The sequence below is a fragment of the Dendrobates tinctorius genome, unplaced genomic scaffold (genome assembly GCF_039654945.1).
Source record: "Dendrobates tinctorius isolate UK_male_01 unplaced genomic scaffold, ASM3965494v1 ptg000039l, whole genome shotgun sequence".
Taxonomy (NCBI): Eukaryota; Metazoa; Chordata; class Amphibia; order Anura; family Dendrobatidae; genus Dendrobates; species Dendrobates tinctorius.
Genome location: NW_027361707.1, coordinates 12,860,543 through 13,004,721, shown reverse-complemented (window position 1 = coordinate 13,004,721; position 144,179 = coordinate 12,860,543). Strand labels below are relative to the sequence as shown.

Genomic DNA, 144,179 nt, shown 5'->3' with positions numbered 1-144,179 from the left:
GTTACCTTTGGCCTCTGTGCTGCCACTCTGATTAATGCCCTTCTTGCCCACTCTGACAGTTTTTGTGGGCGGCCTTGTCAGGTTTGTTGTGGTACCGTGCTCTTTTCCATTCGATCATGTTTGTAAAGCACTGTGGAATTAATGGCACTATGTACGCGAGTTAAATAAAGGATTTGATGGTGCTCTGGGGGATCATCAGAGATTGGGATTTTTTTTTTTTATAACTCAACCCTGACTTGTATTTCTCAACTTTTGTCCCTGACTTGTTTGATCTGCTTGGTCTTCATGGTGTTTGGTTAGTGGTACCTCTTGGTTAATGGTGTTGCAGCCTCTGTGGCCTTTCAGAAAATGGGTGTGTATATACTGACAGACATGTGACACTTAGATTGCACACAGGTGGACTTCCTTTCACGAAGCATGTGACTTATGAAGATAATTGCTTTAGAGGCTTCATGGCAAAAGGGGTAAACACATTCACATGCCAATTTTTAGTTATTTGATCCCATAAATTAAATTTATGCCTATATTTCTTCATTAACGGATACTATTTAATGCTGATGCATCACACACAAATCTTATTTAAAAAATATTTGATAATCACTGGTTGTAATTTTAGCAAAATAGGTAAAAAGTCCAAGGGTTGTGAATACATTTGCAAGCCAATGTATCCGATTAGCATAGGCCTTCATTTGCTTTCTTAGAAAAACCTTTGCAGTTTTATCGATTTTGCCTTTTTGATTGTTTTTTTTAAATGCAGTGAAACATTTTAACTAATGAACTAATTTTGAATTGTTTTTTCTATTTTTTAGGTCTGTAAGCAATTTATGCTAAAACCAATTATACACTTTTGGATTATGCAATATAAATTTTATTGAACTTCATTGAATCCCTGAACTTGAAGCTTTGACACCATCAATCACTTTGTGAAATCTTCGTCTCCTTGACACCTGTTTAATTACATGATGGATTCCTCGTATAATGTAGCATCTTTCTCCGTAAACCAAGCCTCACAAAACAATAAATATGTAACGCAAAAAGCGTTTTTTTGTCAGCAAGCACTGAACGTTGGAACAGAATCCATAATGAATAATCTATTCCAAAACCAAATAGGAGAGAAGTTTACTTGCGAAAAATGCAGATTTTCCACAAAGGACCAAAACAAGTACAGAAACCATGTGTCTCTTCACAATGACATTAAGTATACATGCTCACATTGTGAATTTGTTTCATACACTAAAACGGAATTTCAAAGACACTTGGTGTCACATACTGGGAAATTTCCTTATACTTGTGGATACTGTGGCTATGGGGCCATAAGAAATGATTACATTGTTAAACACATCAGAAGAATTCATGGTGATGGCAAGATTCAGTGTTCTGTGAGCACCGTTGAAAACGAGTCTAAAGAGGCATCAGTTAACATAATGCAGACACAAATGGCCACTCCCAAAATCGAGAACGTCTTACAAAACAGATCTCCTTCATCAGCTGAAGACGTAATAGACCTAACATCAGATGTGGACAGTCTTGGCTCGAGTAGCAATGCTTTCTGTCCCAATGGAAATAATGTTTCAAATCAGGTAGAAGTTGAAGTAATAGCACCAGTAGACAGACCGCTATATCCATGGATACCTTTAACTGTGTCTGCACCAACATCTTTCAAAGTGCCTCCCAATTGTATTGCTGAGGTCGTGGAGGTGAAATCTATCAACAGTGCATGTCACTTGGTGTTAAAGTGTGTAAATTTGGTTGAGTCAAGTGTTCCAAATCAACCCTTTCATAGTGATCATACCTATGATCGAAAACCTTTAAAACCCTACATCCCATCTAAGAACGTAATAGAAAACCCAATTGGCCCCTCGTTACAAAAGTGTACAGTATTACGCAATGAGTCTCCAGAAAAATTATTATTCCCGTCAAAAACTGTTTGTGAACCCGAAAAAAATCTCCAATCCAATGAGACGTGTCCAATTAATAGTACCAGTAAAATTGTGAACGCTGTTGAAGATTTTGCTCATGAAATATGTGATGACCTTGAGGAGTTTTCGGGAGGACCAATAATTTCAGCTGTGTTTTCTCTAAGTTCTGACTCACAAAACGCCATTGAAGGGATAAACTGGGACTGTCCAAACACGAGTCCTTCGAATGATGATGTCCAATCCACACATTCTTTTGATGTCCAATCCACACATTCTTCTTCGAAGCCCCTTGCAGGTCAAGAACCACCTAATGTATGTAGCTCTGAATCAAACTGTCAGATGGACATTGACAAATCTCAGGATCTTCTTGAAAACACTGCTTCTAAGAGTGTAAAAGAATCCTCTGAAGTTCCAGTGGAGAATGTTCTACAAACCGTTGATGCTGAAATACAGTTGTCTGTCAAGTCAGAATCTACAGATGGCAAGGAGCCTGAAAGTCAACCATGTGTTCTTCAGGAAAACATGGAAGGTGGACGTAGATCTAGCCGTCTTGGCAAGATGGACATAAATAGCTTTACCAAGCCCCAGGCATTGTTTTTATCTTGTGACAAAAGAATTGTCATGGAGCCACTTTCCTGCAAAATGCAAAATGATAAAACGATTTCTCGTGTTGAAGTTACAAGAAAATTGCAAGTCCTGGTTAAAATGAGAAAAGAAAGTGCCAAAGCGAAGGTTAAAAGACCTGTAACTCCAGCTATGAAAAAAAGCTTTCAGCCCAAACTGAGAACTCTAAGGCTGCATCCTGTTAAGATGGATCAGGTGAATCACATACCAAGCTACAACCAACCTGTAGTTGTATTAAACCATCCTGATGTGGAGACAATTGAAATATCTTACATTATGAAAGCAATCCGGATGTTTGGGGGCAAAGTCACAAAAATAACTTTATCCAAGCAAAAGTGTGTATGATGACATTTGGTCTGCACACATAATACCCTTTAGGTAAAACTTTTTTCTTTTTGTTAGAAGAAATTAAAAATAAGAACAATGGTTTATCCCTTTTTTTTTTTCTTTTTTTGTCATTTTTATTAAAATGGTTAAATGTGTACATTTTGTCTAAGGGTCTGTGGGTCTTTTAAAATCTGCATTGTGAATGGAAGATAAGTCAACAGAAAGGACTAGTTTACCACCACCTTTTGTACTTTATTACCACTTTGTGTAGGCACAAGATTCAGGGTGACCTCGTTGAGACTTTCCTACAAAAAAAATCAACTTATTTGAATAATTGTAGGATGTTGTGCTCACCTTTTATCATATCTTTCACAGAGTATAATGGAGAATGACTATATATGTGCACCCAATTTCCTTCTGCAGGGGACACGGTACCATTTTTCTCAGGATCTTATTGCCTTAAATGTTTTTGTCGAAAAACAATTCTTAACAACGTGTACACGACTTTAAGAGAATTGTTGCTGTATAGCCTGGCGCTTTCTGTACATAACCAACAATGGTGTTTAAAACATGTGATCACACGTAGGCAAAAATGGCAGTAAAAGCTCACACAACATATACATTCCAGGCAAAAATTATTATTCAAAAGGGTTTTCCCAAAAGTTCAAGTTACAACTTGCTGACACTGGGGGTCCAACTACGGAGACCCCTGGCGATCCTAAAAATGGACTTTTGCAGAGTCTCATCTTAAATAGAATGGCCCATACTTGCTCTCTGCTCCATTCATGTCAACAGGACTTCTGTAATTACCCAGCTGCTGTAAACCGTTTTCTCCGGCAGTTCCATATGTCATAAATCAGAGCTTGCTTACCTCTGCCCCAATTATGACATATCTCTGTCGAACCTTATTCTTGGGATTGCTGGGTGTCTGAGTGGTTGGATTCCCACAGCAAGCAACCTATCCTAAGGATAGTGAATATCGTGCGCTTTTAGTAACACGTCTTTAAAATGTATCCACTGGAACCATTTAACATAGCCTTCACTTAGTGCATTGTGTCCCTTCAAAAACCTGCAGTGTGATATTGGGCTGATATCTTAACCAGCTTCACCCCTTTGTTTAGATCAGGCACAGCTCTAAAGCTATTGGTGGATGCAGAGTGGAATAAAACCCTTTTTCAAAAAAAAAAAAAAACGTTGCCTCCTTTGCGCAGATATTGGCAACCAAATATGACACCTAATGAGCTAACTATGGTTAAGTCCAAGTGGGTGTTGGTACATAGTATTCATTGGGGCGGCATGTACTTTTGCCTCCTGTATGAGGCTGGCCAATCATAAGCAGGCAGCAACATAGAAGTGCAAAACATCCTGTGATGTCATCAGGGTCATATGACCAGAGTTCACAGGTCCTGTCAGCTACAGTGAGCAGCTGAAATAAGTAATGAAGATACATTACACAGCAAAGAAGTGTGAAAATGTTAACTGCAGTCAACAGCTCTTCACTTCTGTGTTGTGTAGTATATCTTTAGTGCTTATTTAGACTGCACATTACAGTTGTCAGGACTTGTGGACTCTGGTCATATGACCCTGATAACCTCATCACTTCTATATTGCTATCTGCTTATGATTGGTTAGTGTCATACAGGAAGCAGAAGTACACGACGCCAGTAAAAACGACATAACGCCCATTTGGTCTTAACTTTAGTTAACTGATTTTTAGCCAAATATTTGATTGTTAATATCTGTGCAATGGAGAGGTGAAACAAAAATAAATCAATATAATTAGTTTCACACTAGCGTTTCCTGGAGCTGTGGAGAGATGCGCACGGCTGCCATGAAGTTCTGCCCATGGCCGCAGCTCCTCCGGTCAGCTCCGCCTATGGGCGCATGACGCTGCATGCGACCTGTGTACCCTATCTTTAGCATTGGGTACGCGTGCGCAGGTATGCATTTGCCGGCACCTGCGTCATTTTGACTTTGCGCCGATCTGCACCAAGCACACCGTTGTTGCATTTTGGTGCTATCAGCGCACCGTCAAAAGGACGCATGCGCCGGCAAATGGATACCTGCTTACGGCCTGCGTACCCAATGCTAAAGATAGGGTACGCAGGTCGCATGCAGCGTCATGCGCCCATGGGTGGAAATAACTGGAGGAGGTGTGGCCGTGGGCAGAGCTTCACGGCGGCCGTGCACATCCCTCCGCAGCTCCAGGAAACGCTAGCGTGAAACTAGCCTTAGCAGGAGTGAACTGCCAAACATTAGCTATGGACACTGTATGAATTCTGGATAAAGTAAATTCTGTACCACCTTTTTTAATTTTTGCCTGGACTGTGACTTAAAATCAAATAGTTTGTACCAAACTGATGGTCAGTTCTGATGGTTTTTAGAATTTTTTTTATCTGCCTTGTTCACTGCCTATATCGTGTCCTCCTTGTCTGACATAATTTACCAGTATTCAAAAATGTCTAAACTCTCACAAGTGTCGGCAGCCTTTGCAAAACAAGAATAATATTATATGTTTCCTGTAGCCAAATTTTTGGAAAATGATTATGAAAACTAATGCTGAAAAAAGTTTTAAACATCCAGGAAAGCAATCTCATTCCAGCTGCCTTTTTCTGGTATGGGATAAATAAGGAAGGTGGGCAGCAAACTGGAAAAAAAAAAGCTGTTTAGATCACTTAGAATCTTGTTCCTTCCAGTCTTTTCTTTTTCAGCATTATAAATCAAAGCTGCCTTTCATTTAGAACTGCAATGTCCAACTGAAGGAAAAAAAATACGGAATTGTATTATTAAATTACTTTGTACCATTTAAAGGGGTTGTCCACTTTCAGGAGAGTAGCCCCCAAACTGTTAAATGCCTAAAATAAGAAACTTACCAAGTCTCTCCCTCCTCGGGTCCATCCCTGGCTCGCTGTGACTGGTAAAGCGGTGATGCGTGCTATCGATGTGACGTCACTAGTGATGGGCGAGTAGCATCGTTGCTCGGGTGATCGCCCGAGTATTTTGGCGTGTTCGGAGATTTAGTTTTCAGCGTCTCAGCTGCATGATTTGTGACTTGTAGACAGGCTGAATATATGTGGAAATTCCCTAACAAACAGGCATTCCACACATGTATTCAAGCTGTCTAGCAATCGCAAATCATGTAGCTAAGACGACGAAAACTAAATCTCCAAGCACGCCCAAATACTCGGGAGAACCCGAGCAACGAGTATACTTGCTCATCGCTAGACGTCACCGCTGCAGCCAAAACGATGACATGGAGTTATTGGTCATAAGAGGGATGAGTCCTACTTTTAATTTATTTTATGTTTTTTGCAGAATTTGGGGTCCACTTGCCTGAAAGTAGACGATTCCCTTTAATCCAAAACATGACAGTATTCTTACCAATGTATTTTAGTGTAAACAAAAGCTATATTTAGTGGCCATAAATCTACTTTTCAGGCAATTAAATCAGATCTGTCGACACTTTTGTAGTACAAATTGAATGCGTCATTAGATATTAGACCTAATGAGGCTGGTGTATTTCACTTGAAAATTCATATCACTATCAATGTATACTCCATTTCAGCCTGATACCAAAATAAGGATTCTGTGAGTCCGGAGTACTAAAATTCTCATTTTACTATAATGCTTAAACCACCATTTTCTTTTTTTTTCAATGTACACCAGCCTTGTCAGGTCTAAGATCTATTTACTGTAATAATTTATGCAGTTATGATTGTTAAATCTGGTGACAGACCCACTTTAAAAATCGCGTTTATCTTTTCCTCTCCTACCACCATAATGGATAGTTTGAGTTAAAGGTTCTTGTATCCAACGCCCATTTCTAGTATTGCAGCTCATTATGGTATTTGACTGATGCCCAAACATCACGTGGTATATAACTAGAGATGTGCGAACCTGAACTTAAAAGTTCGGGGTTCGTACTGGACACTTAGTGTCTGGTGCTAAACACCGAACATTGACTTTTTCCTTCGTAGTTCCGGGGTAAGTCCATTCCAGAGAGAGATGTTTTCCAGTTCCAAAGGTCACGTCTTCATTGTTTTCAATGGGATGCAAGTTCTGGTACCCGAACTAGACTTTGAACTAACGTTCAGGTCAGGCACCAGAACCCGAACTTCCACTATATATAGAACTAATGTTGATTATGGGATTCTGCTAGCAAGACATGGTTCCATCTTTTATGGCTTCCTTTAAAAGTAGTAGACCACTATATCATCTCTAATAGGAAACTTCAGGAGCAAACTCATGGGAATGTAGCTTAGTTGTCGGGATTACTTCTAACGCCTAAATAATTAGATCATCTGAATACAGTGTTAAGGACCGTCGATGAAGCCATGCATGGCGCCATCTAAAATGATGCGGGTAAACGAGCAAGTCTACTTTTGTAAATACTTGTGTTCCCCATAAATAATTCTGAAACATCTTTTTCTAGAAGTCTTCATTGTGCGATTCCTCTGTTATTTCTCCTGTAAATATATGACTACTTGATAACTTAGTGATATCATTCTTTTACAGGCTGAAGATCCTCTTTAGGAATCTACAGGTTGTAGTAACTTAGGGCTCTCTTGAGATGAGCTGGTGAACCCTTCCCTATCTCCGATAAACTGGACTAAACTCTATAGACATTATTTGCTAGATGATGGGGAAATATGAGTAACTTATTTCTACGGTTTCCATTAGTTTAACATTGGTTTTGATTAGTTTAATTGCTCTAGACATGTCTTAAGAACTAAAGTAAAGATGGGGCTCATGACCCCAGTTTTTAAAGAAAGTGTCATTAAAAATACCAAACTTTCTGGCAAATTGGGAAAATCGCCCCTTTTTTTTGTTTTTTTTTTCTTTTTACAGTTTTGTTTTACTTGTTCAAATTGAACGTTAACAAAATGGTTTTAGACATTCTTGTTTTTATTAGATTGATACTGAGATGAGCAAGTTTTCCTAACGTGACGAGCCACTGTCAAACCTGTTGAATTGAAAAAAAAAAATAGAAGCATTATTATTCATAACGACCTATCAGGGATCACCTGTCATGTAACCCACTCTGGGGGGACAAAATAAGTGCTGCGCTGTGATTGGCTACTGTGAACAATAAATCAATTTGTGTTACAGTTTTGGTAAGTGTGGCCCATTGGATTCAGCCAAATAAAAGTTTTATTTAAATTCTGTGAGGGTTTTTTTTTTTTTTTTGTTTTCCATTCTTTAAATTATAAGACTAACAGTTTTGCACAAGTTGTGTTAAATAGGTATTTTTCCATGGAAAATGTTGCTTTGTAAAATAAAACTTTAAATACAAAATGTTTGTTTTTGTTTTTATTCTGTTAACATTTTTCTACAAATTGTTTATTGCATCCATGACCAGACATCCAGGTGCTTGACGGTAGAGAAGTGTTAAAATTTCAATAGTTGGTGGTAGTTACGTTACATATGAATAGTTGTCTTAACACGAACCCTGTGAATCAGAAAATGAAACAGATCACAATATAATTGTGTAACTTTAATGTATAGAAAGTCTGAAAAATTAAAATTTGCCTAAAACTGGTTAGATTAATAGAAATTGAACATGTAGATTAACCCCTTTTGCAATTTTCAAACTTTGAATTTGTATGCCCTTAAATCAGAGAGAAATGTCGCACAAAATAGTAAGTTTCATTTCCCACGTCTACTTTACATTAGCACAATTTCCTCAAGGTGCTTAAAACCACAACCACATTCAAGAAGTTTAACCCTTCAGGTGCTTCACAGGAATTAATGGAATGTGAAAGGAAAAAATGAACATTTTAACTTTTTCTCTAAAATTTAACTTTAGACTCTATTTTTTATTTTCACAGGGGTAACAGGAAAAAAAAATGAACCCCAAAATTTGCAGTGCAATTTCTTAATATGCCAATACCCCATGTATGGGTAAAAAACACGGCAGACCTCGGAAGGGATGGAGCGCAGTTTTTTACTTTTTGAATGTAAAATTTGCTGGAATTGAGATCAAATGCCATGTCGCATTTGGAGAGCCCTTGATGTGCCTAAACAGTGGAAACCCCCCACAAGTTACCCCATTTTGGAAACTAGACCCCTTAAGGAACTTATCTAGATGTGTGGTGAGCACTTTGAATCCCCAATTGCTTCACAGAAGTTTAATGTAGAGCTGTGAAAATAAAAATTCACATTTTTTCAACAAAAATTATCATTTAGCTCCCTATTTTTTATTTTGACAAGGGTAACAGGAGAAATTGGACCCCAAAAGTTGTTCAATTAGTCCTGAGTACACCAATACCCCATATGTGGGGGGGCCCACTATTCGGGTGCACGGCAGAGCTTGGAAGGGAAAGACTGACTTTTTCAACACAAAATTGGCTGGAATTGATATCGGGCGCCATGTTGTATTTGGAGAGCCCCTGATGTGCCTAAACAGTGGAACCCCCCCCCACAAGTGACCCCATTTTGGAAATTAAGGCTCGTCAATTAACTTATGTAGAAGTGTGGTGAGCACTTTGATCCCCCAAGTGCTTCACAGACAATAACATTGCATTGTGAAAATAATAAAAAAAATTACACAAATGTAATTTTAGCACAAAAAATTATTTTAACAAGGTTAACAGGAGAAAATTTACCTCAAAATTTGTTGTTCAAATTCTCCTGAATACTCCGATACCCCATATGTGAGGGAAAACTACTGTTTGAGTGCACGTCGGGGCTTGGAAGGGAAAGAGTGATGTATTGAAATGCAGACTTTGATCGAATGATCTGCTGGCATCATGTCGTGTTTGCAGAGCCCCTGATGTACCTTAACAGTGGAAATGCCCCACAAGTGACTCCATTTTTGAACAGATCACTTTCCTGATATGAGATTATTAAAATGTATTGTCATTCACAAGTTGTGTAGAGTGCATCAGGTTGGTATACGTGAGTTGTGTAGTGTATGTCAGGTTGGCATACGTGAATTTTGTAGTGTACATCAGATTGGCATACGGAAATTGTCAGAAATTAATTTAGTAATCCATGGATGTGTGGTACAGTCTGAAACATTCTTTCTCTAGTAACCTTCCACGACAGCATAGGAGGATGTCTCCACGCCCTAATGGACAGGAAGCATGACGGGTTTAAAAGGTCCCTCCCACCTCCCTCTCACCAGTTACTTTCCTGTCCCCCATGGTCTGGCGTGCTATGTGGCCGGCTGCTGCAGCATACCTTAGGATCCAAAAAGCCGGGCAGTGGTGGTCGGTGGCGCTGCCTCCCCTCCTCTGATCTGCTCCCGTCTCCTGGATTCGGGACCATTTCCTGGCCCTCCTGTGCTCCTCTATGGGGAGTAAAGCGGGCCAGTGATCCCTGACCAGAGGCCTCCTGTAGCTCTCCGGTCTCCTCCCCCTGTGTGCAGTGCGATACCCGGAAGTGACGTCACGCGCGTGTCACTTCCGGGGTATTTGGAGGACGCGCTGTCATGGCGGCCCCCATCCTGTTGCCGGCGCGTGGAGCTCGCCAGCGCTTTCTGTGCCTGCTCCGGGACCCAGGGAGGGGGAAACGAAATACTGCGCTGAGGGCGGGGTTAATCTTCTATTAACCTGCCGGAAGACGCCGACAGGTAAGATGCAGAATCCCCTGTTAGCATGGACGGATCTTCCTGCCCTGCGTCTGCAGAGCCCAGCGCTGCCCCAGCCACAGTAAGTGTCCGGGGGTGGGTCCTAGTGGTGCGGAATCACGGTATAGGGCCTCAAAATACTCCCCCTTGTTTCATAGGGAGAAAAGTCTGCCCATAAGAGCACCAATACATCCAGCAAGTCGGCTAAATGTGCCATATGCAGCACAAAACCACTCAAATTGGGAGAAGAAGCTATGTCAAGCTTACACGGATAAGGTGGTTAGGGCTGAGCACCCGTCATTGATCGAAATCCGCAGCTTGGTTACCCATCAGGTTCAAACCTCTAGCTGCCCTGGCCTCCACCACCTCCACTCCCTCTGATTGTGGGCTCACCACCCCCAAAAAAGTGGAAAATTCAAATGGAGGATTCGGAGTCTGGATCAGAGAATTGGGAACAACCGGGAACCTCTGGGTCAGCCGACACTAGAAGGTACCTCCTTTCCACAGAATATGTGGAGGAGCTGGTCAGTGCAGTACTTGCCGCTATGGGCCTAGAGGACGAACCCATTACGCAGACCACAGGATCGCATGTTTGGTGTATATGAGGGGCCTAAACGAACAGGTTTTCCAGTCCACAGGAGTGTAGCAGATATGATTTCCCAGGAATGGGAGTATCCAGAAAAACGCTACTCGGCCCCCTCAGAACTCCGACATAGATTTCCCCTGGAGGGAGAGGAATTTAAATGGGACATCCCGAAAGTTGATGTCCAGGTGGCAAGAGTGGTAAAAAAGACGGTTCTGCCGTTTGATGATGGATCCCAGCTTAGAGACCCCATGGACCGTAAAGCAGAAAGCCTCCTAAGGAAAACCTGGGAAACCTCTGCCTTTACTTTAAAGTCAGGAATCGCATCCACTTGTGTCTCTAGGTCACTCTTCCAATGGATTGAGGAGCTAGAGAGCCATATCTCTCGTGGTACCTCAAGGAGTGACCTTAACTCCCTCCCTATCTTGCAGAGAGCTACGGGTTTCCTGGCAGATGCATCAATGGAGATGATCCGTGCCTCCGCCAGGGCTATGGTCCATTCAATTTCCGCCAGGCGGGCCCTCTGGCTTAAAACATGGAGCAGGGACGTTACATCCAAGGTTAAACTCTGTTCTTTACCCTTCAAAGGCGAACATGTCTTCGGCCCTGCCTTAGACGAAATTCTAGAAAAGGCCACAGATATAAAGAAGGTGCTTCCAGAGCAGAGGACCACAAGAAAGCGTCTTTTTCCAGGACGTCCACCTGACAGCACCATGGAGGACGTCCTCCTCCTCCTTACAGGGACAGAAAAGCACACGAGAGGTTAAAAGGCCCCGTCCCACCCCTTTCCCTCAGTGTCTTTCCTGTCCCTGCACGGAGGGACATACGAGAGGAGCAGGAAGCTTACCGGATGGCGCAGGGGGATCGGGCGGGCGGTCCAATCCTTCCCCCTGTCAGGATGCCCAGGGCAGACACTTCCCGGTGGGGAGTCCCGCTGCCCCCAAAGCCAGGAGCAGGACGTCGCTCCTGGAGGGAGCCGCTCCTCCCGGTGGGAGGCTCTCGGCTCCAGGCCGCACGGCAGTCGCATCTAGAAGCCGGGTCCCCGCAGGCAGCGAGCAATGCGGGCGCCGGCGTGACAATCTACAGACCGCGTGGCAGTTGCGGCTGGAAGCCGGGCCCCGCACGCAGCGGGCGGTGTGGGCTCCGGCGATAGAGAACCTGGGGCAGCTAGAAGCCGGGTCCCCGCAGAAAGCCGGATGGGCGCCGCCATTGCAGGACACTCGGTGGGCGGGGCTTCAGAGCAGGAAGCGGAAGTGGCCGGGCGCCGATTTGAAAACAGCGCGCCAGCAGCCTGGGCACGCCAGCAGCTCACCGCACGCAACAGCTGCTTCAGTGGTATGGACCCAGAGGCGCCAGCCGACAGGGGTAAGTGCGCCCGGCGCAATCCAACCCCCACACGGCCTTCCCCGCAGCCCAGCACAACTGACCCGACTATCCCTGTTCTGTATCGTACAGGAGAAGGGTACCCCAGCCCCCCCGACAGAGGTTAAGGATTCGGTAAAGGCCACATCTAAGTCTGTCAGATGCCCGGTTTGCAGGGTAAAGCTGCCAGACAACTATACCAAGACTCTGGGGACCCTGCACTTCAAGGGTCGTAAGAGACGAGCAGCCGTCCCTCCTTGCCGAGATGCGATCCTTAATTCGGGAGGAAGTACAGGCCTCCAGATCCAGTCTTTCACGGCTGCAGTCCCCTAGTCCGGGGCCAAGCCGGAAGCGGCCGAGGTGGGAGATGGAGCTAGCCTCGGAGACAAGCTCGCCAGAGGGGTCAGACCCCCGGGACTCGGATCCCGAGGAGGGGGAGATCCCGACTGACAGGAGGGACCAAGGCAGGAAATACCTGTTTAAGTTAGAGGACACCGAGGACTTGGTGCAGGTGGTAAGGAACACCATGCAGATAGAGGATGTTCCAAAACTGCAGTCCCGACAGGACCTGATGTTTGGGGGACTGGTCGCTCGGAAACAAACTGTGTTCCCCGTAAGCGAACACATTAAGACAATGGTCCTAGAAGAATGGAAATAGGCAGAACGGCGACTCGTACTGTCTCGGGACTTTAAGAGCCGACTGCCCTTTGACCCAGAGGAAACACGATTGAGGGAGGAAATTCCTAAAATCGATGTTACTGTAGCTAGGGTGACCAAAAATGCCGCCATCCCCTTCGAGGACTCATCAAGTCTCAGAGACCCGATGGACCGGAAGGCGGATATTCTATTAAAGAGAACATGGGAAACGGCAGCTGCCCTTACTAAGTTTAACATAGCAGCCACCTCAGTGGCCAGGTCCATGTTCCTATGGGTGGGGCAGTTGGAAGAGCATTTATCCAACAAGACCCCTAGATCTGAGATCCTAGCTTCCCTCCCTCTGATGAAATCAGCCACTGCGTTCCTTTCAGATACGTCGGCCGAGTCAGTAAGATTTGCAGCCAGAAACAGCTCCCTTTCCAACGCAGCTAGGCGAGCGGTTTGGCTGAAGTCTTGGTCTGGGGATAACGCTTCAAAGGCAAAGCTTTGCTCCATCCCCTTTTCAAGCTCTAGATAGCATCCTAGAGCAGGTGTCTGACAAAAACAAGGGGTTTCCAGAAGAAAAACCCAAGCGTCCCCAGTGCTTTCGTAGAGGGTCCTTTTTCAGGAGACAGACCGACTTTAGGAGCCAGGGTAGATCCAACAGGGGCTCCTTTAGAAACACTCAGAGCCAGGGGGGGAGAAGCAAAGCCCCTCTTTTCGCGTCATCCTCCAGGTCTAGAAGGCAATGACGCCATAGGTGTCGGGGGAAGACTGCGACGATTCGCAGCAAGGTGGCGCCAGGTAACCCAGAACCTGTGGGTCCTCAGAACCATCTCAGAAGGGTACAGCATAGAATGTTATTCCCCTCCCCCCGACACATACATCGCCCCCACCGTAGTCCCAGAAGACTCTACCATGTGGGCAGATCTACAGGACCTGCTCAGGTCAGAGATCATAGTGCCAGTTCCGCAGCAGGAGAGGGGAAAAGGTCATTACTCTTCCCTATTCTCCATTACAAAACCATCTGGCGAGGCCAGAACAATCATAAACTTAAAACCCCTAAATGCCTGGGTGGTATACAAAAGGTTTCGAATGGAATCAATACGTTCAGCAATTCAACTTATATACAGGGATGCCGTCATGTGTACTCTGGACCTGAAGAGTGCATACTATCAAGTGCCCATCCATCTCTCATCTCAGAGCTTATTGAGATTCGCAATCAGTCTACCGTCCCGGACCTGCCACTTCCAGTTCCAGTGCCTTCCGTTCGGGCTGGCTTCGGCCCCCCGAATATTTACAAAGCTGGTAGCGGAGGTGGTAGCCTACCTGAGAAAGCAGGGAGTCATTATAATACCGTATCTAGACGACTTTCTCCTAGTCGCAGGATCAGAAGAAAGGCTCATTCAGGACAGGAGCCGAACGATCAGAACACTGGAGTATCTCGGCTGGCTGATCAGCAACCAGAAGTCCGACCTAAAGCCAGAAAGCAGGAAGATCTTCCTGGGAGTCCTTCTGGATTCAAGAGACAGAATATCCCGGCTACCGCGAAAAAAGCAGCAGATAATTCAGGACAGAGTCAAGGGACTACTGAGACATCGCTCCTCCATAAGAGGTGCAATGGAAGTTCTGGGTCTGATGACGGCTTGCATTCCATGCGTCAGATGGGCCCAGTCCCATTCGAGGCCCCTGCAAAAGGAAATCTTCGCAGGATGGAACAGGCGTCAGGATTCTCTCGACGGGCCCATATCCTTACCAGACACGGTAAGAAGATCCCTGCGGTGGTGGATACAGCCCCAGAACTTACAGGTGGGCGTGCTATGGACAACCTCGCCGTACGTGGTAATCACCACAGACGCCAGTACGTGGGGATGGGGAGCCCACGTAGAAGGGAGAATTTTTCAGGGAAGATGGCCGGTCAGCATCAGAAGCAGATCCTCCAACTTCAGGGAGCTCTATGCGGTCTGGGAAGCCCTGCGTCAGAACCGGTCGGTAGTGAGAAATCAACATGTCCGGATATTGTCCGACAACATAACGGCAGTCTCATTCCTGAAGCACCAGGGAGGTCCGAGACATCAACCACTCCAGGCACTTGCAGGATGAATATTCGCCTGGGCAGAAGAGGTGGTCCTCGCCATAACGGCAATCCACCTAGATGGTTCTCAGAACGTAGTAGCGGACTATCTAAGCAGACAGCAGGTCAGCCCGACAGTGGGAACTAAACGAAGAAATCTTCCATCAGCTTTGTCAGCGTTGGGGGGACCCCCAGTATAGACCTGTTTGCAAACCGGAAGAACTCAAAGGTCTCAAGATTCTACTCCTTGAACCAAGCAGACCACCCGGACGGAGTAGATGCCCTGAGCCAGGCCTGGACGGAACCCCTCTTGTATGCATTCCCACCACTGGCGCTGATACCGGCGGTACTCAGGAAGATCTGCGAGGACCGCGCGTCGGTGATATTAATAGTGCCATACTGGCCAAAGAGAAGCTGGTTTCTGCTGCTAGGAGCCATGGCAGTAGGAAATCCAGTCGAGCTACCCCTGAAGGGAGATGTTATCCATCAGGTGCCGATTCGCCATCCAGACCCAGCAAGGCTACACCTCTCGGCATGGATCCTGAAAGGGACATCCTGAGAGCAAAGGGCTTATCCGAGCAGGTCATATCCACTCTACTGGCCAGCAGGAAACTGGTAACATCCGCAATCTACAGAAAAATATGGAAGAGATTCTGCCTGGAAGGTGGCAGGTCCGACCTCTCGGCAGGTACCCCTGACCTCCCTAGTGTCCTAGACTTTCTGCAGTCGGGATATAATAAAGGGCTTAAACCCAGCTTGTTAAAGGTCCAGATTTCGGCTTTGAGCGCCTTCTTCGACTACCCTTTAGCCTCCCATCCTTGGGTGGTAAGATTCATAAAGGCCACGCAGCGTCTTCGCCCCACAATTGGGCAGCTCACCCCGCCCTGGGACCTCGACCTGGTACTCAGATCTTTATGTAGGGACCCCTACATGCCTAGTGATAGAATGTTCATTTCGACTCTCTCGGAAGACTGCTTTATTGGTAGCCATTACCACGGCCAAAAGAATAGGGGAGATCCAGGCCCTGTCCACCAAGGATCCATATCTGCAGATCAGAGACGATCATATAACCTTAAGATTAGATCCGGCTTTTATCCCCAAGGTAGCCTCTAACCAAAATATAAATCAGGAGATAGTGCTACCATCCTTCTGCAGCAATCCCCGCAATGAGAAAGAACAGCATCTCCACTCCCTAGACGTAAGACGGGCAGTTATAAGCTATCTAGAGGCCACCAATGACTGGCGTATTGACTCAAACCTGTTCATCCTCTTCGGGGGTAAAAATAGGGGGAGAAAAGCTTCTATGGCGTCCATCGCAAGATTGATCACCTCAGTAATTTCAGACGCCTACCAGTCGGAAGGCGCCAAGCCACCAGATACCTTAAGGGCCCACTCTACTAGGGCAGTTTCAGCCTCCTGGGCCGAGCGCGCAGGTGCCTCAGTCGAGCAGATTTGTAGAGCGGCAACTTGGGCCAGCCTGAATACATTTTGCAAGCACTACAAACTTGACGTGCTATCAGGCCAACATATCGCATTTGGGAGAAAAGTTCTCCAGGCTGTGATCCCACCCTGAGGAGGTGCTTTGGTACTCTCCATGGTGCTGTCAGGTGGACGTCCTGGAAAACAAGTATTAGACCTACCGGTAATGATGTTTCCTGGAGTCCATCCTGACAGCACGGGTAGTTCCCTCCCTGATAGGTTATGTTATGTTAAGTTATGTCATATGATGTAATATGATGATACCATTAAAAGAGTTATAGCATTATCCACGCTGTGGTACTTGTTAAGTCACTGAGGGAAAGGGGTGGGACGGGGCCTTATAACCTCTCGTGTGCTTTCCTGTCCCTGTAAGGAGGAGGAGGACGTCCTCCATGGTGCTGTCAGGATGGACTCCTGGAAACATCATTACCGGTAGGTCTAATACCTATGTTCGAGCCCCCCAGAGTCCGTTATCCCAACCGCGAGGAAAGGGAAAGACGGGAAGATGGAGCTACGCTAAGGGGAGAGGCAGGAACATCCTGGTCCCCCAGCAGCAGCAGCAGCAACCACAAGAAAAACAATGACTCGACCCCGGTCGGGGGAAGGCTTTCAAGGTTCTTTCTTGCCTGTCAGTTGATTTCCAACAGCCCCTGGGTTCTCAGTGTGATCAGAGAGGGCCTACTGCTAGAGCTCGAATCCTCCCCCCCGCGGGGTATAAGAGTTACCTCCCTACCACCTCGGGAGTCCCCAGCACTAATATCCGGCATTCGGCTTCTTCTACACTCAAATGCCATCTCTCGGGTCCCTGTGGAGGTGCAAGGAAGGGTGCATTATTCCAGATTGTTCCTAGTAAAAAAGCCCACAGGGGAGGCAAGGATAATAATAAATCTGAAGGGCTTCAACCGACACATTACTGACTCCATCTTGAATTTGCGGTATGCAAAGACCGCAATTCCTCTGATAGGGCCATCGTACTTCATGGCAACTATAGATCTGAAGGATGCTTATTTCCACATCCCCATACATCCTTCCCACAGGAAGTATCTGAGGTTTGCGATTCGTCGGTACGGAAGTCAAGCACTTTCAATACAATGTGCTTCCCTTCGGAATATCCTCTGCCCCTCGAGTGTTTTCCAAAATTATGACGGAAGCCTTGTCCTACATCAGATACCGGGGAATATGTATTGTACCTTACCTGGATGACCTACTGATAATAGGGTCCTCCTACCAGACCCTGGAAGACCAGGTAGCCCAGACTCTAGACATTCTCCAATCATTGGGGTGGATCCCAAATATAAAGAAATTGCAAATACAACCCTCTCAAGAGGTAAATTTTTTAGGAATCCTACTAGATTCAAAGAATCAAATGTCCTTCCTCCCGGAAGAACATCAGAGGTCCATAATGTCAAAAGTCTCAGATTTCAGAGGACAGAGAACCCTGACCCTCAGGGCAGCCATGTCCATACTAGGGTTAATGACCTCCTGCTTCCAGTCGGTGCCCTGGGCGCAGGCCCACTCCAGAACACTCCAGTCTCATATCTTAAGAAACTGGAACAGGGATCACACCTGCCTGAACAAAAGGGTCCAGACCCCGGGAACAGTGAAAGCTTCACTAGCATGGTGGATGGACCGCACAAACCTGTGCAGGGGAATCAACTGGTCCCAGATCCCCCTGATTATGGTAACGACAGACGCCAGCAAAAAAGACTGGGGAGCTGTAGTGTCTCGACAGCCATTCCAAGGGTTATGGAGCCAGAAAAAGTGCAAGATCCTCAAACTTCAGGGAGCTGAAAGCAGTGGAGGAAGCTCTCCTGGCAGCAAGACACCTGGTCCAAGACCAACATATCAGAGTCTACTTGGACAACATAACAGTGGCACATCTCAGGCACCAGGGCGGCACAAGATCCAGCATCCAGCCCGGCGAGTGGGCCCTGAATGGAAGAATCTTTCGAACACTAGTCAGCAGGTGGGGCCTCCCAGAGGTGGACCTACTAGCCTCAGGAGAGAATGCTCAAGTGAGAAACTACTTCTCCCTGAACCCCAGAGACAGATCCCTGGGAGTGGACGCCTTCGCCCACAGGTGGAGGTTCCATCTGGCGTATGCCTTCCCGCCAGTTCCAATCCTTGCTGCAACCCTGAGGAAAATCCGGAAGGATCAGACCCCAACAATTCTAGTAGCTCCGCTATGGCCAAAGAGGAGCTGGTACTCTAATCACAGAACTACAGGTAGACGGGTCACTCATCCTACCCATAAAAGATGACCTTCTCTTACAGGGCCCTCTGCATCACCCGAACCTCAGGGGAATGAAGTTAGCGGCCTGGTTTCTGAAGCCCAGATCTTGAGGGCCAATGGGCTATCAGAGGCGGTAATTAAAACCCTCCAGAAATCTCGGAAGCCGGTCACCATTGCCATATATAATAAAATTTGGAAAAGATTCTCCTCATGGTGTCTGCCAAACCTGCCCAACCCAGACAACCCTAACATTTCCCGTATCATGGATTTCTTACAGAGGGGGCTGGAACTAGGTCTAAAACCTAGCACATTAAAAGTACAAGTATCAGCATTAAGCTCTACATTTGTGGCCAAAAGTATTGACACCCCTGCAATTCTGTCAGATAATACTCAGTTTCTTCCTGAAAATGATTGCAAACACAAATTCTTTGGTATTATTATCTTCATTTAATTTGTCTTAAATGAAAAAACACAAAAGAGAATGAAGCAAAAAGCAAAACATTGATCATTTCACACAAAACTCCAAAAATGGGCCAGACAAAAGTATTTGCACCCTCAGCCTAATACTTGGCTGCACAACCTTTAGCCAAAATAACTGAGACCAACCACTTCCGGTTGCCATCAATGAGTTTCTTACAATGCTCTGCTGGAATTTTAGACCATTCTTCTTTGGCAAACTGCTCCAGGTCCCTGATATTAGAAGGGTGCTTTCTCCAAACTGCCATTTTTAGATCTCTCCACAGGTGTTCTATGGGATTCAGGTCTGGACTCATTGTTGGCCACCTTAGAAGTCTCCAGTGCTTTCTCTCAAACCATTTTCTAGTGCTTTTTGAAGTGTGTTTTGGGTCATTGTCCTGCTGGAAGACCCATGACCTCTGAGGGAGACCCAGCTTTCTGACACTGGGCCCTACATTATGCTGCAAGATTTGTTGGTAGTCTTCAGACTTCATAATGCCATGCACACGGTCAAGCAGTCCAGTGCCAGAGGCAGCAAAGCAACCCCAAAACATCAGGGAACCTCCGCCATGTTTGACTGTAGGGACCGTGTTCTTTTCTTTGAATGCCTCTTTTTTTCTCCTTTAAAATCTATGTTGATGCCTTTGCCCAAAAAACTCTACTTTTGTCTCATCTGACCAGAGAACATTCTTCCAAAACGTTTTAGGCTTTTTCAGGTAAGTTTTGGCAAACTCCAGCCTGGCTTTTTTATGTCTTGGGGTAAGAAGTGGGGTCTTCCTGGGTCTCCTACCATACAGTCCCTTTTCATTCAGACGCCGACGGATAGTACGGGTTGACACTGTTGTACCCTCGAACTGCAGGGCAGCTTGAAGTTGTTTGGATGTTAGTCGAGGTTCTTTATCCAACATCCGCACAATCTTGCGTTGAAATCTCTTGTCAATTTTTCTTTTCCGTCCACATCTAGGGAGGTTAGCCACAGTGCCATGGGCTTTAAACTTCTTGATGACACTGCGCACGGTAGACACAGGAGCATTCAGGTCTTTGGAGATGGACTTATAGCCTTGAGATTTCTCATGCTTCCTCACAATTTGGTTTTTCAAGTCCTCAGACAGTTCTTTGGTCTTCTTTCTTTTCTCCATGCTCAATGTGGTAAACAAGGACACAGGACAGAGGTGTTTTTTCATTTAAGACAAATTAAATGAAGATAATAATACCAAAGAATTTGTGTTTGCAATCATTTTCAAGAAGAAACTGAGTATTATCTGACAGAATTGCAGAAGTGTCAATACTTTTGGCCACAACTGTATGTTTGACTGTGACTTGGATAACCACAGGTGGATAAAAAGATTCATGACATCAGCCGCTAGGCTACATCCAAAAAAACTAGTTTCTGTTCCACCATGGGACTTGAATGTGGTGCTTACGGGACTCACTCAATCACCCTTTGAGCCTCTGTCATCCTGTACTTCTCAGTTCCTCACCCACAAATTAGCCTTCCTTATAGCAATAACCTCAGCAAGGCGAGTAGGAGAGCTCCAAGCTCTCTCAATCAAGGAACCCTACCTAACAGTTAGAGACGATTCCATAGTTCTCTCCCTTGATCCATCTTTTCTACCAAAGGTTGTGTCTGACTTTCATATGTCTCAGAATATAATTCTTCCTTCATTCTGTCAAAACCCAGCAAACCCCAAAGAGGAGGTATTTCACACGCTGGACGTAAGACGTATAATTCTCCACTACTTGGAGTACACCAATCCATATAGAATCGACCACAACCTATTTATCCATACCGCTGGTCCAAACAGAGGAAAGGAGGTGGCAAAGAACACCATTGCCAATTGGAATAAAAAGGCTATCTCTGAAGCATACCTGGCGCAAAACATCACTCCCCCTGCAGGGATCAAAGCGCATTCAACACGATCTACCTCTACTTCATGGGCTGAGAGGGCGGTGCATCTTCAGAGCAGATTTGTAAGGCAGCAACCTGGTCCTCCTTACGTACTTTTACTAAACACTATAGATTAGACCTTGTGTCCAACAGGGATTTAGTCTTTGCTTTGGATCATGAGCTGTACCACGCCTTCTCCACACATTTCTCTTTCCATCATTCTGGTAGAGGTTGATCTTGGTTTCATCTGTCCAAAGAATGTTCTTCCAGAACTGTGCTGGCTTTTTTAGATGTTTTTTTAGCAAAGTCGAGTCTAGCCTTTTGATTCTTGATGCTTATGAGTGGCTTGCACCGTGCAGTGAACCCTCTGTATTTACTTTCATGCAGTCTTCTCTTTATGGTAGATTTGGATATTGATACGCCTACCTCCTGGAGAGTGCTGTTCACTTGGTTGGCTGTTGTGAAGGGGTTTCTCTTCACCATGGAGATTATTCTGCGATCATCCACCACTGTTGTCTTCCGTGGGCGCCCAGGTCTTTTTGCATTGATGAGTTCACCATTGCTTTCTTTCTTTCTCAGGATATACTAAACTGTAGATTTTGCCACTCCTAATAATGTAGCAATTTCTCGGATGGGTTTTTTCTGTTTTTGCAGCTTAAGGATGGCTTGTTTCCTTCATAGCAAAACCTTCCAAATGCAAGCACCACACCTCAAATCAACTCCAGGCCTTTTATCTGCTTAATTGAGAATGACATAACGAAGGGATTGCCCACACCTGTCCATGAAATAGCCTTGGAGTCAATTGTCCAATTAGTTTTGGTCCCTTTAAAAACTGGGTGGCACATGTTAAGGAGCTGAAACTCCTAAACCCTTCATCCAATTTTAATGTGGATACCTTCAAATGAAAGCTGAAAGTCTGAACTTCAACTGCATCTGAATTGTTTTGTTTCAAATTCATTGTGGTAATGTCTAGAACCAAAATTAGAAAAATGTCTCTGTCCAAATATATATGGACCTAACTGTATCTCGCGCAGAGAGGAACTTGAACAATGGGATGCTGGTATAAGTTATCTACATAGAGGTGATAAGCTTGATCTAGCAGTGGGTGCACCAAGTCCCATACAATTTTCCCACTCACTCCCAGGACGGGGACGAATCTGGGTGTCCTTCCCTTCATGAACTTGAAACATGGGTGTACCCTGAGGTACTCTTGCGAGGTTTGTAGATCTTAATTCCACACCTGACCCTTTTACTGGGCAGGTATTGATGCAATTTGAGCCTCCCCTTGAAATAGATTAGAGACTCATCCATGCAGATGTCTCTTTGGGGCATGTACACCTCAGCAAACTTGTTGGTGAAGTGCTCAGTGTCCGGATGAACTTTAAAAAGACGGTCAAAGTTGGGATCACTGCGGGGAGAACATCATACTTTATAATTTGTGAATGGCCTCAAATCATTTCTGGGTCATGGCCATTCGGAATACTGGAGTGTTATGCAAAACGTCAACACTCCAACATCAATATTGCCAAATTTCTGGCTTCACTAACTCCATGTGACAACCAGGCCCCAAAAGTCATCATTTCTACGGTACCTACAGGAGTTCATTTAGAAAATGTGCTGTTTTGTGACAAAAATTTTGGGCATGCACATTTGTTTGGCCCACCATGAGGTTTGCAAAATCCTCTTAGAGAAAAAGACTTTGAAAAAGTCTTTCTGTGAGGCCGGTGGTGCCAAATTTGATTCCTGATTGCGCCACAAAATCAGGAATCAGTGGCTCGTAATCTTTGTGGGGTGAGGTCCATAAAGTGTCAGAAACTGGGGGTTCAGTTTCTCTACTGGTACGTCTACGTGTCATTTCAGTATCACTGGTGGAAGAGGATGAGGAGGAAAAATAAAGTGCAATTCTCTCCCTCACTGTCCGTGTTGGAGGCAAGGAAAGCATATGCGTCCTCCACTGAATAACCTGCTTGGGACGAGAGGGACATTCATTTTTTATGTATGTGATGTTTGTGTGCATGCAAAACTTTGTGTGTCTGTGAGTGCTTGGTGTAAATTTTTCTTTTTTCCAAAGAAAAAAAAAGCAACTGGGGGCCGGTGGGTGATGTGTATAGGACGGACGTAGGGATGTGATCCAAACAGCGAGCACAAGTGTGGATGAATAGGGCACAGATGATGTTTCTGGTGGCCTATTCATGTACTATTGATGGATTTGGTGCTCTAATTATGCACTGATGATGATTTTTGCTTCACATTCATGTACTGTTGATGGGTCTGGTGATGAATATATCACCAGAATCATGATCACGACATGAATACAGCACCAGAACAACTATCACTACCTGAAAATGTCAGTATTAGTCACATGATGGATGCAAAAATTATCAGACTTATTTATAATGGGGGGGTGTATGTTTATTTTCCATTAGCGTATCTGCCACAATGCTGGACACCTTAATTGAAACCAAGGGGCCCAGATTATAGTTATGTTTTATACATCTGATTTAAATGCAAGTGTGAGCAAACCCTTAATGAATCGGGCCCTTTGTATTCCTTCATGCCCATCGTTAAAACTGGCATGCAAAACACCAGTCATAATGAGTTAGGTCATGTGTCAAAAAACATTTGTATCACATTCTCTGTGAACCCCTTTAAAACCTGGGCTCCTTGCCACTCCTGTGAGTCGGCCACTGAATACTGATACTCCATATCGGAACCAATGCATGTTACACTTCATCAGATGGTGTGACAGAAGATGAGGTTTTGGAATATTATTTAAAGGGAACCTGTCAGCTGCTACATGCTGCCAAAACTGTTGGCATCATGTATCACCCACTGGCTGTAGTATTCCAGCCATGTTTGTCTCTGAAACACTTTGGTATTTCAGAGAAAAAATACTTTTAAAAGGTGGACAAAGCAGACTTATTGACTAGTTGTAAAGGCGGGTCCATAGCACCTTCTCCCCACCCACTGACAGAGACTGGCAAGCCTCTGCCTATCCTTGTAGTCAGTGTTCACTTTTACGATTAGTCAATATTGCTGCTCGGTCCCTGGGAGCTTTTAAGTGTTTTTCTCTGAAACGTTGCGACAAGGGAAAAACATACATTGCTGGAATACTACAGCCAGTGGCTGATTTATGCTGCTCATGGTTTCGGCAGCATGTATTAGGTGGCTGGTTCCCTTTCATGGTATTTTTAGTTACAAATTTTTCCACCCTTTTCATTTCCACATATTTTATTTAGAATTCCAGGTTATTCCAATGCAAATGGAATAATTACTGCAACAATATTTTGGCATGATGGAATCGCATTAAAATAGCATAGTGTTCACATGTAGAAGTTGGTCATCTTGCACCACTCATCTCAGGAAACCATAATGAGTGAATGACTGATAAAGAAAGGTAGGTTTATTGAAACATGACAGTGACCATTAGCATTGTTAGATAAAGCAGTAATAATCTTCCAAAATGATTATCTATGGGACTAATATCATTAGTTCTAATGCTAAAACTTTTTGCTTTCTTCTGCAGTAACAGATGATTGACTATAATTTGTTTTAAAAGGAACCTGTCAGCAAGAAACCAGTCCACTCTGCAGGCACAGTGTTTTAGAGGAGGAACAACTAAGCAGTTTGATTAATAATATTCTAAGAAAATATTCAGTATATCCTTTGTTGTCATCATTAAAACCCCCTGCTCTTTCTAGGATTGGACCGATTCGTTCGTAGAAGTGTGTATGCCAAGGTAGCTGTCAAACAATGATAAAACTGCCCACTGGACTAAAAATCCCTTAAATGGCTTTTACACGATGACAGATTCCCTTTAAATAAAGCTATAAAATACATGGGCACGATATTTCAGCAAAAATTTTGTTACATGAAAATTAAACCCCATCACTACCGATGTCTGTATGAGGGCTTATTCACGTGAGTTTTTCTGGTATGAGTGCTATCTGAGTTTTTCACAGTTAGCACTTGAACAGGAGATAAGCCCCCGTCACACACAGCGAGATCGCTAGCGAGATCACTGCTGAGTCACAAGTTTTGTGACGCAACAGCGATCTCACCAGCGAGATCGCTGTATGTGATACCTATCAGCGACTGGCCTCCCTGCCGGGTATCACTGATCGTGTAAAGCCGTGGACATTTTTTTGATCGTTGGCCTCCCGCTGGCCAGCACGCATCGCTGCGTGTGGCAGGCGGGAGACCAGCGATCAGCGAGCTGGAGCTGGCAACCAAGGTAAACAGCGTGTTTTCTAAGTGCCGTGCGTGCTGGTAACTAAGGTACACAGCGACGCGCGCGCTCATCGTCACTGGTGCTGATCGCTGGTGAAGCTGCCTGTTTGACAGCTCACCAGCGATCATGTAGCGACACAGCAGCGATCCTGACAAGTTCATATCGTTGTCGGGATCACTGGTGAGTCGCTATGTGTGACGTAGCCCAAAGTCTACAGCAGGGATTGGGAACAGTTTTTCTGCCAATGGCCATTTGGATATTTATACCATCACTCCCCCCTAGAGTAATGACTGGAACTGCTTCTCTTTTGGTGCGGCTATGATGTTAGGTGGTATTAATATTGCTATTCACAATGGCTTTTCCAGATTTACATTGGCCTGTAGCGTAGGTGACTCTTTGCAATGAGTTTTGAAAAGAAGTTGCAGTAGGAGGTTCTGAACACAGATGTATGTTACAGGGCCGGTCTCTTCTCAGTGAAAAATTCATGACTGTTAATGTAACATTTATAGAACTCAAGCAGTGAGAGATCCGCAGTATATAAATCAGGAGAAGCTGGGACTGCAGCATATACATTACAAAGGAGAAGCTGGGACTGCAGCATATACATTACAAAGGAGATTACGAGACTGGAGCATATACATTACATAGGAGATTACGAGACTGGAGCATATACATTACAGGATACACAGTGGTATATAAATCACAGGAGGGACTGCGGTGTAACATGAACATCACAGGAAGGGCTGCCACTGTTGTTGTTGTCAGTGAGGCAGTACATCCTTATGCTGACATGCATCAGGAAGCAATCCTCCATTGTACAAGCTTGCAGTGTGAAAAGCAATTATAATTCGGTGACTGGCTGCCTGCCTGAGCAGTAAGGTCACCAGAAATCTGCCCCGGGCCTGGAGAGAAGGACATTGGGGGTCATAAATGACCCATTGGCCAGAGGTTTCCCACCCCTAGTCTATACTGTAGTTCCCATGTCAGATTTTTTTCGCAAAGTAGTCCGCATAGAAGCATGGAGACTTACCGAATACTCATCTGAGTGTCAGATCATAACTGCCAATGCAAGTCTATGGATCGTTCAATGATTTTAAAGAAAATCAATCAGTATTTTTTTTAATTTTTCAAGTCCTTTATTTAATAAAATTCCATATGTACAAAAAAAAAATTCCCAGACTTCTTCATTAAGGAATCAGATTTGTCTCCAAAAGGTCTGACTCCATTGGTGATGCACTGTTCCCTAGTTTTTTTTTTGTACTACAAAATCCAACAATACGTAGTTCGTGTTTTTTTTTTTTTTATTATGGTGGGAAGAAATGCAACATTTGCCACTAAGCTAATAATAAAAGCACACTTTCTGCTAACAATGGCATTAAATAGAATATGTTCAGTTATCAATTGTGACAACACATGCGGTTTATATTGTAGAATGTACTTGTTGCAAGTTACAATAGATTTGTTGCAAAATACAAAAAATAAATCCACGATTGCTGGACGCAATGGCTAATATAAGGGAAAAGAAAACTGACCATTTCACACTTTTTTTTTTATTAGTATTTTTTTCAGAATTGAACAGGTTAATAAACCTAGGCGGGGTGCAGCAACTGGCGCAAAGCCCTGCTTAATAGAGAAGCATTTTGTGTTTTGCAATTGAGCACCCATTCTCCTAATGGCATGAATTTTCTCATTGATCTATTATATATCTCTTAGTCTAATATATCAGTTATCTGAGAAAAACTACTAAACCACCCAAGCTCTGATGGGAGGAAAAACTGACACCCTGACCAAACTATTGACTCATTGATAAAAACCACTGATGAAACTCTACGATGTTCGAGTATGAGAAATATCCTATGTCTGAATGGACATATCTTACAGTTTGACTATACATGTAGAGGAGTGGATTTATTCATGGAACTTTGATCCAGCATCCAGGTCAGTGGCACATGGCGGCTAAAGAGGAATCCCACAAATCTATTACGTTCCGGTGTTCCTGGCACATCTTTAAATTCGTCAGGGCTGGCGAGACCTGAACTGTCCGACACGAAGCATAGATAGATGACGCCGTACCGGTCCAGCCTAACTAAAAGCTCTGCCAAAGACGTCTGAAGGTAAAACATTTGAGGGCCTCATCTAACCGCTAGGTTCCACTGATCTGGATGAGTCCCGTGAATCGATTCACTCATCTCTATTTTATAGACTTTTTTTTTTAAAGCAGAAATAAATCCTAAGGGACTAACTGTCACAGAAATATACAGTATATTGTAGTAATTACATTTATTTCTCATTTATATGAAGGGCCAGTACAGAGATTTTTCTAATGATCTTTTTTACACCTAGACCTGAGTTTAGAGGAACGAAGGTTTTCTCATAAACACAAATGACAATTCTTTAGAAACTAATTTTCCCTCTAATTTCGGGTAATTCGTATCGGCCTCATGAGGATTTTATTTTTCCTTTTTTTTTTAGATCAACAATTTAGATCTTATGTTGAATTCGAAGGACTTGTCGTCTTTCAACTTCTAAGGCCGTAAATCTATGAAAAGTTTTAGATCCTTCTTAGGGTCCCGTCACACATAGCGATCTCGCTAGCGAGACGACTGCTGAGTCACAAGTTTTGTGACGCAACAGCAATCTCAACAGCGAGATCGCTGCGTGTGACAGCGATCGGCCCCCCTGCCGGTATCGCTGATCACTCTTGGAAAGCCCTGGACAATTCTTTGATCGCTGCGTGTGACAGGCGGGAGACCAGCGATCAGCTGGTAACTTATTAAATGCAGGGTTTCTAATCACCGTGCTGTGCTCAGAAACCCTCTGTGTACCTTAGTTACCAGCGCGCTGATGCAGGGAGCTGGTAACTAAGGTACACATCGGGTTTCTAAGTGACGCACGCCCCTTAGAAACCCGATGTGTACCTTAGTTACCAGCTCCCTGCATCAGCGCGCTGGTAACTAAAGTACACAGCGACGCCAGGCGCTCGGCGTCGCTGGTGCTGATCGCTGGTGAAGCTGTCTGACAGTTTACCAGCGATCCTGACACGTTGATATCGTTGTCGGGATTGCTGGTGAGTCGCTATGTGTGACGGTACCCTTAGTAAGCAGAAAACTAATGATCACAACGTGTCCGCTTACTGTATGGGTCAAACAGGAGCAGTAAGTTGTGTTTGCTTTGTAGAGAGTAATTGACTTCTGTTTTTTGACCCTGAAACAATCGAAAGTCAACAAATGTCAATCTGCATACCAAAAGGAACTAGCCTTACCACAACATGTGAACATTAACTCTCTGCCTCCTGGAAGCTACATCTCCAGGTTTTTAAGATTTTGGCTTAAATCTTTTTTCCAGGTCTGTTCCCTCCTAAATTTTGTAACTTAAACCACACAACGGAGATCAAACCTGTTTCAAAATCTCGCATCCATTCAACCAACAAAAAACTCATATAATGGAATTACAGTTCACTCCAATATTATAAGTTTGCTCAATTAAAGTCTATATATCAAATTGTTTACCAAAATTTTTTTTTTTTAACGGAGAATGGCAGGACAAGAATTTGTTAGTTTGATATAACTTTTTTTTTCTTTGGTCTACAAAAAAAAGTACCCGGTGATTCTAAATGATAAAATCAGCTTACCGGCTTATTCAGGCAGTCGTAGCAGCCAGAACTTTCTCATCTTTATGGACCTTCACTATATGACATCTGGCTGTTTTGTCTGTAAGGTCATGTTCACACACAGCATAAATATTGTTATTTTTTTTTTTCTGCAGGTGTTGCACAATAACAATCCTCTCTGGTTATTGCCTTACTGCTACATTTTTTTTAGACCTTTTCTCCTTTTTTGTTGTGTTTCTGGTGCAGATGTGAAGCGATGTTTAAGTGTTTTTTATAGTATAGAAAGGCTTTGATTTTGCACTTAAAAAAAGTAACTGCAGCTTTTTAAGTACATTTCCTCTAGGCTCCACATAGAAACATATATAGAGGGGAAAGAAGCATTAAAACCACATATTTCAGTGGCGTCTTTAGACATACGGTAGCGTCGTTTTCATTAAATCGCATCCATTTTGCTTGGACAGTTAAACAGCAGAATTTCAACTGAAAAAAGCACAGCATTTATGATATGTGAACACGACCTAAATGTATAAGCAAGGTGGATGTAGTTTCATGAAAACTCCACTCTTAGTGCATCTAAAGTCTGTCACGCCTCTGTTGTCGGGTGTCCTGGAACCAGGGGCTCCTTCCCTGTCCCTAATGCTAGGAAGCACCCTAGCTGTCCCTGCTCAATGGATTACTTCTGATGGTGAAGAGGCCGTGGCCACGTACCTTGCCTTATCTCCAAAATCTGCCCTCAGTCTGTACCCTTCTCTACCCAGGGTTAAACCAAAGTAGGAAAAGAAAGGGAATTATCACAAACTCAAAATCAAGCAACAATCACAGATAAATCCACCACCAAATGCTTACTCCAATAATAACTACGAACAACCTCCAGCCATGCAGCGTTAACTAGGTCTGACAATGAGTGCTAGCCAGGACCCAGAATGTAAAGGAGAGGGAAGTGGCTAACAGTGCACAGCTGAGATCCTTAACGCCTACCCTGCCAAAAGATATTTACACCATTTAATATGATGGTGAAGTGCTTCTAATCAGTGCAGGAGTAGGAGAAATCAGACGCTGTGGTCTTCTGGCTCCAAAGATGCTGCTGTGCAGTTTTGGTGCTTTTTTTTTTTTCTCTGTAGACTTCTATGTGGAGACTGAAAAAAATGCATTAAGAAAAAAGCTGTTGCATTTTTAAGCACAGAATCAAAGCTTTCCTGTACTTTTTAAATAGCATTAAAAACACGGCTTCACAGCTGCACCATAAGAGCATCAAATAATGTGGAAAAGGCATAAATGAAAAGCATCAAACACAAAACAATCAGAGAAGATTGAGTTAGATGGTGCAGACACCTGCAAAAAACGTGCAGAAAAAAAAAATAGCCTCATAGTTACATTTTCGTTATTTTTTTTGTTTTAATCTTTTTGCGACCTTTGACGTACCTATATGTCGTAGATGGAAAGGGTTTTCCTGACCGCTGATCATGTTTTGGAAGTGCCAGTCAGTTTTTTTGGTCATTTGTACGAGTAGATTAACTGTCTCACTGAGCACTCCGCCCTCCATCCTGTGATGGTTTTCATTGCCGCGAACCTGCATAGCTTATTTGAAAATGGATTTAAATTCCAGAATCCCCTGTGACAAATATATAGTAAGGGGAATTTTTTTAAACTCTGAATGACCCTGGTCTGAAAATGATATTAATGATTGATAATATTTTGCTTTTGCCTCTCTGCATTTTAGAATTATTTTTTTTTGTTTCAACTTTTTTTTGTTTGTTTTATATTGTGGATTTCACACTGTATAGCGTATTATTACAATCTTTGGTTATGACTCTGTGTATGTCTTTGTTTTGAAGTAGTGCATACACATTTCTATGGTAAATAATTTTTTATATATATATATATATATATATTGGTTTCAGACTTTTTAAACATTTTTTTTGTACTAAGTTTTTTTCTTATATTCTACATGTTTAACGTTTGCAATATAATATCCCTTAAGGCAGGAGTGGAGAACCCAAGGCCAGGAGGTACAGCCCTAAAAGACCTTTTATCTGGCAGATTCCCAGAGACCGCAGTGCTTGGGCTGCCGGCCGGTTAATTTCTTTTTGCTCTGCGCTCACGCAGTGTCCGTTACTGAACACAGAGACGCGTGCAATGAAAGATTACGTCCTGACACCGGTGATAGCGTCAGGACATTACTTGTAGGCGAAGTTAGATTGTGATTTGTACGGCCCTCGAAGGATGGTGTAAATATCCAAGGCCCTTGGCAGATAAAAAAAAAAAAAAATCCCCTCCCACCCACCTTAAGGAGTCATAAAAAATAGATTTTTATAACTTAAAACAAATGATTTTTAATATTTTTTTTGCTTGTATCTCTAAAACTAAATTAAAAAAAATCAAGGACAAATAGTCTCCCTATAGACATACTCCGAAAGGATAAAAAATACAAAGCACATGTTCTACAAAAAAAAAAAAACTACCATTATTCCCTGTGTTAAAGCAAATATTAAATAAAAAATACAATTTGAAATTCTAGGTTGAAAAATTAAAAGGTGCTTGGTCTAATAGGTCAAAAATGGACTGGTCCTCAATCCCTTCCTATCATACACCACATCAAGGTCAGCGAACTTACGTACTGACATCAGCACCAAAGGCTGCTACAACCCACCCCACCAGGTGAGACATAACAGGCAAAAGAAAATGTCCATCACGATCAGCCATGGTTGCCAAGATTTGACGAGGACTAGAGATCATCATACTGAAACTATACAAAGAAAACTAAAAATAAAGTTTTGGCTCAGCCATTAAGTCCAAAAACAATTTTTAAATTCTTTCTATAGAACAATCAACCCGATATGGCCACATGCAGTACACGCTGGACACTTCACATTGTCCTATTCTGTACAATTGACTTAATTGTCCTATGCACATACGACAGGCGTCAACTCAATGGCAACAGTACGAAGGCCAATCCAAGGGGATGATGTAAGGAGTGTCATCCACATCAAGCAGAGGTCAAGAGACCGGAATATCAGGATCGTAGAAAGAGCAGACCTAAATAAATTTAAAGTCACTGTTCTCAGGTATGTCGGGCTGCAGCGGTTCAATGGGGACAGAGCAAGAGGACCAACAAAGTAGGGGAAGCAGTTTAGAACATGGAAAAGAGAAGACTGAGAGGAGACTTAATAGCTGTCTACAAATATTTCAAGGGCTGTCACATTGTAGAAGGATCAACTTTATTCTCATTTGCACAAGGAAAGACTAGAAGCAATGGGATGAAACTGAATGGGAGGAGACACAGATTAGATATTAGATAAAACTTTTTGACAGTTAGATGATCAGTGAGTGGAACAGGCTGCCACGAGAAGTGGTGAGTTCTCCTTCAATGGAAGTCTTCAAACAGAGGCTGGACAGACATCTGACTGGGATGATTTAGTGAATCCTGCTTTGAGCAGGGGGTTGGACCAGATGGCCCAGGAGGTCCCTTCCAACTCTATGATTCTATGATAAACCTTATGCCAGGTTCCCCGAAGTTGTCTTTTGCAAAGCTGTCATTAGCACTTCAATGTTCTAAGTGTTTCAGGCTTTTAGGTGCACTTACGCATCTTTTAGAGAATTTATTTTTTCATGATAGCATTATAAAAAACAATCATTTACCGTAGATTATCCATGATACATGTCTACAGCCCATAATTCTGATAAGAAGACATCATCTGCATTCATTGTGAACTCGGAAAGGATGATAATTGGTCATAATCATCTGTTTTGACTTTCTCCATGTCCATGAACTTCTGGATGGTTGACAACCCTGGTACAGGAGTAAGTCATCTTATCAATCTGTCTCTTAGGTTTGGATCACACATGCGAGAAACTCGGACGAGTCTCGTGTCTTAATACCCGGCACTCTGGAGCGGAGAGTGCGCAGCTGCCTGTATTTCTATGCAGCCGCACGCTCCGCTCTTGAGTCGGGTATTATGATGCGAGACTCGTCCGAGTTTCTCGCATGTGTGATTCTGGCCTAACTGGAATAAATGGGGCCGGCTGAGGAAAAAAATATATAGAGATAGTCCATGGTCTGATTTAAACTGTGCATTTCAAAATGTATCCAATGTGGTCATTAAAGAGATTGTGATGACTTTGTTCCGCTCATGATTGGTGGTTCGGTCAGAAAACATTGGCGTCCTCGAAAATGACTTTTGTCCCTTCCATCAAGAAGCAGTAGAGGAAAACTTTGATGGAATTCAACAATGTCCTTCACAGAATTAAATGTCTGAAATAAAAATAATTTCTCAATTAGAAATGTAAAGGGGTTGTCGTGGCAAAATTTTTAATTTTGCCAGTGAATTGGTGTATTAAAAAATAAGAAAACAAGGCAATAATAACCTATCGGCACTTACCTGGATTCAGCGGGGGCTGCCTCGTGATCTGTTGTTACAGTGGAAGGGAGTCATCACTGTTACAGCAGAAGGGCCACTGTGACATGTGATTGGTTAACATGGTCAGGTGACTCCAGGAGAGCGTCATCTGTGATGTAAGTGATCATAGAATCGTAGAGTTGGAAGGGACCTCCTGGGCCATCTGGTCCAACCCCCTGCTCAAAGCAGGATTCGCTAAATCATCCCAGACAGATGTCTGTCCAGCCTCTGTTTGAAGACTTCCATTGAAGGAGAACTCACCACTTCTCGTGGCAGCCTGTTCCACTCATTGATCACTCTGTCAAAAAGTTTTTTCTAATATCTAATCTGTGTCTCCTCCCATTCAGTTTCATCCCATTGCTTCTAGTCTTTCCTTGTGCAAATGAGAATAAAGTTGATCCTTCTACAATGTGACAGCCCTTTAGATATTTGTAGACGGCTATTAAGTCTCCTCTCAGTCTTCTCTTCTGCAAGCTAAACATTCCCAAATCCTGCAACCTTTCCTCATAAGACAGGGTTTGCAGACCGGTCACCATTCTGGTCGCTCTTTTCTGAACTTGCTCCAGTTTGTTGATGTCTTTTTTAAAATGTGGCGCCCAAAACTGGACACTGCCTTGCTGAAGTCAGTTGACCATGGCAGCCAATCACAGATACCGGCAATCCTGCTGCTGGATCGGTGACATCTCCTTTCTGGAGCACCATGTGCTTGATCCTCGTAAGTGTCAGTAGGTGAGTATCGCCTTCTTATTTTATAATGCACCAAACCACCAATTAAGATTTTTAATTATTTCCTGGACAAACATCTTTATCGTGAAACAATTCAAACAATAGGTGTTGAGGGGGAGACCCTCATTCCAGCGATGTGTCACTTACTGTTCTGCTTGCTGCAACTTTGATGAAATCTCTACTTTATCTTCTGAAGATCTAGCAGTTCTGAGGCCTTTATAACCACACCTACACCACTGATTGGTCAGTTTCTGCCTGTGCGCAGATAGCTGCCAATCAGTGTGGAGAGGCGTGACTGGGCTACCTGGCAGCAGGTCAAGTAGTCCTCTAGTGATAATCTCCTGCTGATAAAATAATGTTTTAATGAAACTTACACTAAGCAGACCCAATAAGTGACACATCACTTGAATCAGGGTCTCTGCCCCTACATTACGCTGCTCTCAGATTAAGTAACAAAACTCTGCTGACAGATATACTAAATGTTCATTACCTTGAATATAGCAATGAAGTTGTAGGTAAGGGGCTCTGCTCCATAAACTTACATTGGGGCACAATGACACTAGCCTTGTAGAAGATGAATAATGAGACCCGAGTTAAGACCCCTGGGATTAATTGCTTACGTAGTTTCCTCTGCGTCCGGTGCCCAGCACATATTGCTGACAGTCGTCCAGGTAACGTATCTTGATGTGATACACTTTATTGTCATGGTAGACTGATAAAACGTAGGGCTCGTTCGGAGTTCTGTGACTGTTGTCCCTCACCAGGAATGCCCCATCCTGCAACAACAAAGCAATGTATTTCTCACAAGTTATCTAGTACACATCAGGATATTTGTATTACGGCAGTTAAGGAAGCGTGAAGTACTTGGCGCGTGCTAGTATTATACAGTCAAGACGTATTGACCAAGAAAACACTGCTCTCTCCACAACGGTTTAACAGTCATGGATCGAGATGCGCGAATCTTTTGAAATTTGAATTCACCGACTTACCAAAATTTTGAGTCATGGAGAAAAAAAAATTGCACTAATATCAATACTGGAAATCTTGTAATTGCTCGTAAAATACACATGGGGAGAGGAGAGAGAGAGGATCCAGCCAACCACAAGAGCTTACACTCTACGAGATGGAGGTGAAAAGAGAGAGCGAGACCCGCCAACTGTAATTTCAACAAATTCTTGATGCAAACATAACACCGTCTGTAAAAAAAAAAAAAAGCTGAAGCTGAAAAGAGGATGGCTTCTACAAATGGATAATGATCCAAATACACGTCAAAATCCACAATAGATGACCTCAAAAGGCGTAAGCGGAAGGTTTTACAATGGCCCTCACAGTCCCCTGATCTGAATATCCTTGAAAATCTGTGGCTAGACCTCAAAATAGCAGAGGAAGCAAGACGACCCAGGAATCTCACAGAACTAGAAGAATTCTCCAAGGAAGAATGGATGAAAATCCCTCAAACAAGAATTGAAAGATTTGTCTGGCTACAAAAAATGTTTACAAGATGTGATACTTGCAAAAGGGGGGGTGCTACTAGGTACTAACCATGCAGGGGTCCTAAAATTATGCAGAGGCCCATGTTCCTTTTTATTATTTTTAAAGTATAAAAAATGTAAATATATATATTTTTTTGCCTAAAATACAAAGGAAATGTGTCTTCTTGATCTTTAGGCCTTTTAGAGATCATTTCATCTTCAATTTCCTCAACTGTTCACAATAGCAGTCATTTTGACCAGGGGTGCCCAAACTTTTACGGTGAAAAAAAAAATCACAGATCACCTCCTCCTCCCGTACAAGGACTTTTTCTCTATGTGGAAGTCAGTCTATTGCTGCCTATTCCCATGTTGCTGCTGAACAGAATGCAAGGTATGAGTATAGTACTAGGCATAGTTATCAGTGTGCAGCTTTATTTTTTTGTTTCAGGGAACTAGTCTGATTGCCGTATGTGGAATAGGCAAGGAGTTCTTCCCTTAAGGGCTCAAGTGCATGAACGTATTTTTGATCCAAGTGCGATCCAACAAAGCATTGGATCTCACTCAGACCTAAGTTATTCTATGGGGTTGTGCACATGTCCAAACTTTTTCCGGCTCGGTCCGAGGAGTAAAGCGCATCATGCCCGAGTTGGAACTGCTGTTTGGATATCACTCAACCAAGTATGTGAATGAGTTCTTGGGAAACCGTCAGACTGCACTCGGATGACATCTGACTGCACTCTGGCTTTCATGGATTGACAGAATGGAGAAGATGGAGAATTCTTTTTCCATCTTCTAACCCGAGAAAATCAGATCACACTGTGCCGACACTCTGATCAAAGTGTGATTGGCATAATCGGCCCAAATCGCTCTGCTGATTGATAATGCGGTCATAAGACCCTGGTCTTAGGCTAGTTTCACACTAGCGTTTATTCCACGCAGCGCACGGCACTTCTAAGCCCCGCCCCCTCCTGGCTCCCTGCCCGCCCCATCCGGTCATCGCTGCCTACTATCGCACATGGACGCTTGCGATCTGCGCACCCTATCTTTAGCATAGGGTGCGCAGATCGTGCGCTGGCCGTGCGCTAGTAGGATTTTAGTGTGCGCTGCGCACTTTTGAAGGTGCGCCCGTGTGCACCGAACGCAGCATGTTGCATTTCGGCGCGCTCGGTGCACCTTCAAAAGTGCGCAGTGCACGCTAAAATCCTACTAGAGCACGGCCAGGGCACGATCTGCGCACCCTATGCTAAAGATAAGGTGCGCGGATCGCAAGCGTCCATGTGCGATAGTAGGCGACGATGACCGGATGGGGCGGGCAGGGAGCCGGCAGGGGGCGGGGCTTAGTGGCGCCATGCGCTGCGTGGAATAAACACTAGTGTGAAACTAGCCTTATATGAGGAAGCTAGCAACTAAATCATGAGTTTTTTTGTCTTCCTCTGAATCAACATGTTAGAGTATAGATTGAGCTAGATGGATTTTTGTCTACCTTCCACTGTAAAAACTATGAAACTATATGGGAAAAAAAATGATAAAAAAAAAATCAATTTTGCATAAAAACAAAATTTAAACAATAGGTATTTTATTTCGAAAGAATCATTCTCTTTATGGATGCTCCTAGTCATAAGAGTCTAGTTGGCGGTTCCATGCATGATTCTTTGTGATCATTGAGGTGTATGTACCTTCCCAAAGAGTAGAGTTGAGCGAATTTGTTGGGGTTCAGCTTATTCTGTAAGAGCTATAACTTGCCGAATGAGAGGGAACCGAACAAATTCGCTCAACTCTACCAAAGAGTCACATTTTATCATGGTTAAATCTATCTAAAAGTGTGGTAATAGGTAATCAGCCATTAAATATATTAAATGTAAACCCCATTATTATCATATAGAAAATGCTTAAGAAATGGAGTTACATAGCACATCATTTGGCCAATTCATATATATGCATCCGGCATGACAAGACAACTTGTCACGTCCTATTCTATCAAACACGCATCTTCACGACCAAAAGCCTTGAAATAAAAAAAAATAAAAAAAGTTACATCCAACATTAATGAAAAACAACTTAAGGCCTCATTCACACATCAATGATTTTCTCGTATGAGAAAATTGGTCTGAGTTTCGTAAGTGGTTTTTCTTTTTTTTTTCTTTCCGAGTTTGGTCAGTGCATCAGTTTTTACCATCTGAGTTTTGGTTGAAGTCTGATCATTTTTTTCTCGGATGAAAAACATTAAAAGTTTCTTCTATCTTTTCCTATCTAGCAGTCCATGATAAAAAGACAACACACAGATGGCATTCGAGTGCTGTCCCGACTTTTTTTTTTCAAAGACCCATAAACTAAGCATTGTCAATCCATGCAAAGAGAAAAGGTCGCACTCATCGAGATTGAAGTTTCACTGATTTATTGACATATCATGAACATTTCAAATCGGGGGAGTGACATAAGGAGTGCAAGAAAGGCTGACAACGGCCGTTTCGCGCTGCTCGAGTGCTTCAACTCGAGCAGCGCGAAACGGCTGTTGTCAGGCTTCCTTGCACTCCTTATGTCACTCCCCCGATTTGAAATGTTCATGATATGTCAATAAATCAGTGAAACTTCAATCTCGATGAGTGTGACCTTTTCTCTTTGCATGGATTCCCAGGATTGACTGTTTCCAGGTCTGGCACCCGAGATTCCCAGCTGCTGGGCTTCTGTATGCCGCACATCATTTGAAGTTACACGGTAACAGCGGTGCCGTCCGCTTTTTATCTTGAGTTTTGTGATTTAATATTGGACTAAGCATTGTCAAGTTTGACCCGACACTCGATTCAATATTCGACATGTTTCCATGATTTTAAGCATAGAAATTGATCCTCTAAAAATAACAGACATGTGAACAGCACCATAGATTTTCACACGTGCTAGTGCTACCCATAAAAAACACAGAGAGCACTCATACGAGAAAAAGTGATGTGTGAATGATCCCTTAGGCCATGTTCACATGTTGCGTTTTTGCTGCATTTTTTTCTGCCTACAAAACCTTCTCTCTTGCAGTAAAGAAGCTACGGTACTTACAAAAGCAGGTTTGCTGCGCTGTTGATTGCGTTTTTCAGGATTCCAAAGTTCATCTTTGCTTCCACACTGAAGCATGAGCACAGGTCACCAATGCAAGATATATGGGAAACAATCCATTTTTGGCACAAGAGCAATTTGATCAAATGATTTATTGGAAAAGTTTTTTATGTATGAAAAAATAGTGACTATTCTGAACAAAAAAGTTCATATGAGTTCATGAAAAAATACAAAAATGTCACAGCGGGGGGAGGTGAATTGGTCGGGAATAGTTTACTTTTGGCATAGTTTACCTTCATGGATAAGTATATATCAACAACCCAAGTATAAAGGGTGAGTTACAGCCCCCCCCTGAGGAAGCCTACATGAAACGCACATTGGGGCTGACAGCATTTGACCCTCAGTGGAGACCATGGGTAAGACCTGTGTTACATAGCATTTTCCTCACTGATCATGCTCTATTAAAGAGATATACACCCTTTAAACTTGGGTTATTGATATATATTTCTCCACTGCTGACTCTTCACTTTTGCCTCTCAATTATGGTTGATGACTTATCATTATCTCTATATACATCTGTATCTGAGGCATTAAGAGGTTATAGCACTAGAGAGAAATATATTGGTTAGGCATGAACCATATGAGCAGTCACTTTATACAAATTGCTTCTGCTCTACTGGTCTTCCCATCGACTTAAATACTTTAGGTCTTTTTGCTTTACACCTATGTTCCAAATTGTCTACTTTGTCACTATGTCTATTAGGCTGGTTTCAAACTTGTGTTTTTTTGCGCATAAATGCGCATGCGTTTTTTTTCCTATACTTAACATGGGTGCGCATTGTCATGCGTTTGTACGCATTTGTATGCTCATGCTTTTTTTGTAGTGTGCGCCCGGGCACACAAAATGCATCCTGTTGCATTTTTTGTGCGTCCGACCTGTCTCAAAAAAACGCATGCGCACGCAATGAGCACAAAATTCACACAAAAACCCATTAAAGTCTATGGGAGCGCTGACGTGCGCATGGTGATGCGCACGTCAGCGTAAAAAAAACGCATGCGTTTTTTTTGCAAAAAACATGCGCAAAAAACAATATGATGCGTTTTTTATGCACGTTTGCACAGCGCAAAAAAACGCAAGTGTGGAAGTAGCCTTATTTTGTCATTTTTCAGTGTATAAATATTTTTCATAATAAAATTTGTTACTTTTTATCTGGGATGTTTTTTTGCTCTATATTTTTGTGTCAATCTCTGACAACGGCATTTAATGTGACACCCCGGAAGTGCGTCACTAATCCCACCCATCGGCGCATGTGCCACATCACAGCAGGTCACCAGAATTAAATTTTTTGATATTCGCAATATTGCATTAAAATGCAATAACGGGCCATCAAAAGATTGCATGTACACCAAAATTGTATCATTAAAAACGATAATAAATAAGCCCTCACCCAGCCCCAAATCACGAAAAATGGAGACGCTACGAGTCTCGGAAAATGATGCAATTTTATTATTAAACAAATTTTGGATTTTTTTTTCACCACTTAACTAAAAAAGAACCTAGACATGTTTGGTGCTTATGAACTCATGATGACCTGGAGAATCATAATGGCAGGTCAGTTTTAGCATTTGGTGAACATGGTAAAAAAATTTTTATTGTGGAAATGCACTTTTTTTTTCAATTTCACCGCACTTGGAATTTTTTTCCCCATTTTCCAGTACACAATATGGTAAAACCGATGGTGTCGTTCAAATGTACAACTTTTCTCGCAAAAAAAAAAGCCCTCACACGGCCATATTGAAGGAAAAATAAAAAAGTTATGGCTCTGGGAAGAAGGGGAGCAAAAAACAGAAGCGCAAAAATGAAAATGGGCTGCGGCGTGCAGGAGTTAAGGGCCTGTCACACTAAGCGATATCGCTATAACGTCACTGGTTTTTGTGACGTTATAGCGATATTGCTAGCGATATCGCTGTGTGTCTGATACTTACCTCCGACCGCTCCCCCGCTGGTTATCGCTGATCGCGCGAGAACGTCCTGGACCGTTTCTCGTCGGCCACTTCCTGCGGCGCGTGGAGCCGGGCGGGAGGATGTCAGGATCGCCTCGTCTGACAGGTAAGTAGCGACCCCCGACCCCTGCGATGTCGCTGGTGAGATCTGCCTGTGTGGCAGCTCACTAGCGACCACTTAGCGATGCACCAGCGATCCTGACTGCGTCATATTGCTGGTCGGGATCGCTGGTGCATCGCTAAGTGTGACAGGACCTTTAAGCATTGAGTGATGCTATTTGCGGATGTCAGTATTCTACTTCCAGAATCACAGACTTTATCCAATTAATTTCTTAAAAACAATTATCCCCCCAACTGCCACCAATTTTATAATGACCACCCTCACTGGAGCTGGCATGACATGTGGGTGTGACGGGGAGGGGGAACCACTAGAAGGTTCTCTGTGTTATTTTTTTCTCCTATATATTGCTGCCTGCTGATAATTAGTCAGTGTCATGCAGGGGAAGAATTACATGCCCACAATGACAAATCTCTGGTAAAAAAACCCCTCGGAGTTAACATAAATCATAACCTAAACTTTACAAGCTCATCTCTGCACTGGAGAGGAGAAATTTAAAAAATTTAGAATTGGATTCTACTCAAATTTGACAAAAGTCCAAATTCGCTAAAATGTGTATATTTTGTCATTGGCTTCCACGCAGGTTCAGGAAAATGTCGTCTACTCTACTGGCTGCCATTTTTCTAAACTATAAAGGTTAAAGAATGAAAAAAAGAAGCTATACTCATTCTTAACGCTCACAGAAGATGCGACATGGATCGGATGAGAGGCGTTAAGGAGCGGAGAGGTGAGCAAAAGTAATTTTTACATAAAAAGTGAGTGATCCCAGAACAAAATAAGGGACATTAAATCTGCAGAAAATAACTTCTCCACAAATTGAAGTTTGCCTGATCTGCTCATCTCTCGTCTTTAATTCAGCCACATATCAATTAGCTACCGTACCCTTTGGAATATAAAGGGAACTAGTTGCCATCAAGCAGCTTCTCCATTCATTTGTTTCCTATTGTGGCAGATGAAAAATCCTGAACAAATTCACGATACCAATGTGGAAGAAAAATTATAGATATACAGAATTTACAAAGTATAAAGAAGCCTGGCTGTCATTATAAAATAGTGACATTTTGACAAGTTAGTCAAAACTGAAAAACAAATGTTAATTCAATAAGTGGCTTGTGAGTTACAAAAAAAAGCCCCCAAACCTGCCATTCTCGTCTTTCTGGTATTGTAGCCCCCAGGCTCATGTAAGTAAAATGGGATGGTTGCCAAGACCAGACAGCTTGTAAGCAAAAGTTAGGGTACTGTCACACTAAGCGATGCACCAGCGATCCCGACAATGATATGGATCGCTAAGTGGTCGCTAGTGAGCTGCCACACAGGCAAATCTCACCAGCGACATCGCAGCGGTCGGGGGTCGCTACTTACCTGACATACAAGGCGATCCTGACGTCCTCCCGCCCGCGTCCACGCGTCGCTCGTCGGTGCCGCAGGAAGCCCAGCAGGAAGTGGCCGACGAGAAACGGTCCAGGACGTTCTCGCACGATCAACGATAACCAGCGCGGGGAGATGGTCGGAGGTAAGTATCACATGTAGCGATATCACTAGCAATATCACTGCTGCGTCACAAAACCAGTGACGTTACATCGAAATTGCTAGCGATATCGCTATGTGTAATATATATTTTTTCTAATCCTAGACAAGTCCCCAAGTCTTTATATTAAAATGTATTGAATAAATGAATTATAAAGTGTGTTGTAACTGGTTCCCATTTTTGAATTTCAGCTTCTTGAGAAGTTTAGATCTGTCCGAGTTAAATTGGATAAAATAGCCATATGCAGTATACTCCACTGTCCTTATGTTATCTGAGATTCCATCATAAAAAATATTATGCTTACCCCGCAATGGGCTATTTTTAATATTCTAGAGGAGACCCCAAGAGTATTACCAAAGCACACCAAGGCCATGTTAGTGATTTGGGCCTCAGCAGTAAGAAAAAGTATATTACATCAATGGTTAAACTCAAATGTTCCGTCAAAATCATTAATATTGAGAAAAAATTCATTTTCTGTTTAAAATGGACTGGTTGGAAACCTTGACTAACAAAGAAAGGTTAGCAGAGAAGTTTTTCACCACATGGTCATTTCTTATTTCCTCCTTGGATACAGAGTCTAGGAACAGACTTAGGAAACAATTCGAGAGCACCAGATGGTACCTGCTCCAAAGCATTGGAGGACACGCACCAATTTAAGGAATCTTTTTAAATGATGACATTTGCAGGAAGGGGAGGGGGGTGGGATAAGGGAAAAAGTGGGATTATGGTTTAATGTCATGAACATACTGTAATTGTTTGTTTGTACCCCTTTTCCTTGTTAAATTAATAAAAACAGTTTAAAAATATATATATATATTATGTGATATATTACGATAATGAACACATACTTTGTTCTGTTGATATAAAACACGTTCTGCTTTACAGCGGTCGTATTCATTTCGGTACCATCTGTCCTTTTCTGGCAACTGTTAAAAAAAACAACAATATATTTTTAGTCTATAGATTAAAATGGTAATGCAATCTACAGTATTTCTAATATACAGTTGTGGTCAAAAGTATTGACACTCCTGCAATTCTGTCAGATAATACTCAGTTTCTTCCTGAAAATGATTACAAACACAAATTCTTTGGTATTATTATCTTCATTTAATTTGTCTTAAATGAAAAAACACAAAAGAGAATGAAGCGAAAAGCAAAACATTGATCATTTCACACAAAACTCCAAAAATGGGCCAGACAAAAGTATTGGCACCCTCAGCCTAATATTTGGTTGCACAACCTTTAGCCAAAATAACTGCAACCAACCACTTCCAGTAACCATCAATGAGTTTCTTACAATGCTCTGCTGGAATTTTAGACCATTCTTCTTTGGCAAACTGCTCCAGGTCCCTGATATTTGAAGGTTGCCTTCTCCAAACTGCCATTTTTAGATCTCTCCACAGGTGTTCTATGGGATTCAGGTCTGGACTCATTGCTGGCCACCTTAGAAGTCTCCAGTGCTTTCTCTCAAACCATTTTCTAGTGCTTTTTGAAGTGTGTTTTGGGTCATTGTCCTGCTGGAAGACCCATGGCCTCTGAGGGAGACCCAGCTTTCTCACACTGGGCCCTACATTATGCTGCAAAATTTGTTGGTAGTCTTCAGACTTCATAATGCCATGCACACGGTCAAGCAGTCCAGTGCCAGAGGCAGCAAAGCAACCCCAAAACATCAGGGAACTTCCGCCATGTTTGACTGTAGGGACCGTGTTCTTTTCTTTGAATGCCTCTTTTTTTTCTCCTGTAAACTCTATGTTGATGCCTTTGCCCAAAAAGCTCTACTTTTGTCTCATCTGACCAGAGAACATTCCAAAACGTTTTAGGTTTTTTCAGGTAAATTTTGGCAAACTCCAGCCAGGCTTTTTTATGTCTCGGGGTAAGAAGTGGGGTCTTCCTGGGTCTCCTACCATAAGTCCCTTTTCATTCAGACGCCGATGGATAGTACGGGTTGACACTGTTGTACCCTTGGACTGCAGGGCAGCTTGAAGTTGTTTGGATGTTAGTCGAGGTTCTTTATCCAACATCCGCACAATTTTGCGTTGAAATCTCTTGTCAATTTTTCTTTTCCGTCCACATCTAGGGAGGTTAGCCACAGTGCCATGGGCTTTAAACTTCTTGATGACACTGCGCACGGTAGACACAGGAACATTCAGGTCTTTGGAGATGGACTTGTAGCCTTGAGATTGCTCATGCTTCCTCACAATTTGGTTTCTCAAGTCCTCAGACAGTTCTTTGGTCTTCTTTCTTTTCTCCATGCTCAATGTGGTATACACAAGGACACAGGACAGAGGTTGAGTCAACTTTAATCCATGTCAACTGGCTGCAAGTGTGATTTAGTTATTGCCAACACCTGTTAGGTGCCACAGGTAAGTTACAGGTGCTGTTAATTACACAAATTAGAGAAGCATCACATGATTTTTCGAACAGTGCCAATACTTTTGTCCACCCTCTTTTTTATGTTTGGTGTGGAATTATATCCAATTTGGCTTTAGGACAATTCTCTTTGTGTTTTTTCATTTAAGACAGATTAAATGAAGATAATAATACCAAAGAAATTGTGTTTGCAATAATATTCAGGAAGAAACTGAGTATTATCTGACAGAATTGCAGGGGTGTCAATACTTTTGGCCACAACTGTAATTGACAATCAACTGGGCGGTTTGGCGAGAGGCTGCTCGGGGGTGGGGCTGGACTAGTCGAGCCGCTCCCTATAGTCCTCTTCAAACTATGTTCTCTCTGAAACGCTGCAATGTTTTAGAGTAAAATATACCTGGATGCAATCAATCCGGGCAGCATGAATCTGGAGAGAGGTTGACTTGAAGAGAGCTGCTAATATCTAAATGGCATGATTGTCAGCCTACGGGTATGTAAAGGGGAAGCTATTGTCTTCTGAAATATTTCAGGAGACAATAAATTCCTTTCTTAAAACATTATGTTATAACTCCTAAAAATCTAAAAATTAACCATCTTCTTGGTATAGATATTGCTGTTATATACTTGTTTTAGTGCCCTCTAGTGTTCATTTTTTATTCCTTCTCAGAAGTTTCACGAAATGCATCTATTGCTAATGGTCACACGCAATTCAGTGTCTGAATCCAACCAACCTTAACCAATCACAGCAACATTAAGTGGATATTTTGAGAAGCAATCAAGTGAGTAGGGGGCGCTATAATAAGTATGGAGGGTAGGTGCAACATACTAACTGCTTCTCTTTAGGCAACCACGAACATTCAATAGCAGTCAACAACCTCTCACACATTCATGCTTGGTTAGGACAGGCTTTGTGTGTTGTCAATGTGTAGAACCACTGGGAGTCTCCTCTGTTGGCTTCTTATCTTCTACCAGAACAGAAATATCAGGCATTATAATCTATTCCTAATCCCTTTCTCTGTCAACATTGTAAGTGAGGTCCTCATGCACTTCAGATGGTTGGCAGGTCCCTCCAAAATTAGCAGGTTTGGCCAACATTAACACAATAAAGGGGTCTTGCCAACATCTTCTGCAGGAGAGGACCACTCCCCTGCCTTCTGCTTGCTGAGGGACAGTGCACTCCTGCTTGATTGAACTTTTGGACCAGTAGCATTGTTGTGTTGCTGCACCAAAACACTTTAGATGGTTGGCAGGTCCCTCCAAAATTAGCTGGTATGGCCAAAATTAACACAATAAAGGGATTTTGCCAACATCTGCAGGAGAGGACCACTCCGCTGCCTTCTGAAGGCTGAGGGACAGTGCGTTCCTGCTTGATTGAACGTTTGGACCAGTAGCATTGTTGTGTCGCTGGACCAAAACACTTTAGATGGTTGGCAGGTCCCTCCAAAATTAGCTGGTATGGCCAAAATTAACACAATAAAGGTATTTTGCCAACATCTGCAGGAGAGGACCACTCCCCTGCCTTCTGAAGGCTGAGGGACAGTGCGTTCCTGCTTGATTGAACGTTTGGACCAGTAGCATCGTCGTGTCGCTGGACTAAAGTGCGCTATCTATTGCTGCCAGATGAGTCAGTTTTGCCACTGTAGCATCAAAGAAGCCAGTCATTTGGCCAGGTTTAGATTCGTGGTTACATGTTCTATTCAAAAGAGCTTGTAAGCACTGTGCTTCTTATGTAGTAGACAGATCACCGCTGATCGATGGCAAATTCACCATGTTGAGAAACTCGACTAAGGGTACTGCTACTTTGCTTTCAATCCTTGCATTTTGGCACACATGCAGAGTATATCTCCTGGTGCATATGTTGCATGCCCATATTGGTTAATTCATTTCATGGAGGAAAAAAGAGTTTTCCTTTGGATTCTGTCACGGTAGTATGTGTCAGCATACCCTTCTTTTAAATGTATTGGAAAGTAAAATATAAAATGTGAAATATATTTATATTCATACTCATATGTATATAGTTTATGCAGTTGGAACCTTAGTCAGTGATTACCATAACTCACCATGCTGGCAGTTTTATCATTAAAGCATTGTAACTGTTTCTGGAGACGTTCTGCCATGCTTAGGTCCTCCGCACTGTCCTTATAACTTTGTACACTGGGATATGACATGTGTCTTGTTTCTGTCTTCTAGTGATATATTGAATAATGGAAATGTGACCATTTTTACTCAACTCAGCATGTCAGACTATTTTAACATCTTGTTTTTACCATTCTTAAAGAAAAAAACAACTTTCATTTTAATTTTTACCAAATTTTAAAATACCTGGGCAGGTTTACTAAAATGGGCTAATTTTTAGACAGTGTAAACAGTGGCCAATACTGAATGAAAAATCTGGCACATTTTTAGACTGCATAATCTCAGTTGACACCATCCAAAATTTGACGTAATTTGTGCCAGGAATGTGCACCAAAATTTTGCATCTCAAGCCACACCTCACCTTCCCATAAATTTTTACTTCTTTTCCTACAAAAGGCCCTATCTGTTTCTGTTACAAAAGTACAAAAGTTATACAAAAATATACATATTATTATGTGTCACCTAGGTTTTCATATATACATGGCAAAAGGCCTCAAATTAGTCTCTCGGTATCACACCGGTCTTGATGAGGGGACAGGATGGGTGCAAGGTTCCTGATTCATTTAGAGGCACATGTCTCTTAATGAATCAGGCGAGACGTGAAGTGTTGTGCACCTCCATATGTATGTCGCTGACTGGAGTAAGGTTTATGGTGTAAGGTGCGCCACCATTTGCCATGAATTTGACAAGGGAGGTCACTACGCACCATCACTCCCCTGTCCTACTCCAGCTCTGCCCACTTTGTCAACTGAGCAAAATGGTTTCACAAGCCAAATTTTGCAAAATCTATCTACAGCGTCATGTTGCACAAAATTTTGTGACTTTTCAAAGCTTTTTATGCCAATTTTATGCAAGGAAAGCTTTGATGTATCAAAGCCATACTATATATATATGTTGGGTGTACGGAATTTATACTAATAAAAGCTGGAAAGGAGTTGACCTTTGGATATTTGTAGTCTGTCTCTTTAACCAGTGAGTTAAATCCCCACATATAATGATTAGGATGTTGGCATAAGGATCGTTAAAGAGATAGTACAGTATGCATAAAGAAACAGCACTTTTAAACAGATAGTGCACCTAAAGGGAATCTGTCAGAAGGATTTAAGCCTCAAACGATTTATGTGCACTTGTAGGTCTTTCAAAGACAAGTCCAATAATACCTTTAAATGGCCAGTCTGTGCCTCCATTACTGATAAGTCAGCATTTGAACGGATATACAACTGAGGCTGAAGGGCTCTGGTAGATCCGAAGCCTCTGTCACTCCAGCTCTATTCCCCATTAAGCTTCACATCCTGACGGCTCTTTTGCTTGATGTCACACAACATATAGTCTGTCAGTCAAGCCGAAGGAGTTGGCACTGAGAGGGGAATAGAGCTGGAGTAACAGAGGCTTCAGGTCTAACATGTTGTCCCTCTTTTTAACTGGAGAACTGGAAAAGGCTTACTTAGACCTGTGGATACAGGCTGCAAAAGCAAATGCCAAGCTAGGCTGGATGTTTCCCTGGCAGTCTGAGCACAGAGACTGTATCCCTGGGAATATGATCCTAAAAAGTCAGCAAGATCAGAAATATGTGATCTATTCCACCACATCAATAACTGGATGCAGCCTGCAGAGCTTAATGGCAGACCAAATTGTGGAGTGAGTGGTTTGCGACCTTACTATCCATTCCATGCTGGTGAGGATACAGCGGTGCTGGACTTTTGTGGTCTTATCTGTTTAGTACCCACCAGTCTTGTGTACTCTGACAGACTCCAGACCCATTGATTGGGGGTTGTTTATAAAGACTATCCTATTGCAGTCTTTCAACAATATAAACTGCAGGTAGTCTGTGAGCCATGAAGTAGGGGGTTATTAAAATCTTTTTGCACTGGATTATCATAGGTTGTGATTTCCCTTTATCTTGGAAATTGTGGGAAAACAAAGAGTTCTCTGTAATATAATTGATGTACCTGCTGAACCTGATCATATTGTGGCACTGGTACTAGAACAGCCTGATATTTTTTCCTTTGCATGTCCTATCTGAGGACTCAGATTTAAAAAAAAAACCCTGAGATTCTTTTCTTTGCGAATTGTAAATCTCCTGGGGTAACTTTTGCTACAGAACAATGATGGGTCCTAAATCTAGTGAATGCCAAGAAGAGTATCAAAGTAATCAATGATGTATCCCAAGAGACAGGCAATAATTTGGTATATCCTCCAGTTGCTGTACAAGATGAATTTCTTTACAGGTTAAAGAAATCTCAAACCGAGATTATAGAACAACTTGTTTGCCAGTCTTGAGTTTGCATGATTGGAACTGGCTCATTCACATACACTAAGGAGGCATCTGGGGGCTGGGGGTTGGGGGTTGAATAAAAAAGAGAGAAACTACTCAGCCACTCTTTGCAATCCACTAATACCACTACCCTTTAATTTGAGGTTCGGTTGAGCGCATTGATATGTATCTGGTAGGGCTTCTTTCTAATTTCGCAAGGGTTCACCAGCCCATATTAGTGGTTCTAGACTATGTCACCCATTTTCCAGAGGCAATACCTCTTTGGAACACCACATCCAAAGTTATTGCAAGAGCACACTGTTTCAAAACTGACCAGGAAACTAAAGTCTATGATGACAAATTTGCATGCCTCAGTGTACCATCTCCAGACAGATGATCTGCTGGAAAGATTTGGTAGCATATTAGAAAGAATTTTTTAAAGCGTTGGTTGTTAAATATGGAAAAGATGGAAAAGATTGTGACTGTCTTTTACCCTCTTTCATGTTATCGATCTTAGAGTTTCCACCGACTTTACTATGTTTGAACCCTTTAATGGATGACATCACCGAAGTCTCTTAGACATAGCTAAAGAGATATGGAAACAAGAGCCTATGCCTCATAGGTGAATGATTGAACATACAAATCAGAATTGCAGCAGCTATGCCGATTATCCGATACTATATGCAGTGGGCTCAAGAATCTCAGGAAATAATCTACAACAGGTCTGCTAAGATCAAATCCTTTTAGCCAGGAGACCAAGTGTAAAGGCCCCTTTACATTTAGCGATGCACCAACGATCCGACCACGATACGACCCGGTCAGGATTGCTGGTGCATCGCTAAATGGCCGCTAGTGAGCTGCCAAACAGGCAGATCTCTCTAGCGATGTAGCGACGCAGCAGCGGTCGTTACTTACCTTTCACACGCAGAGATGCTCACGTCCTCCCGCCCGCGTCCTCTCGTCGCTCGTCGGCGCCAGCAGGAAGCGCCCGACGAGAAATGGACCCGGCCGATCTCACGCGATCAGCGACAGACAGCGGGGGAGCCGGTCGGAGGTAAGTATAACACATAGCGATATCGCTAGCAATATCGCTGCTGCGTCACAAAATCGGTAACGCTTTAGCGATATTGCCAGCGATGTCGCTGTGTGTTAAACCCCCTTTAGTTCTGGTGCTTACAGCTGAAAGTAAGGTATTAGCAAAATGACAAGGTCCATATGAATTCAGATAAAAAAAAGTAGAGGGAAAGTAGACCTTCTCCAAATATATCACAGCAATTTAATCAAACGCTGCTACAATCGAAAGGTTCTCTGCTGTATATAAGTCATGAGCGTTGCCTAGCCAATAGTGATGAGCGAGTATACTCGTTGCTCGGGTTTTCCCAAGCATGCTTGGGTGTCCTCCGGGTATTTTGGCGTGCTCGGAGATTTAGTTTTCGTCATCTCATCTGAATGATTTGCGACTTGTAGACAGGCTGAATACATGTGGGAATTCCCTAACAAACAGGCATTCCACACATATATTCATGCTGTCTAGCAGTCGAAAATCAAGCAGATGAGACGACAAAAACAAAATCTCCGAGCACGCCAAAATACTTGGAGGCCACCAGAGCATGCTCGGAAAAACCCGAGCAACGAGTATACTCGCTCATCACTACTAGCCATGTTTTACCACCAGTTTATATTTCAAAAATCTTGTCTGCGGTCCAAACTTAAAAAAGCTAAAAAAGCAAGAGGGTTTGATAAAAAAAAGAGAGATCTTTCCTGAAGTGCAAGATTATTATTATTATTATTATTATTTATATAGCGCCATTAATTCCATGGTGATGTACATGGGAAGGGGGGTTACATACAAAGTTATAAATATTGTTAACAGTAAACAAATTTTTAATGACAGACTGGTACAGAGGGGAGAGGACCCTGTCCTTGCGGACTTACATTTTACGGGATAGTGGGGAAGAGACAGAAGGTCGCGGGTGCAGCAGCTCAGGCGGTGGTGAGGTGGCAGAATGGTTATCGCAGGCTGTAAGCTTTCCTGAAAAGATGGGTTTGAAGGATCCAAGGGTGGTGGATAACCGGACGTGGTGAGGCATGGTATTCCAGAGGATAGGGGATATTCGGGACAAATGTTGGAGGCGGTTGTGTGAGGAATGAATAAGTGTGGAGGAGAGTAGGAGGTTGTGGGAGGATCGAAGATTACGTGAGGGAAGATATTGGGAGATGAAACCTATCTCTTGAAATGTGATATTGCGGCTGAGTCTGGCCAAAAGGTTAAATTAAGGCCATATCGTGTAGCAGGCTATTTTAGAGGAAATGTAAAAAAAACTATATATATTTCTAGGAGTAAAAGAATAGTCACAAAGTGGTTGATCAAATCCAAATGTCCTCATTTCAAAACCAGAGGCAGTCCAAGGTTTTGTTACGATTTCAGGAAGTTAATTGAAATGTCTAAATTTTATGTTTGACCGATTCCCAGGATTGACTGAAACATTTGGGCCTTTGAGGTATAAATCCACTCTTGATCTTACTACAGGCTTTTGGCAGGTCCTCTAGCTGCATCGGTTAAAGACAAGACTTCTTTTTCCACTCCATTTGTATTATATGTTGTTCTTCCTTTTGTCCCACATTGTGCCCCAGTCTCCTTTCAAAGACTGATGGACCTAATTCTACTCCCCCACAAAGAATATGCAGCTACATATGTAGATAATCCCATCATTATCTAGAAATACATGCATATACCATGATTCCGGTAGGCAGCTAGTGAGGAGTGCGCTACAGGGCAACATGTCAAACCGGTTTTGGAGAACTTTATCTGTTCAGGAAAGAGCGCGGGATACTGTGGGATATTGACAGTGGTAGAAGAAATACTCTGTTACGCTGCATCTTTATTGAACATAACTGTTATGCCATTTGTAAAGAAACTAAGATACGAGCCAGATGTCAGTAATAACCCATCCATTCCGCACAGGCAAAGAGATCAAAGGGAGGGGTCGCACGCTTTAAGCAAAGCATCGCATTAGCTAAGCAGCCAGCAAAACACAGTTACTCCATGACAGTTAGTCAGGGCAGGAGTCAGGTAAATCACACTTTGCTCTCCTTTTTAACCATGTCCTTTATTTCTATACTCTTGTGTTACCTTGCCATCCACATTCACCGCCCCATCCCCCCTCCATCACCACTCATACACATCAGCCCCTCTATACTTTCCTCTCCCATGTACAGCTCCAATGCACTTCTCATCTTCCTAAAAAACCTCAGCCCTTCTTGCCCAAACACATTGCACAAAAAAACTTCTAACATTTCAAAGAACTACTTGCTCTGTATGTTCCTACTTCTACTAATTTCAGGGGACATCTCCCCCAACCCTGGTCCAACATCCCTCCAACCTCAACCCCTACCCTACCCCATATCAAAACCATAATAATCTTAATAATATTACTTGCATTCCTTCATCTCCTTCTTTCAATTGTGCCCTCTGGAATCCACGGTCTGTATGTAACAAACTTCCTTTCCTGCACAACTACTTTCTGAACAACTCTCTGAATCTGTTGGCCCTCACTGAAACCTGGATTCAGGACTCTGACACTGTCTCCCCTGCTGCCATTTCCCATGGTGGCTTACAATTCACCCATTCCTAAGACCAACAAGCAGACCTGGTGGTGGAGTCGGCATACTCCTGTCCCCACAATGCACTTTCCAGGTCATCCCCCCAGTTCCATCACTCTCATTCCCTTCTTTTGAGGTCCACACCATCAGGCTCTTCCATCCCCTCCCCCTCAGAGTAGTGGTCATATACCGGCCCCCAGGCTCAACCACCCACTTCCTTGACCACTTCTCAGCCTGGCTGCCGCACTTCATATCCTCAGAACTACCAACCCTTATCCTGGGACACTTCAACATCCCCATTAACAGCCCTACTCCCACAGCTGCATCCCAGCTTCTTACACTAACCACTTCTCTTGGCCTCTCACAGCTCTCAACCTCTGAGACACACAAAGATGGTAACGCCCTTGACCTGGTCTTTGTTCGGCTCTGCTCAGTCTCCTACCTAAATAACTCAATGCTTCCCCTCTCTGACCACAAAATTCTCTCCTTTACGCTCACAAATCCTCGCCCACCCCTGCACACTCTTACCTATCGCACATTCATAAATCTACAAGCCATTAACCCTCAGACACTTTCAGACTCCCTACAATCTTCCCTGTCCCCAATCTCCTCATTTTCCTGTCCCAATCTGGCTGTTAATCACTACAATGACACTCTTAGGATCACCCTTGACCAGGTAGCGCCCCTCACCTTCAGAACCTCCAAACACAGAGTTTAACAGCCCTGGTTCACATCGCAAATTCGACTGCTCCAGCGATACTCTAGGAGTGCTGAACACCGATGGAGAAAACCCCACACACCAGCAGATTTCATCCACATCAAATTTATGTTAAGAACCTATAACTCTGCCCTTCAATTCTCTAAACAGACCAACTTTACCACCCTGATCTCCTCACTAGCCAACAACCCCAAGAAACTTTTTGACACCTTTCACTCCCTCCTCAGGCCAAAAGCACAAGCCCCTATCACAGACATTTGTGCGGATGACCTGGCTTCCCACTTTATAGAGAAAATAGATAATATCCATTAGGAAATTTGCTCCCAACCACCAAGTACTGTGACTCCCATCCCTCCCTGCATTTCCCTTGGCTCACTTTCCACATTTGATCCCATCACAGAAGAAGAAGTCTTCAGATTCCTCTCTTCTTCTCGTCCAACTACATGCACTATCGACCCCATTGCCGCACATCTCCTCCAGTCTCTCTCTCCAGTCATCACAACTCACCTAACTACAATCTTTAATCTCTCCCTCTCCTCGGGCATTTTCCCATCCTCCTTCAAACACTCTATCGTTACTGCATTACTAAAGAAATCCACTCTTGACCATTCCTGCACAAACAACTACAGACCAGTCTCCAATCTCCCCTTCATCTCTAAACTTTTTGAGTGCCTAGCCTACTCCCAACTTACCCGTTACCTCTCCACTCACTCCCTCCTAGACTCTTCACAGTCCAGCTTCCGCCCCCTACATTCAACTGAAACTGCACTCATCAAAGTTACCAATGACCTTCTGACAGCAAAATGTAATGGTGAACACTCTCTGCTCATTCTTCTCAACCTTTCTGCAGCTTTTGACACTGTTGACCACTGTCTCCTACTCTCTAGGCTCCAGTCACTAGGCATTAAGGACACCCCTCTATCCTTTAATTTTTGTGTTGTTAGTGTTGTTACTTATGACTTGTGTTTTGAAACTGTTAAACTGTAAAGCGCGGCAGAATATGTTGGCTCTATATAAATAAAGATTATTATTAATATATTATTATCAAACCATAGATTTCCATGATTTAAATTATGTGTAATAATGAGAAATGACAGAGAAAAGTATTGAACACATGAAGAAAGTTAGGTGCAAAAAGCCATGGAAAGTCATGAAACCAGCTGAAGTCTATCAGTATTTAAAAAAACAATCCTGTCACTTAGTGAAAAATAATATCAGCTGGCTCAACTGATGGCATTATCCTATGAAAAGGTGTCTTGTTACTTAGGTGCCACACAAGAAACATCTTATGATGGATAAAACCAGTGAGCTGTCTGAAGACATTCGCAACATTATTGTTGCAAAACATACTGGTGGCATTGGTTACAGAAGACTTTGTAAACTAATGAAGGTTCCAGTGAGCACTGTTGGGGCTATAATTCAGAAATGGAATGAACTTAATTTCACTATAAAGTGGCCCGCTGTGACCTTAAAATTGTCCTTTTACCTTCTGTCCAAAGTAATAAAGTGACACTTAATAGACATATGGAGGTCGAAGATGTGAGTTACTGTCTTATAACACTTGCCTTTTCGGTAGCTGGGACTTTGGCAATGATGAGTGGATGTGGCAATTGATGAATCTGCTCAATACCTCTGTGCATGGTCATTCTCTCTGAGGCCCAATCTGTTTCTGTTTTCTACCGAGAAAAATTATTAAAGTTGGGTTGTACATATTGTTATATACATTATATTTATTAGTAGAATTACCCAGATTGCTGTTTTTTGTGTGGTCATTGTGCTATTGTTATGAGGCCGACATATCAGTTGGCTTCATATCAGTGAGGTTGTTATTCACAAACATTTGCTCTCTTTACTGGCGTCTTGAAAAGTTTTCTATTAATATTTGCTTTTGTATTTTATTATTTTGCAAATATGTGGGGAATGGCAGGTCCTAGAGAGCTGGAACTTGGTTACTTTTGTATTCTGTTTTTTTTGTGAATTTCAATGAAAATCTTCGCTTGCAGAAAGCTGAAACCAGGTCTAAAACTCTCAGAAGCACGTGATTTACCGATGCTGTAAAATTAGGGCAGATTGGTCCAGTCCTTTGATCTTAAAATTGTATTTCTGTTTTATGGTCTCAAGAAAAATAAGTTTTAGATAACTGAAACTCAGTTATTTTTGGGAAAAAGTGCATTTTATGGTCCGAAAAATATGGTAACTAAAATGGCAGAGTACTGATACTCTAGATATATTATAACCTTTGAAAGATTTGTGGCCTTTTAGCTGTATTAGTTTACAGCAGTAATCAGTAACTTCACCTAAAGATCTAAGGCCCCCTTCACACGTCCGGATATTACCAGTACTGGTGCTATCGTGTCAATGTATATAATCTGTGTGGCATCCGTGTGGCATCCGTGTGCCATCTCTGTGCTGTGTCAGTGTGACATGTACCAGAACCTGGGAAAAGCTGTACAGTTAGCACTGTTCCTAATCGCCAGGTGCTGAATGCAGCTTTCATCATTGTCACCTGGTCTCAGCGAGACCAGAAGATGTTAATGAGACTTGTAGTCAGCACTGCCATCTGTGTATCGTGGGTATAAAATAATTAAATTTAAAATGGCGTGGGGTACCCCTTAATTATAAGAACCAGTTGAGGGAAAACTGATAGCAGGATGCTGGTGTTAATATTCTTAGAAGGGGCCATTAGCCATGAAGCTTTCCAGGCTATTAATATAAGCTCACAGCTGTTTGCCTTTACTGGTTATTATAGGGGGACCCCCAAAAACATGCCCCCCCTATATTTACTAACAAGCAAAGGCTAAACAGACAACTGGGGCTGATATTAATAGCCTAGGAATGGGCCATGGATATTGGCCCCCTCCCAGACTAAGACCCAGCCCTCAGCCGATCTAGAAATGGCACATCCATTAGATGTTTCCATGGAAACACACTGAGATGTGCGCAGACCCATACATTTGAATGGGTCTATGTGTCTAAGGTACGTGTGGAGACAGTCACCACTCATACTGGAGACACTGACACATGAAGGGGAGATTAAGCCCAGTTCACATATCCAGTAATCAAAAAAGCAAAAAACAGATCCTTGTCAAATTAAATACAACCTGTCAGCAGGAATTTGCTATGTAAACTACAGTCAAGGCCATATTAGTGTTGTATTACTGAGTAAAACGTCACTTGCGGTGAAGAAATCCATTTTGTCGTACTTGTGTAATGAGTGTTAAAGGGAACATGTCACTAGAAATAATGCTGTTAAATTGCAGATATGGGGTTAATCTGCAAGTTGACAGTGTCATGATGCTGTCCGGTGCCTGCATGTAGCCAAATGTAATGGGGAAAAAATTCTTTATTCTCGCCCGCAAGCATTATGCTTCAATCATGCGGGGTGGCACAGGCGCTGGTTCAGTCACTGCTCTTAGTATACTGTACAGAGTGGCTGCTGTAACCGCACCCTCGGCCCTAACTGACAGCCAGCCTTAATGTAGAGCCAGTGTCAGTCCGGCCTGGACAGCGGCAGCTCTGTGTACTCAGAGTGGTGACTGAACCTGCGCTGCCCCCACCCCTATAACTGAATACCAAATGATGGCGGGGACAATAAAGATAATTGACTGCCTGCTGCATTTGGCTACGTGCAGGCGTCGGACATCATCATAACGATGTTAACCTGCAGATTAACCCCATGTCTGCAGGTTAACAGCGTATTTCCTAGTGACAGGTTCCCTTTAAAGTTTTGCTTTTATCATGTCTTTGTGCATTGGGACGGGCTTTGGGGCGAGACCATGGGCAGTCTATTCTTGTTGTTCTCGCTCCTCAATTTGCCTCCTGTTCGATTGACAGGTCACTGACCTGTCACTTACCTGTCTCCTATTTTAAAAATCGCGCCTGCGCAGTACTTTGTTTTATCTATAAAAACATTAGGTCTCCTACAATATAGCGTCGGCGCATTTGCGGTCGCATCTAAAAGTCTGTAACTCTCAACTGCACTTGTGCCTCCCACTATGACCAGGGGGGCCAGCACGGGAAGGCGCTGAAGAGGAGACCGTAAACATCACTCTTGTCCCATTCCATAGTCCCGACCCAATGCATAAAGACGTGATTACAGCAAAACTTTAAACATTTATTACACAAGAACTACAAAATGGATTTATTCACTGCAGGTATCATTTTAATCAGTATTACAGCAGTAATATGGCCCTGTCTGTAGTTTCCATAGAAAAATCTTTCTGACAGGTTCTCTAAAGAAAAATGTATGGTTATCTAAATGTAATGGATCAATTTTCCATAGACTTCAGTGTTAAAAAATGGATCCAGTTGAAAAGAGTTTTTTTTCTTAGGCGGACCTAAAAAATTATATCTGCACATCTTTTGTAAATGGATTGATGCTGGATCTGTCCTAACGGATGATTACTGGGCATATGAGCATAACCTAAGTTGTACTGTCTGTAAGGGGCTTTGAGGGTGAATGAAATTGGTTGTTTAGATTTAAAGGAACTGTCTTGTGATAAGCGATAACTTATTGACCATGGGGGTGTGAATATTGGGACCCCCACGCTTCTTAGTAGAACAGGGCACTTTTATTCCTATTAGAATGGGGTGACAGTGCACATTCTCTACCGCTGCTCCATTCATTCTCTGTGGGTATGTGCGTAGCTTTTTCCAGCGGTCCCATAGAAGATGAGAGTATGGTGGTTGTCTGGCATGTAGATTGATCAGGCTGCTGACTGTTTGATAGCTACTTTTCAATGGACATCCCCTGACCTAAGCCTTAGGCTGGTTTCATACTTGCGTTGGGCAGAGCTGCGGAGGGCTGCCTAGTTCCTCCGTTAAGCCTCGCCCACTGCCACACCTCTTCCATTCAGCTCCACCTACTTCGGCATGCGTCCTACGTACCTATCTTTAACATTGGGTACACAGGCCATGCGAATGAATGCGGATGCCTCCGCATGCGTCGTGACGCTGTGCTGACCGCAACAAAATGCAACATGTTGCGTTCAACATAGTTCGGCACAGCGTCAAAGTGACGCAAGCGGAGTCATCCATATACATTAGAATAGCCTGCGTACCCAACGATAAAGATAGGTATGCAGGATGCATGCCGACGTAGGCGGAGCTGAATGGAAGAGGTGCGGCAGTGGGTGGGGCTTAACGGGGGAAGTACACAGCCCTCCGCAGCTCTGCCCAACTCAAGTCTGAAACCAGCCTTATACTTCAGCTCTGATTTTTCAGCTTGGCTGCTATGTAATTGTATAAGCGCACCACCAGCTCACCAGGAGGTCAGTGCATCGAGAAAGGTTTCCCCGAATAACAAATTTAGAATGAAACTCTGACAATATAGTGGTGCTTTCCTTCGTATGATTATAATCACCCCGGGTGGAGCTGTGCTTGTCTGACGGCTGTATGTTAGGCTGCTGCCTCCACTGATATCATCACCTGGACTTTGTGAATCAATTCTTCTATTTTCAGTGGAATCAGTTTTTTTCTGCAAATACATTCTGTACATAAGGCATCACATATAATACAAAATTGGAAGAGAAGAGATGACTAACACGGCAGATCAGTGACACATACAATCAACCATAGTCCAGGCTCACACAACAGTATAAAATACAATCCGTTTTCTACAGAAGCAGCCATTAATCATATACAGGACCATTTGCAGTTTCCTACATTACAGAATTGCAATATATCCATGCAATATATACTGTGGCTCCATGCTGCATCCGATTTTTTTTTCTCACAGCAGAGAGTTGAATGGGTGAGTGTTTTACAATTTTCAATACACTTCTTTTCACTTGCAGATTCAGTCAGTGAAAAAAATCGTTCATCTGCACTGCCCCATTGTATAACTGTACGAGTGGTGGACTGTACTAATGTATTTCTACCCTTGAAGACACCAAATGTGCTGTTCTGTATATTATAATGTGAATAGTGCCATGCAGTTTTAGATAGATTTTTTAATGTATGGTGTGGAACAGGAATATAGGAAATGTAAAGTATAAGGTAAGTATAGAGTAAGTCATAAAGTAGTGACTGTAGGGTAAGATAGACTTTGGTAAGGTGTAATCTGGTTAATGTATGTAAATATAATACCTAGTGTTTGTAAGGGAGATCTTCACAGCTACATACTGTAGGGACAGACATAGTTAAAGTTTAGGACTAGCCCATAGTGGGGGGCAAGCCCCATTAAATGGGACTGCTTCCCGATAGTTAATTAGAAAGGGAAGTACAGTAAACGAGGTCAAGTTCAAGTGGGCAAGCATCTATTGTTCGGGGCAGTGGAAAGCGGACATTCCTGAAATGTCCGAAGCTCAAGGCTTGATAGGGCTACTACAAAAGATCGCCTTATCCTCTGGCGCACAGAGGAAGATGGACGTGGAACCGCGTGAAGAAAAGGTAATGCATTCAGGGTGCACTGCCAGACTGGATGGGATATCCCTGGGGCAGACAGGAACAGTAAATATAAGGATAGTCCAGGAGGGATGGATAGCAATGCTGAAGGTGTACTGTACTAAGGAAACAAGAACTAAGAAGTGTTGTGCCCGATACTCCATGTCACAATCTGATGAACTTAAACTGTCCAGTAAACTTTTTGCTTGTTGAAATAAACTGAGTGTGTCCGGAGTTATGTTCGGCAGCTCCTGGAGATGGAAGTCGGGAGGAAGCGGAGGCCTGTGGCCTACAAGTGAGTGTGGTCCACCCCACACCTGGTAGCACATTGGGACTGAGACACAATTTTCCTGTAAAGTGCCAGGCCATTATGGAACAGCAGCTTGTCCACGGCTACCACCCTCGGTCACTTTACATAACATCGGTCCGAGTGTGAACTATTTAAAAGTGGACTAAAAATATGGTCACGTGCACGAAACCTAAAGGCTCGTGCACAGGCCAGTGAGTTTCTTGTACGAGAAGATCAGACTGCGTGTCATTATAGTTTCAGTAAATTTTCAGCAGGTCATCTGAATTTCATCAGAGATTGGTCAGAGTTTAATTAGTTTGGGGCCTCGTTCACATGTTCACTGTTTGTCAGTACCAATTCTCTCGCATCAGTATTTGTAAGCCAAAACCAGGAGTGGGTGAAAAATACAGAAGTGATGCCCGTGTTCTATTATACTTTTCCTGTGATTCTTCCACTCCTGGTTTTGGCTTACAAATACTGATGCGAGAGAATTGGTCCGATTATACAAATTTCACTTGGATCAAACTTTGTCAGAGTTTGACTCGAGTGTCACCTCAGTGAGGTCCAATTCTCTCACATGAGAGAATCGTATTACAGCTGTGGAGAAGATGGAGAGCTTAATTTTTCCATCTTCCCCATTGTCTGAGTCCGCGGATGTCAGGCTGCATTCGGGAAACATCGCGTGCAGTCCAATGTTTCACATGCACCCTTGTATGGGTGTTCGCGATCCGATTTGAAGACCAACTTGCACCATGCTGAGATTGGAATAAAAAAGTGCTGATCGGCACTGCCCTATAGTGTAAAATTGGTCTGAGTGCTATCCAATAAAATATCAGATAGCGCTCTGCAGTGTTTTATGATTGTGTGAGTGAGTTCCATATACTGCAAAAATAATTAATTGTGCCCAAGTAGCAATGTCACCATAAAGTGCTGAAATAATACCAAGACATAGTGAGCAACAACATAGTGCTAAACAAATAGAGTTGCTGGCATCTCCTCCAGTAGTGTAACAGCATAAGTGGCACCCACTGAGGCTGGCCCTGTAAGAACAGAATTATTACGGCTTACCTCCATCCTCGTTGCGTTGGGCATTGCATTTGGCTGATTGGAAAGACTGGACCCACTACTTTTGCAGATATTATTTACAATCGATGTACTTCCTAGAAACATACATGTAAAGCCATTGGTTTCTATTATAGACGTATTGAACATTTGTGAACAGTAATTACTTTACCTTAGTGGGGTCGTTGGACAATTTCTATATTTGTTTTATTTTACCCTGTTCAACCTTCTTATGGGGGGGGGTATGTTGGAATATCACATTGGTGGATTTTGGAAATTCAGACAGAAAGTGATTTTAATGTAGGTTCCAAAGGTTTTTAGAAAGTGCCTGGACCATTTTTGGCCATGCTCAGATGATGGCACAACTTTAGTAAGAAAGCCCTTTGATTTAAATGGCAATATAACCCAGTAAGGACATTTTCTGAGCTGTGCTGAATAGGTTTAATACACATATTTTTGGAAATTGGCAGAAGTCAGAGTCATTAGACTCGATACGTACATATCCCAATGAAACATTACATTTTAGAAAAATCTATTTAATGGTAAGAGTGGTCACACTGCCAAAAGTACCACTACCTGGTTTAAAAACAACAGTATCACTATGCTTGATTGACCAGCAAACTCCCCTGACCTTAACCCTATAGAGAATCTATGGAGTATTGTCAAGAGGAAGATGAGAGACACCAGACCCAACAATGCAGACGAGCTGAAGGCTGCTATCAAAGCAACCTGGGCTTCCATAACCCCTCAGCAGTGCCACAGTAATTGATGTCAAAGGAGCCCCAACCAAGTACTGAGTGCATTTACTGAACATACATTTCAGTAGGCCAACATTTCGGATTTTAAAATCAATCATTTTTCAAGCTGGTGTTATAAAGTATTCTAATTTACTGAGATACTGACTTTTGGGTTTTCATTGGCTGTAAGCCATAATCATCAACATTAACAGAAATAAACACGTGAAATAGATCACTCTGTGTGTAATGACTCTATATAATATATGAGATTCACTTTTTGTATTGAAGAACTGAAAGAAATTAAATTTTTGATGATATTCTAATTTTTTGAGAAGCACCCGTACATTAAGCAAAAACAAACAAAATAATAATCTGCTTTAACCCTCTTGCTAATTCATCTGTATACTGTGTGATTTCCAGGGATATTCAGTCCTTTACATTGTGTTGTCAGCCAGTATAATACTATTCAAATTCTCTGCTAATGACGTCGTATTTCGAATTTGTTCAAATAAGTTTTGTAAACCTTTAAAAAAAAAATCTTACGTAGACAAATGCTTTGATTTACATCACCATTCACTTGACAAATACGTTTTTGTGGTTTTAAACTTCGGTTCACAGCTGGACCTAAAATAATACAAAAAAAAACTGTTCTAAAAAGAATAGTCTGAATATTATTAATCTGTCATATCTGCACCTTTCTCTATAATTATAGCCTATAAAAAGCAAAACAAAGATGTTACATTATTATTATTATATTTACACATTTATTGCATTTTCTATTTTAACATGCAGAATTTTAAATTTATATAAATTTATTTCATTATGCTTGATTCACTAATTCTCCACCCAAAACTTCCGTCTTCTCCAAATTGCATTTTAATATATTGTAATATTATGCGTTATGCAAAATTGTTTTGCAATTTGCTTCTGTGTAAATTAAGCAAAATGATGCCATTTTTCTCAACAATTAAACGGCTACAAAATGTAAAAAAAAAAAAAATAAAACTCCCCTCTTCAGCCACTCCCCTACTCAACGCCACTCATCCGGCCTCCATTGCATCTTCAAATCGGTGTCGGCAGCTGTGAATTCCCTGTGCCTCAGTCACTTGGTGGAGATTTCTGCGCTTGTGTCCATAAGGGTTGTGGCCCACGCTGACACGAATGATGTCACCATGTATGACACGACCTTTGCGGGCACGTGCGCAGAACCCTCCTGGGCCCAGTAAACCCTGAATTCTTGGAACAGTATCTGAGGCCTGGGAATGCCACAGCTGCTGACACTGATCTGATCTTGTATTGGCAGGACGCAAACTCGTAAGCGGAGGGCATGTTCAGCCAATCTGCTTGACTGAAGTGGTGGTCGGTGTCCTAGACGATAAGCAAAACAGCCCAATTATATAAATCCATCTGTTCTTGAAAAATGAAGAGGATTTTTAAGAAGCTTGAAACTGCAAACTTGCTTGTTTTTACGAACACTTTGCTATTTTAACCATTATTTTTCTTGAGACAGCCCTTTTAACCTCTTCACACCATGGCCATTTTCCATTTTCGTTTTTTTACTCCCCTTCTTCCAAGAGCCATAACTTTTTTATCTTTCCGTCAATCTAGCCGTACGAAAGCTTGTCTTTTGCGGGACGAGTTGTACTTTGGAATGGCACCATTGATTTTTACCATACAGTGTATTTAAATACCAAACATGTACAGTTTACTTTTCATTTAAGTGGTGAAAAAAAATTATGAAATTTGTATGAAAAAAGTTTATACGTTCGTTACCATTTTCCGTGACTCGTAGTGTTTCCATTTTTCAGGACTTGGGGCTGGGTGATGGCTTATTTTTTGTGCTCTGAGCTGATGTTTTTATTGATACCATTTTGGGGTGGATACGATGTTTTGAAAGCCTCATTGCATTTTATTGCAATGATGCGGCGAACAAAATAACATAATTCTGGTGTTTTGATTTTTTTTCTCGTTACGCAGAAATTTTATTTTTTTTTACATTTTGATAGATTGGACATTTCAGAATACTACGATACCAAATGTGTGTATTTTTTTTCTAATTGTTTTATTTTCAATGGGGCAAAAGGGGTGATTTGAACTTTTATGTTTTGTTTTTTCATATTTCTAAAAACTTTTTTTTCACTTTTTACTTTATTTAATAGTTCCCTTAGGAGACTTGAAGCTGAGATTATCTGATCAATTGTGTTTTACATAGCAGGGCTTCAACCTTGCACAAATGACGACCTCCTATAAAAGCCGGCCATGAGCCTCTTAATAATCTTACAGCTAAAAGTGGAAGGAATCAAAATCAAATTTACCCTTGTGTGCTCTGTTTTTCTACAATACTTTGTGGAGGAGCTGTCATTTCTCATGAAGTCTAGATATATATGGCGTGTTTGGCAAATTGCTGTGGGCATGCTATGTGATTTGTGCAGAGATCATTGTACAGGGAGGGAGACAAGGTGAGCTGTGAAATCACATACTGTGAATGGTGGATCCTGTGTTAACTTTATATAGCATTCCTGCCTGTGATAAGATGAATTCTGGAAAATGATGTTTTCAAGATGGAATATATCACCCTATTTGACTCATAGTGTCAGTGCACGGACCCCGAACAGACTTCTCCCGTAAGTCTGTGTTACTGCTGGGGTTCGGAAGCATGAACAAAGCTTGTTGAAAGGCCTGCAGCACAGCCAATCAACAAGCTTTTCCTGTGTTGGCGCTTTTGGCACCATCATAGCCATGTCAAGTAATGGCATGGCTGTGTTTGGTCAGTGCACTGTGTAAAAAGAAAAAAAGATCTGGGGTCTTCTCTATTCAATACAAGTGCTGTTAAAGTTGACAGCTTGACAGCGGAGGCTAAGTGCCAGAATTGGCTCATCTAATAGATGCACCATTTCTAGGGTGGCTGAGCGCTAATGTCATTAGTCTGGTAGGGGGCCCACATCCATGGCCTCTTCCCAGCCTAATAACATCAGCCCGCAGCTGTCTGTTTAAACTTTGCTGGTTATTAAAAATAGGGGTCACCCTATGCCGTTTTTTAAATTGTTTAAATAAATAATTTAAAAAAAAAAGAGCATGGGGTCTCCTCTATTTTTGATAACCAGCCAAACTAAAGCAGACAGCTGAAGGCTAATGGTAGTAGGCTGGGATGGAGCCATGGATATTGCCCCTCTCCCAAACTAATAGCATCAGCCCTCAGCTGCCCCAGAAATGGTGCATCCATTAGATTTGCCTGGCTCTTTCGGCTTTCCCTGGTGAGTTGACAAGTGGGGGAATATTTTGGGGTTAATGTCAGTTTTGTAATTTCAGCTGACATCAAGCCCAGGGGTTAGTAATGGAAAGGCATCTATTAGACACCCCTATTACTAACTCCATAGTGAAAGGTAATAAAGACACACACAAATCAAAGTCCTTTAATTGCACAAAATGCTCCCTAACAACTACTCTCTTTTTGTCATGTATTAACATAAAAATAAAAAATCAAAGTAACCCTCACCTGTCTGCCAATAATTCATATTGCTGTTGTCTCAGGATGAGCCTCACCTCTGCTACATCTTTTTGCATTGCTGAACTGTGACATCATTAATGTGATCGCTCAGCAAGACAGTCAGATAACACTGAGCTGAGCATGAGAACACAACTGTGTGTAACTGGGGGCAACCTTAATTACATCACCACTGGTAGGTACCTTGCCTTAGCGGGCCCCTGTCGGCGTGTCTGGCCCTACGGGCCTGGGCCTTGGTCTCCAGATTCCTCTCCTCCGTTACCCTCCGCTGGGAGTCACACTCTTCCTGCTCCTTTTCCCACTTAAGCGCCAGCTGTTGGTTATATTCCTCCCAGCTAAGGACTTCCACCATCTCTCCCTTTTGATCTACTCCATGGAACCCAATTAAATTCATCCCCAGGTATGCCCAGTGGCACACCACTTTCTCTGCATATACCTCCCTGGGCAGAATCGTGGGCTGGAGGGGAGCCTCTAGATCATCCACCATACCTGAGGACTGGTCCCATTCTAGATGAGTACAAACCCGGCCGGGTTCGTGGACTGGCGGCGCGGTAATTGGGCCTATTAAATGCGCCTTCTCTGCTGAGATCAGGGGCCACCAGATAGGACGCAGCTTCACCTTCAGGGCTGCTTTCCACCTGGACACTGACTGCAGGAGTTGGTTGCTGAGCTCCTCTACTTCCACCTCCAGGAGCTCTGAGTCCGCTGCAGGCAGCTGATGATGATCTTTCTCCCGTGGGCTGGGGGAGCCCCTGGCTTCCACCCCACGCTCTGGGTATCCACCACTCGCCATCTTGCCTGCCGAGTCCTTTTCTGCATGCAGATGCTGTTCCTGTTCTCTCCTTCATGAGTGGGGTTTCTTTTTTCTTCTTTTACCGCCATCCCAGATCAGGAGGCGTATCTCGCTGGCTGATTGACAAGTTCTTAAAGCACAGAAGTATCTACTGTGGGTAGGCATAATTTTTGCGCTCTTGGACTGGTACCACCCACGATGACATGCCTCCCAGCACGCCGCTTGTTACCACAATGGCAGTGATTTTACAGTTCAATTAGGTCTATGGCACACAAGACCCAGCAATGCCAGGCTCCGCAATCCTGTTCATGACGCCAAAATGGAGCGCCCGCTAGAGCCGGGGGTTCTCGGTACCGGGCCGGTTCTTAAGGGGATGAGTCACAGCAGCAGTGACCCGGTCCGTGGCCCTGGGCATCCAATGAAAATGATTATAAAAGGGGAAATAAATTTTATAAGAGATGATTCGTGATGCCACCTGTGGTACTCAGCAAATAAGGTGTTAGCCGACGCTGCAGGATCAGTCCGCTGGGACAGTTGTTGATGCAGCAGAGGTGGTTCAGCTCTCCACAGGCAGAGCTATTCTGCAGGGTAGTGATAGTGTTAAAGATGGTGGTGGTTGTAGTGCAGGGCAGATGACACAGCAATAAATAGAGGACACAGCAGTGTTCGCAGGTTTTACTCACAGTTCTGATGTTACAATCCCCAGCCAGGGTGTGCTGTGTCCTCAGGGTCAGTGGTCCAGACAGCTCTCAGGTAGCTTGGGGTGCATGTTGCCAGGGCTCCCTTAAATGTTCCTTTCCTGGCTGTCTCACTACGCTGGCTACCACCTCTCCTGCCCTGCGTCTTCACACACAGTTTCCCGAGCCAGCAGACTTGGATCTTTTCGGGCGACGTTGGTCAGACCCTGGATCCTATATGTCTGCCTTTTCCGCAAATGTGTTGGATGTCGCTGCAGCACTTGCAGATACTGCAAAGTCCAATTTCCTAGCTGAGTCCTTAGTTTCTCCTCTTGTTTTGGGGCCGGCCCCCTAACTGCGACCTGGTCCCTCCACCGACCACACCGGTGGATGTGGGCCCCAAGGATGGACTGCTCACTCTCCGTGCCCCTAAGACCTCTTCTTCCTCTCCTCCTTTAGAGTGTCTCTCTCTTTTGTCCTTCACTTCTCTCTCTCTCTGTAGTCTGGGGAAAAGCTGCTCTCAGCTTTAGCCCCCCCTGTAGACTGTCTCTCTGGTCTCTCAGACCACTGCCTAGCACACTCTGACTCCTCCCTTCTCCCACTTTCTCCACCCACACCCTCTACCTAGTCCCTCCTGGCACCTGAGTGGTCTGATGTTGGATCAAAGTGTGTGAGTCCTTGCAGAGCCCCTTCTTACCTGAGAGCAGAGTACCACACCTCTGGATGAAGTGCAGTACCCTGTGGTGACTGAGACCGCAGGGGAGCCACACACACACTGCCGCGTTCTCACTCTCAGCTCAATTTGAGCTGGTTGCTGGGCTGAGTTGTAACATTATTGATGTCACCACTCAGCAATGCAACCATATGAAGCAGAGTTGGTGCTCATTGTGGGACATCAGAATTAAGGATTATCAACAGACAATTGTCATTGGACTTGAAAAAGCTAACATCAAAACCATTACTCCACTTGCCATTGCAAAAGGGCAAGTGGGAAGAGCTGAAGATAAGTGCCAGAATTTGCCCATTTAGTGGATGTCTATCCATAGCCCCTTCCCAGCCTATTAATATCAGCCTGCAGCGGTCTGTTTAGCCTTTACTGGTTATTAAATATTTGCTGAATATTTTTAAATATTTTTTGGGTAGTTCCCCCATTTTAATATCCAGTAATAGTCAGGTAAGGCTATGCAAACAGCTGTCAGCTGATATTAGTAGGCTAGGAACCTTTACGGATATTGACCCTTTCCAAGAATCATAATCATAACACTAGCCCCAGGCTATCTGCTTTCGGTCAGCTGGTTAGTAAAAATAAGAGGGATCACATTTTTTACTTTTATTAATCTATTAGGTAAATACATGTACAGTAAGCTACATAAGCCCTGCACTATTTATCTCACTGTCACTGACATATTTCTTACTATGCACTTACGCTGCCTGGTGAATACTCTCATCAGCCTATGCCTACTCTCGCTGGTATCAGCGAGAACAGACATATACTGATGAGAGTAGTAATCATCATTCAACGCCTGACTAGGAGTAATCTTTTCACCGCCGGTCACACCTGTGTGACAGGGTGGGTACCACAGCACTGTGCCCGCTAAGGTCAGTAACGCTACCGCTGATCAAAGCCGGTGTTTCCTGTGCACACAGATGACACAAATATTTGGACCCCTCATTTGAATGGGGTAATGGTTCAGGATCGAGTTCTGGTATCGTTTTGGTACCTGAAGCAAATTTTTTATAATCTTCGACTGAACCTGACAGACCTGAACATCCATGTGTTCGCCCATGTCTAATACTGATATGCATAACTGGAAAAAATCACTGAAAGTTCTTGAAAAATGTTTAAAAAAATTGGTTTAAACAAGCCGTGTCATTTTTTGGTAATACCTTCACTTTAAGTGTTCCTTTAAAGTAAACCTGTCAGCCGGCGCCATTTTGATGAAGTTACTTCCCCCACAAGTGACCCCATTTTGGAAACTAGACCCCCCCAAAGAACTTATCTGGATATGTGGTGAGCACTTTGAACCTCCAAGGGCTTCACAGAAGTTTATAATGTACAGCCGTACAATTCAAAAAATCATATTTTTTCCACAAAAATGATCTTTTCACCCCCAATTTTTATTTTCCCAAGGGTAATAGGACCCCAAAAGTTATTGTGCAATTTGTCCTGAGTACACTGATACCCCATATGTGGGGATAATCCACTATTTAGGCGCATGGCAGAGCTCGGAAAGGGAAGCAGCGCCATTTGACTTTTTTGGCTGGAATTGAGATCAGACACCATGTCGCTTTTGGAAAGCCCCTGATGTGCCAAAAGAGTGGAAACCCCCCAATTCTAACTCCAACCCTAACCCCAACACACCACTAACCCTAGCCTTAACCCTAACCATAGCCCTAACCCTAGCCCTAATGGCAAAATGGAAATAAATACATAATTTTTTATTTTATTATTTTTCCCTAACTAAGGGGGTGATAATGGGGGGTTTGATTTACTATTTATGGCGGTTTTTATGTTTGGCAGCTGTCACACGCTAAAAGACGCTTTTTATTGTAAAAATAGTTTTTGCATCACCACATATTGAGAGCTATAATTTTTCCGTATTTTGACCCACCGAGTCATGTGAGGTCTTATTTTTTGCGGGACAAGTTGACGTTTTTATTCGCATGATTTTTGGGCACGTGACATTTTTTGTTTGCTTTTTGTTCCGATTTTTGGGACGCAGAATGAACAAAAACCAGCGTTTCATGAATTTCTTTTGGGGGGTGCGTTTATACCATTATGCGTGCGGTAAAATTGATAAAGTGCTTTTATTCTTTGGGTCAGTACGGTTACAGCGATACCTCACTTATGTCTTTTTTTATGTTTTGGCGCTTTTATGCAATGAAAACAATTTTATATAAAAAATAATTATTTTTGCATTGCTTTATTCTGCGAGCTATAACTTTTTTATTTTTTTGCTGATGATGCTGTGTGGTAGCTCGTTTTTTGCGGGACAAGATGACGTTTTCAGTGGTACTATGGTTATTCATATCCGTCTTTTTGATTGCGCGTTATTGCACTTTTTGTTCGGCGGTATGATGATAAAGCATTATTTTTTGCTTCATTTTTTATTTTTTAAGGGGTTCAATAAAGGGGTTAACTAGTGGGACAGTTTTATAGGGTGGGTATTTACGGACGCGGCGATACCAAATATGTGTACTTTTATTGTTTGTTTTTTTTATTTAAAAAAATGAATTTATTAGGGAATATTTTTTTTTTAAATTTATTTAGCGATTTTTTAAATAAATTATTTTACACTTTTTTTTTAAACATAGTGATTATCACAGCTGACACCTGGCCGCGATCAGCGGTGCTCCCCCCGTGAGCGCCGCTGATCGCGCTAGACGTACTCTTCCGTCCTTGGGACTTAGGTCCCAGGTCACATGGAAGGAATAGTACGTCTAATGTAGGAAAGGGGTTAAAGGAGTTTTTTTTCCCAATAATGTAAGTTATTCCATTTTTAATATTAACATGCTAATGACTGGTGGTCTGATTCCTGGCACCTACTGTACACCAAACATGATTCACAGACTGTTGGGGAAAATTTACAATCTTTAAGATAACTTTGAAAAATGTATTTAACATATAAAAAACTATGAAGTAGCAGAAGAATCAATAACAATTATCTTGTTTTCTTAACCTTTAATTTTTGTCACGGTCCTGTTAAGGTCGGCGTGCAGCCACCGCTGGGCAAGGACTCACCCACACTGCAGAGGGGCCCGGGGTCAGACACGGCCAGCTAGTTCTGGCAAACAGGACCTGGAGAAGCTAAAGTCAGTGAGCAGTGAAGGACCTACGGTCATGTGACCGCAAGGGGCGGGGCTTAGAGTCCTGCTGTCAGAGATAGGCAGAACACTAATACAGGAATTCCCAAAGTCAGACAAACCGGGTCATACACAGAGATAACAGTAAAGTACCAGGGATGAGAGAATGGAGAGTCGGGGCCAAGCAGGGGTCAAAACCAAACAGACATAGAAGGTACCAAGCAGAATCCAACAAGCAGTATCCAGAGAACAGGCCGAGTCATACACCAAGTTATCAGGCAAACAAGAACACAGCACAAACACACTCAGGGGTCGCCACACAATGCAAAGGGCGAAAGTATAACTGACGGGGATGGGAGCGTCCTGAGGCTATAAGAAGCCTCCCCCAGAACCAGGGAGAGGCCACAATCATAAGCCCCAGGTGTGCAGGTAAGCCTGCACTGGGATCACAACCTTTAACCCCAGAAATGCCAGTCATCAGCACTGGTTCCAGACATTAACCCCACGTGTGCGAGTCAAACCCGCACTGATATCATGACAATTTTATCTGGAAACTCTAGATTGAAAATATATTTCGTTAATGTGATGAATGGGAGTCCTTATTGAAAAATGTATATGTTTTTGTTAAATTTGTTCTAAAATTATTCTAATATGCCAAAAATAAAGAATAATTCAAAATGGTCTAATTTATTATCTCTTTAAAATAAAAGTGAATTTTTTTTAAATAAAATTATTTAATAAAACTCTTTAAAACTAATTATTTCTGTGTAAACACATTGGATAAAATCTGGCAAGAGAATTAGAAATTAAGGAATAATATTTTTAAAAAGTGATCTTAAGTAAATGTTTAAATGACAGAGTGAATCAATTGATATAATAACTGAATCAAGATCTTTATTGCTATAATAACTTGACGTGATACCTCTGGTGGGCTGTGAGTTTATATCCCATGTTTTTCTGCTGCTCCAGGTAGACTAAAAATATAAAAAAATAATATTCTCACTTATCATCAGCAACGACTGATCATGCATTATATGCAAATCTGACATTTTAGTCTTTTTCTAAGATGACTGTATACTCAAAATTTCTTTTTTTTTATCTTTTAAATGAAAGAACATATAAGAAATCCTGGAAAAGATTTCATATCAAATCTCTATGAATAAACCCTATGACCATCTACCTGATACAAGTGAATAAAGTGGAAGAAACCTAACACTCCAAATTTGAGATCCAGCCAGTAAAAATAAAACTCTGTCTATATAAACCTTTCATACAAAAGGTTTATTGTGTATTTGCTTCCTAAATGCAGAGTTAAAAGGAACGTGTCATCATTTTTTTTGCTCACGAGCCCTGCCCATCAACATCAAAGATCATGTGAACAGGGTTCCTACAACCCCATTATATCCTCAGAGGGTCCCCTGCACACTTCCAAAAATGTGCTTTGTATATGTCCTGCACTGTATGTAAATTTAGCGGTCCAGTCCGATTGGTGTCTACAGATTGTTATCCCGTGCCACCCTGATACCTTCAAACACCACCTTTTCTCTCTGGATGTACATGAATGACATCTCTATGTCACCCACATAGTGTCCAAAGTCTCACGCCTGCGCAGTGGAATCAGACCAGTGGCACAAACTCAAGTCACTAGCTCCCTGGCTATTCAATAGGGCAGAGTGAGGCCCGCCTACGCAGCTCTCTGATTCTACTGCACAGGTGCAAGACTTCAGGCACTGTGTGGATAACGTAGACATGTCATCCAATCACAGCCAGAGAGAAGAGACCGCATTTGAAAGGACCGGTGCGGCGTAATCGCAATTTGGAAACACCCCATAATTTTATATGCATGACATGCATAAAACACATTTTTGGAGGTAGAACCTAAAATAGAAGCAAAATGAGCAAATGCTCTGTTAGTAAGTAAATTGCAATAGTACATGTAAATAACATAGGGTACCCAGATAACATTGATTTGATCAAAAAAGTGTAAAAGCCATCCTACCACGACAAGGAGTACCCCAATCGGGACAGTACCTAAGGGCCCCGTCACACATAGCAATCTCGCTAGCGAGATCGCTGCTGAGTCACAACTTTTGTGACCCAACAGCGATCTCACCAGCGAGATCGTTGTGTGTGACAGCGATCAGCGACCGGCCCCCCTGCCGGTATCGCTGATCGCTGCAAGAGACCTCTGGACATTTTTTTCGTCGCTGATCTCCCGCTGGCCAGCACGCATCGCTGCGTGTGACAGGCGGGAGACCAGCGATCAGCTGTAAAATAATAAAAAAAATAAAAAATATTGTTATTATTCTCACCTTCAGGCATCCCGTGCAGTCTTCCCGCCTCTCTCCTCGCTCCCGGTCCCAGTAATCTTTTGCAAGAATGACCGCGAGACTTCACGATCCCGCGAGAACGGATGTCATCGCGGTAATTCTCGCAAAGGATTACTGGGATCGGAGCGTGGAGAGAGGCAGGATGGCTATGCGGGACGTCGGAAGGTGAGAATAACAATATTTTAATTCTATTTTTTTTTTTAACATGGATCCATGGCATCAGCGCTAACGAACACAGCGATGCCGCGTGCGCGGCGTCACTGTGCTAATCGCTGGTGAAGCTGTTTGACAGCTCACCAGTGATCACATAGCGACTTACCAGCGATCCTGACACGTTGATATCATTGTCGGGATCGCTGGTAAGTCGCTATGTGTGACTCCAGCTTATCTCTTGTTGTTCACCTCACATTGAGTCAGCAGATGTAAAAATCTATAAGGGCAGAGTAGTTCCTGGGTCCCAACTGTTCAGACACCCTGGAAAGCTATATAAAAAAAATGAACAGTCCAAAAAAGGGAGTCACACCCTTGTTTGTACAATGTGCAAAAAAACAAACTAAAACCAAAAAAATTGAGCCAGAGCATATGTTGGCATAAGTGCAATGAATAGGTGTACATTCACTCTGTGGCCATTTAGGAAGCAGAACCTGAGATAAAAACAAAATGAGAAAATATCCTGTAGTAATAAAACATCTAAAGAAAAAGTCTTGGATGAATAATCCTGTTCCTTCATTTTAGAGATCAGTGTGAGATTTAACACCCAAGATCACAACTTTTGGAATATCTCTATGAGATGTCAAAAGTTTTCTAAAACTACAGTTAAACTTTAAACTATGAATAAAAATAGAAATAAGCAGAATGAAATAATAAAGGCTCGTGTTAGACTGGAAAAGGGGAGTTTTGTACAAAGTTGATTTTAACTTAAATTAGGATTTTAGTAACTGGAAAAAGTTCAATACTTATGTCAAGTTCTGCCATATTATAAATGCAAAGCTTCCCTAAACTTAAGGCCTGTTTCACACATACGTTTTTGATGTCAGTTGCAATCTGCGAAAATGGCGGAAAACAGATCCGTCTCCGCTCTCACATCAACGTGTGCCACCGGACCGTTGTTTTGACAGGGGAGAGAGAGAGAGAGAATTTTTCACGATCCCGGAACGGCATTCAGGGTTAACAATGTTCCCGGAGAAAAGCTGCCGGACCTGCGCAGTTGAAAATAGTGGACCATCAACAAAATAAAACATTGCAGAGTCCGTCATATTGGCAGATCCGTCAAAAAACGGGTGTGACGGACGACCGTCAGTCAAGATCCGCCACTAATGTAAGTCTATGGGGGAAAAAAACAGATCCGCCTCTTTTTTGGTGGATCTGTTTTTTTCAGAAATTGGCGGATTTTGACTGACGCCAAAAAACTGATGTGTGAAACAGGCTTAAGGGGCAACTTTTCTCCTTGCAGACAGTGGCTAATCAGTGTAGAGAGGCAATACAATGTTCCTCTGGGTATTTAAATATGCAATTTGCCTTTTCAGAAGGAACAGGACTTGATCTCTAGCAAAGAGTATTGGATATAGCAATCTTAAAAGTCAATATCCTAATAGTCAATATCATCCTGGGGAAAATATTGACATCAAAATATTTGATTCCAGTTTCCTCCAACTCAGCCCATAAGCTTCTACCTTGGACACATACAAAATATTATTGAAAGCTTTTTTTTTTTTCAATTCTACAAAATTTTAATCTGATAACAGATTCTCTGCAAATCACGTCTAATTTTCCCTTCACTGAATTACTTTATTACTGTACACGCTTACATTCTGTTCACAGTCATCGTAGTTAACAGGTGTAGATCTTGGCGGCGGAATTGTATCTTTAAAATTTGCCATGCTTAACATTCTGTGGTCTGGAAGAAAATTCAAAGGGTAATTTCCAAAATAGAAGCTTTAAAACCCTTAAAACATTAATTATACACTAAAGAATAGTACAGTATATAATAATCTATATTTATATTTCCAAATCGAAGGCAATTTTTCCCCCAATGCTCTTAAAACAAATCCGTAGAAATACTTACCTTACCAAATCTGTTGTTGCTTCTCTGGTTCATAATCAATCTCTTTCCACTCCAACAACATTGTGTAACAAGACAAGCAGTGATTTGATGCAGTAGTAAGGGTGCTTTCACTTTGCGTCTAGTGGCCTAGTCTGGCCATACGTTCGAACCCCTCTACAATGCAGGATTCAGGTGTATGCGTCAACGGGGCCATAGACTGTAATGTAATAGACTCCGTCTGAGTGTCAGCCACTCGTAGGCCTATGTAATAATGGTGGGAGCTGATGGATTGCTCCCTGACATTCAAAGGTTAAATGTATTTGATCCCCATGTATGTGAAAAAGGTATTACACTCACTGGGGATGCAGTTAGCTGGGATGGAGTTAGCTGTAGTGGCCGGCCCACTTTGGGATGGGGAACTGAGTGCTAGTGTCAAGTGTAGGAAGTGACAGACAATGAGTGGGAGGGCAGCAGTAGAGTAACAAAGTAGTACTAAGGCTGCTAGGGACAGCATGAGCCTAATACTTGGGGCAGTGGATTGCCGCAAATACCCTTCCGTTTGATTTCATCTAATGGCCTGGGGCAACCTCGAGATGGACTTCAAGGGCCTGGGACACAGTCTGCTTGTGAAGCTACCGGGAAAGATAGACTCAGACTACATGAGGTGGAAGGTATTGCAATCCAGATATACTGCTAGAAGTGAGGAAGATCTCCAAGGCCTAGGAAAGCCAGAGAAGGAGATATGCCACCTATACCGAGAACCAGAGCTGAAGTTGTGTCGGTACCTGTGGGAAAGATAACCTGTTGGGCCTTATCCATTGAATCTGCTTGTAAATAATATACAGACTGCCATTCACAAAGTAAAAGTTTGGTTTTTATAAACTATGAGTCTCCTGGATTAATTGCTGCCCTGATTCCAGAAGAAGGATTCCTTGAGCCAGAAGAGGCCGACAGGCCAGATGTAAGTGGAAAGCACCACATACTTAGCCACACACCGGGACGGAGACACACCTTGTGAGTGGGGAGGCGCTCATAGCAATCCAGCAGTGACAACCGTAGAGGTCTGCTTGAGACCTCTAGTAGTCATGCCAACTGATCACATGACGGGGTCTCCGATGGGTGGGATTTCCAGGGCGCTTGCCGTAAGTGCACCTTAAATGCTGTTGTCAGATATAGACAGCAGTATTTAACTATTAAACAGCCATGGGTGGATCCTGATTCCACCCTCAGCTGTTAGAGGCAAATGTCAGCTGTTCAAAACAGCTGACATGTGCCAGAAAAGATGTGGGCTAAGCACCAGAGCCCACATCAAAGGGAGGGAGTTCAACATCAGCATACTATTGTGCCCGATGTCTGAAAGGGGTTAAAGAAGTTGTCCACTACTTGGGCAACCCCTTTTCAATCCCTATGTTTCAACCGGGTAAAATAACACCTATACTCACCTCCGGTGCCTTTCCAGAGGTTTCAGCACTGACACTCCCAGGGATTGCATTGGCCTGATGTAAAAATGTTATGGAATGGAACACCACAGCTCTGTACACTGTTTAGTGACCGTTCCCAGGTACAGTACATTAAGGGATGAACTGGCAGAGCACGCAACTTTAAGGCATAACCATGCATATTTACTCCACCCAACCTGGTATGGAGACTGTGGTTCTTTCCTTGAGATGGAGACATTGCAGATAATTCCGTCTAAAGGCCCCATCACACACAGCGATCTCGCTAGCGAGATCACTGATTTTGTGACACCACAGCGATCTCGCCAGCGAGATCGCTGTGTGTGATGGACATCAGCAACTGGCCCCCACGCCGGGTATCGCTGATAGTGCTTGATCGGCCTGGGCCATTTTCTCATCGCTGGTCTCCCGCTGACCAGCGAGCATCGCTGCGTGTGGCAGCGAGAGACCAGCGATCAGCGAAGCTGGACGCTGGTTTCTAATGTAAACATTGGGTATCCAAGAGCTGCGGCTCTTGGATACCCGCTGTTTACCTTGGAAACTGGCATACACGCTGGTCTCCAAGGTAAACAGCGGGTATCATGGAGCCGTGCGGCTCTTAGATACCCGATGTTTACCTTGGAAACCAGTGTGTACGCCGATTTCCAAGGTAAACAGCGGGTATCCAAGAGCCGCGACTCCTGGATACCCGATGTTTACATTAGAAACCAGCTTGCTCGCTGGTCCTGATCGATGGAGGGGCTGTCTATGTGACAGCTCACCAGCAATCAGCCTAACGATGTCCCAGCAATCCCATCCACGTCGGATCGTTGGTGGGATCGCTGGGACATCGTTATGTGTAACGGGGCCTTTAGACGTTGGTGGATAAAGATTTTAAATCTAATAAAAAAAGTTTTTTTTAATTAAACTAGATAATAGCAAAATATTGAACGGTTTAATACCTCTGACTGATCTTGTCTCCTTCAAATAAGACTTTTGTATCTGTGAAGGAAACTGAAAGATAATATAATAGTAGAATAGACATGTAGTCAAACCATTCTAATAGGTAGTGGCTTTTATAACATTTTCCATTTCTTCATTGATGTTTTTCTTTTTTAACTTTACTTAAAGGGTTAATCCCATCTTCTTGGAGGGATATTGTCAGATAGCACTTGTAAATACTAGCATTTTTTTCATTTTACTGCTTGTTAAAATTCTCAGCTATTTTCGAGATATTAACATTTTTCCTTTATTTTGTTTATAGTTTGCTGCTTTGGAGACCGACCACAGCTGCTAGACAGCAGAACACACAATACTTACATACTTTTCCTATTAGGTTTATATCTGGCCAGGATTGCTAAAGCACACTTTGGAACCGTTTAAACGCTGTTTTAGGGCGAAACGGCCTTTGTCAGCTCTCTGCACACTCCTGCTCTCACTCCCCCAGCCAGAATGTTTCACATGTGCCAATAAAGCAGCAAGTTTTTTCTTCACTAGCCCGGTGAGTGTGGTCCTTCTTTTCTCAATTTGACTATGGATATCACTGTGGTTTCCTAAGGATGAGCACCTGTGACTGAAGGCAAACCGGCAGCATGATAACAGATTACAGCTTGGACTCACCATGGTAATAGCGGTGCCATCTGTGTTTTCTTTTGTATTTTATAAAGCACACTTTAGCCTACCAATCCCGGCCACCTTTCAGTGGTGGTCAATTTTCTAGTCAACAAGTTGTAAAGAAAAAAGTGTTAATATCTCAAGAACGGCTGCAAATTTTCCTGTTAAATACCAGCAAAAGAAAATCCCAAATTTTGCAATTATCCATAAAGCTTAATGCTAGATTCACATGTCCTTTCCTGCAAGACAGCTTGTCAGCAGTCTCATTTTCATCACAGACAGGAATTACAATGAAATGTCATACCTCTATGTATAGTAGATAACACAGAATACGCCATTTACAATGTCACATCTCACAGCTGGGGCTTAAAGTATTTGCAGGGCAGGCACCGTCTGTGGTGGTATGTGACGGCGCCTGCCCTGCAAATACTTTAAGCCCCAGCTGGGACTTCTATTCACTTTGCTTTGGTTCACTCCTGGCTCATCTTAGCCATCCTTACTTTTGCCTAAGTGAGGTTTGATAAAGATCCATGATCGGGTCGAAACGTTACCTCATTATCTCGTCATACCTTTCTGTGGTTGAATTTAATAAATGTTTTCACTTGCATTCGAGAAAATCACTTTTTTGAGTGCGGCTGTTTTTCTTGTATGATTATTTTCTGGACTTGATCCAGGTTCAGCCAGCACCTCACCTACCAGACAGTGGGCATCATTTCTTAAATTTGCTCTCTTTGAAATGAAAACAAATGATAAATAAAGGAGTTTTTATGACTTGTTTACCCCTTCAGAGCACAAAAAACATCAAGTGTAGCTTAGTTCTACCAACTATTGCAGCTCAGTCCCATTCACATTCTTAGGACTGAAATGCAGTGGAGGCACAGTGTCCTTTGAACAAAAAAGTATGCCTTAGTAAATAATGAAGGGACTGTAGCTTTTCTCATTCTACTGATCGGCTAAGAGTTGGGCCTTAACCAATAAAATATTGGTGGCCTTTTCTAAGGATGAGCAATTTATGGAAAATCCATTTAATACATAAAATAATATTGGCCTCTTGGTTACCTGTGGTCTTGCAGCTATTGTACTTCTAGAATCATGATGGCCAGCAGGATTTAATAGCAGGCTGTTAAAAATCTGGTTATTCATTTCTGTACAGAAAAATCTTTTATCTGGAACATGAAAATAACCATCATTTACCAAATGTATAACATAAAATTGTAAAAATGCAGGAATTTATATATCTAGGGTGCTCCTTCCTCATGGCCACTAGAGTTTCCAGCTGTAGGACCCCCTGTAATAAGTAAGTTATCCCATTATACATTTCAGCATATAAATCCTTTGTGCTAATTGTGTGGTCCAGCCACCAGTCCACATTTCAGCATATCAATCCTTTGTGCTAATTGTGTCTTCCAGCCACCAGTCCACATTTCAGCATCTAAATCCTAAGTGCTAATTGCGTGATCCAGCCACCAGTCTACATTTCAGCATATAAATCACTTGTGGTAATTCTGTGGTCCAGCCACACTATCTCAGCAAATAAACGCGGATTGTAAATTTAGTGATAGGTGACTGACAGGTCCAGGCCTAAGGTTGTGAAACAGCTGGTTAACAGAGAGGAAGGGTACATCCAATATGAGTGGGGAAAAAGCAAGGTCATGGTGGAAGGGGAATAGGCTTGGTGTTCGTGGTGTATGTCGGGTAGGTGGTAATGTAACTGAAAACTCTACTCAACAAACACCAGTTCGTCTTTTCCAAAGACAACTGAAAACTTCTGTTACTGGACGTTACTGTTACTTTACTGCCTTACTTTGGCAGCCGCACAGCAGTATGCCTTGTAGATGAGGGCCAGAAAGAGCATGCGCTCCAGTGAATTGTAAGTGCTGCATCAAATGACCTATCCTCTTCTTCCTCCACCTTAACATCACACACAGTACAGTCCTCAGAGGTGGCACCAAAATTATCCTTGCTTCTCCCTGTGTCAAAACTCTCCAACCGCCCATCTGACTGTGGGGAACCACAGATGAGCAAGTCTGCAGAGCTGTTCACACATTCTCATCCATTCACATGAGAGGTCAGCTCCAAAGATTCACAGACGGAATAGGAGGAAAGCATTTGCACCAATGCCCAAAATTTTTTTCAGTTGTTTCCGGGGTCAGACGAAGTAGGGTCAGAGCAGAATCCAGACCCTCATCACCAGGCGTTAATCCCCACAGGCAGAGGATCCTGATGAGAGTCAGATACCTGAGGCACATGTGAAGTGTACTGTGCCATCGGGGGAGGAAGAGGAGGTTGACTCTTAGAGCAAGGAGTGGGAGAACAGAAAGGAAGATGATGAGGTAGTAGATTCCACTTAGTATGAACCCAGAGGCACACAGCTGAGTAGCTCAGCAAAAGGAGGCAGAGGAGGATGAAGATGTAGAGGTTATGTTGTGGTTTCCTGTACAGACACGGAGTGATGCAATCATGACAAGCACTGCATTCTCAGCCACAACTCTGGCTGTGGCCAACAGCAGTCATGGGTCTGTAGTTCTCTGGGACAGCAAAAGCTGCCTAGCCTGTGTATTTTTTGAGACTGCAAAGAATGACCCAACTAGTTATCTGCCAACTTTGAACAAAAATGACTCATAAGAAGCAAAAATTCCAATAATTTGACTACTACATGCATGAACCTGTACATTCGCGATCAACATGAATTAGTCTGGGAATCTCTCTGCACTAAAATGCGGCCTAGCGAGTCTCACCAACCACCGGCTGCCCCATCAACTGCATCTACTGCTTCTTCTTCCTCTGTCACCATGGCAAACTGTTCTCACAGAGGTCTCCAGCCACAGAACTTCCACTTCTTTGCCTGCTACAGTTGGGGTGAGTGAAAGCCCATTAATTGTTATGGAAGTGGACATGCCTGTTGTTTTTGACCATTATTAGACACAAATGTCTGAAAGAGTGGATTTCACCCGACACATGGACGGGCAAGCATGGCCAGGGACGTTGCAGGAAGTTTTGGACTGTTGTCACACAAGCGAGTGCCATGAGAGGGTGGATTACAGCAAACGTGGGGGGACTATGGTACCAGACAAACTGTCAGTGAAGGTGCAGGATATGAGAAACAAATGGAGGAGGACGAGGAGGAAGAGCTGATGGTCGAGCAACAGTCAGGAGAGGAATAAGATAATGATCCCCTCTCTGTTGTCCGTGGTTGGAATGAGGGGACGGAGAAAGCAAGCTTGAATGTTACCCTACCATCAACACAACATAGACTTGGACCTTATAGAAGAACCCAACACATGAGTGCCTTCTTGCTGCACTATCTGCAACATGATGCTCATATTGTTATATTTAGAAATAGTGCTGACTACAGGGTTGCCACTCTGTTAGATCCACGGTACAAGAGTAAATTTTGCCAGATGCTTCCCCACATGCTGATGTGTTGACATATGCTTTTAGACAATCTTAAGACTGGTTTTCACCAAGACAGCAGTGAGGCACACAGTGTGCTTCATAGTTCTAAACTTCCAATCTTGGAAACATCAAATTGTCAAGGCAAAAACATTAGCGGCTGCAGTGTAAATGGTATAACCAATTTCTGTGAGTTGTTTCACACATTTTTTAGACCATCCTGTGCATCAGTAGAACAGAGTACAAGCCTGACACATAGTGAACGACTGGAGAGGATAGTTTCCATCCAGCCAGATGGGACTCAGTTGTGACGCCTCATTGGCCGAACAATCCACACTATAAAGTAGACCTTTCAACAGCTGGCGAATGAGAGGTTGAAGGTGTCGAGTATGGAATCTGCCAACTCCGCACAACTGGATCAGGTGCATCACTTGGAGTCCGAGCTCTTGGCAGTCAAGGCTCAGCTCAGAGCGAAGGAAGCGCAGGTTCAGAAGCTGCTTCATACCATCTGCTTCACAGAGGAGAAGCTGCACTCTGCTCGGCTGGAAATAACCTGCTGCAACAAAGCACAGGAGTTCCAGGACCTCGCCAAAGAATTTGCTGGTGAGAAGGAAAAAGTGGCAGATTTGCAGGCTGAACTAAAATGTCTGGAAGAGCAGAAGGCTGAGGAAATCGCGGCCTTGGAGTCTAAAATAAATTCAGTGCGGAAAGCGAGAACACAAAGTGAACAAGCCATTCGGAAACTGTCCGCAGACGTGGAGTTGAAGGCAGGAGTTTCACCAAAGAGAGGACTAGTATCGCTGCCTGGCAGGGGAGAGGGATAAAGTTCTCCGAGAGCTCAAGATTGAACAGTAGGCTAAGCAGGAGGTTAAGGCCCACCTGCAGAAATACAGGGACTAGAGTTGAGCGAAACGGGTCGAAAAAATTCAAAAGTCGCCGACTTTTAGCAAAGTCGGGTTTCATGAAACGAAACCCGACCCTAGGATGAGGTCGGCCACAAGGTCGGCGACTTACGCGCCAAAGTCGCGTTTCAAAAGTTTGTCTTGCGCTCTTTTTCAGCCAATCAGGATCCACGGACACTGTGGGCAACGTGATGACATAGGCACGGGTCACCACCATCTTTCAGAAGGGCATGCAAGTGATTGGCTTGCTTTGGGGGCCATCACAGGGGGTATAAAAGGGCGTGCACGCCGACCGCCATGTTACTCATGCTGATCTCAGAATAGGGAGAGCTGCTGCTGCTGCTGATTTTGTAGGGAGAGCGTTAGGCGGGGAAGAAGACACCAAAAACTGCTTCTGCTGCTAGCGATTTTGCCTGTACAACACACCAGTCACTGTGCAGTGCAAGGGGAGGCTATATAGTGGTGTATCAGTGGTGTTGGTTGTTGGGCTGCCTTCTAAGGCTTCCTGACATTCCTGCATTGCTGTTTACCCACTGCTCCGCAAACTGCTTTTTTAAAAGCAATCACAATTTTTTTTTTTGTCCTGCTGAGAAGAAGAAAAAAAAACTGCTTCTGCTGCTAGCGATTTTGCCTGTACAACACACCAGTCACTGTGCAGTGCAAGGGGAGGCTATATAGTGGTGTATCAGTGGTGTTGGTTGTTGGGCTGCCTTCTAAGGCTTCCTGACATTCCTGCATTGCTGTTTACCCACTGCTCCGCAAACTGCTTTTTTAAAAGCAATCACAATTTTTTTTTTTGTCCTGCTGAGGTACTGAGCGTGCATTTTTTCACACCATACAGCGGTGTACGCTCCTCACACAGTACCGTGTAACGGCTGTTATCACAGCCACAGTGAAGCTATCAGTGAGTCACTCTGTGCGAATAAGTCGAGGACATGTTCCGTTCTTACAGACCTGCACTCTAGGGAGATTCCAATTCTGCCCAATTCTACATACGCCTTGTAGTTTGTGATACACTAGCCAATTTCTGCCTGTGACATAGCGCTCAGATATTCAGTGGGCCTCACACAATCCATAAGTGTCCAGTGTCCACAAGTGTGTGCAGAAATTCAAAATCTCCCTTATCCTCTAGTCACTTTGGTCACAGCTCTGCCATCGAGCCTGTGACAGAGCGCTCAGATACTAGTCAGTGGGCCTCACACAATCCATAAGTGTCCACAAGTGTGTGCAGAAATTCAAAATCTCCCTTATCCTCTAGTCACTTTGGTCACAGCTCTGCCATCGAGCCTGTGACAGAGCGCTCAGATACTAGTCAGTGGGCCTCACACAATCCATAAGTGTCCACAAGTGTGTGCAGAAATTCAAAATCTCCCTTATCCTCTAGTCACTTTGGTCACAGCTCTGCCATCGAGCCTGTGACAGAGCGCTCAGATACTCAGTGGGCCTCACACAATCCAAAAGTGTCCAGTGTCCACTAGTGTCTGCAGAAATTCAAAATCTCCCCTGTCCTATAGACACCTTGTACCTTGTTTTACATTACTATATAGTTTGTTGGATTTTGTCTACATTTCTACCAAAAATGAGGAAGGCTGGTAGAAGAGGCCGTGGAATTGGGCGGGGGTTGGCAGCTGGTAATGATGGTGTTGGTGGTGGATCTGATGGTAGTGGCAAGAGCAAAATAGGACCGAATGCAAGAGGTGTTGAGCCTGCGTCATCGTCTGGCTACATAAGGCCTCGAACGCTTAGTTTTCTAGGAGTTGGCAAACCGCTTTTAAAGCCAGAGCATCAGGAAAAAGTTTTGTCTTACATTGCTGACTCAGCCTCCAGCTCTATCGCCTCCTCTTCTTCAGTTGTAAAAAGTAAAAGCACTGAGTCGTCATTGGAGGCTCATGTTCATGAACCACACCTTTCCTTGTGTCCTTCACCCCAACCAAGATTGAAGGATGACGCAGGCCATACTACTGATTACTCCATGGAGCTGTTTTCACATACCATGCCTGGATTATCAAGTGAAATGGTGAATTACCCAGGCCAAGATGAATCTGACATGGAGTGCACTGATGCACAGCCGCTGATGGATGATTCTGCTGGTACATTCACTCAGAGCACTACATTGTCCTCGCAGTGTACAGAGCCAGATTCTGACCCTGATGAGACTCAGGTGCCCCTTCCCGCACACTATACCACCATACACGGTGACACAGAGGAAGGTGCACATGACATAGAAGAGGAGGTGATGGATGACCCAGTTGTTGACCCAGATTGGCATCCATTGGGGGAAGAGGGTGCTGCTTCCAATAGCTCAGATGAGGAGCATCCACAGCAGACATCGACATCGCAACAGCTGTTATCTGGCAGGCCCGGAGCACTCCAAAGACAGGTTCCAAACATCAAAAGAGTTGCTGGACAGCTTGTCCAGAGGGTCAAAAGATCACAGCGTGCTAGGCCGCAAAATGTCTGCCAAAGTAGGAAGAGTGCAGTGTGGCACTTTTTTGAACAAAATCCTCATGATCAGGCCAAGGTTATCTGTAAGAAGTGTGCAAAGACCTTTAGCCGAGGGAAAAATCTGAAAAATTTGAATACCAGTTGCATGCTTAGACATTTAACCAGCATGCACTTGCAAGTGTGGACACAACACCAAACCTCAAGTGCCACATGTGCAACTGATCACAACGAAGGTAGTCAGCAACGCTACATTGTTTCCCCCACTGTAAGCCCACCGGTTAGCACAGCAGCAAATGTTGAGGTGTCGGTGCAAGGCCACAGCAGTCAGGAAATCCCACTGTTATATCAATGAAAGACTGATTCTAGGCCATCAGAAAGAACAACAACTCCATCACCATCATCAACCCTCTCTCAGTCCGCCCTGTCCACCGCTACTTCCACCATATGCAGCTCTCAAGTCCAGCTCACCCTCCCAGACACTATGAGTAGGTCAAGAAAGTACTCAGTCTCTCATCCGCGTACACTGGGTTTGAACGCCCACATTGCCAAACTAATCTCGTTTGAGATGATGCCCTTTCGGTTGGTGGAAAGCGCAGCTTTCCGCGAACTCATGGCCTATGCAGTACCACGCTATGACCTACCCAGTCGCCACTTCTTCTCTCGCAAAGCCATCCCAGCCCTCCACCATCATGTGAAAGACCACATTGTCCATGCACTCAAGCAGTCAGTGAGCGGAAAGGTGCACCTCACAACTGATGCATGGTCCAGTCGGCATGGCCAGGGCCGTTACGTGTCCATCACTGCGCACTGGGTTAATGTGGTGGATGCAGGGTCCACAGGGGACAGCAGTGGTGGGACAGTGCTGCCTAGCCCACGGTATAGGAAACAGTTGGCTGTAGGCGTTCGACCCTCCTCCTCCTCCTCCTCCAGAAGCGAAAGCTCGTCCACAGAGCGCAGTCGTACGAGCACTCCATCTGCAGCTGCCACTGTTGCACACGATGTGTCCCCCTATCGAGCAGCTAGTGGAAAGCGTCAACAGGCTGTGTTGCAGATGATGTGTTTGGGCGACAGACACACCGCCGAGGTACTGGCCGAGTACTTGAAGCGACAAACTGAGTCATGGCTGGGCAGTGTACATCTTGAGGCAGGCAAGGTAGTTAGTGATAACGGCCGTAATTTTGTGGCAGCCATAGCCCTTTCAAAACTCAGCCACATACCTTGCTTGGCTCACACCTTGAACCTGGTGGTGCAGTGCTTCCTCAAAAATTATCCGGAGTTAACAGCCCTGCTCCAGAAGGTGCGAAGACTGTGCGCGCACATCCGCCGGTCGCCTGTACACTCCGTTCGTATGCAGAAGCTGCAGCGATTGCTCCACCTTCCCAACCACCGCCTCATTATCGACATTGCAACAAGGTGGAACTCCACCCTGCACATGGTTGAGCGGCTGTGCGAGCAGAGGCAGGCCATAATGCATTTGTGGGAGGATACACGGCCAGGCACTTTGAGATCAGACATGGAGTTGACAGGTGTGCAGTGGTCGAAGCTGAAAGACCTCTGTAAAGTCCTTCAGTGTTTTGAGGAATGCACACGGCTGGTAAGCGCAGACGACGCCATCCTAAGCATGAGCATCCCACTTATGCGTCTGCTCATGCAAACTTTGACGCACCTTAAGGAGCAGGCGTCTGCAGCCAATGTTGATGAGGAGGAAGAGGAGGAGGGAATCCTTGATGACATTCAGCCATTGTCTGCTCAGGGACCTCTCCTGGATGAGGTGGAGGAAGAAGAGGAGGAGGAGGATGATGATGGGGATGATTACTTAGGGGAGGAGGATGCATCTCGTGGGGCAAGTGAAAATGTTGGCGTGGCAAGGTCTGGTACAGGGTTTGTGCGTGACTGGAGGGATGTGGATTTGCCAGAAAGTGCTCCTCCAACCAGCACTCGCAGTGCATCATTGACACCGGGAACATTGGCCCACATGTCAGATTATGCCTTGCGGATCCTAAAAAGGGACCCCCGCATTGCCAAAATGATGAACGATGACGACTACTGGTTGGCCAGCATCCTGGATCCACGCTATAAAGGCAAATTACAAAACATCATGCCACAGGAGAACCTTGACCTAATATTGGCTAATAAACAAGCAACTCTGGTAAATCGGTTGGTTGAGGCATTCCCAGCACACAACAGCGGTGATGGTTCTCACACGAGCCGTACGGGCCGGGGGCAGCTTGGCAGAGGTGTTCGTGGTGCACACAGCAGAAGTGGCGTTGGAGACAGGGGTTTCATGACAATGTTGTGGACTGATTTTTCAAATACCGCTCACACAACTGGTAATACTGCATCGATGGAAAGTGACAGGAGACAGCAGTTGTCAACTATGGTTACAAACTACTTTTCCTCCCATATCGATGTTCTCCCACACAGGTCATTCCCCTTTGACTATTGGGCCGCTAAACTGGACACCTGGCCTGAATTGGCCCAATATGCCTTACAGGAGCTCGCTTGCCCAGCTGCAAGTGTGCTATCGGAAAGAGTCTTCAGTGCAGCTGGATCAATCCTGACAGAAAAAAGGACCCGTCTGTCAACCCAAAATGTGGATGATCTAACCTTCATTAAAATGAACCATGCATGGGTTTCCAAGGATTTTGTCCCACCTTCCCCTGATGACACATAGGGTGACAGAAAAATGGCTTGCTTTGGTCCACCTCTTCCTGGGACTTCACATATTTCGCCTTTTGCATCAGCTGAATGTCCAACATCAACATATGCCACTTTCTAAAACTCCCTAACTGTGCTGCCTCCCCCCCATGGCCGGGGTCACCACCTAGCGCACGACACCGTGCGAGTGCCGTTGCCCTGGACAGGTGGGTAGGCCGACTCTTGGGCGTGGGCACTGGCACAGGGTCCCTCATAGTGCAATCAAGTGTCTCTGACGGTGGTGGTGCACACCCGCCGTCAGACACACCGCTGTACTATGAGGGGCCCAGTGCCAGTACCGACGCCCACGAGTGGGCCCCCCCTTGCTTGGGCAGGGCCCCAGCATTTGCAATCTTTACCTCTCCCTGCTCCTCCGCTGTGTAATCTGGGCCGTCAAATCCATACTGTGCCTGACACCATCTGAGCCTGCCTCCTAATGTATAGACATATATTTTGAATGTGTACGCTATCCATACATGTTATCTGGGGATACGGTACCCTTTCTAACCTTTGTGCAATCACGTGCAATCCATACGGGCCTAACACCGTCTGAGCCTGCCTCCTGATGTATAGACATATATTTTGAATGTGTACGCTATCCATACATGTTATCCGGGGATACGGTACCCTTTCTAACCTTTGTGCAATCACGTGCAATCCATACTGGGCCTAACACCGTCTGAGCCTGCCTCCTGATGTATAGACATATATTTTGAATGTGTACGTTATCCATACATGTTATCCGGGGATACGGTACCCTTTCTAACCTTTGTGCAATCACGTGCAATCCATACTGGGCCTAACACCGACTGAGCCTGCCTCCTGATGTATAGACATATATTTTGAATGTGTATGCTATCCATACATGTTATCCGGGGATACGGTACCCTTTCTAACCTTTGTGCAATCACGTGCAATCCATACTGGGCCTAACACCGTCTGAGCCTGCCTCCTGATGTATAGACATATATTTTGAATGTGTACGCTATCCATACATGTTATCTGGGGATACGGTACCCTTTCTAACCTTTGTGCAATCACGTGCAATCCATACTGGGCCTAACACCGTCTGAGCCTGCCTCCTGATGTATAGACATATATTTTGAATGTGTACGCTATCCATACATGTTATCTGGGGATACGGTACCCTTTCTCACCTTTGTGCAATCACGTGTAATCCATACTGGGCGTGAGAACGGCTGGCGAGCTGTTAAGCAAGCTACAGCACCTGTGGTTTGCACACGTAAGTTTTTAATTTTTTCAGGAATGACGGTTAGGCCTAATTCCGGAACTGCGGTTGACCTGCACTTACTGGGAAATCATCGTTCGCGGGTAATAATTGTAATCAGTGATCCCCATCACTAACGTTGTTCAGCGGGTTATCTGCACCTGTAAGCGACAAACGCTGGCCTTTTCAGTGTAGCGCACATGCAGCCACGGACATGTAAGGGCATGACACACCAGTTATTGGCCAATCTCATGTGCCAGAGCCTCACGTGTCCCTCTAGTAAGCCGGACTCGGACCGCGGGGCATGACGGAGTCTCGTTCGTTAACGGAATTAAGCTTGCAATGTGTGCATCTGTTCTGTAGCTGGCATGGTTGAGGTTTCCCAGGTGGAGTCGAATTTAACCGTAGGCTCCACTCCTGGTGGTGCCCTTCTGGACATTCCTTTAAGGTTCAGCTTTGCAACCATACTGCCCACGTAAAACAAACACTTTGCCTTCATGAACGCTGTTTGGAGGGTCATGACTCGTGGGAATAACGCCGCCCAATCAGTTAACCTGCTAGAGAGATCCTTCGTTGCTCCCAAGCATGACATCACACTCCCTAGGAGGAAGGTAATGCCACTGTGGCGACCGTACTCCTGGGGGCGACACAAGTGCACTGATGCCCAGCCACTGCTCGATGAATCTGCTGGTACATTGACCCAGACCACTACATTCCCCTAACACGCTACACGGCCTGAATCTGACCCTGATGAAACTCAGGTTACCCTTCCCATATACAGTTCCATCTTACACGGTGACAAAGAGGAAGCTGCAGATGAAAGTGCAGGTTCGGCCCACCCGCCATCAGACACACCACCGTACTATCAGGGGCCCTGTGCCAGTGAAAGAGTGGGCCCCCCCTGCTTGCTCAGGATCACAGCACTTGCAAGGTTGAAATACTGTGCAGTGAGATGGAAGATGGGGACGACGAGGAGTCCAGACTAGTCCAGGGATTCCCTAGCGAGGAGACTTATTTGATTGTTTTCAATGTTGGGACAGCAATTTTTGGGGAGCACTATACTCTGGAGAATGATAGATGGGGCCCACCATACACTGGAACATTCCAAAGGTGGATATCAGACACTGGAGCAGCATTTACAGGGCCCATTATACACTAGAGCATTAGAAATGGGGCCCATTATGTTTGGAGCATTATTTGGGCCCATAAGACAGTGGAGCTTCATCCATGGGGACCAACATATACTGTAGCATTATGTGGAGCTCATCATATACTGTTTCAAACATTATATGGGACCAATGATTCTGTATGGAGAAATAGATGGGCCTCGTCATGAGATGTAAAAAGTGAAGTATTTTTCATTGTACTATACCGCTATTTCTCTGCCGTATCGGAGCATGATGAGTTTTGGTATGTGTCAAAGGGGCTCTCTTTCTCCCAGGGCACATGAAAACCTGGAGCCAGCCCCCCCCCACAACTTTAGCCAAATAACCCCCATTTTTCAGTGCGTAACTTGTATTATGAAGTTAATTAAGGTTGACAAGCTTAAGTAAGAAGAATTGATGCTTTTGGCATTCAAATGGGCACTGTAGGTGTGATTCCTGTCCTCCTCTCACTGCCGACTTTTATTCCCCATTGACTTACATTGGGTTTCGTGTTTCGGGACGACCCCGACTTTTCCCTATAATCGGATGATCTTGCTCGACCCGACTTTTGGAAAAGTCGGGTTTCACGAAACGAAACTCGACCCTAAAAAACCAAAAGTCGCTCAACTCTAACAGGGACGGATGGAAAAACTAATTCTCGGCTCTACAGAATGAACGGTTGTGCTCTCCCGATCTGATCACAATGAAGGAGAGTGAGCTGGCAAGACTGACCAAAGAAGTGGCCTCCAGGGAGGAAGAAATCCAGCAGGGGAAGTGCCACACAGACGGCCTCACAGGGGAGGTCGACATCTTGAAAAACCGCTCTGACTCTCAGGATGAGAAGATCAAACACTGTGTCCAAGAAGATGAGACTTTGCTCTTCCAGTGCGTGGAAGAGGTACCCGAAGACGTGCGAGAAGCGTGTGCCAGTGAGGCCGTGCATGAGGCATTTAGAAAGGTGGTGGAGGCGTTTAGTGTGAACTGGGCACCATAGACTCAGCAGATGGTTATACTGTTGGAAGTGAGTGACATGCACCTACACTGTTCTCCACATGAAACAGATGATCCTGTTGAGGAATAAGGAAGCTGTTCGACGTCTGCAGCATGCAAGGAAAACTCAAAATCCGCTGCGGTTTGTGGAAGACATCATTCAAGTGCCCAGAAGTCTGGTGAGGAAAGTCATTGGGAGACTTGGAAAAGTGATGCAGGAAATAGTGAATATATCTGGTGTGGCGAGAGTGAAGATTCCGGCTCATGACAAAGCCCAGGTAGCTGGTGAAGATGGGATGGTTCCATTCGTTATTGTCAGATCAATGGAAAGCCTTAGGAATATCCAAATGCTCCTTGAATATGGGGTGGCATACCTACAGGAGATAGAGTAGCTAAGACTTGACAGACTGCAGATTAATAAACAGCTGCAGGAAATGGAAAGATGGTGACCACTTTCAACCCGTGGTTTGGAGAAACTAAGGGGTTCCCTAAAGAATGGAAGAATTAGAAGTAGTGACTCCTCTGTTAGCTCAGTGCTGAGCGACCTAGGCAGGAGACCCTGTAACGGACATGTTAACAGAGGGTCAGACCAGATAGAAGGTATGAGACCAAAGGAATTGCAACACCTTACTGACTGCTGGGGATGGCGGTGGTCTGATAAAGGGGCAATCCTGTCAGAGGAGGTGATGGAATCAGACAACCTACTGTTACAAAAGAGGTCAGTGACAAAGCCTGATTTTGATAGATGGGTTTATGTCCGAAGGCGAACAAGAAGGGTCTTGGGTAGCATAATGAAAGATGCCAAGCCCCACAGCTTTAGGCAGAGCTGGGAGGTATGTAAGGAAGCTAATGGCCGTATAATCATTGGGAGATATGTGTTGCAGAGATGGCTGCTCCCTGAAATGCAACCCGGAGCATTTTGCTTTCGTGCACATGAGCAATAAGATGTCGTTTATTGCCCCTGGGTCCGGTTTGCGGGTAGCTATGAGAGATGGGCGGGTCAGACTACCCATATCCCTCCCCTGTGGTGTGGTTACAGGTTATGTAATGGAGGCTATTGTTTTGCACATTATCTGTGTGCAAAGAGAGAGAAGTCTTCCTGTGTATGTGGCTCCAAACTGAGCCTGAGTGCTGGACATTACCCAGCTTGTGTGCCCACAGGACTAAGGGAGCAGAATCCTGCCAGGACCTGTGTGAGGTCAGGATCATGTGATCTGGTCATGTGAGTTAGAAGTGGCTGGTGTTTTGGGAGAGCCGGAACTCTCACAAAGCTCTTGGAGGAGCTGGACGACTGTTCTATCGACACTGATGCTTTGTTTTGCCTGCTCTAAAGACTGGTGTCCTCTTTGTTGGCACTTCCAGGTTTATGAAGCAAATAATCCCATATGGATTTTGAAAGGAACATGCCTCCTGTCTTCCTCCTATCGCACCTGAGTGAGTACAATCCCTACAATATATTTATATAATATGTATAAATATGTTTTGGCAACAATCAATTATCACCAGAACATGTAGTATTGACATTTTTATCGATTTGTCTTGTTATATTTGTCTCTTAAGTCCCCATTACACATAACGATGTCCCAGTGATCCCACCAACGATCCGACATGATGGGATCGCTGAGATATCATTAGGCTGATCGCTGGTGAACTGTCACATAGACAGCCCCAGCGATCAAGACCAGCGACGCTGGAAGCTGGTTTCTAATGTAAACGTCGGGTATCCAGGAGCCGCGGCTCCTGGATACCCGCTGTTTACCTTGGAAACCGGCGTACACGCTGGTTTCCAAGGTAAACATCGGGTATCTAAGAGCCGCGCGACTCCTGGATACCCGCTGTTTACATTAGAAACCAGCGTCCAGCATCGTTGATCGCTGGTCTCTTCGCTGCCACACGCAGCGATGCGCGCTGGCCAGCTGGAGACCAGCGATCGAAAAATGTCCCTGGCCGATGCTGCATGATCAGCGATAACCGGCAGGGGGGCCAGTCGCTGATCCCCGTCACACACAGCGATCTCGCTGGCGTGTCACAAAATCAGCGATCTCGCTAGCGAGATCGCTGTGTGTGACGGGGCCTTTATTTAAGTTTTATTACATTAGGAGAATTTTTCATTCCTACTGCATCAGTTTTCCAAAGTCAATTAGGTGCAAAATTAAACCTAAGGAGTATTTAAGTACATACAGTGGGGCAAAAAAGTATTTAGTCAGTCAGCAATAGTGCAAGTTCCACCACTTAAAAAGATGAGAGGCGTCTGTAATTTACATCATAGGTAGACCTCAACTATGGGAGACAAACTGAGAAAAAAAAATCCAGAAAATCACATTGTCTGTTTTTTTTTCATTTTATTTGCATATTATGGTGGAAAATAAGTATTTGGTCAGAAACAAAATTTCATCTCAATACTTTGTGATATATCCTTTGTTGGCAATGACAGAGGTCAAACGTTTTCTGTAAGTCTTCACAAGGTTGCCACACACTGTTGTTGGTATGTTGGCCCATTCCTCCATGCAGATCTCCTCTAGAGCAGTGATGTTTTTGGCTTTTCACTTGGCAACACGGACTTTCAACTCCCTCCAAAGGTTTTCTATAGGGTTGAGATCTGGAGACTGGCTAGGCCACTCCAGGACCTTGAAATGCTTCTTACGAAGCCACTCCTTCGTTGCCCTGGCGGTGTGCTTTGGATCATTGTCATGTTGAAAGACCCAGCCACGTTTCATATTCAATGCCCTTGCTGATGGAAGGAGGTTTGCACTCAAAATCTCATGATACATGGCCCCATTCATTCTTTCATGTACCCGGATAAGTCGTCCTGGCCCCTTTGCAGAGAAACAGCGCCAAAGCATGATGTTTCCACCACCATGCTTTACAGTAGGTATGGTGTTTGATGGATGCAACTCAGTATTCTTTTTCCTCCAAACACGACAAGTTGTGTTTCTACCAAACAGTTCCAGTTTGGTTTCATCAGACCATAGGACATTCTCCCAAAACTCCTCTGGATCATCCAAATGCTCTCTAGCAAACTTCAGATGGGCCCGGACATGTACAGGCTTAAGCAGTGGGACACGTCTGGCACTGCAGGATCTGAGTCCATAGTGGCGTAGTGTGTTACTTATGGTAGGCCTTGTTACATTGGTCCCAGCTCTCTGCAGTTCATTCACTAGGTCCCCCCGCGTGGTTCTGGGATTTTTGCTCACCGTTCTTGTGATCATTCTGACCCCACGGGGTGGGATTTTGCGTGGAGCACCAGATCGAGGGAGATTATCAGTGGTCTTGTATGTCTTCCATTTTCTAATTATTGCTCCCACAGTTGATTTCTTCACTCCAAGCTGGTTGGCTATTGCAGATTCAGTCTTCCCAGCCTGGTGCAGGGCTACAATTTTGTTTCTGGTGTCCTTTGACAGCTCTTTGGTCTTCACCATAGTGGAGTTTGGAGTCAGACTGTTTGAGGGTGTGCACAGGTGTCTTTTTATACTGATAACAAGTTTAAACAGGTGCCATTACTACAGGTAATGAGTGGAGGAAAGAGGAGACTCTTAAAGAAGAAGTTACAGGTCTGTGAGAGCCAGAAATCTTGATTGCTTGTTTCTGACCAAATACTTATTTTCCACCATAATATGCAAATAAAATGAAAAAAAAACAGACAATGTGATTTTCTGGATTTTTTTTTCTCAGTTTGTCTCCCATAGTTGAGGTCTACCTATGATGTAAATTACAGACGCCTCTCATCTTTTTAAGTGGTGGAACTTGCACTATTGCTGACTGACTAAATACTTTTTTGCTCCACTGTATGTTGCAAAATTCTGCCCTTACAGTAGTGGATGGGGAATAATAAATGGGTATGGTCACACAACAAGCTTACTATATTAAACCCCAGAAAACTGCCAAATAGTTCATAGATTTTGTACATTTTATTTTCTGGTACTGAGATGCATCTGGCTAAGTCAGCCCAAAGAGGAACACTTTTTAAAGAGGACCTTTCACTGGATTTTTTAGGTTACATTGAGTATCTCCTCCTATAGCTGCTGCTTCAATGACCCTGTAGCAGTTTTACTTTTTCCTCTGTGCCTCTCTGTTCCAAAATGATGCCTCCCAGTAATAAATTGCAAATCTTCCCTTCAACCAACTAGGAGAATACCAATGAACCTCTGTGGGCTTAGCCATGTTTTGATTGCAGGAGAATAGGCCAATGCCCACAGAGAAGTTGTGGGCTATATGCCTAGTTGGCTGTAGGTAAAGTTTGCATAATTATTTCAGGAGGAGGTGGCATAACTTGGGAATGGAGGGGTATAACTTGGGAATGGAGGAGTATAACTTGGGAATGGAAGGGTATAACTTGGGAATGGAAGGGCACAGAAGAAAACTCAGTGGAACAGCGGCAATTGGAGAAGGTGCTCAGTTTAAGGCTAGGGTCACAAAAGCATAGATTGGATCGAGTATGTTAATGGCACTCCGATCAAACTCTGATCAGAGTTTGGTCCGAGTGTCATTTTAGTGTGATCCAAATCTCTCGGATGAGAGAATCTTTGTACAAGTGAGAAAATGGATAACATAATTTCTCCATCTTCTCCATTGTCAGTGTCAGCAGAAAGCGGACTTCACATAGGTAACATTCGAGTGCAGTCCGCTGTTTTGCATGCACCCATAGACTTTAATGAGTGAGTGGCATCCGACTTCTCAGTGAAATTCAGATTCGGTCTGAGAAAAAAAATCAGGCATCAGCATCTGTGAGACTTTAGAAGGTACTCCTGGAGTGGACCCGCTGGACCGTGGCAACGAACCTCCCACGGGCGAGCTGACCAGGTGGACCACCCCCTATACAGGGAGTGTTAGGGGCAGACCCGCGGGAAACTATCACCATGGCAGCTGGTACCCAGGGAAGGACACAGGAGTCACGACGGGAGGCCGGAGAGGCTGGCGGAGGATCACCCAAAGACAGGAACACGGATGGCGGACAGGACTGGAAACACAGACAAGATGGCAGGGTCCAGGCACGGACTGGAGGACACAGCTGGGAGACCAGAACAGGACGGAACGGAGCCATGGACTACCAGGCCCTAGGAAAGAGAACAGCAGAGAGGATGGATAAGAGATAGGCAGGAGAGTGGAGGCTGCAGGCAGGGACACACACAGCGGAATGTGGGGCCAGAATCACTTGCTAGGTGCCCCCCTCCGCAGACTGGAAAGAAACTTAGCCAAAATTCGAGGAGCCTGGATATTCTCCTGAGGCTCCCAGGATCTCTCCTCGGGACCAAAACCCTTCCAATCAACCAGGAAAAAGGTCCTGCCTCTTTGCTTTTTCATGGCCAAAATGTCTTTAACCTCAAACACATCGTCAGCGGAGACAGGTGGAGGTGAATGGGTTGTAAAGGCATGGAACCGATTGAGGATGACAGGTTTTAAAAGGGACACGTGAAAGGAATTAGGGATGCGGAGCGAGGCGGGAATAACCAAACCTTATCACCCGGATGATATAGTGGGGAATCCAAGCGCCTCTTGTCTGCGTGTCTTTTTACCCTGTCGCGTGCCAACTCGAGAGCGGTCTTGGTCTCCTGCCAGATCCTGGAGAAATCCCCGGACAGAAGATCAGCAGCCGGTACACCCGAGTCAGGAGGAACCGGTAGGGGTATACCTGGATGTTGCCCGTAGATGACAAAAAAAGGTGACTTGGCAGAAGATTCGCTGATGTGATTGTTATAGGCGAATTCAGCCCACGGGAGTAAGTCAGACCAGTCATTCTGGTGGGCATTAGAGAAATGCCGTAGATAGTTCACCAAATTCTGGTTAGTCCGTTCTGCTTGACCGTTGGACTGTGGGTGGTACGATGAGGAGAAGTCAAGTGTGACGTCCATAGACCGGCATAGGGTTCTCCAAAATCGAGAGGTGAACTGGACTCCTCTGTCCGAAACAACATGCTGGGGCAATCCATGGAGACGGAAGATCTGATGGATGAAAACTTTCACCAAGTCAGGCGCTGAGGGTAACCCAGGGAGAGAGATGAAGTGTGTCATCTTGGAGAATCTTTCTACCACCACAAGGATGATGGTGCAGTCTGCAGACTTAGGTAGATTGGTAATAAAATCCATGGCGATGTGTTGCCATGGAGCCGAAGGAACTGGGATCGGGTGCAGAAGACCAGAACCTTGTTCTTGGCACAGGACGGACAAGAGGCGACAAAACTTCAGACATCCTGGAGAAGAGTAGACCACCAGTAGTAGCGGGACACAAGGGCAATCATCTTCTTAAGGCCGACATGACCTGCAAAGTTTGGAGGCATGCCCCCAGTGTAAGACCCGTTTCCGGTCTTTCTCTGGCACGAAAGTTTTACCAGGAGGTGGCGGAATTAATGTGACAGGTGCCACTGTGATAAGCCTGGAAGGATCCAAGATGTGCGAGGGTTCTTCCTCAATATCTGCGGACAAGAAGGACCTGGACAAAGCGTCAGCCTTGAGGTTCTTGTTTCCGGGACGAAAGTGAAGGTCAAAATCGAAGCGGCCGAAGAACAGGGACCACCTGGCCTGCCGAGGGTTGAGTCTCTGTGCCGATCGAATATAAGCTAGTTTCTTATGGTCCGTGTAGATTGTAAACGGATGTACGGCTCCCTCCAATAAGTACCTCCACTCCTCCAGGGCTAACTTGATGGCCAGCAGTTCCCTATCTCCAATGGAATAGTTTTGTTCCGAAGTGGAGAATGTCTTGGAAAAGAAACCGCACGTAACAAGCAGACCGGAGGGGAATTTCTGAGAGAGCACTGCTCCGGCCCCGGTTGCCGAAGCATCAACTTCGAGGATGAAAGGTTTATTAGTCTCTGGGCGATGGAGCACGGGTGCCATGGCGAAGGCTTGTTTTAGAGACTAGAAGGCATTCTCGGCCTCGGATGGCCAGACGTGGGGATTAGCTCCCTTGCTGAACAAGGAGTAGATGGGAGCGGTCAAAGCGGAAAAATGAGGAATGAACTGCCGGTAGTAATTTGCGAAGCCAAGAAATCGCAGAATTGCCTTAACGCTGTGGGGGCGCGGCCAGTTGAGCATGGCAGACACTTTCTCTGGGTCCATGAGGACGCCCGACTCGGAGATGATGTAGCCTAGGAACAGAAAGGAGGACTGTTCAAAGGCGCACTTCTCCAGTTTAGCATACAGGTGATTCTCCCTCAGGCACAACAGTACTTGACGGACATTTCTCCTGTGGGTGGACAGGTCAGGAGAGAAGACGAGGATATCGTCCAGATATACAACCACACAGGATTACAGAAGGTCTTGGAAAATGTCATTTACAAATTCCTGGAATACTGCGGGAGCGTTGCACAAACCGAAGGGCATGACCAGATATTCATAGTGCCCATCCCTGGTGTTGAAAGCAGTCTTCCATTCATCTCCGGAGCGAATACGGATGAGATTGTAGGCTCCACGGAGGTCTAGTTTGGTAAAGATTCGCACCCCTTGTAGCCAATCGAATAACTCAGGGATGAGAGGAAGTGGGTACTTGTTCTTGATTGTGATTTCATTAAGGCCCCGATAATCAATACAAGGATGAAGAGACCCGTCTTTCTTCTTGACAAAGAAGAAACCTGCTCCAGCGGGTGAAGACGACTTCCGGATAAAGCCTCTGGCCAAATTTTCCTGGACGTACTCGGTCATAGCTTGGGACTCAAGGGGATTCAGAGGATAAATTCGCCCCCGGGGTGGAGTAGAACCCGGAACAAGATCGATCGGGCAATCATATGACCGGTGCGGGGGAAGACTCTCTGCCTCCTTCTTGTTGAAGACATTGGCGAAGGCCCAATAGGCCGAAGGCAAACCTGCAAGCCCCGTGGCAGGCGGCGAAGTTTTGAGAGGCTGCACAGGAAGGAGGCACTTGGTCTGGCAGGACTGACCCCAACGAAGAATGTCTCGAGATCGCCAATCCAGGACAGGCTCATGTAACCTTAACCAAGGAAGACCTAAAAGAAACGTATGGGATAAAGAAGGCAGTACGAAGAAGGCTAACTTCTCTCGGTGCAAGGCTCCAATCTGTAACTCCACCTCTTCGGTGACCAAGGTAATGGTCTCGCGCAGGGGAACACCGTCGATTGAAGCTAACTGCTGGGGAATCTCCAAGGACCTGACAGGTATCCGCAATTTTTTTACCGCCTCGAGTTGGATGAAGTTCCCTGCTGCCCCTGAATCGATATAGGCCACCTCAGAAAAGCGTTTAGAACCCAGGATCAACAAAACAGAGATGGTGAAGGGTAGAGAGGTATCACTAACACCAAGGGAGGCCTCTCTAACCTGTCCTAGGTGGAGGCGTTTCCCGACCTCACCGGACAGGAACGCAGGAGATGGGTGGTGCTGCCACAGTAGAGGCAAAGACCATGTGTGAGTCTTTCCTGGCGACGCTGCTCCGCTGGTTTGAGTCGGTCCAGTACAGACGCCGCAGTGGAAAATCACGAGCGAGGAGGACTGTGTGTAGAGGGAGATGAATGAGGAAGTCTTCTCTCCCTGGCGGCTTTGCGGGAACGCTCCTGGAAACGTAGGTCGATACACGTTGCCAGGGAAATGAGGTCATCCAAGGACGTAGGTGTGTCTCTCCCAGCCAACTCGTCTTTAATTCGAGCGGACAAACCGCGCCAAAAAGCTCCTACCAGAGCCTTGTTGTTCCATCCTAGCTCGGAGGACAAGGTACGGAACTGGATGGCATACTGCCCCAACGAGAGAGTACCCTGGCTGAGATTGAATAAAGACTCGGTAGTTGAGACCAGGCGACCGGGCTCGTCGAAGACTTTACGAAAATTTTAAAGTAAGGTTGCAAGCTGGGAGACCAAAGGATCGTGTCGCTCCCACAAGGGATTAACCCAGGCCAGCGCCTGACCCTCCAAGTGGGATACCACAAAGGCTACTTTGGCTCGGTCGGTGGGATACTGTTGAGGCGACAATTCGAAATGCAGCTGGCATTGGTTAAGGAACCTCCGACACAGCTTGGGATCTCCGCTATAGCGCGGAGGTTTAGCCAAATGGGGTGATGGATGCGGAACCGCCGCCTGAACGGGAAGAGCTAGCAGGTGGTTATCCACCGAGGCCTTGTAATTCAAAATGTGGGCCTGAGTGTCGCGCTGCTGGGCGAGCTCCTGCTGGAGACCGGCGATCTGAGAGGCACTCCCCGGATCCGAGGCCTGCAAAGATGACAGATGGGATTCCATGGATTTGAGGAATGACATTATACTCTCCTGATTTTCCCGGAGGAACAAAAGTTCCTTTTTGGTCGGGGTCGGGGTACCAGCGGGATCCATGGCCTGATTATTCTGTGAGACTTTAGGAGGTTCTCCTGGAGTGGACCCGCTGGACCGTGGCAACGAACCTCCCACGGGCGAGCTGACCAGGTGGGCTACCCCCTATACAGGGAGTGTTAGGGGCAGACCCGTGGGAAACTATCACCACGGCAGCTGGTACCCAGGGAAGAACACAGGAGTCACAACGGGAGGCCGGAGAGGCTGGCGGAGGATCACCCAAAGACAGGAACACGGTTGGCGGACAGGACTGCAAACACGGACAAGACAGCAGGGTCCAGGCATGGACTGGAGGACACAGCTGGGAGACCAGAACAGGACGGAACGGAGCCACGGACTACCAGGCCCTAGGAGAGAGAACAGCAGAGAGGACGGATAAGAGATAGGCAGGAGAGCGGAGGCTGCAGGCAGGGACATGCACAGAGGCACATGGGGCCAGAATCACTTGCTAGGCACAAATGATAATCAGGCACCGCCAGGAGGGAGAGCCGGCCTGATATAGGGAATGTGCCAGGGACTTCCGGGTAATGACCCCCTCAGATCATAGTGAGGAGTGCGCGCGCCTTCAGTGGGATGGAGGGCGCGTGCGCTCCTGAACACAGTGTGAGCGCGCGCCCGTCGAGGAGCAGGAAGCCAGGCAGGGGAGCACCCATTGGAGAGCAAGCGACAGAGCGGGAGCGTGCGATGGGTAAGTGTGCCGGGGAGCGGGGAGCAGCGGTGAGACCCGGGGCGGCCGCGGCAGAGGCGTGGGAGCCGGCGGGGACCGCGGCAGTAGCCGGAATGGCCGCAGCAGCGGCGTGACAGCATTGCTCCATTAAAGACCATTGGTCCAAGAGTTATACGACAAAACATCGGATAGCAGTCGTCCGATGTATACGCTCATGTGAGCGAGCCCTAAATTTGAAAAATCCAGTAAAAGATCCTCTTTGATCAATTTGGTATGCCTTACTTCAGAAGCATTTTGGTTCAAGATTGGGGTAAGAACCTCCAGTCTTGACAGATTCCCTCCAGTCTCTTTTATGCTAGGTCCTACATGACAAAAAGAGAAACGGAAATGTATAAAGGTAGAAATGCATAACTATTGAAAAATATCATCGTATCAAGTATATTACAGACTGCTTACTGAACACTTACCAGCATATTCTGATGTGCTATTAGATTTAGAAATGTGCATGGCATTAAGCGGTAATTCTCTGTCGCCATCAATAAATTCGTAACTTTCTGAGTCTTCATCCTATAATGTAAGCGGACTTTTCCAGGACTAATATATATTGAAACAAAGGCATGTTTATAATAAAATGACCATAATAATAAAAATGTCAAAGAATGTAAGGTAAAAATAAAAAAAACTTGTCGCTAGCAGACTGGTCACTGCTATGTTGTGCGCAGTGTTTCTGAGCTGATTGACTAGTTAAAATGTGATTGAAAGCTTTTAATTTGTTGTGTTATATCACTTTCCTGTGTCGGGAGATCATTGCAGATGGCCTGCAGCAAATAATTTATAATTATTTGCAATTCTGATTTCATAATGTATTGTACATTAGTTGTACCTGTTCATTAAACACCCAATCTGCTATTAATATGATTTGTTATTCATAATTTGCTGCTTATCATTTAAAGGGGATGTTCACTACTAGGACAACCCTTTGTTAAATGTTGTATCTCCCCGTTTAAAATAATGAAAAAAAACAAACAGATGAATTACGCACCGGTGCTGTTCCATTTATGTAGACACCGAGTCTCCCAGCCTTTGTATGACATAGTTAACGGAAACCTGTCGTGTGAAAAATGCTAATAAACTGCAAATATATTATTAATCTGCAGGTTTAATAGCGTTCAGAAGCTGTCCAACACCCGCTACCAGGAGGAAATGAACTTTATTCCTGTCGGAAGACTCTGGCTTTCAGTCACAGAGGTGTGGCTGGCGCGAGTTCAGTCACTGCTCATGCACCTAGACTGACTGACAGCCGGCTCAGCAGTGCATCAGTACGGCTCAGCAGTGCATCAGTACAGCTGGCTGTCAGTCAGTTGCCAGGGTGTGGTTACAGCCGCCGTTCACTATGTACTCCTCTGTGACTGAAGCTGCTAAGGCCGCGCCTCTATGACTGAAAGCCTGAGGCTGTCAGGAAGAATAAAGCTAATTTCCTGGGCTGGGCTGTGACTGCAGCATGGCTTTAGAACACTATTAACCTGTGGATTAACCTTAGATCTGCAGATTAATAGCATTTTTTACAATGTCTCCAATGTGTTTATTTTTACTTTTTTTTTACCTTTTGCTTTGCCCTTTTCCCTTTTCATGTCCCATGAACCTGAGAATGTTTGATTGCTCGTCTTGTATTCTTCAATATTAGGGTATTGCAGAATAGAATCCTAATCACTTTCTCTATGAAATCTAACCTCTGGCTTGGCTTCATAGAAGTACTAATATGGCAGCAATGGGGGCCTTCAGTAGGCCTCCTGGCTGCCATGCAACTCATTGGCACCTTGCGATCATGTCATTGGGAAAACGATGGTTGCCCAGAATGGACGCCTGAACAGGATCACGTGACCTAACCACTAGGTGACCACCAATATGTCGTTTTACTGACCTTAGATATAAGAGAATAGCACCCCACGAAAGGGGAAAATGTAGCAGCAGTCCGCTTCACACTCTTGCATCAAGCCCATGATAGGTGAAGGCATCGGCCATGTCCGTTTAACCCCTTAGATGCTGTTGTCAATCGTGACAATGGCATCTAGATAGTTAACAGAGCATAAGGTCCTATTGGTTGCAATGGCAATCCAAGGTTAAGCAATGGTCTTAGAGTCTGCCAGTTATAGTGACCTGCTTAGATGTTAGCAACATTTTAGTTATTAAAATAAAAATTTTCATTCCTGTCATGCCACTTTGCATTAATACCTGAAAAGCATCCGAAGGGTTAATAAATTCTCTGACAAAAGTTTTGAACAGGTTGAGAGGTCCTCCAAAAGGTTCTTCAAAAATTAATACTGTAGGTCCCCAAAAATTAATTTATTAAATTTCCTTGAAAACAAAAATGAAAAGTTGCTGCTACATTTTTAAACTTTCTAACATCCTAACATAATAAAAAAAGACTTTTTACTAATGGTGCGGATGTAAGGCAGACATGAGATAAATATAGTTTAATAACTTTTTTTTAATGTGGTCTGACTGCCTGGATTAAATATTGAAACATTCAAAGTTATAAAATTGTTGGTTTTTTTAAGTTTTTGTCAAATGTCTGATACTTTTATAACTAAATGCAAAACATATCGACCTGAATTTACCAGCGACAAAAAGTATAATGTGTTACGAAAAAAAAAAAAACCTCTCAAAATTAGGGCGATCTGATGAAATATTTCAGATTTACAGTCACATAAAGTGACACTTGGCCTGGTTATTAAGTTATTGCTGCTGCGAGTGATTGACAAGTGTTAAGGGGTTAACAGCAGCATTTGGAGGTCTCTCAGATCGCTGCTGTTAGAGGTGGATCCCGTTGATAGACATAGAGGAACTGTAAAGAATTAGTTTTCAAAATTTCAAAGTTTATAGAGAGGAACAAAAAAAAAATATTGTAACTTTGGGGAGTAAAGTTGAGCAAAAAAGATTCCTATGTCCACATTCGTTATAGCTGGCAATCGAATGCCGGCAAACTGGGAACCTTCTCCCGTGATGAAATAATTATCTATCACCTAGCTATCATTCATTTATGTAACAGAAGTTGTACGTATAGAACTTTTTCTTTATTCTCCCTCATTATAGTCCTTATCCTCAGTTTTCCCCTCTTTCCACCCATACAGAACAATTATTTCTTATCTATGATGGCAGACAGGCAGACAGGGGAAAGGGCTGACATTGCTCCTCAGGCCAGTTAGTTGTAGTAATATCTGATATGAATAATTAGAAGCGAGTCCAGACAAGTGAGTACTGGGGCAGCAGATTACCCTGAAGTTACGGAGCAGATTACTATAGGGCTGGATTATTATAAATAATTCAGGGCTCATTTAACCCGTGATGAGATAATGTTGAGTCTGAAAGAAGAAAGCTCTTAGGCCTCTTTCACACTTCAGTCTTTTGCCATCAGTCACAATCCGTCGTTTTTTGAAAAATCCAGCGTTTTTTCATGCATGATCCATTTTTTTCTCATAGACTTTTATTAGCGACAGATTTTGACGGATGGCCACACGTTTCATCTGTCGTCTGATGGATCCGTCATAACCGTCATTGGCTATAATGAAAGCATATGAGCACAGTATCCGTCGCTGTCCATCAGAAGATGGAATCCAGCGACGGATTCCGTCTTTTAAAACTGAGCAAGCCCGGAATAATTTCTCTTCCTTTATTTTAACCCCTGCGGCTGCTTTTTCCATTCTGGCACAAAAAATCTCTCTCTCTCTCTCTTTCTTTCTCTCTCTCTTTCTTTCTCTCTCTCTTTCTCTGTCTCCCTCAAGTGTGAAAGAGGCCTTAGCTCTTCATTTTCAATTGTTTGGTTGAGGCTCTTATCTTCTCTTCTAAAAGCTCCGTTTCACATAGCGAGATCGCTAGAGAGATCTCTGAAGCGTCACCGATTTTGTGATGCAACAGCGACCTCGCCAGCGATCTCGCTACATGTGATACGTAGCGGCGACCAGGCCCCTGCTGCAATGTCGCTGATCGTGCTCGAATGTCCTGGGCCATTTTTTGATCGTCGTTGTGTAGGGAAGGTGACCTGACGGACGGATGTGTCAGAATAGAGAAAGATAGGTTTGCACAGTTTAGATAGAATAAATGGCGCTATAATAATAAATAATAATAATGTCACCATCCTGGTCCCTTCTTATAGTAATGTCGCCAACCGGGCTCCATCTTATAGTAATGTCCCAATCCTGGTCCCATCTTAAAGTAATGTCCCCATCCTGGTCCCACTTTATAGTAATGTCCCCATCCTGGTCCCATTTTATAGTAATATCGCCAACCTAGTCTCATCTTATAATAATATCACCATCGTGGCCCCATCTTTTAGTAATGTCCCCATCCTGGTCCCATCTTATAGTAATGTCGCCATCCTGTCCCAACTTATATTAAAGTCACCATCCTGGCCCAATCTTATAATAGTGTCGCAATCCTGGTCCCATCTTATAGTAATGTCCCTATCCTGGCTCCATCTTATAGTAATGTCCCCATCCTGGTTCCTTCTTATAGTAATGTCCCCATCCTGGCTTCATCTTATAGTAATGTCCTCATCCTGTTCCCATCTTATAGTAATGTCATCATCCTGTTCCCATCTTATAGTAATGTTGCCATCCTGGTCCTGTCTTATAGTAATGTCCCCATCCTGGCTTCATCTTATAGTAATGTTGCCATCCTGGTCGCGTCTTATAGTAATGTCCCCATCCTGGTCCCTTCTTATAGCAATGTCCCCATCCTGGCTTCATCTTATAGTAATGTCCTCATCCTGTTCCCATCTTATAGTAATGATGCCATCCTGGTCCCACCTTATAGTAATGTTGCCATCGTGACCCCATCTATATAGTAATGTCACCATCCTAGTCCCATTTTATAGTCATGTCGCCATCCTGGTCCCATCTTATATTAATGTCCCAACCTGGTCCCCTTCTTGTAACAATGTCCCCCATTCTGTTGCTATTTACATACTGTAGACATACAAAAAGTCTTCTCGCCGGACCTCGCTCCCTTGGCGAGCAACGTCTTCTTCCTCCTCCACAGCCGGTTTGCTTAACAATATCGTCATGTGCTGTCGCTCCTAGACACCGACGTCCGCTGCTCGCCTCTGGTGGGCCAATGGCTGGTATTGGTATTTCATTGCGGAGAGCCGGACTTTGCATCACAACACAAGTCAATTGAATGTGCGTCTCGGATGCACATTCAGTTGAAAAGAAGTGCTGATGTCGACAGCCCTTAGCTCGCTGGCCAGGATTGTCTCAGGGGCCGCACAGCGGAGCCTCAGGGGCCGCACAGCGGAGCCTCAGGGGCCGCACAGCGCAGCCTCAGGGGCCGCACAGCGGAGCCTCAGGGGCCGCACAGCGCAGCCTCAGGGGCCGCACAGCGGAGCCTCAGGGGCCGCACAGCGGAGCCTCAGGGGCCGCACAGCGGAGCCTCAGGGGCCGCACAGCGGAGCCTCAGGGGCCGCACAGCGGAGCCTAAGGGGCAGCGTGTTTGAGACCCCTGACCGAGTGTTAATATAAGTACATTACATCTGCAATTATTGGAGGGCGGTTAGTTTTACTGCATCAGTTGGGGGAGGGTTAGGAAGTTAGGTTGCTTAATTTGTTTCTTGCATATATTTATTATATTTATTTTACTTTTTTTCTTATTACATAATGATTTCTCTAAAATGTATCAACTGTTTTTTAAATGAAGAGTAATGCTTCTATTAACATAATGTCCCCTTACTATTCTGATCCAAAATTCTGGTGAGCCGTGGAAGAAAAATATCACTTACATCATCAGTTTTTGCTTCTTTTGCTGTAGGACAGAACAGATAGAAGACATAATGTTAGCGTATTATAGCAGCATGTAACTGAATTTACCATAGTAACATAGAATTAAACTGGGTGACCACCTTTGCAGACATATTTTTTTTTTTTACTTACATTTGAGTAAATTTATTTGGGGCTAAAAATCATTTTTCCCATTGGGTTTCATTGAAAAAATAGCAGTCATACATTCAACTTTGATGTGGTCTGTGGTCACACATCACCTAAGAGGAGTTCTGAGAAAAACAGACAAACTGTCCTTCCCACCATCGTAGCGAACTCACTGATGGGTTCTCAATTAGCTCATTCTGCTGTCAGCAATAGACAGAACAACAGTGATGCTATAGAAAGCAATTGGTGTCAAATTTTTGTTGAAGCCCAATTGCAAAAATGATTTTTAGTCCCAAAGGTGGAAAACCCTCTTAATGGTAATAGGGTATCCAAAAGATAAATCTTCATCATTATGTATATAGGACAAGTCGAATAGATAGGGTGGAGCTGAAAGTTCTGAATGTTAGGGAATGGTTAAAGAGGCACCAACAAGCTATTCTACCTTCTTGAAGGTATTAAAGGGAACCTGTCATATAGTAACACTGTGAAGTGGTTAATCTGTAGGTTAATAGCGTTCTGAACCTGCCTGGTGCCCACACTGAGAGCCCCGCTGCAGGCAGGAAATTAACTATATCACTTCCGGCAGGCCTGGGCTTTCAGTCATAGGGGTGGGCCGATGTAGCTTCAGTTACCGTTCAGTATACAGTGAGTGGCAGCTGTAACCACGCCCCCCGGCGCTGACTGACAACCAGCTCTACCGCTGAGCTGCTGTCAGTCAGTGTCGGGGTCGCAGTTGTGGCCATCGCTCATTGTATACTGAGTGGTAACTGAAGCCACATCGGCCCACCCCTATGACTGAAAGCCCAGGCCTGCCGGAAGGAATACAGTTAATTTCCTTCTGCCAGCGGGGCTCTCAGGGTGGGCTCAAGGCAGGTTCAGAATGCTAGTAACCTACAGATTTACCCCATATAGCATTTTTCTACATGACAGGTTACCATTAAGATATGAGGCTAATGCAGGAAACAGAGAATTTACTTCTGGGGCGGCAGGCTGGGGTCTACCTCTTCATTGCCCGGCACATGCACTTTATTATTTATCCATTGCCTTTTTTGCACAACATGCACCTCAGCACCTTCAATACTACTCTTTGAATAAATGTTCAAACTTACAAAAGCTCCGTCTCACTTGAGTATGGTACCCCCTAGAGGACATATGGAGCAAAAACATCATTTTTTATCCTACTAGGATCCTAAAGGGTGCTTCTCCTAAATTTTCTTTTGCTGTATAATTTTTAATACATAGTGTTTTGACGCATATTAACTTATTTATTTTCTGTGCCCTAGCTATACTTCGGTTCATTATCCCCTTACATTTCCCTGCTTTGTTAGTGCTACTCTGATTTAGTACATTTTTAATGTGTAATTGATTTAATGCATTTTGATTTTTTTTTGGTTTAAATATACTCTTTGACCTCCTCTTGCTTTTCTCATGCTTAGTGGGGTTTGTTGTGGTGAAGGAATATATAGCTTTTCTACTGACTAGTCATTAAAGGGGTTGTCCAAGTATTAAAGGGGTTGTCCACTACTTGGACAACCCCTTTTTAAACTAAATGTTTGGCCCTGACAAAATAATAAAGCCTATTCTCACCTAACGTGCTGGCTCCATTTCAGGGGTGTCGGCACTCGTTGTCCCCGAGGCTGTAATGCAGCGGAATGACACATGAGCTTTGGCATCACTGTGTCCGCCTGATCCCTGGCTTCCTCTTCATGTTCAGTTTGTCTGTAGGCGGACACTGTGGCACCAGCTCTGATGTGCGCCGGCGTCACATGTCACAACACCGCATCACAGCCCCGAGGAACGTCACCGGCACGGGAGGTGAATATAGGCTTTATTACTTTATCAGGGCTGAACATTTAGTTTAATAAGAAGTTGTCCTAGTAGTGGACAACCCCTTTAATTATAACATGAAAGACACAAGCAACAGTGTTCATTTTAACACTGGGAGTGAAATTTTACACAAAGAAAATATTTCAACATGGCAAACTTAATGAAATATGCTTTATTGTTTTTATTTTCCCCTAAAATCTAGCCTTTGCTGCTTGTTGCGGAGGCCCCAGATCCTGCCTCAATAGCCTGATGTCAGTTCCCGGGCAGCGTGCACTGCGCATGCCCAAGAACTGTTGGCACAGCGCAGGCGCCAGCATGTAACAGCAACACAGGAGGAGGCGGTGCACAGACGCAAGAGGGGGAAGATGGATGGCTGGGAGGTGGCTGATACAGGGGGAGACACCATACCTCTGGGACTCAATACAGGTATGGGGAGCAATTTCTAAAAGTCAATATTTCAGTGTTACTAGGGATCTGAAACATAAGAACCACCTTCACAGAATGCAGCTTTAGTGCTGCTGAAGGTGGCTCTTTTACTTAAAAACGCCCGGGGGGGGGGGGTGACATGTTCCCTTTAAGCAATGATAATTAAACTAATTTTCCTTATGTTTGTCTACCGCTTTTTATAGGAAATGGCTACTCCTTGGTTTATTTGCTATATTGGCCACTTTTATGGTCTTCTTTTAGTAGTAGAAGCAGGTCCCTTTATGTCTCAATGCTGATTCATGTCAGGGCTGGAATCCTACAACCATGATGCTCTGGTGTAATCTCCCAAAAATACTTCATTATAGCAAACCAAGTAGACATAGGTGTACAATTAAAATCACCTAGTAATTTAATAAGGTACTAGAGAGGAATTATAGATGACCAGGAAAGCAACCATAATAAGCTGTTTACCAAATAAGCACATGAGCCATGAGGAGTCTGTATCACCAATGGTGGTGGCTTCCTCAGGGGTGATAACTGCAAGCTCATTGCTTATGTGTTTATTTGTTCACCTCTATGGCGAGGAAACAGGGCAGCACTGTGCAAGGATGGCGAGATTGCTAAGTACATGTATGTGTGTATATATTATATATATTTTTTTTTAATATACTTATTTGTTAATTATTATTATTAGACCACTTTGGGCCTGGTTGTATAAAAGAGATGAAAAGATCTGAACCACCCCATCAGTAAATACATTTTTCTGTAAAAAAAAACCTAAAATGTATCTTTCATCAACCCTCCTTAGACAATCTCCCTGAAAATATGCTTCAAGAGATTATTTTCCCTAAAGTTGGGCATTATCAGTGTGAGACATGTAATGACTGACAGTCTGCTCCCCTTTTCTACATGTCTTACACTGGTAACGCCTCCTTTCATTTATAGCAAGCTCTGGAGGCAGATTCTCAGGGAGATCTATGTCCGGCCCATAGATCTTAACAGCTCATTTACATATTAATAAAAACATGGATTTCTCTGTAATAAGACATCGGATTACAGGTATCAAGGTACCATTTTATTAAACTTTCTATGAACTACACACCCATATAGATGGCTTAGGAGGGTTGATTCTTCTGACAGTTGCCCTTTAAGGCTATGTGCACACGATGCGGATTTGTTGCGTTTCCGCAGCGTTTTTTTCTGCTCGGAAATGCTCCAAAAACGCAAACGATTACTGAAGCAATCAATGAGAACCCTGAAGTGTTGCGCACATGATGCGGAAATTTCCATCCTTATTGGCAGCGTTTTATGTTCTGCAGCATGTCAATTCTTTTTGCGGATCTGCAGCCTTTTTCACCCATTGACTTCCATTGAGACACTCAAATCTGCAGCAAAAATGCAGTTGTAAAAAGGTTTGCGGATTTGGTGCCAAAATAGCTGCAGAATTGTCAAAGGAAATGATGTCAGAAGGAGGAAGAGTGTGTGGGCGGAGAATCTAGAATAGATCCTCTATTGGTTGAAGCACAACAGTGGAGGTTGGACATAGAAATTACATCATTTTTATTTAAATAATATATCTTTAGGCTACAAATCCGCAAACAAATCCACATAAAAAACGCATAAAATCCGCATAAAAGACGTGCGGAATTCCCACTGCGTTTTCTGCCAAGAGATGCAGAAACCGCGCAGGAATTTCCGCAAGGAAATCCGCAACGTGCGCACCTAGCATTAGAGTCCAAAGAATCCAAATCCAACATATGTAAGGGACAAATCCAAATATGTACACAGAATCAGCACGTTACATAGACACATATAGTTTTTGGAGGCCTAAAATCTTCAACAAACAACGTGTTCATGTTAATTTTTAGTTTTCTTTTAAGTAGTTTCTGCAGTTGCCTCCAGGGGACAGCAAAGTACTAAATATTCTTTAGTCGCTGAGTTGATAAATGAACAAAATAAGCAGCAGATGGAGAGGTTTTCACCAAACTGATCTTGAAATAGGATGAGGTTCTTATATTAGAGTATTAGGCATTAGGAAAAGGTGCAGAATGTGCGTATTTAAGTGTGCTAATCTTACATACCATAGTTAGATATCTATATATAAATACACCACAATATTCAGTCTCCAAGAAAAACAATTTGTAAAAGCCACATTGAAATATTTTTTTTACTAACATGAAACCTTTTTAAATTGAATCAAGTATTGTTGGATGATTGTACGATGCCTCCTTTTCATCATTGTGCCAGTTATCGAAATTTGACTCAAATTGAGAGGGACCTGAACTGAGGAACCTTGATTTATCACATCAGCAGATCACCACACGTATAGGCTGAGATGTCAGCGCTATTCAATGATACATGTACCTGTAAGAGGAAGCTGTGATACCCCTGAGTATGCACAACATAAAGAAGGATTTTTCCAGCGTCTCCAGGAGATAAAATAATAATTGCTTTATTGAGAATATAAAATCTTCATACCATCAGGTAAAAACGACATAAAGAGGCGTAAGGAGAGGAGCAATTTCCTACGCGTTTCACCCTAATTGCTCCTCTCCTTATGCCTCTTTATGTCGTTTTTACCTGATGGTATGAAGATTTTATATTCTCAATAAAGCAATTATTATTTTATCTCCTGGAGACGCTGGAAAAATCCTTCTTTATTTTGTGCATGCACTATACACCCGGGTCAGGGTGTTTCCGTGCGTCGGAGGTGTGATCAGGAGTGAAGAGGGTTGAGCTGAATACTTCTTGTTTGTATACCCCTGAGTAGAGTTGAGCGATACAGGTCGGTCAGATTCAAAAATCGCCGACTTTCGCCAAAGTCGGGTTTCGCCGATTGAAACCCGACCCTAGCGTGATGTCGGCCATAAGGTCGCCGATCAGCACGCCAAAGTCGCGTTTCAAATGATGCTTTCAGCGCCTTTTCTCAGCCAATGATGGAGGACACACACTGTGTGCATCGCGATGACATGCAAAGCGGACACCACCATCTTAGAGAAGGGCATTGAAGTGATTGGCTGGCTTTGTGTGGCATCACAGGGGGTATAAAAGGCTGTGAACGACGACCGCCATCTTACTTCTGCCGATCTTACAATAGGGAGAAGTGCTGCTGCTGATTCTGAACAGGGAGAGCGTTCGGCAGGGAAGAAGAAAAAAAAACTGCTTCTGCTGATAGCGCTTTTCACTGTACAGTTAGTGTGCAGTGAAAGGGGAGGATTTTTGTTGTGTGCAGCAGCGCTGGTGGTGATTAGGCTGCATTTTAAGGCTACCTGCTAGCTGCATTGCTGTGTGCACACTGCTGTTCAAACTGCTTTTTTCAAAGCACTCCAACTTTTATTATTTTGTCCTGGTGAGTTACTGAGCGTTCACTTTTTCACACACCATATAGTGGTGTACCCTCCTCACACAGTACCGTGTACCGGCTGGTATCACGGACAAATAGAAGCTATCTTGTTGTGACTCTGGAAGAAAAAGCAGAGGAGTTTGTCCGTTTTTTCAGACCTACACCTTAGAGTTGTGTCCGTTTTTCAAACAGTTTCGTATATCTGCTGTTTGATTACAGTCAAAACTAGACAGAGACAGCATGTGTCAGTACGTATACAAATACACGGAGCTTGACAATTTTCCATACAGACACCGTCTAGCGGTGTACGCTCCTCACACAGTACCGTGTACCGGCTGGTATCACGGACAAATAGAAGCTATCTGGGCGTGACTCTGGAAGAAAAAGCCGAGGACTTTGTCCGTTTTTCCAGACCTACACCTTAGAGTCGTGTCCGTTTTTCAAACAGTTTCGTATATCTGCTGTTTGATCACGGTCAAAACTAGACAGAGACAGCGTATGTCAGTCCGTATACAAATACACGGAGCTTGACAATTTTAAATACACACACCGTACAGCAGTATACGCTCCTCACACACTACCGTGTACCACCTTCTAGCACGGACAAATAGAAGCTACCTGTGTGTGACTCTGGAAAAAAAAACAAGGAATTATTCTGTTTTTCCAGACCTACACCTTAGAGTCATGTCCGCTTTTCAAACAGTTTCGTAGATCTGCTGTTTGATTACGGTCAAAACAAGACAGAGACAGCGTGTGTCAGTCCGTATACAAATACACGGAGCTTGACAATTTTCCTTACACACATCGTATAGAGCTGTCCGATTCTGCAACAGTATTGTATATCTGCCGTTCGCATTACAGTCACTTTTATACTTAGTCAGCGTGTGTGTGTGACACTCCGTAAATACATATACGGAGATTGTTAGTTGCACAAAAATCGTATACAGCTGTACACTTCTGATACAGTTCCGTATATCTGCTTGTTGGATTATGGTCCAATACATACTGTGAGAGCGTCAGTGACTAACATAATATATACATTGATTTAATTTGTTTAATACACCTTACACAGCTGAACGCTCCTCATACAGTACCATCTCTCTGCTGGCATTTTTGGTACATTTTCCCAAACTTGAGGAAGTATGGTGGAAGAGGCCGCGGACGTGGGCTGGTACTGATGGTGGTGGTGCATCGGCTGGTTCTGGCAAAAGCACAATAGCAGCTAAGGCAGGAGGTGTTGAGCCTTCGTCATCCTCTGGCCCAAGAAGGCCTGTAAGGTTGCCTTTTCTTGGAGTAGGAAAACCGCTTTTAAAGCCGGAGCATCAGGAACAGGTTTTGGCGGACATTGCCGAAACAGCCACCAGCTCTATTGCCTTCTCTTCTGAACGGTCGAAACCTGCAAGCACGGAGTCAGTGCAGGGTTCTGGTCATGAAAAACCCCTTTCCTTTTATTCTTCACCCCCACCAAAAGTTAAGGATGCGGTAGCCCACACTTCAGATTACTCTATGGAGCTCTTTTCACATACCATGCCTGGGTTATCCAGTCAAATCCTGAATTCCCCAGTCCAAGATGAATCTTACATGGAGTGCACTGATGCACAGCCACTGCTAGATGATTCTGCTGGCACATTTACCCACAGCACCACATTGCCCTCGCAGTCTATTGAGCCAGAATCTGACCCTGATGATACCCAGGTGCCCCTTCCCGCATACTATACCACCTTACACGGTGACACAGAGGAAGGTAAAGAGGAAGGTGCAGATGACTTTGAAGAGGAGGCGATGGATGACCCAGTTCTGGACCCGGATTGGCATCCATTGGGGGAGGAGGGAGGCGCTGGCAATAGTTCAGATAAGGAGAAGGATCCGCAGCAGGCATCGACATCGCAGCAGCGGTTATCTAGCAGGCCCATAGCTGTCCTGAAACGTGGAACAAAAGCTAAAATAGTTGCAGGACAACTTGACCAGATGGTCAACTTAGCACAGCGTGCAAGGCCAGAAAATGTTTACCATAGTAGGAAGAGTGCAGTGTGGCACTTCTTTGTCCAAAATTCTACTGATGAGGCAAAGGTTACCTGTTAGAAGTGTGGAAGGACCTTTAGCCGAGGTAAACAACTCAGAAATTTGAATACCAGTTGCATGCTTAGACATTTAACATGCACTTGCAAGCATGGATGGACTACAAAACCTCAAGTAGCACATGTGCACCTGGTCCGACTGAAGGTAGCCAACAACGCTCCATCGCTACCCCCACTGTAAGACCACCGCCACCGTTAAGCACACCACCAGCACTAAATATGGAGGTGTCTTCGCAAGGCCAAAGCACTCATGGAATCACAATGGTTTTGCAACACAACACTGAATCTAGGCTATCACCACCAATACCATCACCAACCCCCTCTCACTCTATCCGGTCCACCGCTACATTCCCCATATGCAGCTCTCCAGTCCAGCTCACCCTAGAAAAAATCACTAATTCATGGAGATTGGAAAAGACTTAGTGTACATAAAAATCCCCTTAAAACACAATTTTATTAATGATCATAAAAACACACCTTCCCAGTGACGTTGAAAAAATGTCAAAAAATAAACCTAGTATAAGGTGCTGCATAGCCCTACACTAAGGCCTAACTGATACCTTCCTATCCGTGGAGGTTGGCACCCTAATAGTACGATATTGGCGCCCCCACTCAACGAGGACTATCCCTCACTTCCCTAGTGATCCCTAGTATCACAGAGAGGAAAACAATTTCAAGATAGAACAGTAATGAAAAGATCAGAATGCCCTAGGACTTATGCAGACCAAACAGATAATACAGCAATAACACATTTACCACATCATGATATCATGTGACCCACAAAGATAGCAGCTATTCTCACTTGGAGAGATAAACATCCTCAAATACAATCAGCAATAAATGAAAAGGTCACTTATCATGTCTCATGGGGGACCCTCAACGCGTTTCCCCGCCGTAGCGGTTCATCAGGAGGAATAGTCCTATCAAAAATATTGTTGCTGCTTCATGCCTGATACCTTCAATAATAGTGGCTCACCCTACCAGACAATCTGAGTAGGACAAGAAAGTACTTATCCTCTCATCCGCGTACACTGTGTTTGAACGCCTACATTGCCAAACTAATCTCATTAGAGATGATGCCCTACCATTTGGTTGAAAGCGAAGCTTTCCACGACCTCATGGCCTACGCTGTCCCACGCTATGACCTACCCAGTCGGCACTTCTTTTCTCGAAAAGCCATCCCTGCCCTCCACCGGCTTGTGAAAAGACCGCATTGTCCATGCACTAAAATAGTCAGTGAGTGGAAAGGTGCACCTCAGAACGGATGCATGGACCAGTAGGAATAGCCAGGGCCGCTACGTGTTCATCACTGCGCACTGGGTTAATGTGGTGGATGCAGGCTCCACTGGGGACAGCGGCGGTGGAACAGTGCTGCCTAGGCCACGGTATAGGAAACAGTTGGCTGTAGGCTTTCACTCCTCCTCCTCCTCGTCTATCAGCGAAAGCTCGTCCACAGAGCCCAGTCGCACGAGCACAACATCCACAGCTGGCAGTGTTGCACATGAGGTGTCCCACTATCGAACAGCTAGTGGTAAGCGTTAGCAGGCTGTGTTAAAGATGATGTCTTTGAGCGACAACAGACACACCACGGAGGTACTGGCCGACTGCTTGCAGCGACAAACAGAGTCATGGATGGGCAGTCTACGTCTTGAGGCAGGCAAGGTAGTCAGTGATAACGGCTGTAATTTTGTGGCAGCCATAGCCCGTGCAAAACTCACACACATACTTTGCCTGGCTCACACTTTGAACCTGGTGGTGCAGTGCTTCCTTAATAATTATCCGGAGTTAGCATCCCTGCTCCATAAGGTGCGAAGACTGTGCTCGCACATGCGTCGCTCGGCCGTACACTCCAGTCGTATGCAGAAGCTGCAGCGATTGCTCCACCTCCCCAAGCCCCTCCTAATCATAGACGTTGCAACAAGGTGGCTGAGAGGCTGTGCGAACATAGGTAGGCTGTAATGCATTTGTGGGAGGATACACCGGCAGGCAGTTTGAGGGAAGACATGGAATTGTCAGGTGTGCAGTGGTCAAAGCTGAAAGGCCTCTGTAAAGTCCTTCAGTGTTTTGAGGAATGCACACGGCTGGTAAGCGCAGACGACGCCATCATAAGCATGAGCATCTCACTTATGCGTCTGCTCATGCAAAGTTTGACGCACATTAAGGATCAGGCATCTGCAGCGGAGGAGGAGTGAAGCCTTGACAGTCAGCAATTGTCTGGTCAGGGAACTGTCCTGGATGAGTTGGAGGGAGAAGAGGAAGAGGAGGAGGATGAGGATGAGGGGGATGATTATTTTGGGCAGGAGGATGTTTCTCAGGGGGCAAGAGAAAATGTTGGCGTTCCAAGGTCAGGGACAGTGTTTGTGCGTGACTGTAGGGATATGGATTTCCAAAAAACTGCTCCTCCACCCACCACGGGCAGTGCATCATTGACACCTGGAACATTGGCCCACATGTGCGATTATGCCTTGCGGATCCTAAAAAGGGACCCCCGCATTGCCAAAATGATGAGGGATGACGACTAGAGTTGAGCGACTTTTGCTTTTTTAGGGTCGAGTTTCGTTTCATGAAACCCGACTTTTCCAAAAGTCGGGTCGAGCAAAATCGGCCGACTATAGGGAAAAGTCGGGGTCTGACCGAAACACGAAACCCAATGTAAGTCAATGGGGAATTAAAGTCGGCAGTGAGAGGAGGACAGGAAACACACCTACAGTGCCCATTTGAATGCCAGAAGCATCAATTCTTCTTACTTAAGCTTGTCAACCTTAATTAACTTCATAATACAAATTAGGCACTGAAAAATGGGTGTTATTTGGCTAAAGTTGTGGGGGGGTAGGGCTGGCTCCAGGTTTTCATGTGCCCTGGGCGAAAGAGTGCCCCTTTAACACATACCACAACTCATCATGCTCCGATACGGCAGAGAAATAGCGGTATAGTACAATGAAAAATACTTCACTTTTTACATCTCATGACGAGGCGCATCTATTTCTCCATACAGAATCATTGGTCCCATATAATGTTTGAAACAGTATATGATGAGCTCCACATAATGCTACAGTATATGTTGGTCCCCAAGGATGAAGCTCCACTGTCTTATGGCCCCAAATAATGCTCAAAACATAATGGGCCCCATTTCTAATGCTCTAGTGTATAATGGGCCCTGTAAATGCTGCTCCAGTGTCTGATGTCTACCTTTGGAATGTTCCAGTGTATGGTGGGCCCCATCTATCATTCTCCAGAGTATAGTGCTCCCCAAAAATTGCTGTCCCAACATTGAAAACAATGAAATAAGTCTCCTCGCTAGGGAATCCCTGTACTAGTCTGGACTCCTCGTCGTCCCCATCTTCCATCTCACTGCACAGTATTTCAACCTTGCAAGTGCTGTGATCCTGAGCAAGCAGGGGGGGCCCACTCATTGGCGATGGCACTGGCACAGGGCCCTGATAGTACGGTGGTGTGTCTGACGGCGGGTGGGCCGAACCTGCACTTTCATCTGCAGCTTCCTCTTTGTCACCGTGTAAGATGGAACTGTATATGGGAAGGGTAACCTGAGTTTCATCAGGGTCAGATTCAGGCTGTGTAGCGTGCGAGGGGAATGTAGTGGTCTGGGTCAATGTACCAGCAGATTCATTGAGCAGTGGCTGGGCATCAGTGCACTTGTGTCGCCCCCAGGAGTACGGTCGCCACAGTGGCATTACCTTCCTCCTAGGGAGTGTGATGTCATGCTTGGGAGCAACGAAGGATCTCTCTAGCAGGTTAACTGATTGGGCAGCGTTATTCCCACGAGTCACGACCCTCCAAACAGCATTCATGAAGGCAAAGTGTTTGTTTTTCGTGGCCAGTATGGTTGCAAAGCTGAACCTTAAAGGAATGTCCAGAAGGGCACCACCAGGAGTGGAGCCTACGGCGTAATTTGACTCAACACGGGCAACCTCAACCATCAAGCAACAAAAAAGATGCACACATTGCAAGCTTAATTCCGTTAACGAACGAGACTCCGTCATGCCCCGCTGTCCGAGTCCGGCTTACTAGAGGGACACGCCAGGCTCTGGCACGTGAGATTGGCCAATAACTGGTGTGTCATGCCCTTACATGTCCGTGGCTGCATGTGCGCTACACTGAAAAGGCCAGTGTTTGTCGCTTACAGGTGCAGATAACCCGCTGAACAACGTTAGTGATGGGGATCTGTGATTACAATTATTACCCGCGAACGATGATTTCCAAGTAAGTGCAGGTTAACCGCAGTTCCGGAATTAGGCCTAACCGTCATTTCTGAAAAAATGAAAAACTTACGTGTGCAAACCACAGGTGCTGTAGCTTGCTTAACAGCTCGCCAGCCGTTCTCAGGCCCAGTATGGATTACACGTGATTGCGCAAAGGTGAGAAAGGGTACCGTATCCCCGGATAACATGTATGGATAGCATAGTGTACACATTCAAAATATATGTCTATAGATCAGGAGGCAGGCTCAGACGGTGTCAGGCCCAGTATGGATTACACGTGATTGCACAAAGGTAAGAAAGGGTACCGTATCCCCGGATAACATGTATGGATAGCATAGTGTACACATTAAAAATATATGTCTATACATCAGGAGGCAGGCTCAGACGGTGTCAGGCCCAGTATGGATTACACGTGATTGCACAAAGGTGAGAAAGGGTACCGAAACCCTGGATAACATGTATGGATAGCATAGTGTACACATTCAAAATATATGTCTATAGATCAGGAGGCAGGCTCAAACGGTGTCAGGCACAGTATGGATTTGATGGCCCAGACTACACAGCGGAGGAGCAGGGAGAGGTAAAGATTGCAAATGCTGGGGCCCTGCCCAAGCAAGGGGGGCCCACTCGTGCCAGTGCCCGTGCCCAAGAGTAGGCCTACCCACCTGTCCAGGGCAACGGCACTTACACGGTTTCGTGCGCTAGGTGGTGACCCCGGCCATGGGGGGGGGAGGCAGCACAGTTAGGGAGTTTTAGAAAGTGGCATATGTTGATGTTGGAAATTCAGCTGATGCAAAAGGAAAAATTGTTCAAGTCCCAGGAAGTGGAGGACCAAAGCAAGCCATTTTTCTGTCACCCTATGTGTCATCAGGGGAAGGTGGGACAAAATCCTTGGAAACCCATGCATGGTTCATTTTAATGAAGGTTAGATCATCCACATTTTGGGTTGACAGACGGGTCCTTTTTTCTGTCAGGATTGATCCAGCTGCACTGAAGACTCTTTCCGATAGCACACTTGCAGCTGGGCAAGTGAGCTCCTGTAAGGCATATTGTGCCAATTCAGGCCAGGTGTCCAGTTTAGCGGCCAAATAGTCAAAGGGGAATGACCTGTGCGGGAGAACATCGATATGGGAGGAAAGGTAGTTTGTAACCATAGTTGACAACTGCTGTCTCCTGTCACTTTCCATCGATGCAGTATTACCAGTTGTGTGAGCGGTACTTGAAAAATCAGTCCACATCATTGTCATGAAACCCCTGTCTTCAACGTCACTTCTGCTGTGTGCACCACGAACACCTCTGCCAAGCTGCCCCCGGCCCGTATGGCTCGTGTGAGAACCATCACCGCTGCTGTGTGCTGGGAATGCCTCAACCAACCGGTTTAACAGAGTTGCTTGTTTATTAGCCAATATTAGGTCAAGGTTCTCCTGTGGCATGATGTTTTGTAATTTGCCTTTATAGCATGGATCCAGGATGCTGGCCAACCAGTAGTCGTCATCGTTCATCATTTTGGCAATGCGGGGGTCCCTTTTTAGGATCTGCAAGGCATAATCTGACATGTGGGCCAATGTTCCCGGTGTCAATGATGCACTGCGAGTGCTGGTTGGAGGAGCACTTTCTGGCAAATCCACATCCCTCCAGTCACGCACAAACCCTGTACCAGACCTTGCCTCGCCAACATTTTCACTTGCCCCACGAGACACATTCTCCTCCCCTAAGTAATCATCCCCATCATCATCCTCCTCCTCCTCTTCTTCCTCCATCTCGTCCAGGATAGGTCCCTGAGCAGACAATGGCTGAATGTCATCAAGGATTCCCTCCTCCTCTTCCTCCTCGTCAACATTGGCTGCAGAAGCCTGCTCCTTAAGGTGCGTCAAAGTTTGCATGAGCAGACGCATAAGTGGGATGCTCATGCTTAGGATGGCGTCGTCTGCGCTTACCAGCCGTTTGCATTCCTCAAAACACTGAAGGACTTTACAGAGGTCTTTCAGCTTCGACCACTGCACACCTGTCAACTCCATGTCTGCTCTCAAAGTGCCTGGCCGTGTATCCTCCCACAAATGCATTATGGCCTGCCTCTGTTCGCACAGCCGCTCAACCATGTGCAGGGTGGAGTTCCACCTTGTTGCAATGTCGATAATGAGGCGGTGGTTGGGAAGGTGGAGCAATCGCTGCAGCTTCTGCATACGAATGGAGTTTACAGGCGACCGGCGGATGTGCACGCACAGTCTTCGCACCTTCTGGAGCAGGGCTGTTAACTCCGGATAATTGTTGAGGAAGCACTGCACCACGAGGTTCAAGGTGTGAGCCAAGCAAGGTATGTGGCTGAGTTTTGAAAGGGCTTTGGCTGCCACAAAATTACGGCCGTTATCACTAACAACCTTGCCTGCCTCAAGATGTATACTGCCCAGCCATGACTCAGTTTGTCGCTGAAAGTACTCGGCCAGCACCTCCACGGTGTGTCTGTCGCGCAAACACATCATCTGCAACACAGCCTGCTGACGCTTTCCACTAGCTGCTCGATAGGGGGACACCTCGTGTGCAACAGTGGCAGCTGCAGATGGAGTGCTCGTACGACTGCGCTCTGTGGACGAGCTTTCGCTTCTGGAGGAGGAGGAGGAGGAGGGTAGAACGCCTACAGCCAACTGTTTCCTATACCGTGGGCTAGGCAGCACTGTAGAAAAACCGCTGTCCCCTGTGGACCCAGCATCCACCACATTAACCCAGTGCGCAGTGATGGACACGTAACGGCCCTGGCCATGCCGACTGGATCATGCATCTGTTGTGAGGTGCACCTTTCCACTCACTGACTGCTTGAGTGCATGGACAATGCGGTCTTTCACATGATGGTGGAGGGCTGGGATGGCTTTGCGAGAGAAGAAGTGGCGACTGGGTAGGTCATAGCGTGGTACTGCATAGGCCATGAGTTAGCGGAAAGCTGCGCTTTCCACCAACCGATAGGGCATCATCTCTAACAAGATTAGTTTGGCAATGTGGGCGTTCAAACCCAGTGTACGCGGATGAGAGACTGAGTACTTTCTTGACCTACTCATAGTCTCTGGGAGGGTGAGCTGGACTTGAGAGCTGCATATGGTGGAACTAGCGGTGGACAGGGAGGACTGAGAGAGGGTTGATGATGATGATGGAGTTGGTGTTCTTTCTGATGGCCTAGATTCAGTCTTTCGTTGATATAACAGTGGGATTCCCTGACTGCTTTGGCCTTGCAACGACACCTCATCATTTGCTGCTGTGCTAACCGCTGGGCTTACAGTGGGGGAAACAATGTAGCGTTGCTGACTACCTTCTTTGTGATCAGTTGCACATGTGGTACTTGAGGTTTGGTGTTGTGTCCACGCTTGCAAGTTCATGCTGGTTAAATGTCTAAGCATGCAACTGGTATTCAAATTTTTCAGATTTTTCCCTCGGCTAAAGGTCTTTGTGCACTTCTTACAGATAACCTTGACCTGATCATGAGGATTTTGTTCAAAAAAGTGCCACACTGCACTCTTCCTACTTTGGAAGACATTTTGCGGCCTAGCACGCTGTGCTATTTTGACCATCTGGACAAGCTGTCCAGCAACTCTTTTGATTTTTGGAACCTGTCTTTGGAGTGCTCCGGGCCTGCCAGATAACAGCTGTTGCGATGTCGATGTCTGCTGTGGATGCTCCTCCTCCTCATCTGAGCTATTGGAAGCAGCACCCTCTTCCCCCAGTGGATGCCAATCTGGGTCAACAACTGGGTCATCCATCACCTCCTCTTCAATGTCATGTGCACCTTCCTCTGTGTCACCGTGTATGGTGGTATAGTATGCGGGAAGGGGCACCTGAGTCTCATCAGGGTCAGAATCTGGCTCATTACACTGCGAGGACAATGTAGTGCTCTGAGGGAATGTACCAGCAGAATCATCTATCAGTGGCTGTGCATCAGTGCACTCCATGTCAGATTCATCTTGGCCTGGGTAATTCACCATTTCACTTGATAACCCAGGCATGGTATGTGAAAACAGCTCCATGGAGTAATCAGTTGTATGGCCTGCGTCATCCTTCAATCATGGTTGGGTGAAGGACACAAGGAAAGGTGTGGTTCATGAACATGACCCTCCAATGACGACTCAGTGCTTTTATTTTTTACAACTTCAGAAGAGGAGGCGATAGAGCTGGAGGCTGAGTCAGCAAAGTAAGCCAAAACTTTTTCCTGATGCTCTGGCTTAAAAGCGGTGTGCCAACTCCTAGAAAACTAAGCCTTCGAGGCCATGTGGAGCCAGACGATGACGCAGGCTGAACACCTCCTGCATTCGGTCCTATTTTGCTTTTGCCACTACCATCAGATCCACCACCAACACCATCATAACCAGCTGGCAACCCCCGCCCAATTCCACGGCCTCTTCCACCAGCCTTCCTCATTTTTGGTAAAAATGTACACAAAATCCCACAAACTATATAGTAATGTAAAACAAGGTACAAGGTGTATATAGGACAGGGGAGATGTCGAATTTCTGAACACACTTGTGGACACTGTTGTGTGAGGCCCAGTTAATATCACACCACTATGTCACAGGCTCAATGTCGTAGGTGTGAAAAATGTCACTATAGGAAAGGGGAGATGTAGAATTTCTGAACACACTTGTGGACACTGTTGGATTGTGTGAGGCCCAGTTAATATCACACCGCTATGTCACAGGCTCAATGTCGCAGGTGTGAAAAATGTCACTATAGGACAGGGGAGATGTAGAATTTCTGAACACACTTGTGGACACTGTTGGATTGTGTGAGGCCCAGTTAATATCACACCGCTATGTCACAGGCTCAATGTCGCAGGTGTGAAAAATGTCACTATAGGACAGGGGAGATGTAGAATTTCTGAACACACTTGTGGACACTGTTGTGTGAGGCCCAGTTAATATCACACCGCTATGTCACAGACTCAATGTCGCAGGTGTGAAAAATGTCACTATAGGACAGGGGAGATTTAGAATTTCTGAACACACTTGTGGACACTGTTGTGTGAGGCCCAGTTAATATCACACCGCTGTGTCACAGGCTCAATGTCGCAGGTGTGAAAAATGTCACAATAGGACAGGGGAGATGTAGAATTTCTGAACACACTTGTGGACACTGTTGTGTGAGGCCCAGTTAATATCACACCGCTATGTCACAGGCTCAATGTCGCAGGTGTGAAAAATGTCACTATAGGACAGGGGAGATGTAGAATTTCTGAACACACTTGTGGCCACTGTTGGATTGTGTGAGGCCCAGTGAATATCACACCGCTATGTCACAGGCAGAAATTGGCTAGTGTATGACAAACTACAAGGTGTATATAGAATTGGGCAGAATAGGAATCTCCCTAGAGTGTAGGTCTGTAAGAACAGAACATGTCCTCGACTTATCCTTACAGTGACACACAGATAGCTTCACTGTGGCCGTGATAACAGCCGTTACACGGTACTGAGAGAGGAGCGTGCACGTACACCGCTGTCCGGTGTCCGTAAAATTGTCAAGCTCCGTGTTTTTTAAGTATACGGACTGACACACGCTGTCTCTCTATAGTTTTGAATGTGATCAAACAGCAAATATACTTAACTGTTTGAAAAGCAGAGAAAACTAGAAGGTGTAGGTCTGTAAGAACAGAACATGTCCTCGACTTATTCTTACAGAGTGACACACAGATAGCTTCGCTGTGGCCGTGATAACAGCCGTTACACGGTACTGAGAGAGGAGCGTGCACGGTTGTATGGTGTGAAAAAATGCACGCTCAGTACCTCACAGGACAAAACAAAAATTTGGATTGCTTTTAAAAATGCAGCTTGCAGAGCAGTGGGAAAACAGCAATGCAGCAATCAGGAAGCCTTATAAGGCAGCCTAACAACCAACACAGCTGATCCAGCAAAATATAGCCTCCACTTGCACTGCACACACAGTGACTGGTGAGTTGTACAGGCAAAATCGCTAGTAGCAGAAGCAGTTTTTGGTGTCTTCTTCCCTGCCTAACGCTCTCCCTACAGAATCAGCAGCAGCAGCTCTCCCTATTCTGAAATCAGCATGAGTAACATGGCGGTCGGCATGCACGCCCTTTTATACCCCCTGTGACGCCCCCCAAAGCAAGCCAATCACTTGCATGCCCTTCTCAAAGATGGTGGTGACCCCTGCCTATGTCATCACGTTGCCCACAGTGTCCGTGGATCCTGATTGGCTGAAAAAGGGCGGAAAACAAACTTTTGAAATGCGACTTTGGCGCTAAAGTCACCGAGCTCGTGGCCGACCTCACCCTAGGGTCAGGTTTCGTTTCATGAAACCCGACTTTACCAAAAGTCGGCGACTTTTGAAATTTTTTGACCCGTTTCGCTCAACTTTAATGACGACTACTGGCTGGCCAGCATCCTCGATCCACGCTACAAAGGCAAATTACACAACATCATGCCACAGGAGAACCTAGAGATAATATTGGCAAACAAACAAGCAACTCTGGTAAACCGTTTGTTTGAGGCTTTCCCAGCACTCAGCAGCGGTGCTGGTTCTCTCACGAGCCGTAGTGGGCACAATGGAAGAGGTGTTCGTGGTGCACACAGCAGAAGTAGCATTGGAGACAGGGGTTTAATGACCATGTTGTGGATTGATTTCTCAAGTACCGCTCACACGACTGCTAATACTGCATCAATTAAAAGTGACAGGAGGCAGCAGTTGTCTACTATGGTTACAAACTACTTTTCCTCCCATATCAATGTTCTCTCTCACAGGTCATTCCCCTTTGACTATTGGGCCTCTTAACTGGACGCCTGACCTGAATTGGCACAATATGCCTTACTGGAGCTCGCTTGCCCTGCTGCTAGTGTATTGGGTTTCAAAGGATTTTGTCCCACCTTCCACTGATGACACATAGGTTACCAGAAAAGTGCCTCGGCTTTTTCCTCCTCTTCCTCGGACTTGCCCAATTACGCCCTTTGCAGCAGCTGAATGTCCAGCCAACACATCTGCATATGCCAATTTTTAAACCTCCCTAACTGGGCTGCCCACCCCTCCCCCAACGGCTGGGGTCAAGACCTGGCACACCCCGGCAAGAGCCGTTGCTCTGAACAGGTGGATGGGCCCACTGATGGCCGACGGCAATGGCACAGGGCCCCTAATAGTACAATACAGTGTCTCAGACGGTGGGAGGGCCCACTTGCCGACAGACAAACCAGCGTACTATGAGGGGCCCTGTGCCAGTACCGTCGACCAAGATTGTGCCCCCCCGCTTGGTCATGGCCACAGCACTTGCAAGTTGCAATACTTACCTCTCCCTGCTCCACCGCTGTGTAGTCTGGGCAGTTATATCCTTCACAGGGACGGCCACTAGAAATTTGGTGTATTGATCAATGATGGTTAAGATGTAGCTATAGCCTGTCCTGCTGGCCTATACCTTCAGATGATCAATGGCTACCATTTGAAATAGACGTCAACTTACAAGCGGATGCAGTGGTGGCCTATGATCACCTTTCACAGTTGTGATAGTCACAGACGTGTGACATTCCTGCCACCATTTTTCATAGAATCATAGAATCATAGAATCGTAGAGTTGGAAGGGTCCTCCTGGGCCATCTAGTCCAACCCCCTGCTCAAAGCAGGATTCGCTAAATCATCCCAGTCAGATGTCTGTCCAGCCTCTGTTTGAAGACTTCCATTGAAGGAGAACTCACCACTTCTCGTGGCAGCCTGTTCCACTCATTGATCACTCTAACTGTCAAAAAGTTTTTTCTAATTTCTAATCTGTGTCTCCTCCCATTCAGTTTCATCCCATTGCTTCTAGTCTTTTCTAGTCCAAATGAGAATAAAGTTGATCCTTCTACAATGTGACAGCCCTTTAGATATTTGTAGACAGCTATTAAGTCTCCTCGCAGTCTTCTCTTTTGCAAACTAAACATTCCCAAATCCTTCAACCTTTCCTCATAAGACAGGGTTTGCAGACCAGTCACCATCCTGGTCGCTCTTTTCTGAACTTGCTCCAGTTTGTTGATGTCTTTTTTAAAATGTGGTGCCCAAAACTGGACACAATATTCCAGATGAGGTCTGACCAAAGAGTAGAGGGAAATAATGACTTCACGTGATCTAGACTGTATGCTTCTGTTAATACATCCTAGAATTGCATTTGCCTTTTTTGCTGCTGCATCACACTGTTGACTCATATTCAGTCTGTGATCTATTAGTATACCCAAGTCTTTTTCACATGGGCTGTCACTTAGCCCTATTCCTCCCATTCTGTATATGCTTTTTTCATTTTTATTGCCCAGATGCAGTACTTTGCATTTCTCCCTGTTAAAAACCATTCTGTTATTTGCTGCCCACTTCTCCAGTTTATTTATATCTTTTTGAATCCTCTCTCTCTTCTCTTGTATTAGCTATCCCTCCTAGCTTTGTGTCATCAGCAAATTTAATCAGTTTACCCTCAATTCCGTCATCTAAATCGTTGATAAAGATGTTGAACAATACAGGGCCCAGGACAGAGCCCTGTGGTACCCCACTTGAGACATTCTTCCAACTGGTTGTGCAGCCATTTACGACCACTCTTTGGGTCCGATCACTAAGCCAGTTAAGAATCCACCTAACAGTTGCCTTGTCCATTCCATACTTAGTTATTTTTTCAATAAGGATTGTATGAGAGACTTTGTCAAATGCTTTACTGAAGTCAAGATATACTATATCTACAGCATTTCCTTGATCCACCCAATCAGTGATTCCGTCATGGAAGGAAATTAAGTTAGTCTGACATGACTTATTAGTTACAAACCCATGCTGACTCTGTTTAATCACTTCATTCTTATCCAGGTACTGACATACATGTTGTTTAATAATTTGTTCAAAGATCTTTCCTGGTATAGAAGTCAGACTCACCGGCCTATAGTTGCCTGGGTCCACCTTCTTCCCCTTTTTGAAGATAGGAACAACATTTGCTCTTCTCCAGTCTTCTGGCACTTCTCTTGTTCTCCAAGAATTTTCAAAGATTATGGAGAGGGGTTCAAAAATTTCTTCTGCTATCTCCTTCAGTACTCTGGGGTGTAATTCATCTGGACCTGGAGACTTGAATTCATTTAGGTTAGCAAAGTGTTTCCTCACTATCTTTCTGTTTATAGATATCCTGGATTCTTCTATTCCCTTAATAGGACAGTGAAGAACAGTTGATGTTACATTTCCTTTCTGAGAGAAAACAGATGCAAAATAGGAATTTAAAAGTTCAGCCTTCTCAACATCCTGTCTTACCATTTCATCATTTTCATCCTGTAAAAATCCTATAGCATCTTTGACTTTTCTTTTACTTTTGACATATCCCCAAAATCCTTTATTATTGCTTTTGACATCTCTTGCAAATCTCAATTCATTTTCAGCTTTGGATAATCTGATTTGTGCCCTGCAGGTTCTGCAGACAGCATTATATTCTTCTTTAGATATGCCTCCCTCTTTCCATTTTATAAACATTTTTTTCTTCCTTTTTAGCATGTGCTTAAGTTCTGTGTTCATCCATCCTGGTTTCCTTTAATGCTTCCTATTCTTCCCTCTTTTCGGAATTGTTAACAATTGTGCTTTGAGAATTTCATTTTTCAAGATTTCCCATCCTTCCTGGACATTTTTGTCTTTAAGGATATCCAGCCATTGGATCCCTCCAATTCTCTTTCTGAATCCCTTAAAATCTGCCTTTCTGAAATCTAACCTTGACGTCTGAGTCTTCACAGGTCTTCCTCCTCTAGTTATCCAAAATTCTAAAACAGCATGGTCGCTACCTCCTAGGGTCCCAGCCACTTTTACCTCCTCAACCATTTCCTCCCTGTTTATAAAGATTAGATCCAAGGCAGCAGTTCCCCTTGTTTTCTCCCCTACCTTTTGGAAGATAAAGTTGTCTGCAAGTGAGGATAAGAATTTCCTTGACCTATTAGTTTTGCCTGAGAGAGATTCCCAACAAATGTCTGGATAGTTGAAATCTCCCATGACAACTATGTCATATTTTTTGGAGAACTTAGCCATTTGATGCATAAAGAGTTCATCCATATCTTCAGCTTGCACAGGCGGCCTGTAGTAAATGCCTACAATGGTGTCCTTTCCATTGTTCTGTCCTTGTATTCTTACCCAAACAGTTTCCACAGAACTCCCAGTCTCTGAAGCTTCAATCTCTGTGCAGATATACGCGTTTCTAACATACAATGCGACACCTCCTCCTCGTTTATCAAGTCTGTTTCTTGCAAATAAGTTGTATCCTTCTAGTCTTGTATTCCAATTATGTGTATTGTCCCACCAAGTTTCAGTGATTCCAATGACATCATATTTCTTTCCCTGTGTTAGTAGTTCCAATTCTCCTTGTTTGTTGCCCATGCTTTGTGCATTAGTATAGAAACATTTTAGTTTGTGATAGGTTTCTCTTTCTCCAATATTTTTATTAGTTAGATTCTTTTGTCTTTGTTCTTCCTTTCCACTTCTAATAGCACAGTTCTCAATAGCATTTGTCAGGTGTATGGCTTTTTCTGGTCTTTTGCTTCCCTTCCCATGTTGTTCTAGTTTAAAGCTCTCCTTACAAGTTTAGCAAGGCGACTTCCAAATACATGCTTTCCAGTCTTCGTAAGGTGCATCCCGTCTCTAGCAAGTAGTCCATCGTATAAGTAATTCACTCCGTGATCCAGAAATCCAAATTGTTGCTGACGGCACCATCGACGTAGCCAGTTGTTCACCTGCAGAATCTTATTCCACCTCCTTGTTCCATGGCTATCCACTGGGAGGATGGAAGAGAAGACCATCAATGTCTCCTCTCAAGCCAATCCAATAGAATCACCTACAGCCTGTGGCTTCTGTCTTTTGCACTTCAAAATGACCAGACACATCATGATAGGCAGTGAGGACCATGGATACATCTGTCCCTGTGATCACAATTTGATGGAGACGAGTAACAGTGATGTGATCCACGCTACTGCGATAAAGCAATCCTTTCTTCACAAAGAACCTTTTTCACTTTCTCCACAGACACAGTAATTGAGGGTCTGCATCGCCACTGCAACATCTACCGGGAGGTTTTCCCGCGATGAGTAATTCCAAAATTTCTGCTAACACTCGACTTTGCATCTATACTTCTATCCACTTAATTTCCAGTACCGGAGATTCTTGACTGGCTTACTGAGATTGAAGTATATACCAAGATTTAAAAGTACCACAAAACTGTATACTGGTGTACGCTATGAATACCTTTCCCTTTTTCTACTTTTTTAATTCTGGTGTAATACATAGTGAGCCTGTGAGTGTGTGTGTCTGACTCCGGAAGTATAGACGGAAATGTAACTCTTGACTGGTCACACCTGGTATGTGCTGATACAGTACCTTGTTTCAAAAATTTGTATTAAGGTATCATCTGTAGGATAACCAACTGTGGGGGGGGGACCCTCTTCTTGCCACAGACAAACACGAGACTGAGACAGAGTGTGTATTGAACAGGTCCGTTTTTAGTGCCCATCCTTCTGTCGACAACAGCAATTCACCACAGCCGTTTCACATTTCTCTGTACACAGGCCCCGGTACCTTCACTTCCTTTGTAACTATAATCGTGGCATCCTCTGTGGCTCTTCCACTGTGGCTGGCCTATGCCCAACCACCACAGCGCTGCACCAGTCTGAGCACACCGTCTGTATGATAACCCCAGGCCATCTTCGTCTGCGGCTACCATCCTCTGGGCCACCCCCCGTGACCTCCTCAACTGTCAGTCCTCTCTGGAGCCTTTCCACTGTCTCTATTTCCTCAGCAGAACTTCCTCTTTACTGTGCTCCCTTCGCTGACTGACTCTTCCAGAACCTTCCCTCAGCCTTTTATACTTTCAGTTCTGGTAACTCCGCCCACCATCACCTAACAGTTTCTCTGACCAATAGCAGTTATTCAGCCCCACTCCTACACTCTCCACTGCCCTCCAATGGGCAAGCTAAAACACTGCACCCTTTCTCTTTATCTTAGTGGTTTCACACCTACATTGTGCTACACCTCTGCTTCTCAATACAGGCTAGTTTGTCTGTCAGTCCACCTTCCCTACATCATCCATAGTGAGTGAGCGTGTGTGGGTTACGCCTTCTATATATACGGTGAATCGGAGAAACAAATTTTTACACTATACTCGATACAGCTTGCATCTTGTTATACAGTACCTTTGTTTGACATTTAGCATTACGTTCAAATCCATACTGTGTAAGCGTCTGAGAGTGACTACGGGACTATTTATACGGAGATTTCAATTGTACCCTAAAAAATATATACTTGCTATCTTGTTATCCAGGAGCTTTTTTACAACATTTTTTATTTTGGTCAAAACCAAACTGAGTGAGCGTCTGAGGGTGACTACGGAAATATATACCGATCTTAAAAAGGAGAAAACGGAGTAACGGATACAAAATATATGCAAAAGTATAAATTTTATTAGTACTCACATCAAGTGCTGACAAGTATACAAGTTGACTAAAATAGGGGGGATAAGCCCCAATGATACAACAATCAGGACAGACAAGGACAGGGTAAATAAAATGATACCAGTGCTCGAAATCTACATGGCACAACGTTCAGTCAGCCCATGGGCATTGCACATAACAGACATATGTCTAATGGTAAAAGATAGTCAAATATGGCATACTCAATTAAATGTGTATTGTACATAGTTGTACATGTCTAGAGCGCCAAAAAAAAAAAAAAAATAAAACTCCCTTGATAAAGCGCCTGTGGCGGGCGTGAAACGTACGTCGGGTGTCGTTGCATGGGCCTTCACCTCCTCTGCTCCCCGGTAAGCAGCCTGCCTTTACTTGTTTCCACACTTCGGTCATTTGGACCGCTGGGCGGGTCGTCTCCCGGGTTCTCTCTGGCATAATTGCGCAGTTTTGATATGCTGATACATATGTTATTTACTATTTAAGAATCCTTTCACATGTCATTGATTCATTTATGTTCAGTGTCCATTGGACTTGCACATTGACCCCTCTGGATGTTTTTTTTTTTTTTTTTTTTGGCGCTCTAGACATGTACAACTATGTACAATACACATTTAATTGAGTATGCCATATTTGACTATCTTTTACCATTAGACATATGTCTGTTATGTGCAATGCCCATGGGCTGACTGAACGTTGTGCCATGTAGATTTCGAGCACTGGTATCATTTTATTTACCCTGTCCTTGTCTGTCCTGATTGTTGTATCATTGGGGCTTATCCCCCCTATTTTAGTCAACTTGTATACTTGTCAGCACTTGATGTGAGTACTAATAAAATTTATACTTTTGCATATATTTTGTATCCGTTACTCCGTTTTCTCCTTTTTAAGATTAGCATATGGAGTGGTAATCCATGCACAAGGCGTTTTTGGACCATGGTCACCGCCTTGTCTCGTTCTCTGATACTGGGCATTATCATATATGGAAATATATACCGATAGTTTCAATTTGGCCAACACTGAATACAGCAGAACGCTTCTTATACAGTAACCTTTTTAGCTATTTAGATTCTGGTGTAATCCATAATGAGCCTGCAAACGTCAGTCTGTTACTCCGGCAATATATTTGGAACTTTAAGATTACCCCAACACTGTATACAGCTGTACGCTTCTGTTACATAACCCATTAACAGCTTTTCATAATCTTGTGTAATCCATACTGGGCCTGAGAGCGTTTGTGTCTGCCTCCTGAAATGTATACGGAGAATCAGAATGTTTACACTATACTATATATACCTTGTATCTGGTGATACTGTACTCTTTTTTAACTTGTTATTTTATTGGGTAATCCATACTGAGCCTGTGAGCGTCTGTGTATGCCTCATGAAATATATACGGAGATTTACTGTTATCCCTATACTGTATAGAGCTGTACGCTTCTGATACAGTACCATATATCTGCTGCTATTTTGGGTCCATTTTCAAAAACATGAGGAAGTATGGTAGAAGAGGACACGGATGTGGTCGTTGAGGGCCAGCTGGTACTGATGGTGGTGGTGGTGCATCTGCTGGTAGTGCCAAAAACACAATAGCAGCTAAGGCAGGAGGTGTTGAGCCAGTGTCATGGTGTAGCTCTGGAAGGCCTGTAAGGCACCCTTTTCTGGGAGTAGGTAGACTGCTTTTAAAGCCGGAGTATCAGGAACTGTTTGTGGCTTACATTGCTGAAACAGCCTCCAGCTCTATCGCCTCCTCTTCTGAAGTTGTAAAAAATGCAAGCACTGAGTCATAACTTTAGGCTTCTGGTCAGGAGCAACCCCTTTCCTTGTTTCCTTCACCCACACCAAAAGTGAAGGATGTGGAAGCACACATCTCAGATTACTCCATGGAGCTCTTTTCACATACCATGCCTGGGTTAATTAAAAATAGGGCCCATCATGTACTGGAGCAATGTAAATGGGGCAGATCAGACTCTGGAGCAGCATCTAAGGGGCACAATATACACTGGAGCATTACAAATGGGGCCCATTATATATGGAGCATTATTGGAGCCCATCATACACTGGAGCATCATCCATGAGGCCCATCATGTACTGGAGCAATGTAAATGGGGCAGATCAGACACTAGAGCAGCATCTAAGGGGCACATTATACACTGGAGCATTACAAATGGGGCCCATTATATATGGAGCATTATTGTAGCCCATCATACACTGGAGCATCATCCATGAGGCCCATCATGTACTGGAGCAATGTAAATGGGGCAGATCAGACACTGGAGAAGCATCTAAGGGGCACATTATAGACTGGAACATTACAAATGGGGCCCATTATATATGGAGCATTATGTGGAGCTCATCAGATACTGTATGGAACATTATATGTGACTAATTATTTGGTATGGAGAAATATATGGGGCTCATTATTCTGTATGGCGCACAATGTGGTGGCCATAATACTGTATGGAGTAATATACTGTCCTGTTTTTGAGCTATTGTACAATTTAAAATAGATCAGTCATGTCATGTAAGGAGTGAAGTATGTGTCATTGTACTATACCTATATTTCTGTGGCGTATTGGAGCATCATGAGTTGTGGTATGTGTTAAAGGGGCGCACTGACACTCTTTGGCCCAGGGCACACGAAAACCTGGAGCCAGCCCAACCCCCCCACAACTTTAGCCAAATATCCCACAGTTTTCAATGCATAACTATTATTAGGAAGCAAATTAAGGTTTCTTGTTTCAGTCGGCCTCTGAATTTTCTCTATAGTTGGCCGATTTCGTTTCATGAAACCCGACTCGACCCGAAAAAAGGCAAAGTTGCTCATCTCTACCCCTGAGGAATCCTTGTGGTATGCGACTATAGTGAGGGAGATCGCCATCTACTGGCCGGGCGCAATCAGGTGAAACCAACATGTACCGGAAAGGTTTCAGGAGAGGCAGTTTCACGTGCTGATGTAGATCATGTAACTCATGAGATGGAGCCCTGGGATATAAAAGTCTTGCGCGACAAACCTCAGGAGGAGTTGGAGCCAAAAGCAGGAGAGGAGAAGCCACAGACCTGGAATGGCGTGGAGGCCGGCATGATCGGCTTCAGCAGGATGCCTAACCAACAGAGTGTCCAGTTAAGGGACGGACTGTTCTTGAGGAGACCTGGAGGCCAGACTTCGTCAGTCAGGGGTCGAGTCCCAGTCTCTCCGGGCCCAGCAGAAACTCGCCAAAGGTCAGGCAGTGAGGAGGCAACGTCACCGGAGTCACAACTGCGGCTGCATTGAAACGTCATGAGGAAACAGGGCCGTTACTGCCAGCCTTGGTATACAGTGTCAGGATTGGCTGAGGTTAGGAAGACAGATTGGGAGGAGGTCGTTGGAGGTCCGACATCCAATACACCCAACTCAGGATACCATTTAGTGGACATTCCAGGTTACTGCATCTCAGCTGCAGTACTTATGAATGGCCATTATGAAGTGTAAGGACTTGTTATGTTCTGGCTCTATACACGGTGAACTTCCAGCAACTGCAGGTATCAGCTTATTAGTGTGAGGTGTTCGGTATCGAACTTCCAGCAATCAGATATTGATATCCTATGCTAAAAATAAATCAGTAATATCTTAGCATGAGACAGCCCTCTTAAAAATATATAGCACGGCTCTTTGCAGACACAAACATCACTGATCCCACCAGGACTCACAACATAAATTCCATATCAGTATGTCTCTTGAGTGTGTGAGGAAACCGGAGAACCCGGAGGAAACCCATGCAAACAAGGGGACAATATACAAACTTCTTCAGATGTTGTCCTTGGTGGGACTGCATTAACTAAAGCTTTATATCTATAATAATTGAGTATCTCAAAAGAATTGATATGGTTGTTGTCACATCCGCACATGGGTATGTCCGGCGGGCGGCACAACATATAGGAACAACGGGATGATAAAGGAAGAGGAAGGCCCTCATGCTAGGGAGAGGGGGATGGGACACCTCCTGACACCGACCTGTGTCTGTCCCTAAGTTCCCCCTACCGCCCTATATGGGTCCTTCCACCTTCCACCGTCACGTACCTTGTCCCTTGCTCTCACCTCTGCTATCCCTGACTAGTGCACTGGCCTGTAAGTTTGCTAGCCTCACCACTGCCAGTAATACAACACCGGAAAAGAGACAAACAAGGGATAGACAGAAGAATATAACTCATCTCCAAATCTGCTGCTAAGCTCTGCAGCAGTAGAATAAATGGCACCTGGAAAACTGGACGCCAACTGCGGCAATACCACAGTCACAGGAAAGCTCCAACACCTAGCTGGTCTGCAAAGAAGTAAACTTTATAACCGATGATCAGCTGATGGGGCATGTGACTATTTAAAGGGAGCTACGAGTGGTTACCAACCAACATCAGCTGACCAGCCTAAAAGAAGCTGCCAGCAATAGACAGACATTAACTCTTACTGGACCAAAGGAAAAAAACTACATTTAAATTCCAGCAGACCCTGAGCTGCCTTAATGATTTGTGATAGTTGTGCACCATTCCAATGACCTGACAATCATTTTGCCTATTTTAAGGTAGCACTGTGTATCTTGCATTTCTTACCTTTTTCATGTTGTATATGCCAATGGTCACTGTGGAAGGAAAAAAAGCAAAAATACCATATTAGAAATTTTTCATTTGTGAAAAATAAAACATGATGCTGATGTGATCTAATTTCAAATGCACCATACTGTATATTTACAGATCATTGTGACACCATCAGTGGCTTCTGAGACCCAATGTGTGCTTCTCCATCAGGTAACTGCTACACATACTATACAGATGAGAATATTGATTTTAAATTAAAAGAATTATGGGCTAATTTTCCCAAAAATTTCAAATTTGCCAGAACTTTATTTTTTAACATTTGATTTGCATGGATCCAGCAAAAAACCTGCCTGCCAGACAAAATTTTGCTGAAATAAAACTTTAAACTCAACCTTCCTCTGCCTGTTATTACACTGCCTCCACAGCCACCACAGCTTCCCAATCCAGAAGCATGTTGCCTTCCCCATGCAAATGCGTGAGGACAATAAAAGGCGTAAGATTGGCCTCATCATTGACAAGGAGTGACAGTAGAACAGAAGACCGATACAGTGGATTGGAGATCAGGGGTGGTGAAGACATAATAAGAGGCATAAGAATCTGTGAGAACTGATAAGTCATAGTTTTTTGGCACAACACACTGCACTAAAAATTTACAACCTAAGTTTTTTCCTCAACTCTGACAAAATGGATAGAGCTTGGGCAAGACGGAGATGTGAAAAACCCCACTCATCATAAAAATATTTCTTATGCCTTCCTTACGCCACAAATCTTACAGTAGTCAAGTACTAAAGTAAGATTTGTAGTGGGGCGAACACAGAGGTACACTCCAAATGTAACAAGAGCCTAATTTTTTTTTGCTATTAAGTGATTCTATTTTTTAATGACACCAATCATTTTCTAATCTATATCTACCGGTCTCAATTATATAGCAATCTCTTCAGTGAATATAAGCATTGCTTTATTTTTGTGACCATCGCAAGGATCATCCTTAACATTTCAAAGTGTCACTTAGATAAGAAATGACAAGGTCATCTCCATTGAGACTGTGGCGGGATATCAAGTTACTCAGTTCCTATCCTGATAACATCAATGTACTCAAATTCTGTCAGAATCTGGCTTTATGCACGTTAAGGTATCAACGCCGGCAAAACGATCAAAGCAAAAAAAAATACAATTACATCCAAGAAGAAAAGAAAATTACAGACTTAAAGGGACATTCCGCATTCAGAAAATTAAAGTTGTGTTTGTATAATGAATTGTTAGTCATTTATGCCATGTGTTTTCTGCAAGATTTCAAATCATGATTGTCAACATCTCTGCTTCTTGTCATTCAATAGGAACCTTTGTACATTCACAAATAGCAGTAAATTTTATTTAATATTTCATTTGCAAAAGAGTTAATAAAATGTTATCAAATCTCATCAATGTATTGCAGAAAAAAATAAGCACATTAATCTGTAGTGCAAATTTTATATACAAATTAAAATCTGCAATTACAGTGGTACTTGAAAGTTTGTGAAGCCTTCAGAATTGTCCTTTGACGTAAAACTATATCAGATTTCTACAAACGTCATCAAAGTAGATAAAGGGAACCAAATCAAAAAAAGGAGTAAAAAATATTAGACTTTGTCATATTTTTTATTGAGAAAATGATCCAATGTTGCATTGTTTGTGATTGAAAAACGTATGTGACTCTTTTGTATTAACAGGTGGAATTAAGGTCTGGTGTTTTCATTCAATGGGTTGACAATCAGGTGTGAGTGGGCAACCTGTTTTACTTATAGAACAGGGTTCCATCAAAGCCTGATCTTCACAACACATTTTGTAGAAGAGAAGTGTATCATGGCACAAATAAAAGTGATTTCTGAAGACCTTAGAAGAAGAATTCTTCATGATCATCAGCCTGGAAAAGAGTTTGGATTCCACCAATCCATAGTCAAATTGTGTACAAAAGGAGGAAATTCAACAAATAATAAAGATCACTCCAAGAGCAAGACGGATAATAGTCTGTGAGGTCATGTTCTTCTACATCAAACTTCCCCAACCATGTCTTTATAGACGTTGCTTTGTTAATTAGGACACAGTCATAGGAAAGAAAAGGGACTCCACAAAATGTTCCCACAAAATTGGAAGCTGCAAATTTCCAACTTTTCCTAATTTCGTATTACTGAGTGGCACCCCCAGATTTGTTTCTTTTCCTGTGGCCACATTGCAGACACTAAGGAATCATATCTTTGTTCAGTGGAATATTCTCCCAGTCCCAATAAAGGTCTTTCATATTGTTCACTAGTCTGCTCTCCCCACCTGCTCTTTCACACACCCCATCAAAAACTGGATGGAAGCAGTGGGATAAGTGAAGAGGGAATGGAGAACAGCGACCCAGCAACCAATTGAACCAGAAAGTCAGAACCTCAGGATACTTAAATTGGACTATGGTGAACCTTCAAACAAGGGCCCATGAATTAGGGGTCAATTAAAAAGAACTGTTCAAAGACTGAGCAATTGGGGTTTTGGAAGGAACTAGCCTTTAAGATGGCACTGGAGAGGAATTCCCAGAACAATTGGAGGAAAGTAAGGACCTAAAGATAAAAGCCAGGGAGTTGTGTGGTATGAGTAGAAGGTGTCATTGCATGGGGAGGAAGCCACCATAGAGGAGAATGTGAGGCCATTCAGAGAGCTCATGAAAGACAGATCACTGTGGAAGCAGCTATATGTCACAGGCAGACCTTTACCACAATACCCACTGTTCTGCCCATTTATGTGCAGGAAGACATTTCTTAAGTGCTGTTCCAGCTATGGCCATTAGATGTCATAGTTGCCCCGTTCTTGGATTTAGAATCCTGTTCCTTTAATGGTTATTCTGTTCAGAACCACCCCTTCAGCTTCTGGGTTAGCAAGTTGTAACCATTTCTCCCGGATCTCTGAGGAAGTCACATGTGCTCAGCTCCCTGCAAGATCGCAATATCAAGCGGATTCCGGTGAGGTTTTAATGCAGTTATGTAAGGCTGGGTTCACATTGCGCTAGGGCAGTCCGTCAAAGGGATACGTTTTTAAGTGGCCAAAACGCAATGTAACAGATATTGTAATGCATCCATAGACCTCCATTAGTATAACGCATCGTAACACATGTCAAAATTGGCATGCGTTAGCAACATTCCGTTTTTTTGTGACGCACCTTCGAACATTGCCTGCAGCGTTTTTGGGTCCGGTCAAGCTAACGCAGGCATAACGGAAGCGCTAATTCTGCCATTAAAGTCTATTGCTAATGCAGGCAGACAGAAATCAAGAAAAATTAACAAATGAAACCAAGCGTTGGATGGCATTAATGAGGCTTTTCCATGTGGTGATGTGACAGGAAATATGATTTCAGCCATTTTGGAGACTACACTCTGCACAATCTGTAGTCTGAAAACGCCAGGAACACTGTGTGCACTGACCGAGCTGAGGCAATGCAAGTGCAATTCTATAGATATTCAATATACATCCTTTGAGTGTGCTACTGTGAGTATGCAGCGGTGCGTGTGCAGCCAGCAGTGTGTGTGCAGCCAGTGGTGCATGTGCAGCCAGTGGTAAGTGTGCAGCGGTGCGTGTGCAGCCAGTGGTGAGTGTGCAGCCAGTGGTAAGTGTGCAGCGGTGCGTGTGCAGCCAGTGGTGAGTGTGCAGCCAGTGGTGAGTGTGCAGCGGTGCGTGTGCAGCCAGTGGTGAGTGTGCAGCCAGTGGTGCGTGTGCAGCCAGTGGTGAGTGTGCAGCCAGCGGTGCGTGTGCAGCCAGTGGTGAGTGTGCAGCCAGCGGTGCGTGTGCAGCCAGTGGTGAGTGTGCAGCCAGTGGTGCGTGTGCAGCCAGTGGTGAGTGTGCAGCCAGTGGTGAGTGTGCAGCGGTGCGTGTGCAGCCAGTGGTGAGTGTGCAGCCAGTGGTGCGTGTGCAGCCAGTGGTGAGTGTGCAGCCAGTGGTGCGTGTGCAGCCAGTGGTGAGTGTGCAGCCAGCGGTGCGTGTGCAGCCAGTGGTGAGTGTGCAGCCAGTGGTGCGTGTGCAGCCAGTGGTGAGTGTGCAGCCAGCGGTGCGTGTGCAGCCAGTGGTGAGTGTGCAGCCAGCGGTGCGTGTGCAGCGGTGCTTGTGCAGACAGTGGTGAATGTGCAGCCAGCTGTGCATGTGCAGCCAATGGTGAGTATGCTGCCAGCAGTGCGTGTGCAGACAGTGGTGAATGTGCAGCCAGTGGTGCGTGTGCAGCCAGTGGTGAGTGTGCAGCCAGCGGTGCGTGTGCAGCCAGTGGTGAGTGTGCAGCCAGCGGTGCGTGTGCAGCGGTGCTTGTGCAGACAGTGGTGAATGTGCAGCCAGCTGTGCGTGTGCAGCCAATGGTGAGTATGCTGCCAGCAGTGCGTGTGCAGACAGTGGTGAATGTGCAGCCAGTGGTGAGTGTGCAGCGGTGCGTGTGCAGCCAGTGGTGAGTGTGCAGCCAGCGGTGCGTGTGCAGCCAGTGTTGAATGTGCAGCCAGTGGTGAGTGTGCAGCCAGCGGTGCGTGTGCAGTGGTGCGTGTGCAGACAGTGGTGAATGTGCAGCCAGCGGTGCGTGTGCAGCCAATGGTGAGTGTGCAGCCAGCGGTGCGTGTGCAGCGGTGCATGTGCAGACAGTGGTGAATGTGCAGCCAGTGGTGCATGTGCAGCCAGTGGTGAGTGTGCGGCGTTGGGCGTGCATTGACCGTCTGATGTTTATGTTAACTAACGTTATGGCTTGGTTTGTACACAGATGTCGGACAGTGATGGATCAAGCAGCAGCAGCGTGTCTGCCATGTTCTCCTCCCAGTTGGTAGGCTTGCGTTTTTAAAATATATAATAATTGTTGTGTGTCCTTAGTGTTTTGAGGTGATTAATGTGTAATGTTCTTCTTGTAAATAGGATTCATCTGATCCAGAACCTGCCTGGCCACCCCCCAAAAAAGTTTCCAAAGCGGCCAAAAAGGTACATGGCACAGCTTATGTTTTTTTAATATTTTTTTTAATCAATAAATTTATACCGGAATTGTAATTTTTTTTTTTTGTCCTCCATTTTAGGTTGTTAAAAAGGCAAAACAAAACAAACCAGCTTCGCCATCTATCACCCCATCTTGAAGTGGTAAATATCACGCAGAATATAAATTTTAAACAAAAATAAAGTAATTTTATTTTTTTTGTTATAACACAATCATTAAAAATACAAAAACAGCATAACACAAGAAAAAGCACTATAGCACGACAATTGAAATCCTTTTTTAACAAACAACATATGGAGAATGTGTGTCCACCCACACCTGACGCTGACAAAAGGCAAAAAAAAATAAATGAACAACTTTATTGACAATGCCTGTGGGCTGACAAACGGATGCTTCTCGAACGGATATCAAAGCGACAAAACGCAGTCACTTGCGTTAGTGCAAGCGTTAACGCAAAGCAAATTTTTCACAAATTTTGCCTCATTTTTGCACTTCCTTTTAACGGATCCGTTATACGGATTGTACTAAACGCAATGTGAACCTAGCCTAATATATGTTCTGCATCTGTGTTAGCTGGCCATAGTGCATGCCCCATGATATTTGCAATGCATTTTCAGTTTCTTGAATTGCTCTTGCTCTGCTTGTAGTTATATGCATCCTCTGTTCAGTTAATACAAGGCTGGCAGCGATAAGTTGTTTAGATATCTCTTTCTCTTTCACTGCATTGTTTGTTGTATTGCTCTGTATAATGCAGGCTACTGATATAATAGCACTCTGTATCACTGCTTTACTGTTATGATAGCACCTTGTGTATTGCTGTGATATTATCTGCTAGCACTGCCATACTGTATTGTCTGTTTCTTATAGTTTTTACCCGAAATCATCCACTTCTATATATCTGATTCATCCACAATTGTTTTCAAATACCTCTGATTTCATCTACTACTGTGTTCACCAATCTCATCTACTATACCATCTGTTATCATCTCCCATTGTTGTCCATATCATCCCAATAAACATAGACTTAAGCACCCATACAGTCTTGTTACTGGGAGTGGATGAAGGGTTTAGCCGTATATTGGAATCCACACAGGGTCATACATGGAAGAAGCCAGAACTGAGGTAATCTGCAAGAGTGTCCCACAAGGACTTTAAGCCTTTTAATGAGGCTTCAAGAGATATTGAGGGATTCGTCAAAGACTTTGAACACCAATATCAGTTAATGGAAGTTGCAGAAATGGATTGGGCCCAGCATCTGTTGGAACTCTCAGAGGGTGGAGCTGCAGAAGCAGATCGAGCTATGGACCCTCAGAGTAAATGTATGAGTACATTAAGGAAACCATCCTGGAACATTATGCAGTAACTCCAGACACTTACAAGACTCAGTTCTGCTCCTTAACATGTAATGGAGAAGGCTCTTTAAAAATGTATGTCCAGAGAATTAAACAAGGATGTCATCACTGGAGGGAAAGGGGGCCTTAACTGGTGAGGCTAACATCCTGGTCATCTTCTTAAAACTGTAATTATTTGCCAAATATCTCACTGATATCAGGGAATGGGTGCGTAAGGGAAAACCAGTGACAGTAGAACAAGCTGCAGCTTTAGATGATGAGGTTCTCATTATCAAGCCTCAGTATAAGAATCCACGTATGGATGGAGAGAGGACTGCCAGCTCCCCACCATCAATGGTCCATTTTCCTTCAGTCCTCAATGCTCACTGTACCATTAGACCACCAAATCATCTTTCTACCTGTGTGAATGGAACGCCAGTTACTCCTACCTCATTTTCTGGAATGTGACTGGGAGGGAAAGTAGTAGGGCATAGATGTTAGGGTTGTGGGCATCCCTGGCATCTGCAGGCTACATGCCCAGTAACCTAGTGGAAGAGTTGTCCTCAATTTGAACAACCACCTCCTGCACCTACACATCGATATCATCCTCCAGGTACCCTTACTGCCTCCAGAATGAAAATTGGAGAGCATGCCACACAGTGCAGATGTAACCAATGTGGGCAGGCATGGCATCTGTAAGCCACCTGCCCTGCTGGACAATTGATGAATGATCCTGCACAAAACCGACCTATTAATTATCTACAGCCAACTATAATAGGGCAAGAGATGTCATCATCACTCCTAGTTGACTTGTCCAATGACTCAGACAACCATGTTCTACTACTAGGGGTTCATGGGGAGTCAGACACAGCCACGAGTTCCTCTAATAATCAAATAAAGCCCTTACAGGAGGTTGTGCTGGATGGATGGAGAGATGTTGGTTTTTGGGACTCTGAGGCATTTCTCACCAAAGTTGATCCCCAAATGGTTCGACCTGAGATTACCATTGAATTAGCTGGAGGCAAATGGAGACATATTCTAAAAGTTAATGGAGCTGGACTTTTGGGGCCAAGCAATGTGTGGTTGTGGTGATTAGTGACCTGCCTGCAGATATTCTACTAGGAAACAATGTGGGAGATCTACAATGCCGATTTGGTTGGGTGCTGGAAGCAGAGTTTTGGCCAAAGGAGAGGTGAAAATGGAGCTTGGCCCTTGAACCTTATAACTTTACCATACAATATCAAAGAGGGAACCAACACTAAAATGCTGATGGATTGTCCAGGCAGAATGAGCCATGAGTCAAGTCAGGTATAACTATTTGTACCTAACAAGTCAGCTGTTGAGTTCTCTTGCTTGTACACTATTTGAGCTGGGAACAGCTTGTAACATTGTGTCACCCACAGGTGGTTTCCATAGACCTTATTGTAATTAAGCCTCCATTTGCGTTCCTTGCTCTGCTTCTTTTGGGAGAATGTATGCTTCTGGACCTTCTTTGACTGTTTAAATTATGTGTATCTGATGATTAAGGTTGTGGGGTGTGGGTATCTCTGCCCAAACATAGTGCTGATCCCAAGAAGGTAGAAAAGGAAAGACTTATGTTTGGGGATTATAGTTGGTGTTATGCCTTGGAAGGGCTTGGATCTGCTGCTGAGACCAGATCCTTTTGCCACTACATTGGCATTTAGTGAATCATCTGCCATGTACTATTGTCACCCACTTTGAATATCCTTCTGTATTAGAGGAGCTATTTAAAAGATGAGTGTTGCATTTTCCTTGGCATAGGATTACCAGGTGGCTGCCTCGGATTTGTTCCTTTTGTTGTGGCCACATTACAGTGTGTGGGTTCAGTAGAATATTCTCCCAGTCCCAATAAAGTGTTTTGGATTTGTTCACCAGTCTACTGTCCCTGCCGACTCTGTCTCAAACCCTGTCACACATAGCATTATCCCTCCTCCACCAAACTGTTCAGTGGACACAATGCAGTTTGGCAATAAATTTCTCCTGGCCTTTGCCAAACACAGATTTGTTTATCAGCTAAAGAAGGGTGATTGTCACTCCACAAGGCACATTTCATAGAATCATAGAATCATATAATGTTAAGCTGGAGTCACACATAGCGACTCACCAGCGATCCCGACAACGATATCAACGTGTCAGGATCGCTGGTGAGTCGCTATGTGATCGCTGGTGAGCTGTCACACAGACAGCTTCACCAGCGATCAGCACAGCGACGCCGAGCGCGCGGCGTCACTGTGTTCGTTAGTTACCCGCGCGCTGATACAGGGAGCTGGTAACTAATGTACACATGGGGTATCTAAGGGACGCCCG

At 44.3% G+C, this 144,179-nt stretch overlaps 2 protein-coding genes across 3 annotated transcripts in view; one reads left to right on the top strand and one right to left on the bottom strand.

Annotated features, from left to right (window-relative positions):
* Positions 1-2,972, top strand: part of ZNF518B (zinc finger protein 518B) — a 56,811-nt gene extending 53,839 nt beyond the window's left edge. For both annotated transcript variants that reach the window (XM_073574474.1, XM_073574475.1), the window contains exon 2: positions 810-2,972. In XM_073574474.1, the coding sequence (XP_073430575.1) occupies positions 960-2,888 (1,929 nt within the window). In that variant the 5' untranslated portion in view covers positions 810-959 and the 3' untranslated portion in view covers positions 2,889-2,972. The remainder of the gene's footprint in view (positions 1-809) is intronic.
* Positions 2,973-32,987: 30,015 nt separating this feature from the next.
* Positions 32,988-135,594, bottom strand: CLNK (cytokine dependent hematopoietic cell linker). The gene is made up of 16 exons (XM_073574741.1): positions 135,570-135,594; positions 106,538-106,560; positions 101,232-101,331; positions 79,098-79,204; positions 77,387-77,438; positions 74,753-74,841; positions 71,537-71,588; positions 62,379-62,459; positions 61,105-61,196; positions 58,726-58,839; positions 54,929-55,039; positions 47,150-47,197; positions 46,713-46,838; positions 43,131-43,208; positions 34,736-34,891; positions 32,988-33,244 (listed from the first exon to the last, which is right to left on the bottom strand). The coding sequence occupies exons 3-16, from the start codon at positions 101,269-101,271 to the stop codon at positions 33,092-33,094; spliced, it is 1,299 nt and encodes a 432-aa protein (XP_073430842.1). The 5' UTR covers positions 101,272-101,331; positions 106,538-106,560; positions 135,570-135,594; the 3' UTR covers positions 32,988-33,091.
* Between the last annotated feature and the right edge of the window lie 8,585 nt (positions 135,595-144,179).

Coding starts and splice junctions, on each gene's coding strand:
- CLNK (XM_073574741.1), bottom strand. CDS start 101,271: ATGCACATTTCTAAATCTAATAGCACATCAGAATATGCTG. Junction 55,040..58,725: donor CAAGCACAGCTCCACCCGGG/GTGATTATAATC, acceptor TTTTCTCGGTAG/AAAACAGAAACAGATTGGGC. Junction 33,245..34,735: donor CCGGACGCAGAGGAAACTAC/GTAAGCAATTAA, acceptor TTTTTATTTCAG/ACATTTAATTCTGTGAAGGA.